The sequence below is a fragment of the Phodopus roborovskii genome, unplaced genomic scaffold (assembly GCF_943737965.1).
Source record: "Phodopus roborovskii unplaced genomic scaffold, PHOROB, whole genome shotgun sequence".
Lineage (NCBI taxonomy): Eukaryota > Metazoa > Chordata > Mammalia > Rodentia > Cricetidae > Phodopus > Phodopus roborovskii.
In genome coordinates, this window is record NW_026127066.1 from 42683 (window position 1) to 186861 (window position 144179).

Sequence of the window (144179 nt, forward strand, 5' to 3'; positions counted from 1 at the left end):
TTGGTTTTGTTTTCTAAAACCATTTTTTAAGCTTTTGTTAAGTTTTAGGTGGAAATTCTTATTAGCCACTTTGAAGGCACCACTTTGTTATAAGTATGTCTTTTGGCCACCCTGGTCTCAGTTCTGTGCCAGTCACAAATAACACACAGAGACGCTGTATTACATATAAAGCAGTTAGCCATTTACTAGCATTTCTTATTTGATAGCCCTGTCCTAAATGTGAACCCATTTCTCTCTATCTACGTATTTCCATGTGGTCTTATCTTACCTGAGAGAGAGCTCGGAGTTCGTCCCTGTTGGTACTACATCTTGAAACTCTTCCCTACTTCTTCCTGCAGCCTACTTGTCTCATAGCCCTGCCTATCTTGCTTTCCTATTGGCGAACAGTGCTTTATTCATTATCCAATATGAGAAACATATTTACAGAATGACATCTCCCATCAGGATGCCTTGGAGCTGTTTCCTTTCCTCTCTCCTGTGTGAGTGCCTAAGACAAGAGAAGAATATGGCATGATGATACCTAAGTCACTGGGTGGGCTCCTAGTTGATTGTTACTACTGCAGACCCAAACTACGCAGGAAGAAACAACTGTGTCCATAGCCAGGTCAGGTCTGACTCATTTTTCTTGTTTTACCTTCTGTAGCACTGAGTTCCAACTCCCATTATGTTTGATAGCAAACATACATTCCACTGGGCAATCCCACTAAACCCAATCATACTACCTTGAAGACAAGGATATAATTTTATCATTCATAGTGTCGACAAAAGATGGCCATTTCAAAGAGAAAAATAAATTTAAGCCATCTCTAAAATTATATATACTCATTAACAGGCACATTTTTTTTTCAGAATCCCGATATCTCTTTTGAGACACAGGCCATGTTTTCAATGGTGAAACTTTGACAATAATACATATACACGCATACTTCTAACATAACATGATACACAGTAAATATTATAGTCAAAGAAGGGATGAACGTGGACATATTAAGGCAAGAGCTGACTAAACACAATGCTAAAACCATGAGGGTAGTCCCCAAATCCAGCAGCTCCATAAGTGCCTATTATATAATAACATGAGGAAGTAATTTTGCCTTCAAAGGGCCTAATGTCTTCATCTCTGCTGTCTGCAGCACACTGTATCTTACTATCTGTACTATAAACATGAAGCTTTACATGATAGGTACCTCATGTTTCTTGCATCCACTCCATCCAGGGTAGGTACCAATTGCATCATGGGCCTCTCCTTTATATCTTTATGCAGGGACATTCCTGGACCCCTTTGACAAAACTATAGCTCTGACGCACATTTCTAGCTCCATAATATTTGATGTTCATTGTCCACAAATTCAACACAATGTGGATCATGGTACATGGACCAAGTTCTTTCTTCAGGTCGCTGTGGAATCTGGCCGTAATTAATTCCTGCCAACTTGACAAATCTAGAGTTACATGAGAAGAGGGAAATCTGAGTTGAGAAACCCCTTCAAGAAATTGGCTTGTATGAAACCATGTAGAGCAGTCTCTTGTTAATAATTGATCAGGGATGGCCCAGTGACACACTTGAAAATGTGGTTCTGGGTTATAACAGAATTGAAGTATCCATAGTGAGCAAGCCTGCATCCACAATTTCTCCACGGTTTAGGCATTTGGGCCTGCCTTAAGATTCTCTCTTGAGTCCTATTCTAACTTCCCACAGTGACTGACATTTGAGCACATATTTTAGCATGAAATGTATGGATCATGCATATTTGGTCGATGGCCTCTCCTGAACCCCTTCTGCTGGAGTGACCCCCCATTTGTGTCTGACCTTGTGCTGGTCAGTAAGCTCCCCCTCAGTTTTACAGAATGGTGGTCAGTTGATCTCTGCTAACTCTTGACAGACAAACTGTACAATATCATTGACTTGGAGATTCCAGAAGAATGTGACACATTAGCCTCAAAACTGCAATTCCAATCCTATGTCTAGTAATGCATCTCGTACAACAGATTACACTGTTGAGTTTCACCAAATCCAAGTCCATCTGATCCATCTCCACACTTCAATTCTACTCTGTGTTTTCCGGGATCTAACACATGATTGGCCTGGTGTGACGCCCAGTCCTGCGTACCAGTGCCTTCACCACATTCTCAGGCCTAGCTGTGGAGATGAAGATCCTGCAGTTGATTTTCCTGATCAGTTCCCAAGAAAGAATAGCTGTAACATCTCCACTATAGCCATTGCCTATCTCCAAATGCACAGAAATCATATGGCTGAGCCTGATGGAACTACCCAGAAGCTGTCATATTCCCTTGTCTAATACTTAACTCTGGGTTTGCAGATTGCAACGAGTACGAAAAAAAATTCCTACATGCAGGTTTTTTCACAACCCAGAGCTAGCCCAACTAATACAGGTTCCCCCAGTGGTAGTACCTTATGAATATTCCCAGAACAGAGCATGCTCATGTCAACTCCACAACCCCAGGTGTAACTTGTGATTCTCAATTTAGATAGACACATGTATTGTTCTCAGACCCCTTGAACCTTTGCAGCTCTTGTCACTCCCATCGTCCTTGGTTTATATATGGTTGTCTAGATCTTTTTCTCCTTTCCATACCACGTTAGCAGAGAATAAAGGTGATCCATGCCATGTACACTATTAGTCTTATCTGCAGTCACACAGCTCAGACACTTTCTCTTCCTAGTGATTTCTTGCCCCTCCCAATTAGACAACAGCTTGCATGCCCCAACTTGAGAAAAGAATTCCTGACCAAGTATGACTAATGGCTCTTTGTGTTATTTTTTTTGGGGGGTGGGTGGGTGGGACCACAGAACTTACTCTTGAATGGCCATTTCTGCACTCCCACCTCTAGTTCTTGTCATCCAACTGATGCTTTGGATTTACCTGGGAAGTGCCTTTCCTACCTACATTGCATTACATTTTTCATATTTTGCTATAGAGATATAAATCTCTCATTAGGTCTGCTAGACGGGATGCTATGAGTCCCATTGCAGCATACTGAAGCCCAGAACTACCCAGTCTGCTTCTGCACCAAGATTCTTTGAATGTTCCCAGGACCCATACTGTTCAAGTCACATCATCTCTTTTAGGTATAGCTCCCTTTCATTGCTTACACAAAATTTGCGACATAATTTTTTAAGGGAACAAGGGTGCAGTTTGGCTCATGGTTTAATTGAGAGTATACAGTCCATTAGGGTAGAAAATGTATAGTGGCAGCAGTATAAGTTCACACCATCAGGAAATAGAGAACAGAAAGGATGTGGGGCCTACCTATAGAAACTTAGGGCCCATCCAATGTCTCTGTGACCCCCCAGTGACTCAGGCTCCCCATTGCTGCTATGTGTCCTAAAGGTGCCACAACCTTCCAAAACAAGACCAATAGAAGGAGACAAAGTATTCAAGTATATTGGTCTGTCAGTGACATTTCACATTCCAGTCCCAACACCTTGCAAACAGTAAATATCACTCGCTTCTTGTGGTACCCTTGGACAGACAGCTCTTGTGTTTGTAGCAACCTGAGTGTGGCCAGAACTGGGCAGACCTCTGTATTAGAATTCATCCACTTCATGCAGTGAGTAGTTGAGGATGGTGATCTGATCCTGGAACTGCAAGTACCCACAGAACTTCTGAACCAGTAGCTGTCATCAGGACACATGTCTGCAAAGGGGATGTAGTCTAGTTAGAACCACTGAAGGTGCATTTTGTCACTCTATGTGGGTATCCCATGCACATGGACAGTAGAGAAGATATATACATCTATCAGCTTCATGGAACCCACAAACTCAAATGAGATGTGGCTCACCTTGTGCCATGCATACATGGTCAGACCACTCTCTTCCTGCATGTCCCTCCTAGCGCTATCCTCAGTGGTGTGTCTTTCCTGTCCTTTGCCCCCAAAGCCTTCCCAGTGGCCAACACCAAGGCCCATGTTCTTTCTGCCCAGGAGAACTTGCTGAGTTTTCAGCACCATCACCGGTGTTTAGACCTTGGAGGTACCCATGGTCTCCCGTGTCCTCTGCTCCCGGTGCAACATAATTTCAACATAAGCTTTTATGCCAGCTTCATCCCCACAGCCCCAGGCATAGCTTGTCTTGCAGCTCCTTAGACCAGTTCCCCTACAGCACCTTCCAGAAACACACCTCCCTGTACCAACTGCACACTCCAAGTATTTATGTGCAGATCATACATCAGATTTTTTTTCTGGTGATGTTGACCTTTTTTCACTGGCCAGGTCTATCCCTTCACTACATAGAGTAACTGTGATGAAATAGATCCTGTACCATCTTTCCCTGCTTTTGTCTTCAGAAACAGGCCTGCCTTAACATTCCCACACTTCTCAATACTAGTGTGGCCATCAGATCATGTACATCATGTATTATCATGATGTACAGCGCCTCTCCTGTCAGTGTTATTCTTATGCTCCTTAAGTTATAATTAAAGCACCAAATTCACAGAACTTATAACAGGTTTGCCTTGTATTATCCAAATAATCTCATCTGCCAGCACCATCCCCTCACTCTCACACGTAACTCCTGCCTAGCAGCTCATAACGGTTTCCTCCCCTCTAGCACCCCCTCAGAAGCAACCCTTCTCAACTATCTGCCCAGTCCAAGGCACCTCTGTAAATGCACCTATTATGTACCAAGGTTGCCTGGTGATCTCCACGTAACATCACCTGCTTTTGCCATTCACACATTCCCAGAGGAATCTCTGTGGCACCTGCACCCTTACATCCTAGGGAGTTCTGCATGTATCCAGCACTCTTGGGGTCTTTCTGTTCTCCCAGACCTGCCTGCAGTTGCTTTCATTTCTCAAAAGTGTTGCCTGTTGAGTTTCTCTTAAGGTTGATGACCAGTGTTATCCATAAACTTTGAAGTCTTTCCTAGACTTGAAGCTGCATCACTGACTTTCCTTGGTCAGTTCTCACAGAGCCAATGCTACTTGGACAGTCTCCATATACCAGTTTCTAGCATTCTCACTTGCACAGTTCTTGGGAAGGCTTTCTGATAACGGTCTTCAGAAAGTTTTCCCCAACTCACAGTTACCTTCATTACCGTTGTGATGAAGTAATATGACCAAAGGCCACTTTGGAGGAAAGGGTTTATTTATGCTTATACTTTCCAACTCCAGGCAGGAACCTCAAGGAAATATCTGACTATGAGGCCATGGAGAGAAGGTAGAACCTAACTTTTTGCCTATTGATCACTAAACTTGCTATATATATATATATATATATATATATATATATATATATATATGTCAATATAACCCAACAGGTATGACTGGAACTGTAGTGGGCAGGGCTCTGACACATTGATCAAGAAAATGCTTCACAATCTTCCCTAAAGGCCAATCAGATGAAAGTGATTTCTCAGTTAAGGCTCCCTCCTTCCAGCTGATCCTAGTTTATGTCAAGGTGGCAAATTACCAATCAAAACCATTGAGACCTTACCAACTTCACATAAAAGCTTCAGTATTAAGCCAGAATGTTGTCTTTCTTGGTTATCCCCTAGGTCTCAATTAAAGTTGTGATACTTAGAAATACATAATTTTAAAAGCTCTCAGACTTCAAAAATTCGAACATTCAAAAAAAATTCAGTGTCTAAAATAATTAAAAACTCACCTGAGACCGATCAGCATATACACTGTTCAAATGATCCTAATGAAACAACAGAAAGAATGGTTTTCGTACTAATGGAATGTACCCAGATGTACAAAAATCAATGCATCTGAGAATATTATTATTTAATGGCACCTTGTCATTTAAGAATTCGTGTAGAAGTAGTTCAGTTAGCATTGACATACTAGTGTAGGAGTATTGTGCATTTACTAGAACATCAGTAAAGCCAAGGCCAGCAGTAGAGATTATGTACTCATACAATAGAACTTAATGGAATTGAAGTGCAAGAGGGATATTATAGTAGTAGTCATGGATATTTTTGTAAAACAGCATACATGGATGACTGATTACAGCAGTACACACATGTACTATTATAGAAATGCACAGTAATGCAATATGATAGCAGGTCTCAGGTTGTTAAAAAGTAGCACTCTTGGAAGTATTAGACAGAAGCACACAAGGATACACTAGCACATCGCGGAACATGTAAAAAAATCTAGTAGAGTATGTGCATCTCGATCTAAAATATAACACAGTGGCAACTTTGCAAAAGCTGATGCATTGCTACTGCAGCAATCTAATGTTCATTTACCACAACACAGATGAAATCACTCATACAGCTCTAAACATGCCTGAAATAGAACATCAGTGTACACACTTTAATGGGTAGCCTTGTGCATTCTGCTCAGGGAAGCAGGCAGGCTGACTGTAGATATTCACATCTACATCTGCTCCTCGAAATCCAAATCCCAGATTCATCCCTATCTCTCCAGTGGAACACCTGTTTTAGCCTTCCTTCCTCTGGTCCCATCTGCAGTTGATCACATATATATTCCCCTCCTAACTTCCCTCCCCAACTCATTGCTTTATATCAGCCCCCAACTGTAAGAAGTATGGTTTTTCTGCCTGCTGCCTGATCTTGTCCTGCTGCCGCGCCAGCCCCAAATAATGCACAGAGACTCTGTATTTGATACAATGCTATTGGCCAGGTTCTAGTTTCTTGTTGGCTAGCTCTGTCTTAATTGTTAACCCAAAACCAAGGAATGAAATATCTAAGTAAGAAGACATATCAGCACCTAGAATTAGAGCCTTCTCAGTCCCCAGGTGCTTAGATGTCAGCATAAAAACAAAATCACTAATAACTAGGACAATATGGTTCCACCAGAGCCCTGAAACCCTACAACAGCAGTTCCTGAGTCTTCCTATACAACTGAAAAATAGCCTTTATGAACATGATAGAGTAATATATTTAAAACAACAAGGAATGGAGGAAAATAATGAAACAGTTCAAGACCTGAGCTAGGAATAAAATCCATAAAGAAATCTCAAACTGAGGCAATTCTGGAAATGAAAAAATTTAGGAAAGTGAACAGGAACTTCAGAGGCAAGTCTTACTGACAAAATACATGTGATGGAAGACAGAATCTCTTGCACTGAAGACCAGGAAGAAGAAATAGATACCCTCTTCTAAAGAGTGTTGGATCTAAAATCTCCAGACTCAAGACATCTAGAAATTCTGAGATGCTGTGAAAAAAAAAAAATATGTGAATAATGTGAAAAGAAGGAAAAGAAACAGAGGTCAAAGGTACAGAAAATAATTTTCACAAAATCACAGAAGAAACATTTTCTAACTGAAAGAAAGAGATGCCCATAAAAGTGTAAGAAGCATACAGAATTCCAAGTAGACTGGACCAGAAAATAAATCACTCCTGAAACATAATAAGCAAGACACAAACATATAGAATAGAGACATAATATTAAAAGCTAAAAGAGGAAATGACCAAGTAAAATTTAGACCTATTAGAATAATACCTGACATTTCAAGGGATTATATAAAAGGCATAGGGCCTGGAAAGGTGTTCTGAATAAGCTGAGACCATAGATGCTAGCCCAGAATACTATACAAATCAAAGTTTTCCATCACAACATATGAAAAAATTAGATATTGTATAATAAAAACCAAATTTAAGCCAATTCTATAATAGAGCCAAATTTATCTATCTACAAATCCATCCCTACGGAGAGAAATCCCTTCAATCCAGCCCCACAGAGAGAAAACATCCACCCAAGTGTACTACATCCAAGAGTTCACGTGGAATAAATAGTCCAGGAGCAGCTAATCAAAAGTGCAGTAGCTGGATGATACACAACAAGACAACAGATAACAGGAATCAACAAACGCTGATCACTGATAATTCTAGTCATCAGTGGTCACAATTATCCTCCCCCCCAAATACACAGACTGAAAGAGTGGATGTGAAAATGGGATCCATACTACAATTGCATTCAAGAAACATGGCTCACCATCAAGGCCAGACATTAACTCAGGGTCAAATGATGGAAAAGATATTCTAAGAAATGGACTTAAGGTGCAAACCAGCATAGTCATTTTGATACCCGAGAAAAGAGACTTCAATCCCAAACTAATCAGAAGCAATAGGGAAGGACACTACATAATCATCAAAAGAAAATTCCACCACTAAGGGATTAGAATTATTAACATCTGTGTACCAAACACATAGGCACATAAGTTTGTAAAAAAAAAACAAACAAACAAAAAACATGACTATTTCTTCAATTGCATATTGATCCTTACACAGTGACAGTGAGTGATTTTAGTATCCCATTCTCAGGGAGTGACATTTTAAGGAGGCGATTTTTTTTTTTTTTTTTTTTTTTTTTGTAGTAGGTATGGCTTTTTGGAGGAAGTGTTTCATTGGGGGAGATGGGCTTAAATGTCTTGTATATCCATGTCTCTTTCTGCTGCCTGCAGATCCAGATGCAGAACTCTCAGCTCCTTCTCCAGCACCATGTCAGTCTGCATGCCACCATGCTTCCTGCCTTGATGATAAATAGATTAAACGTCTGATACTGTAAGCCATTCCCAATTAAACGTTTTCCTTTGTAAGAGTTGCCATGGCCATGGTGTCTCTTCACAGTAATAGAAACCCTAACTAAGACTGTCAGATATATCTGTTTGTGTTTTATTATTGATGTGATTATTTGAAATCAGACGACCCACTGTAAATTTAGATATTTGGAGGTAGAAATATTCACTTTATATCTGGACCACACTTTCTCACAGTATCTTGCTTGTGCTCTCTCTCTCTTTCTATGTCTCTCTGTCTCTGTCTCTGTCTCTGTCTCTCTCTCTGTCTCTCTCTCTCTCTCTCTCTCTCTATATATATATATATATATATATATCATCACTTGTATCAGAGCCTCCACTTTGGGGATTGTGACACATACTGAAGACCAATTGAAACATCACTCATTGTGGACTGAACATCTATTGTTTACTTTAGTGTTCTGTTGGGACAAAGCCATTGTTGCAATTGCTGTGATAAGGCCTATAAGCTACATTAATAAATGCCCTTCACACACACACAAACACACACACACACACACACACACACACACACACACTGAGTAACGCAATGACCTTAGATATTCCCGAGAGAATCAGGATGATACTGATAGGCTTTGACAAGCATATCAGGCAATATGTGTGCATGATTTATGGGTGCAAGGCTAGGTATGGGACTATGATGATTGCATAGACCAGCAGCTTTAGGGGCTCACATAAGAGAGACAGTTCAGGTGCTATGTGACAGGAGCTATGAATGTCACAATGGTGCTGATGTTGGCAAGTAAGATTCAGCAAAGCTAATCAAGCATGAGCAAAGACTGCATGTTGAGACTTATTATTTAGAATATGAAGAAGACACAGACAGGAGTGGTTTTGATCATTTCACCTGCAAAAGCTGGTGTAGTTGCTATGTGACTAGAGCTGGCCTGATAGTGTGGGAATAGAGCTGGTGGACAGAGTTCTCGGCCACTCACAAATCAAAGCTTGTGTTCTGTTTGTGCATTGGAGCTATACCACGCAGGGTAGAGAGATAGAAGGTATTGGTTTGATTATGGGATACTCACCCAGGGAACACTGTTCAGGACTGCTTGAGGCAGCTAGAGAGAAGAATATAGGGATAATTCTACAGGTGGTTTTCTGGCAAAGAGTTGTCAGAGAACCAGTGTGTGATGTACAGATAGGGTATAGAATGTACAGACTATATAGGAGATGTAACCTGACAATGAATGCAAATATAGGAACTGTTTGAACTTATTGAGAACTGGAACTGTAGGGATGGTCCATATGAGCTTGGGTCTGGAGGAATTGACATAAATCCAAGCCAGGTGGTAAGACACTGGAACTAGTCCCATGAGTTTTGTTGGTGCCATGAGGCATGGCTCTTAGAAGTATCACCTGTCCACAGCTAGGTCTTGGAGTAGTTATTTGGCACATGCAGATTTTTCATGGTGGAACTTGACAGGAACAACCAATGCAGAATTTGCTTGCCTAGAACTATTCCTGAGTGAGTGGTTAGAGTGGTGCTGGCAAGTCAGGTTCTGGATAGGTTATAGGGATCACGTGAACCAAAACTAGTGGCTGTATTTCACATCTGGACACAAGCTTGTAAATGTGGAGATGGCACAGATGACCTTGAGTCTGAGGGAACACTCCAGGAAAATCCAATTCCATAATTGCATGACCACAGTCATTGGTGATGCATGCCTTTAATCCCAACACTCGGGAGGCGTGGCAGGCAGATCTCTGTGAGTTCGAGTGCAGCCTGCTCTACAGAGCTAGTTCCAGGACAGGATCCAAAGCTACACAGAGAAACCCTGTTTCAAAAAAAGCAAACCAAACCAGAACTGCATGACCAAAGCCATACTTGGTTCATTGGAAATAGTGCTAGCAGATGAGGTTGTATGGAACATCGTTAGGCAAAGAAATGTGATCACTGTGCTTTTAGAGCTTGGAATATGGATAGGCAGTCTTGTATCTAGGCAAATCTACCCAAGGAGCACTAACCAGGAAAACCTTATGTAGGATCCATGTGATCAGGGTAGTTCTGGAAATAGAGACAGCATTGGCAGTTGAGGTTCATTGGACCTCACCATGTAGATTATATATGCTGGGCATTTTCAGACATTGATCTGGGATCTACAAATGGTACAGGATGACATGGTTCTGGAGTTTTCTGAAGGGAAATTCAGTCTATGAATTGTTTAACCAGTGCTATGACAGAGATTGCAAGCTTGGTATTGGGTTCAGAACTTCTCAAGAAGTTCATCACAAAAACAGTGAGCCGTCTGTTCACCCAGATCAGGGTCATGGATGTGGCAATGCATCAGGTATGCTTTGGTTTTAGAGAACACATAGAAATCCATCTCAGGAAATGCATCCCTGCAAACAGGCATGGGAGTGTAGGGATGGCACAGGCAGGTGATATTCTTGGAACTAACCAGGCAAACTCAATGCATGATCTTCACACATCAGGAGTTAGTCCTGGGAGTTTGGAGACCAAATGTATAGTCTTGATGATGGGAGAACTCATCTTAGAAACCCTGTACTGGAACTTTGTAACCAGAGCTAAGATTCAGGGCATACATATGGTGCTGGCAGGGTGGGATAGTTACTGCTATTATTACCAAGGAAACCAGTACAATATCTGGGCTTCTAGAGTTATGCGTTTGGAGTGTGGGGACAGCTCTGACAGGCAATGCTTTTTATATCATTAACTAAATCCAGTGTGCCCTGTGTAACTACAGGGGCAGGTTTACAGTAGTAGAGATGGCACACAAGATCTTGGTGCTTGTTGAATTCACCAGGAAAAGATACAACAGAAGATGCATGAGAAGAGGTAGCACAAGGAGCATGGGGATGGCTCTGATGGATGAAATTCTTTGAAGCTCACTAGACAAGGTTCATACTCAATGAGCAGGTGTATAGATAGATTTGAGTGTGTAGAGATGACAAGAGCAAGTGTAGTAGTTTGTGTTTAAGTTCATTTTTGACTATTTGGTACCCAGTTGGTGAAACTTTTGGGGGAGGCTTAGGAAGTATGGCCTTTTGGAGAAGGTGTGTCCCTAGGGGTAGGCTTTGAAGTTTCTAAAGACTCCATTGTGAACCAGTGGGAACACATGATGGAAAGCTGTTCTGGGAGGTGAGTTCCTAGAGACAATATTAGGAAGATGGCGATGACTCTGTTGACTGACATTCTTTAGTTCAGACAAAGAAAAGCATCTGAGGCTTGACATTCAGAGGGGCCAGGAGAGTCAACTCAGGAAGTTCCAGCCTCACTTGCAGTGGAGAGATAGAACTGAAATACTCAAGAAGAAAAGCTGGGGCTTGACATAAACTACAAGGTAGGGTGGGAGTTCCTGAACAGAGGTGAAGAAAGGATTCTTGTGAAGAAACTTCTTCACTTGTAGTGGAGAATCCAGTGTATTTGACAGTCAAGACAAGGGTGTGAGCACGAAAGCCAACCACAGGTTTAGGGAGAACCTGGCTCGACTGGGCCTACCAGACAGCCTGCTTGTATGGTTGATGTAAATATAGAATTACCTAATGACTCTCTCTCTCTCTCTCTCTCTCTCTCTCTCTCTCTCTCTCTCTCTCTCTCTCTCTCTCTCTCTCTCTCTCTCCCCTGACTCAATCTTCCTAGACCCACGTGCTTCCCTCACCTCCCAGTCACTTTCTCCTAGCTCTCTTTCCACTCACTGCCGCCAGACCAGAGGAAGGAAGGCTAAAACAGGTGTTCCACTGGAGAGATAGGGATGAATCTGGGATTTGGATTTCGAGGAGCAGATGTAGATGTGAATATCTACAGTCAGCCTGCCTGCTTCCCTGAGCAGAATGCACAAGGCTACCCATTAAAGTGTGTACACTGATGTTCTATTTCAGGCATGTTTAGAGCTGTATGAGTGATTTCATCTGTGTTGTGGTAAATGAACATTAGATTGCTGCAGTAGCAATGCATCAGCTTTTGCAAAGTTGCCACTGTGTTATATTTTAGATCGAGATGCACATACTCTACTAGATTTTTTTACATGTTCCGCGATGTGCTAGTGTATCCTTGTGTGCTTCTGTCTAATACTTCCAAGAGTGCTACTTTTTAACAACCTGAGACCTGCTATCATATTGCATTACTGTGCATTTCTATAATAGTACATGTGTGTACTGCTGTAATCAGTCATCCATGTATGCTGTTTTACAAAAATATCCATGACTACTACTATAATATCCCTCTTGCACTTCAATTCCATTAAGTTCTATTGTATGAGTACATAATCTCTACTGCTGGCCTTGGCTTTACTGATGTTCTAGTAAATGCACAATACTCCTACACTAGTATGTCAATGCTAACTGAACTACTTCTACACGAATTCTTAAATGACAAGGTGCCATTAAATAATAATATTCTCAGATGCATTGATTTTTGTACATCTGGGTACATTCCATTAGTACGAAAACCATTCTTTCTGTTGTTTCATTAGGATCATTTGAACAGTGTATATGCTGATCGGTCTCAGGTGAGTTTTTAATTATTTTAGACACTGAATTTTTTTTTGAATGTTCGAATTTTTGAAGTCTGAGAGCTTTTAAAATTATGTATTTCTAAGTATCACAACTTTAATTGAGACCTAGGGGATAACCAAGAAAGACAACATTCTGGCTTAATACTGAAGCTTTTATGTGAAGTTGGTAAGGTCTCAATGGTTTTGATTGGTAATTTGCCACCTTGACATAAACTAGGATCAGCTGGAAGGAGGGAGCCTTAACTGAGAAATCACTTTCATCTGATTGGCCTGTAGGGAAGATTGTGAAGCATTTTCTTGATCAATGTGTCAGAGCCCTGCCCACTACAGTTCCAGTCATACCTGTTGGGTTATATTGACATATATATATATATATATATATATATATATATATATATATATATATAGCAAGTTTAGTGATCAATAGGCAAAAAGTTAGGTTCTACCTTCTCTCCATGGCCTCATAGTCAGATATTTCCTTGAGGTTCCTGCCTGGAGTTGGAAAGTATAAGCATAAATAAACCCTTTCCTCCAAAGTGGCCTTTGGTCATATTACTTCATCACAACGGTAATGAAGGTAACTGTGAGTTGGGGAAAACTTTCTGAAGACCGTTATCAGAAAGCCTTCCCAAGAACTGTGCAAGTGAGAATGCTAGAAACTGGTATATGGAGACTGTCCAAGTAGCATTGGCTCTGTGAGAACTGACCAAGGAAAGTCAGTGATGCAGCTTCAAGTCTAGGAAAGACTTCAAAGTTTATGGATAACACTGGTCATCAACCTTAAGAGAAACTCAACAGGCAACACTTTTGAGAAATGAAAGCAACTGCAGGCAGGTCTGGGAGAACAGAAAGACCCCAAGAGTGCTGGATACATGCAGAACTCCCTAGGATGTAAGGGTGCAGGTGCCACAGAGATTCCTCTGGGAATGTGTGAATGGCAAAAGCAGGTGATGTTACGTGGAGATCACCAGGCAACCTTGGTACATAATAGGTGCATTTACAGAGGTGCCTTGGACTGGGCAGATAGTTGAGAAGGGTTGCTTCTGAGGGGGGTGCTAGAGGGGAGGAAACCGTTATGAGCTGCTAGGCAGGAGTTACGTGTGAGAGTGAGGGGATGGTGCTGGCAGATGAGATTATTTGGATAATACAAGGCAAACCTGTTATAAGTTCTGTGAATTTGGTGCTTTAATTATAACTTAAGGAGCATAAGAATAACACTGACAGGAGAGGCGCTGTACATCATGATAATACATGATGTACATGATCTGATGGCCACACTAGTATTGAGAAGTGTGGGAATGTTAAGGCAGGCCTGTTTCTGAAGACAAAAGCAGGGAAAGATGGTACAGGATCTATTTCATCACAGTTACTCTATGTAGTGAAGGGATAGACCTGGCCAGTGAAAAAAAGGTCAACATCACCAGAAAAAAAATCTGATGTATGATCTGCACATAAATACTTGGAGTGTGCAGTTGGTACAGGGAGGTGTGTTTCTGGAAGGTGCTGTAGGGGAACTGGTCTAAGGAGCTGCAAGACAAGCTATGCCTGGGGCTGTGGGGATGAAGCTGGCATAAAAGCTTATGTTGAAATTATGTTGCACCGGGAGCAGAGGGACACGGGAGACCATGGGTACCTCCAAGGTCTAAACACCGGTGATGGTGCTGAAAACTCAGCAAGTTCTCCTGGGCAGAAAGAACATGGGCCTTGGTGTTGGCCACTGGGAAGGCTTTGGGGGCAAAGGACAGGAAAGACACACCACTGAGGATAGCGCTAGGAGGGACATGCAGGAAGAGAGTGGTCTGACCATGTATGCATGGCACAAGGTGAGCCACATCTCATTTGAGTTTGTGGGTTCCATGAAGCTGATAGATGTATATATCTTCTCTACTGTCCATGTGCATGGGATACCCACATAGAGTGACAAAATGCACCTTCAGTGGTTCTAACTAGACTACATCCCCTTTGCAGACATGTGTCCTGATGACAGCTACTGGTTCAGAAGTTCTGTGGGTACTTGCAGTTCCAGGATCAGATTACCATCCTCAACTACTCACTGCATGAAGTGGATGAATTCTAATACAGAGGTCTGCCCAGTTCTGGCCACACTCAGGTTTCTACAAACACAAGAGCTGTCTGTCCAAGGGTACCACAAGAAGTGAATGATATTTACTGTTTGCAAGGTGTTGGGACTGGAATGTGAAATGTCACTGACAGACCAATATACTTGAATACTTTGTCTCCTTCTATTGGTCTTGTTTTGGAAGGTTGTGGCACCTTTAGGACACATAGCAGCAATGGGGAGCCTGAGACACTGGGGGGTCACAGAGACATTGGATGGGCCCTAAGTTTCTATAGGTAGGCCCCACATCCTTTCTGTTCTCTATTTCCTGAAGGTGTGAACTTATACTGCTGCCATTATACATTTTCTAACCTAATGGACTGTATGTATACCCTCAATTAAACCATGAGCCCTGTTCCCTTAAAAATTATGTCGCAAATTTTGTGTAAGCAATGAAAGGGAGCTATACCTAAAAGAGATGATGTGACTTGAACAGTATGGGTCCTGGGAACATTCAAAGAATCTTGGTGCAGAAGCAGACTGGGTAGTTCTAGGCTTCAGTATGCTGCAATGGGACTCATAGCATCCCATCTAGCAGACCTAATGAGAGGTTTATATCTCTATAGCAAAATATGAAAAATGTAATGCAATGTAGGTAGGAAAGGCACTTCCCAGGTAAATCCAAAGCATCAGTTGGATGACAAGAACTAGAGGTGGGAGTGCAGAAATGGCCATTCAAGAGTAAGTTCTGTGGTCCCACCCACCCCCCCCAAAAAAAAAAAAATAACACAAAGGGCCATTAGTCATTCTTGGTCAGGAATTCTTTTCTCAAGTTGGGGCATGCAAGCTGTTGTCTAATTGGGAGGGGCAAGAAATCACTAGGAAGAGAAAGTGTCTGAGCTGTGTGACTGCAGATAAGACTAATAGTGTACATGGCATGGATCACCTTTATTCTCTGCTAACGTGGTATGGAAAGGAGAAAAAGATCTAGACAACCAGATATAAACCAAGGACAATGGGAGTGACAAGAGCTGCAAAGGTTCAAGGGGTCTGAGAACACTACATGTGTCTATCTAAATTGAGAATCACAAGTTACACCTGGGGTTGTGGAGTTGACATGAGCATGCTCTGTTCTGGGAATATTCATAAGGTACTACCACTGGGGGAACCTGTATTAGTTGGGCTAGCTCTGGGTTGTGAAAAAACCTGCATGTAGGAATTTTTTTTCGTACTCGTTGCAATCTGCAAACCCAGAGTTAAGTATTAGACAAGGGAATATGACAGCTTCTGGGTAGTTCCATCAGGCTCAGCCATATGATTTCTGTGCATTTGGAGATAGGCAATGGCTATAGTGGAGATGTTACCGCTATTCTTTCTTGGGAACTGATCAGGAAAATCAACTGCAGGATCTTCATCTCCACAGCTAGGCCTGAGAATGTGGTGAAGGCACTGGTACGCAGGACTGGGCATCACACCAGGCCAATCATGTGTTAGATCCTGGAAAACACAGAGTAGAATTGAAGTGTGGAGATGGATCAGATGGACTTGGATTTGGAGAAACTCAACAGTGTAATCTGTTGTATGAGGTGCATGACTAGACATAGGATTGGAATTGCAGTTTTGAGGCTAATGTGTCACATTCTTCTGGAATCTCCAAGTCAATGATATTGTAGAGTTTGTCTGTCCAGAGTTAGCATAGATCAACTGACCACCATTCTGTAAAACTGAGGGGGAGCTTACTGACCAGCACAAGGCCAGACACAAATGGGGGGGTCACTCCAGCAGAAGGGGTTCAGGAGAGGCCATCGACCAAATATGCATGATCCATACATTTCATGCTAAAATATGTGCTCAAATGTCAGTCACTGTGGGAAGTTAGAACAGGACTCAAGAGAGAATCCTAAGGCAGGCCCAAATGCCTAGACCGTGGAGAAATTGTGTATGCAGGCTTGCTCACTATGGATACTTCAATTCTGTTATAACCCAGAACCACATTTTCAAGTGTGTCACAAACCACTGAGTCCTGGGCCATCCCTGATCAATTATTAACAAGAGACTGCTCTACATGGTTTCATACAGGCCAATTTCTTGAAGGGGTTTCTCAACTCAGATTACCCTCTTCTCATGTAACTCTAGATTTGTCAAGTTGGCAGGAATTAATTATGGCCAGAGTCCACAGCGACCTGAAGAAAGAACTTGGTCCATGTACCATGATCCATATTGTGTTGAATTTGTGGACAATGAACATCAAATATTATGGAGCTAGATAATGTGCGTCAAAGCTACAGATTTGGCAAAGGGGTCCAGGAATGTCCCTGCATAAAGATATAAAGGAGAGGCCCATGATGCAATTGGTACCTACCCTGGATGGAGTGGATGCAAGAAACATGAGGTACCTATCATGTAAAGCTTCATGTTTGTAGTACAGATAGTAAGATACAGTGTGCTGCAGACAGCAGAGATGAAGACATTAGGCCCTTTGAAGGCAAAATTACTTCCTCATGTTATTATATAATAGGCACTTATGGAGCTGCTGGATTTGGGGACTACCCTCATGGTTTTAGCATTGTGTTTAGCCAGCTCTTGCCTTGATATGTCCACGTTCATCCCTTCTTTGACTATAATATTTACTGTGTATCATGTTATGTTAGAAGTATACGTGTATATGTATTATTGTCAAAGTTTTCACCATTGAAAACATGGCCTGTGTCTCAAAAGAGATATTGGGATTCTGAAAAAAAAATGTACCTGTTAATGAGTATATATAATTTTAGAGATGGCTTAAATTTATTTTTCTCTTTGAAATGGCCATCTTCTGTGGACACTATGAATGATAAAATTATATCCTTGTCTTCAAGGTAGTATGATTGGGTTTAGTGGGATTGCCCAGTGGAATGTATGTTTGCTATCAAACATAATGGGAGTTGGAACTCAGTGCTACAGAAAGTAAAACAAGAAAAATGAGTCAGACCTGACCTGGCTATGGACACAGATGTTTCTTCCTGCGTAGTTTGGGTCTTCAGTAGTCACAATCAACTAGGAGCCCACCCAGTGACTTAGGTATCATCATGCCATATTCTTCTCTTGTCTATAGGCACTCACACAGGAGAGAGGAAAGGAAACAGCTCCAAGGCTTCCTGATGGGAGATGTCATTCTGTAAATATGTTTCTCATATTGGATAATGAATAAAGCACTGTTGGCCAATAGGAAAGCAAGATAGGCAGGGCTATGAGACAAGTAGGCTGCAGGAAGAAGTAGGGAAGAGTTTCAAGATGCAGTGCCAACAGGGACGAACTCCGGGCTCTCTCTCAGGTAAGATAAGACCACATGGAAATACGTAGATAGAGAGAAATTGGTTCACATTTAGGACAGGGCTATCAAATAAGAAATGCTAGTAAATGGCTAACAGCTTTATATGTAATACAGCGTCTCTGTGTGTTATTTGTGGCTGGCACAGAACTGAGACCAGGGTGGCCAAAAGACATACTTATAACAAAGTGGTGCCTTCAAAGTGGCTAATAAGAATTTCCACTTAAAACTTAACAAAAGCTTAAAAAATGGTTTTAGAAAAACAAAACCAAACAAAGACAAGCAAGGCTTCTTGGTAGTGGCATGTTTCTCGGTTGGACTCTTTTGCTAGAGACAAACAGAAATTTGTGCTACTCTTTTAAGGGATATTTCCTCACTCAGCATAAGCGGCAAAAAAATGGGAGGCTTTTAAAGAGCTCTGCAAACAACTTAATGGCCTGTGCGAGAGCTGGCAATGGGAGTGAACACATCTGCAAGCCAGCAGCATGCTGCTGGATGGCAGGATAGACCAAGGCAGTGAACACAGCTCTCAGTTCTGGCAGTAATGTTACCTGCTGCCATCTTGGATAGACTGTGGCTAATAAAGCTATGGCTTTCCTTTGACCAATCTTGTTTGCCAGATAAAGACTCATGGCCAGAAAAAGATAAAGATTTACAGTAAGGACAGATTCAGATATGAGTATGTTTTCCCACGCCTGGTCCCAGAGCTGTGTCAGCCCCAAAAACCACACAGAGACCCTGTATTAGATATAAAGCTGTTGGGCTGTTACTAGCATTACTTATTGGCTACCTCTGTCTTAAATATTAACCCATTTCTATTAATCTAAATATTTCCACGCCGTCTTATCTTTCCAGAGAGAGGTGCGAGATTTCTGCTCTCTGCATCCTCTATCTTGAACCTCCTCCCTATTCCTTCCTCTCTCCCCCTAGTCCCACCTATCTTGCTTTTCTATTGGCCAAGAATGCTTTATTCATTAACCAATACAAGAAACATATGTACTGTACTGAATGATAATCATTCCTTTTTCTGGGGCAGGCAGTATTCTACCAACCACTATCTGTGACTCAACCCAGCACCCTGGCTCACGGTGATGGGGCACCATTGTGGTGAGAGAGTATAGGGAGAGTATAGAGAGAGAATAGAGGGAGAGGAAGAATGGTTTGTGGGCTGGAGAGAGAGGCAGATCTGGAGAGTTGAGGATGGTGAGGAACAGGCTGATATGAATGATCAACTGCCACCTGGGTTCAGGGAGAGGTATGGGCCTGGGCTATTGCCAAGTGTTCAGTCTTGATCTGGGAGCTAGAACAGCCAATGGGGACTATGTTGATGTCTGTAACTCCTCATCACTGGGTGCTATGCAAGAGCTTATTGTCTGAGCTTATATCTGGAGCCATGTTGGCATCCAAGGGCTATGGTGCTACAGGGGCCACACCAATATGGGTGGCCTGTACAGCAACCTGGGGACATAGTGACAACTTATCCCTGTCTGATGCCTAGGAGAATGTCTAGGGCCATGGTACCGCTTCTGCCAGAATCTGTGTTGCTATCCCTGGCCTATGTTACCACCAGGGCCTATGTTCATGCCCAGGGTAGGTGCCACAATATGTAAACTTGCTGCTGTCCAAGGACTGTGGCACTGTTGGTGCCAGGTGAACTTGGGTTTGCCAGGGTTGTCAACCAGGACCATGGTATTGTCTGGAACAGGGCTACGGCCAAGGGCCATGTGATGGACCCATGGTCCTACTATAATCAGGGGCTAGATTGATGCCCTTATCAAATGATGCTCCCAAAGGCCATATAGAAGCCTAGAATCTGAGTCATAAGTGAGTTCAAGAGCCATGGTGCCACCAGGGATCTTATGACCTGAGTGTTCTCTGCTATAACCCAGGGCAATGGTGTCATCCAGGCCAGTGCTGCTGCAGGGGGCTATGTCTTCGTCTATGACACTTTAGCAGCAAGGGTGTCAGTGGCCATCTGGGGCTCTTAAATTTTCAGAGGACTATGAGGTTATCCATTCTGGTCAGCCACCTCAGACCATGTCAGTGTCATATGAAAGTCTATACACCCAAGAACATGCTGATTTAAGAGGCCTGTGCTGCCTCCTTGATCCATGGAAACATCCTGGCACAAGGTGCTGCCTAGAGCCAAGTCTGGGTCCATGGACCTGTAGAGGGCAAGGATTGTGGGTGCTGTTCATGATTTCAGTTGTCACCAAGGGCTCTTCTGATGTCAGAGTTCTAGCTGGCCACCTGTGATCATGTTGCACCTGGGAGGCCATGCTGCAGATAGGAGCGTGCTGATATGAGGGGCCTGTGATGCCACCATAGCCATAATAGTGTCATGGCCCAAGCTAATTTGGAGGACCATGTCAGGGTCCATTGTCCTGCTCCAGCTATGTCTGTGGTGACATGCATTGGCTGTGTTAGCATAAGGGTCATTATAACCATGCTGTGTGGAATCAGCCATGACCTTCACAAACAATGGGATGGCTTCTTCTATCCTTCACTGGATATTACAGCAGGCAAGTTAGCCCTACCCTTCAGGAGATAACTTGCCACCACACTCAAGAAAGATGGCCCGACCCCTCACCATAGGCATGCACCTCAACTGGGAAGCACACTAGAGCTAACTCTAGTGTTTGTGGTGAGACAGCCCTGAGGGATTAAGAGCAAGAGAGCTGTCCCTCCCTCCTTAGGAAAAGCAGTGGAGCTGGCCCTGGTGTTTTGAGCGAGGTGGACCTGGATCTGGGGGCCTGAGAGCAAGAGAACTTTCCCTGCTCCTTGCTGCGGGCTGCATTGGGTGAGATAGCATAAGCAGTGCTGGAGAGCTCACCCAGGTAGTGACGATGAGGGAAAGCTCATGAGCTGACCAACACAACTACCATTAGGCCCAGGAACAGGGCTATGAGTTAGCTCACCCCAACATCCACCAAATCCATGAAATGTTGGAACATGTGAAGGGGACAAACCTACAGATCCAAAACAGCAGGATCTCCATGACACAGGACAACAACAGCATATTCAAGAGGAGTCCCCCGAGAGCCCATTATGGGTGCTGTTATAGACACCAGAGGCCTCAAGACAGATCATCTAGTTGTGGCAATGAACACTTGGAAGGAAAGGTGAATAAAGTGTAAACTGTATGTCTCAACGGGCCACGCTACAGATTCCATAAGATTTCTTTTCTTCTTCCATTTGTGTTTCCTTTTCTGTGTTTGCCTCTTTGTTTTTTGTGGTTATTGTGTTTTGTTTGGTTATTGGTTTTTTTCTTTTAAATTTGGTTTTCTTATAAGGAGGAGTCTGCAAGTGCAGAGGGCACTTTAGAGGTGACAGGGATATAAATGGGATCAGATGACATTATGAGACATCATTAAGAGTGAAAGAAAATAAAATAAATGAAAATGAATTTGAAGAAATATGGGTAAGAATTGCTGCCATATCATCTCCATACCTCTTGTTCCATCAGAGCACACTGGAAATGTGATAGCCACACAAAGAAAGACCAAAGATACCCACAGCCCAGTGTACAACATAGCATTTCTACTCCATAAAACATTACACACTATACACACTAAAGAAGTGCAGCTCTAGATTTTGGAACCTGTTCCTATGGTGAGTGGCCTATGCCCGTCCTAGATGCAGGGGAAGGAAATTGATGCTAGCTCAACTTGACGTGCTGTGTCTGGTTGATACCCATTGAAGTCCTTACCCTTTCTGAGTGGAGACTGAGGAGTAGAGGGTGTCATAGTGGGAAGTCGGGAGAGGGGGAGCGAGATAAGTGGGATAGAGCAGGGAGGGGAAATTATGATCAGAGAATAAAATTAATGAAAAAATGTAATTAGCCATAAAAAAAAAGTAGTCCAGCCCGGCAATCCCCCCCCCCCCCCTTAGGCATATACCCAAAGGATTCACCACCATGCAACAAAGACATCTATGTTCATAGCAACACTATTTGTAATAGCAAGAACCTGGAAGCAACCTAGATGCCCCTCAATTGAAGATTGGTTAATGAAGATGTGGCACATCTACACAATGGAATACTACTCTGCAGAAAAAAATTATGGTATCTTGAAATTCACAGGCAAGTGGATGGCACTTGAAGAAACCATCCTGAATGAGGTATCCCAGTCACAAAAAGAGGAACACAGTATGTACTCACTCATATATGGATTTTAGACCTAGATCAAAGGATCACCAGCCTATAAATCACACCACCAGAGGAGCTAGGATACAAGGTGTAGTCTAAGAGATTCATATAAAGTCCCTCACAGAACTGGGAAGGGACCAGTGCCCCCAGAGCTCAGGGAAGTGGGGGGAACAGCGATTGGAGAGAGAAGTAGGAGAAAACGAGGGGAAGGAAAGGAAAACATGTGCGATCAGGAAGATTGAGCCTGGTTAGGAATAGAAGACAGGAAAGAGAGAGAGACAGAAACAGAGAGAGAGAACATAAAAGAGGGAGCCAATATTGGTTTGAAGATAAAATTGAACACAAAGAAAGGTCTAGAGAACTACAAGTCTGCTCCCAACTAACAATTTGAGCTTCCGTGGAAAGGCTATCATAAATGCCCTACCCGGAGAGTGAGATCAACAACTAACTTCTCCATGGACCCCTCAACTAATGCCTGTTGGAAACAGGATCAAACACCCATATATAAACACTGAGTCGAACTAGAACCCAGACGCAGATGGAGAGGACAAGACCAGGCTGCAGAAAGACATACAGACAGCTTACCTGAAGAAGGAGGAGCTAACAGGCCACCTGACTGATTGCTGGGAAGCCAGCATGGGACTGACTCAGGCCCCCCTGAATATGTGTCTCAGCCAGAAGGACTGAGCAGTTTAAGAGACCTCAGACAGTGGAGCCAGGATGTATCCCTGGTGCACAAAAGGACTTTGCCAACACATCCCCCATGGAGGGATAACTGCCTTAATCTAGAGACAGGAGAGAAGCCCTAGTCCCTACTTCACATGATCTGTCAGAGCTACATGACCCCAACTGGATGGCATTCCCCTACATATAGAATTGGGGTGGGGGGATGGGAGGGGAGGGTGTTTAGAGTGCATGTGAGAGGGCAGAGTGGGTAAAAGGAAGGGAGGCAGTGAGGGAGGTTGGGAGGGATGGAGGGAGGGAGAGGAAACTGGGATCGACATGTAAAATAATAAATTAAATTAAAAAAAATGCTTTGACTCCAAAATTTAAGTTCAAGGACAAGTTACTGGGGAAAAGGATTTCTATTTTTGTTTCCACAGAAAATGAAAAGATGTGGATTCCTTCCAGACTAATGTGGTTTGATCAAGCCAGACCGCCTGAAACAGAGTACCAGGTGATCCTACATTCAAAACAGCTGGACAAAGCAGCCTTACAGACTAGAGCCAGGATTTCTGAATCTTCTTCGAATCCCCCATGGCAGCGCCCCTTACCAGCAGGAAGTACTTTGGAAAGAACAACACCCTAATTCCCAAATATTGTCTATAAATGTTTGTTTTCATTTAAATGGACTATGTTATATAAAATAAATTTAAAAGATTAAAAGAAAAGTTATAATAAAAAAAATTAGTCCATGTCTGCCCTCATTAGACCTGAGTACATAAGGGTCTCCAGACAAAATTGTGGTTACTTTTCTTTGATTAGGTGTCGGCTTCCTTAAAAACGTGCTTTCACTTGATATTTACCACGTTTATTTTTGCATCATGTGTTGGATTACAGTGCATTTATGGCTGTAGTTCACCATGCCCATATACCTCTCTAAGATCATCACAATAGGGAGAATGCTATTCTCAGCAGCACTTCCTTTCTCTGCCTAATCTTATTTGAATTTTATCTTTAGGTTCACATAGCAGACCTCATATAGAGGGTAACTTAACACAGAGCACCTACAAACTCTGCATGTCTATGCATAAGTTTCCCTCCTTCTTCCAATGTGCTCTGGTATTTGAATTGGTGCATTATGAATGTTTATCTATCCTCAAAAACTGCCACATATGCAAATAAGATGTATTCCCTCCTTTGGTTTTGTCCTCCCATCCCCATTGCCTCAGCTATATAAGCTAGTCAATCCCATTGCTTCAGGAAATGAGCTGTCTCTCTGCAGCTGAGTACTGGAAGTTCTCTCCACCATGGTCATAGCTATCCCAATCATGCTTGCTGCTTCTGCTGCCTTTGCCCTCAAGTACCTGTGACCAAGGATGCAAGAGGTAAAAGGAGACACAAAACATGCTTTTCATCAATATTTTGCCAGCTATTGGCAAATATCTGTTGTTGGAAATATCTGACTACATAATCATGGCCTTCAAAGCTCAACATGTGAAAACATTCAAGGAAAGGAGCACTTTAGACAGATAGAGGATGAAGTAATTTAGACAGACTCAGAGAATCAAGTTGATGCTTTACTTAGAATGAGTTGATAACTACAGGACTTTTGTGTGTGAATAGGAAATTTCTTCAAAACTTTCTGACAAATGCTGCAAATGAGGTTGTCCTCACTTTAGGCCTCATGATCAGCCAATATGTAAGCATGCTGCTCCTTCACCAGAATCTGTAGTTTCAGTGAGCTTATCTCAGAGAGAAAGAAGATCACACCAAAGAGTGACATGATGGCTGTCAGAACCCCTGCTGGGAACACAGCAGTATAGTGCTTTTCTGTCAAGGCTTCTTTTTTGACTGGAAAGTCAGGTGGGAAGTTGAGAGTAGTTTGGCCATAATGATCTGCAAAGTGGTTCCAGCTCACTGAAACTAATGTGAAGAGGCTGCTAACACAAAGAGTGAAGGCAGAGACCTTGTAGCAATATATCTGCAGTTCCACAAATGGGTCTCTCATGCAGCTGATCTTAATAGCGATTGCACCAAAAATCAGGACTACGAGCTTCATCAAAATGGCCCACATTATCAGGGTTTGTGCCCACTGAAATTCAGGTGAAATGGTCCAGGTGGAATTGATAGGGGTATGCACCAGCATCTTAACTACTGTGCCTGAGACATTAAACTCTTGAGGGTAATAAGCTTCCCACAGGCCAAAAAACACAAAGACATCATCGTGGAATTCCCACAGGCGCCAGCATTGGCTGTTTGCGATGACTATTTCAAATACCAGTGCTGATATGCTGCTAAGGAGTTCGCTCATCTTGTAGATGCACTCCATTTTGACGGTAAATCTGAAGATGAGATTGAAAAAAGCTATTGTCAAATCAGTAACTCAAGGAAAATGGCAAATCAAAATAAGTAATGATTTACAGAGCATTCAACTCTCATACCTTGTCCTTGCTATCACAGAGTTGTGTTTAAGTAGTCTATACACAAATTAAGTTCACCATACTACAGACAAGAATAGAAGAAGCCCTGAACTCCATGAATAAAGCAGAAGTGCTCTGTATAAGAGGTTTTGCTTACCAATTTCACTGTATTTGTCAAAATGTGAAAAGTATTTCTTAATTAAGAAAGTTTTCCTTATTTGGCACATCCCTATTTCTTAAATAAGTAATCAAATTAAAACTGAGTAAGACCTCTGACTATTTCCATTTGTACACCTGGTGGACTTTGCTGCTAATTCAGTATTTATGACTTCTTTCAACCAAGAATGAAGATTTCACACAAATAACATGACTTGTATTCATTTTGTTCACCCTACATATTTTAAGATTGACATGATACGGCTTCAGAGATGGCTTAACAGTTAAGAACAGTGGCTGCTCTCTCAGAGGTCCTGTGTTCAATTCCCAACACACCTATGGCAGCTCACAACTGTCTCTAACTGTTGTCCTATGAGATCCAATGCCCTCTTCTGGTGTGTGCATGCAGACAAAGCTTCATATAAAAATCAATCAAAAATATCTTTTAAAAGGTCTATTGAGATAGATGGTGGCAGCAAATGCCTTTGGTCCCAGTATTAAGGTGGCAGAGGCAGACATATCTATATAAACATGAGTATAGCCTGGTCCAAATTGTGTTCCAGGATAGCCAGGATTACACAGAGATGTCCTCTCTTGAAAAGCAAAAAAGAAAAATGTTCTATGTCATTCTGTTTGTTTTTTTCTTTTTCTTTGTGATAGGCAGTTTGCTTATAATATAATGCAGCATGTTCGTGGAAAGACAATTCATATTATTTGAATTAATGTGTTAATAAAGTTGACTTAGATATGCATTAACACAATTTATGCTTTCTGAGTAATACTGAGTCGTATCTTTTAAAAACAATTGTGTTTCCTTTAAGAACATTTGCTAGTGAATATAGATTATATGTGGATATAGTGGGTCTTGAAATATGAAGTCTTCATTTAGAGAAAAATGCAAGTTTTGGGAAGACAAATGCGCCAATGGATGAAGCCACTTGCCCTTCTTTCTGCCTGAAAACCTGAGCTATATGCCTAGACCCACATGTTGGATGAAAAGGACCACATTGCAGGATAACTTCTGACATCTATTGCATCCTGTGGCATATATACACACACAAAAATAAAATTTAAAATGTGACATAATTTTAAACGCAGTTTTAATGAGAATTTTCAGGTTGAGAATAATTATTCATTATCTCTTTGTATTTAGCCTTCCTTCACTCTGAGGCAAAGTGAATATAGAAACTGCACTCAAACTGTCCTCTCATCAAAAGATGCCTTTTAATCATACCTGCTGAGAACCACAAAAGTCATAAATTTTACAAGATTTCAAGTAAATCCTTATCTAGCTCTGTCTTAAGTATTAACCCATTTCTATGTATTTCCACGTGGTCTTACCGAGAGCAGAGGAATGGTGGTTCTGTTCTCTCCAGGCTCTCCATCCTGACTCCTCCTTACTACTTCCTCTTTCCTTCTTGTCTCCTAGTCCCTCCTATCTTCCTTTCCTTTTGGCCAACAGTGCTTTATTCATTAGTCAGTATGAGAAACATATACAGAATAACATCTCCCATCATTTTCTCTTTTTTGTCTAAATAAAAAGAAGGGTTTTAACCTTAACTTAGCAAAATATATCACATAACAGTTATCAAATTTAGTCCATTAACATTTAGCAAGATTTGAAGAAAATATTCCATCATCTATTTTATCTTTGTGTGTCTAAAGTCTAAGTAACTTATCTTTAAGTTTAACTAAGGACAACTATAACCATAACTATTTGTCTTCAACTCCTTCAAACACCTCAGGATTAGGGTTAGGGTTAGGGTTAGGGTTAGGGTTAGGGTTAGGGTTAGGGTTAGGGTTAGGGTTAGGGTTAGGGTTATATATCCAATATATAAACTCTAGAAATCACAGAGACATCTTGACCTTGCCATGTCAGGGTAAGACAGCCATTCTACCTCCCTGCTGTTGTTGTGGTCTGTCAAGTTCTCTTGGCCTTAGCCAAAACTGGGTGTACCAACGTTGCTGTGAGACCTTGGGTGACTGTCCAGGTGGCTTGCTGTTTCTGTCCTTGCTGCACCTTGTGGAAGTTGACCATCCGCACTTCCTGTCTACTCTAGTATTGTTATTTTCCTTCTCAGGTCTTGATGAGGTTGAAGATTAAACTATCACCACTATTATTCTCTCTTCCTAGTTAGATATATTAGGTACTAGACTTATGTTTTCCAGCTTAGGACAACTCTATTGTAAACTCCATTATGCCTTCATTCTAGGACTAGATATGTAGGTCATTTTGTTCTCGATTTTCCTTTTCTTAGAGCACACTTGTTATTCACTGTTTTGTATATACTATTGTATTAAGCCTAAATCTTTTCTTTAGACTAATATGGGAATTGTAGTGAGATAGTCCTTCTGTGGCACTGACCACGCCCATTTGGGGGTGAAGCCATGGGTGGAAGTGACCTGTGGAAGGAGGTCGTAGAGAGAGGGCCAGGAAAAGCTCTCTTGCTGGCGTGACTCGGACAGGAGAGCATTGTGTGGAATTTCCTGGTGTTCGTCTGTCTAGGTTGTAAGTTATTTCTCCCTAAATAAACATCTATTTGGCCTATTTGTTTATCCTGATCCTTATATTGCGGTTAAATACTCCTTTGTCTATGTTAAGGAATTATCCCTCCATTGGGGATGTGCTCCCAAAGTCCTTTTGTGAACCAGAAATACATCCTGGTTCCACTGCCTGAGGTCTCTTCAACTGCTCAGACCTTCTAGCTGAGACCCATGTTCAGGGGGTCTGAGTTAGTCCCATGCTGGATTGCAAGCTCTCAGTCTGGGGGCCTATTACATTAGCTCCTCCTTGTTCAGGTCAGCTGTTTCTATGTGTTTGTGCAGTCTGGTCTTGTTCTCCCTCTCTGCATCTAAATTCCAGTTCAGCTCACTGTTTAGTTGTGGGTGTTTCCTTCTGTTTCCATCAGCTACTAGATGAGGGTTCCATGATGGTAGATAAGGTAGTCGTTGATCTCCTCATCGGGGAAGGGCATTACTGGTAGCCTTTCCATTGTTGCTCAAAAAGTTAGTTGGCATCAATCTTGTAGGTTTCAGGACATTTCTCTAGAGTCAGTTTTCTCTTCAAACATACACTGGCCCCCTCTTTTATGCTCTCTCTCTCTCTCTCTCTCTCTCTCTCTTTCTCCCTTTTTTCTCTCATCAATTTCACCCTGATGCAATCTTCCTAGTCCCATGTGCTTTCCTCTCCTCCCCTTCTCGTTCTCCTAGTTCCCTTTGCACTCATGCCCCCCCCCAACCACTCCCTATGTTCTCTGGAGATCTTTCCCTTTCCCCTTCTGTGACGCACCTTATATAAATATGAATCTCTTAGAATCCTCCTTGTATCATAGTTTCTCTGGTGGTGTGAATGATAGGATGGTGATCCTTTGCTCTGTGTCTGAAAACCTTTACAAGTGAGTACATACCATGTTCCTGTTTTTTCTTTTCTTTCTTTCTTTTTTTTTTTTCTTTTTTGTGACAGGGATACCTCATTCAGGATGGTTTCTTCAAGTTCCATCCACTTGCCTGTGAATTTTAAGATTCCATTGTTTCACCCTACAGACTACAGCTAGGATATCTGAATCTTCTTCGAAACCCCCAAGACAGCGCCCCTTACCAGCAGGAAGTAGTTTGGAAAGAACGACGCCCAAATTCCCAAATATTGTGTATAAATGTTTGTTTTCATTTAATTGGACTTTGTTATATAAAATTAAATAAAATAATTATATAAAAAAATAAATAAAAGATTCCAATGTTTCCTCCCCCACCCCCTGCAATGTAGTATTACACTGGGTAGATGTGCCAAATCTTCTTTGTCCATTATTCAGTTGATGATTACTTCCAGTTTCTTTCTATTACAAATTATGCTCCTATGAACAAGTTGAGCATGTGTCATTGTTGCATGGACGTGGATAAGTTGGGTATATGCCTAAGAGGGGGATTGCCAGGTCCTGTGGTAGACTGATTCCATTTTCCTGAGGAACAGCCATACTGGTCTCCAAAATGGCTGTACAAGTTTGCACTACCACCAGCAGCGGAGGAGTGTTCCCCTTTCTCCATATCCTATCCACAATACGATGTTATTGGTGTTTCTCATTTTAGCCACTCTGGCAGGAGTAAGATGGTATCTCAAAGTATATTTTGAAGATCAGCCCTCTGTCAGATGTTGGATTGGTGAATACCTTTTCTCTGTCTGTGGGCTGCCATTTGGTCTTGTCAATTGTGTCCTTTGCCTTATAGAAACATCTAAGTTTGAGGAGGTCCCATTTATTAATTGTTGATCTCAGTGTTTGTGCTACTGGAGTTATGTTCAGGAAGCAGTCTCCTGTACCGATTTTTAGAAGGGTACCTTCCAATTTCTTTTCTACGAGGTTCATTGTAGCTGGATTTATGCTGAGGTCTTTAATCCACCTGTTCTTGAGTTTTATGCGTGGCAATAGACATTGGTCTGTCTGCAGTCTTCTACACACCATCATCTAGTTGTGCCAGCACCTTTCGTTGAAGACGACTTCTTCCTCTTATTGTATAGTTTTGGCTCTTTTTGTAAAAATCAGGTGTCCGTGTGTGTGTGTGTGTGTGTGTGTGTGTGTGTGTGTGTGTGTGTGTTGTGTTAATATCATGATTTTTGATTATACTCCATTGGTCTACATGACAATTTTTGTGCCAATGCTAGGCTGTTTTCAGGACAATAGCTCTGTAGTAGAGAATAAAGTTGGGGATGGTGATGCTTTCTGAAGTTTTTTATTGTACATGGTTGTTTTGGCTTTTGTTTTCCATAAAAATTTGATTATTATCCTTTCCAGGTCAGGGAAGAATTGTGGTAGGATGTTAATGGGGATTGCAGTGCTTTTGGCAATATTGCCATTTTTACTAGGTTGATACTACCTATCGAAGAGCATGGAAGATCTCTCAATTTTCTGGAATATTCTTTAATTTCTTTCTTTAAAGACACACAGTCCTTATTATATAGGTGTTTCACTTGTTTGGTAATCTTTTCCCCAAGATACTTTATGTTGTTTGTGGATATTTTAAACGGTGATGTTTCTCTGATTTCTTTCCCAGGACCTTTGTCATCTGAGTAAAGCAGGGCTACTGATTTTATTGAATTTATCTTCTATCCTGCTAGCTTGCTGACGGAATTCTCCTGTGATGAATAAGAAATGAGCGTCTCCATATCTTTTGATTGATTTTGGATTGAAGACTAGTTTGTTTGATATTGGGATAGCCATACCTGCTTGCTTCTTGAATCCATTTGAATGGAATATCTTTTCCCAGCCTTATACCCTAAGGTAATATCTGTATTTGAAGCTTAGATGTGTTTCTTGTATGCAACAGAAGGATGGATTCTACCTTCATATATATTCTGTTATCCTGTCTTTTTTTGTCAGAGACTTAAGTCCATTAATATTAAGGGAAAGTAAGGATCATTGAGTGTTCATGCTTGTGTGTTTTATATTTGTTGTTGGTGGTGGTTTATGAATATATTTGCCCTGTTCTATTCTTGAGTTCTGGTGAAGTGGGATTATTTATTGCCTATGTCTTTGTGAACCTACTTAACTTCCTTGGATTGGAGTTTTCATTCCAGTACTTTCTGTGGGGCTGGATTTGTAGATATGTATTTTGAAAATCTAGCTTTCTCATTAAATATCTTGTTTTCTCAGTCTATATTGATTGAGAGTTCTGCTGGGTATAGTAGCCTGAGCTGGCATCCGTGGACTCTTTGTATTTATACAACATCTACCCAGGACCTTGTGGTCTTGAGTGTTTCCATGGAGAATTCAGGTGTAATTTTGGTAGGTCTACCTTTATATGTTACCTTTCCTTTTCCTTCACTGCTCTTAATATTCTTTCTTTGTTCTATATGTTAGGTGTTTTTATTTTTATTTGTCAAGGGGTCTTTCTTTAGTCCAGTCTATTTGTTGTTTGGTATGCTTCTTGTACTTTCATGAGCATGTCTTCCTTCATACTGGGTAAGTTTTCCTCAATGATTTTGTTGAATATGTTCTCTAAACCTTTGACCTGGGCTTCTTTGCCTTACTCTATGCCGATTATTCTTAAGTTTGGCCTTTTCACGGTGTCCCACATTTCCTGGATGTTTCGTGTTAAGAATTTGTTGGATTTAAGATTTTCTTTGGTCGATGAATGTATTTCCTCTAGTTTATCTTCAACACCTGAGATTTCCTATTCCATCTCTTGTATTCTGTTGGTTATGCTTGTGTCTGTAGTTCTTGATTGTTTGCCCAGCTTTTCTATTTCCAGCATTCCTTCAGTTTGTTCACATAGTGTTTCCTTTAGTGTCTGTATTTCAGTTTTCAAGTCTTGAACTGTGTCCTTCGCCCGTTTAACTGTTTTTTCCTTAGCTTTCCCTAATTTCTTTAATAAATTTGTTCATTTCTGCCAATTTTTTGTTTGTTTTTTCTTCCATTTCTTGCAGGGAATAGTTTTACACTGTCTTTGATGATCTATCATTTGTATGAAGATATTTTTAAGTCATTCTCTTCTTCTTCTTCATCTGCTTTGGGGTGGTCAGGTATAGTTGGTGTAGGGTCCCTAGATACAGGTGGAGTCATGTTTTTCTTATTATTGTTAGGTGTTTCCTTGTATTGCTATCTTTCCATTGCTTCTTCTAGTAGGTGCAGATGGGGGTCTCTCTCTAAGTTACTTCTCCGGTGGGCTTAGGTGTGTCATAAGTTCAATGTCTGTAGCATTGGGTGATCCAAGATCTCTAGTAGGTTTCCCTTCAGGCATGGACCTGCTTATAGGGGTCCAAGATCTGGCTCCCCTAGAGACCAGGTGATGGGGGTCAAAGATCCAGCAGCCAGGGACTCTGGATGATCTTGCAGGGATAAGCAGATCTCTGGGAGGGGCCCAGAACTCCAGCAGAAGAGTGGCTGTGTGCGTCAGAGATCAGGCATGAGGGGATTCAGGGTGGTCCTGCATGGATAGGCAGGTCTCCTGTGCTCAGTGCAGCTCCAGGAAGTTCCCCAAAGGTGGCAGGATTGTTGGATTCCCCCTCTGTCCCAGTGCTCAACCAGAGCGGTGGAACAGTAGGCAGGCAGGGTAGGGCACATGGTGGAGGAAGTGCAGTCTCTTGTGGGGGGTGGGGGGTTGGTTTGAATCAGAAAACCAGGAGCACTCTTGTTGGGACAAGACACGGGGGGGGGGGAGCAAGATTCAGGGCCACTCTAGGAAATTCCTAGGGAAAGGTATTGAGGGGGATTCAACCCTAACTAGTCCTAGACTCACCTCTAGCTGAGGCCAAGCTATGAGGGTCAAAGACCTGGCAGGAAGGGACTCAGGATGTTCCAATGCAGATAGAAGAATCTGGCCCAAGCTGTGACTCTCAAACTGAGGCCTCTCTAGCAGTGGCCCTGCGATGGGGGCAAGGATCTGGCAGGCAGTGACTCAAAATGGTCCTGAAGGGATACATGGGAGGGGCTCGGAACTCCATCAGAGTACCGGTGGTGGAATTCAGGGGGTACAATGAGATAAGCATGTCTAGAATGCTCAGAGCAGCACGAGGAAGTTCCCCAAAGGTGGCGGGATTTTTGGATCTCCTCTCTATCCCGGTGCTCTCCAGAGTGAGTGGTGGGATAGTGGGCAGGGTATGACACAAGGTGGTGGAGGGCAGGATCTTTGTGTGGTGGGGGTTGTGTATCAGAGCATCAAAAGTGCTCTTGCTGGGGACAGGACACAGGGTGCCATGCCAAGTTCCTAGAACTACAAAAAGAATAGTAGATAGAACACAGCTACTGATGTTTAAGCTAGAGCTGAAGGTAAAAGGATATTTGAACCAGGTGATTTATATTTTCTGTGGTGTAGTTAGCCACAAAAAGACTAATGGAAAAAACAAATACAAGAACTTTTAAGTGGGTGGTAATTTTTTAAATTACACAATGTTGGGTTTACTATTATGAAAATGTTCATCTTGCCAAAAAAAAATCTATGAATTCAATACAATCACCATCAAATTTTCAACAAATTTTTAACAAAAATTGAAAAAAATGAGCTTTAAATGGAAATAGAAAAGATTAGTATAGCATAAGCTATATCCTAATAATAAAAGAAATGCTGAAGGAATAACCATCCCAACTGTGAACATGTACATAGAGCTTTATAATAAAAAAGCATGGAATTGGTGTGAAAATCAGCATATTGATCAAGGAATTCAAACTGAAAACTCAGACAAAAGACCAAAGAACTATAGGTACCTGAATAGTCACAATGAGCCAAAAAATATACACTAGATGAAAGACAACATCTTCAATCAAAACAGTGTCCTCACAGTGGAGCTGCATGTAGAAGAGTGCACAGAAATCTATGTTTATCACCTTGCACATAGCTCAATGGAAATGGAGAAAACATCTCAACATAAGACAAGTTACAATGAATCTAATGAGAGGGAAAGTTGGGAATAAAGTTGATATTGTGGGAACAAGAAAGGAATCTATATATACAGAGAAGAGTTAGCACAGGCACTAAGACTAGCAAGTAATTAATGGGACCTCATGAAATAGAGATTATTCTGTATAACACAGAACACCATAATTAGGTAAAGTGGCAGCCTACTGAATGGGAAATGATCTTTACCAATAATACATCTGATAGAGGGTTAGTTCCTGAAATAAAGAACAAGAACAAGCCATACTAGTTAGCCATAGACGCCAGGCAATGGTTGTACACACCTTTAATCCCAGCACTCTGGAGACAGGAACAAACAGATTTCTGTTAGTTCTAGGACACCCTGGGCTACATGAAATTGATGCAGACTTGAAGAGAAACAGAGCTCACACAAAGGTGTTCCTAGCACATGGGATCACATATCTTTTAACTCCAACTGTAGGAATGCAGAAACAGGAGTGGTATGGCCAGGCAGAGAAAGGAAATTAAACCAGGAGAAAACAAGAGCTCAGTGCAGACTGTGCAGCGGTGTCGTCTGAGGCAGTCAATATAAAGTAGTCTTAAGAAGCAGTGCCCTGATGATACAGTCAGAGGATGCTTTCTGTGGACAAGATCACCCTTGATAGTCTGAGGATTCAGTAGATGTAAGAGGTTTCACTTGTGTCTGGCTCCTACTTCTCTGAACATTCAGCTTTCCCCCAACCTAATTTCTGAGTCTTTGTTTTTTATTTTCTCTGATTAGAGTTCATGTGAAAGAATTGGCTCCAAAAACCCAGTTCATATACCGGGGGTAACTCCTGGCCCCACTGTCATGGACCCCTTCATGCAGTGGGACTAACTCCTGGTCCCACTGCCATGGAACCCACAAGCAGACCAAGCCACACAACTGTCATTAACTTGCAGAGGGCCTAGTTTGTTACCAAGCAGGCTTCTCCAGTGTCAATCCAGTGTCTGTGAACTCCCACTAGCTCAAGTTAGATGACTCTGTGGGTATCCCATCATGAATTGGAACCTCATAATCATATAATCTCTCTTCCTCTCTTCAACTGAATTCCAGGAATTCAGCCCGACACTTGGCTGTGGGTCTCTGAATCTGCTTCCATCACTTACTGGATGAAGGTTCTCATGTGACAATTAGGGTAATCAAGAATCTGGTTACAGGAGAAAGAAATTCAGACACCCTCTTCACAATTGCTAGGAACATTAGTGGGTGTCATCCTTGTGGATTCCTGGGAAGTTGCTTAGCACAAGATTTGACCCTAACCCTATATTGGCCCCCTCTATCAACATATCTCTTTCCCCGATCACCTTCTCTTCCTTCCTCCAACTTGACCATCCATTGGGTGATCCATGTGTATTCCTTTTAAGGTTCTTGTTACATAGTTTCTCTGTGACTGTGGAATGTAGCCTGGTTATCCTTTGCTTTACCTGTTATAACATACTGTTATTGCCTCTCTGGGTATTTGTTACATCACTCAGGTTGATTTTTTCTAGTGCCATCCATTTGGCTAAAAATTCATGATGTCATTGTGTTTAACAGATGAGTAACATTCTATTGTGTAAAGGTACCACATTTTTGGATCTCCGTGAGCATTGGGCCAGAGTGTTGGTCCAACAACCCGTCCAACTCCACAGAAATTCCTGGATCTGCTCTGAGCACACTGAACACACCTAACCACACAAGACCATAATGAGGCAGCACCCACTGGATCTGTAGAACCCATTGATGGGCCACTGCCAGAGGATCACTCTGAGGCCACACATGCCCAATCTTTGTACCCCATCACTGCACCTCTGCTGGTGGAGAGAGCCCCACGAGAACTTCGATCATCAAGAGCTACACACATTGAACTCCTGCTCACCTGCACCCACCGGAGTAGTAGGGTAGAGAGAGAGAGAGATTCCACCTGTACCCACTGGAAGAAGCAATGGGAAGAAGGCAATACAAGAAAACACCCAACAACAGAAAGACAAGTATGACAACACCAGAATCTAGGGACTCATTACCGAGACTGAGCACACTGAAGCAGATGAAGCAGAAGAGAATTACTTAAAAATAACTTCATAAAAATTATAGAGGCCCTCAAAGACAATATAAGTAAATACCTTAAAGAAATGAAAGAAAAATACAGAAAAAAATGGAAGAAATAGAGGACAAGGCCAAGTAAAACATGCAAGAAATAAACAAGTCTCTTAAAGAAAGTAAGGAAAGCCAAGAAAAAATAATCAAACACATGAAGGTACCAGTTCAAACAGTTTAAGACCAGAGAACTTAAATACAGACAATAAAGAACACACAAACTGAGGAAATGCTGGATACAGAAAAACTGGGAAAATGAACCATAACTGCAGGTGCAAGCATAACCAACAGAATACAAGAGATCGAAGAGAGAATCTTAGGCACTAAAGATGAACTAGAGGAAATAGATTCATGGACCAAAGATAATCTTAAATCCAACAAATCCCTAACAAAAACATCCAGGAAATGTGGGTCACTATGTAATGACCAAATGTAAGAATAGTAGGCATAGAAGAAGGCAAAAAAGCCCAGCTCAAAGGTACAGAAAACATATTCAACAAAATCATGGAAGAAAACTTTTCCAGTCTGAAGAAGAAATGCTTTTGGAGGTAGAAGAAACATACTGAATAGCAAATAGATTGTACCAAAAAAAGTACCTTTGGCACATAATAATCAAAAAACCTCACATACAGAATAAAGAAAGAATAGTAAGAGTAGCAAAGGAAAAAGGACAGGTAACATATAAAGGCAGACCTATTAAAATTACACCTGACTTCTCCATGAAAACTCTCAAGGCTAGAAGGTCCAGGGTAGATATTCTACAAATACTAAAAGTCCACGAATGCCAGCCCAGGCTACTATACCCAGCAAAACTCTCAATCATTATAGATGGAGAAAAAAAAATATATTCATGACAAACCCATATTTTCACAATATTTATACAAATCCATCCCTGCAGAGTGCTCTGGAAAGAAAACTCCAACCCAAAGAAGATAACTATGTTCACAAAGACATAGGAAATACATAATCCCTCTTCACCATAACGTAAGGATAAAGCAGGGCAAATATATTCACAATACCACAGGCAACAACAAATCTAAAACAAACAAGAATTTACAATCAGTGATCCTTACTTTCCCTCAGTATTAATGGTCTATATATTAATCGTGTATAAAAAGACAGGCTAACAGAATGTATATGAGATCAGAATCCATCGTTCTGCTGCATACAAGAAACACATCTAAGCTTCAAAACAGACATTACCTCAGGATAAATGGGGTAGGAAAAGATCTTCCAATCTAATGGACCCAAGAAGCAAGCAGGTATAGCTATCCTAATATCTAACAAGTTAGATGTTAAACCAAAATCAATCAAAAGAGATGAAGAAGATAAATTTGTATTCATCACAGGAGAAGTCCATCAGCATAAGGTCTCAATTCTGAATACCTATGGCCCAAATACAAAGGCACCAACATTTTTAAAAGAAAAACTAGACTCAAAGCTCACATGAAACCTCACACATTCAGAGTGGGAAACTTCAACACCCCAATCTCACCACTAGACAGGACCACCAGACAAAAAATTAACAAACAAAGAAAAGAACTAATGGAAGTGATGTCCCTATTGGGTTTCACAGACATCTGTAGAACATTCCATCCCAACACAAAAGAAAATACCTTCCCATCCCTTCTTCCAGTGGGTGCAGGTGGAGTCTCTCTCTCTCTCTCCCCTACTCACCTGGTGGTAGTAGTTGGGTCAGGAGTATGATGTCTGTAACTATGGATGGTCCAAGCTCTCCAGGAATTCTCTCCTCTGGCAGAAGTGCTGCAATGGGGTCAAAGATCAGGCAAGCGAGGACTCAGGGTGGTCCCATGTGGATAGGTAGACGGGTCCAGTGTGCTCATAGCAGATACAGGAAGCTTCACATAGTTAAGAAGGGGTTGTTGGACCCACACTCTGTCCCAGTGCTCAACTAGAACAATGGAGCAGAGGGCCCAGTAGGACACAGGGTGGGGGCAGGTCAGGTTCTGGATGGTGTGATTTGTGGATCAGAGTATTAGGACTGTACTATCTAGGGATAAGATACAGAGGGGAGCAAGGTTCGGGGTTAACCCAGGGAGTTCCCAGGGAAGGATGTGGAGGGGATTTGGCCTGAACTGGTCCCAAAGTTATCTCTGACACTGGCCCTGTGATGGGTGTCAAAGAAATGTTATCCTGTAAAATGACACAGACTAACAAATTGGATACAAAGACAGTATCCATCTTCCTGCTGCATAAGAGAAACATACCTCAACTTCAAAGACAAACATTACCTCAGAGTTAAGGGTTGGGAAAAAAAATGCTTTGACTCCAAAATTTAAGTTGAAGAACAATTTACTGGGGAAAAGTATTTCTATTTTTGTTTCCACAGAAAATGAAAAGATGTGGATTCCTTCCAGACTAATGTGGTTTGATCACACCAGACCGCCTGAAACAGAGTACAAGCTGATCCTACATTCCAAACAGCTGGACAAAACAGCCCTACAGACTACAGCTAGGATATCTGAATCTTCTTCGAATCCCCCAAGACAGCGCCCCTTACCAGCAGGAAGTAGTTTGGAAAGAACGACGCCCAAATTCCCAAATATTGTGTATAAATGTTTGTTTTCATTTAATTGGACTTTGTTATATAAAATTAAATAAAAAATACTCTATATGCAAAAAAAAGAGATGAAGATCATTATTTTATTCATCAGAGAAGAAATCCATCAGGATAAAGTTTCAATTGGGAACATATATGCCACACATACAAAGGCAGCCACATTAGAAAAAGAAACATTACTAAACCTCAAATCACACTTAAAACCTCATACTTCTATAGTGGAAGACATCAACACACCACTCTCACCACTAGACAGGAACAACAGATAGAAACTTAACAAAGAAACAAAAGGAATAACAGAAGTTATGACCCAATTGATGGCAGCAGACATCTATAGAACATCCCATCCAAACCCAAAACAATATACTTACTTCTCAGTGCCAAATGAAACCTTCTCTAAAATAAAAAACATACTCAGCAAAATAGCAAACCTCAATCATTACAAAACATTAAAATAACCCCATGTATTTATATCTCATCACTATGCTATAAAGTTAGAATTCAACAACAACACAAATTCCAGAAACCCTACAAACTCATAGAAACTGAACAATGTGCAATTGCACCACTCCTGGGTCAAAGAAGAATTAAAGAAAGAAATTAATGACTTCCAAGAACCACACTGAACATTTCAGAAGAGAAAGTAGAAGGTATCTTTGAACGAATTGTCACAGTAGACTTCTTCCTGAACATAACACCAGTAGCACAGACACTGAGATCGACAATTAATAAATGGGTCCTCCTGAAACCAAAAAGGTTTTTCAAGGCAAAGGACACAGTCAACAAGGCAAAATGGCAGCTCACAGAATGGGAAAACTTCTTCACCAGCCCCACATCCCACAGAGGGCTGATTTCCAAAATAAGCAAAGAACTTAAGAAACTAGTTACCAAAACACCAAATAATGCAATTGAAAAGTGTGGCATATGGACGTCCAGTGCACTGCTCAGAGACTCCTGAGAACTCAGGACTGTGTTTAGGGGAGCCTGTCCTGGTGGACTGGCCTAGCTAGAGTCTGCCAGTATCCTGGTCCCACCTCAAAACATGGTAGGAGGTAAGCTTGGGCCTGTTTCCAACCTGCCTTCTGGGACACTGCTTGGAGCCTCCTGAGGCCTGTGGCCTGCACACACATGGGAGAGACTATCTAGGTGGACCAGCCTGTCCAGAGTCTGCCAGTGTTCTGGCCCTGCCTCCATCCTGAGAAAAAGCCTGCAATCAGGTGCCTGGTTAGAGCCTACTGAGGACTAGGGACTGTGTGAGGGGGGGCCTATACTGGTGAACCATCTCATCTGTATTCTGCCTGTATCCTAGTCCCACCTCCACCCACTGGAGGGGGTAAATGCTGGACCCTTTCTGGTTGACCTTCCAGGGCCCTTGCCTGAGCCTCCTCAGGCCTCGGGACTGACCACACAAAGGGGAACCCGTCCCAGCAGACAGGCCTATCCAGAGTCTGCCAGTGTCCTGGAATAGTTCCTAGATTTTGATTTTTTCTGTCCAACACCAATTGGGTCTTTTTGTTTGTTTGTTTGTTTTGATATGAGACAGAATCTCTGGATGTTATTTTAACAACATGCTTGAATTTAGAGAAAGAAAGCCAAATCGAACTGCAAAGCCAGCATTGGTTTTAACATGAATTGGGAATACCAGAGTACTAAGAAGTAAGGAGATAAAGATTTTTATGTATAAAGATGCTACTAATAATAGATATTGGTGCTGGGTGGTTGTGGCACTTGCCTTTAATCCCAGTATAAGGATTAAAATATAGGACTCAATTCTTTTCCCTGGTTCTTGTATCTTATTCCAAGTATCCAAAGCTTCTGTGTGGCACTGGGACAAGATATCTTCATCAAATTCAGCTTGAGTTTCTGCATCAGTATAAAGATCCTCACCAAGAATTTTATCTTGGGGAGACTTATACCTTTTCTTTTTGCCTTGATGTTGTAGTGCTTTGGCCTTTTCCCTCGATAAATTCCTCCACTCAATTTGAGGACCAATTTGAAGGACAGCTGAGACTAATTGGCCCCAACCATTAGGGGTTTCCATATATCCATATATCTTGTTGTCCATGACTCTATTATTTGCCTCACATATGGTAAATGCACGCCATAAGAGACTACTGATTCTTTTATACCTTTTAAATCAAACAAACTTCCCAAATGAGATCAGCATTTCTGATGCTAGCACTGGGTGGGCTCTCGTGGTCAGCAGGATCAGGAAGTGAGCAGGGCAGGAGCCTTTTGGCACACTCTGCCACATGGAGCTATGCACTCACATGCTCCTGGAACTGAATGATGGTTTCCTTGTGCTCATCTGCAGTGCTGTCCAGGTGCTCCAGCCACAGCTCCAGCTCTTTCCACGTGTGTTCGAACACACCCGTGTCCCAAAGAATCTGTTGGCAGCAGAGCCATGCAAATGTCAGAAGGAACCCTGCTTTCACTCCAGTGTGCCTCAGGTGTACTCTACAAGCCCTTCTCCTGGCATGAACCCCCACTGCCAAGGACGCCGGGTAAAGACATCACTCCACACCCCATTGGGGACAACATGGCTCCTTTCTCATTGCTGTATAATCCCTTTCCTTTCCTAACCCTGAAATAAGAAGAATGAACCAGGTGGTTCTTAAGGAACTGGTTTATGATATGGATTTTTCCAAAGAACTGATCAGCATGTGTAATGACCCCTTTCAGTGAATCAACCCTTAGCCTGAGGAGACTCCAAGCCAAGGCAAGGAGGATACCATTCCTACCAGGGCAGAGCTTGGCGTGAGGAGACTCAGGGTCTAAGTGCTCTTGTGATGCAGGGCCCTGTGCTGGTGTGCACCAACTCCTGGTGACTGTCAATCCCGCGCTCTCGCCTCCGCAGGCGCTATTATTAGCAGTGACACCTGGGATGGGCAGTGCAGAGACGGAAATGGTGAGCTACAGGGATTCAAACAGGGAGGCCTTCAAGCACCTCAGATGAGCAGCTCTCAAGGAAAACTTCAAAGTGACATTGTGGCACTGTAAAAGCACTGACCGCCACTGTTAGTGCTTCTGAGCGGGGTGTGGAGATCTTGCCTCAAACCCATGAGTCTGACTGCAACTGGAGAAGGGCTCAAGGGGTGTTATAGGTGCCCTTTGTTGCTTATTTTTCTCATGGTGACCCAACACCTAACACGAAGCTAATTAAAAGAAGTAAGATTTATTTTGGATGGTGGTTTGAAGGGATGTAGTCCATCGTGGTGGGGTAGGCATGTGGCAGGAGAGTGAGTCCTCTGGCCACAGGACACCCTCAGGCAGGGAGCACAGTGTGCCATCTGATATGTATCTGTGTGTCGAAGGTGCACATTGGAGCCTGGACGGGGCATCAAAAACCTTAGGGCGAGAGTCACGTGGACACTGGGAATGAAACTCACCTTCTGGAAGTGCAGAAAGTGTTCTTAACCACTGACTGTCTCTCTAGCCCAGGAAGCACAGTATGACTAGAGGACAAGCCACAAAACCGCTAAGTCACACCCGCATAGCCCATTTTCTATGGTGAGGTGCTCTGCTACCTCTTCCCCATCTTCCTCCTCCTTCTTCTTTTCCTTCTTCTTCAAATAGACCCTTCTCTCTTACACTACATCCCGAGTACCGTTTCCCTCCCTCCACTCCTCCAAGATCCCCCACACCTCCCCTCTTCCCCAGATCCACTCCCCCTCCATCTCCCTTCAGAAAAGAGTAGGCCCCCAAGAGACACCAGCCAAATGTGACAAAACATGACACAATAAGATATATTACAAAAACCTTCGTATCAACACTGGGCAAGGCAACCTGACAGGAGGAAAAGATTCCCAACAGCAGGAAAAGAGTCAGAGGTGCACTCACTCCTACTGATAGGAATCCCACAGGGATCGGCGCCTTACCCAGTTGTCACCAGAGGCAACACTTCTACAAGACTCAGCAACCTCCCAAAAGAGTGACAATAGCTGAGTGGAAACCAAATATTCAAATGCCCCTTCACATTCAAGCAACGACGTTCTGCCCCTAGACCCCTCTGGCTGGATCTTCCATAACACAAATGCCTTCAGTCCAACTTCAGAAGTCCTCATGATCTGAAACAGAGTCCAACGCTGTTGAGAAGCTCAGTCCCTTCTGAGGTCAAGGAAGTTTAACTCTGAGCCCTTGCAAAAGTAAGCTACATACATTTCAATATACAGTGACGCAGGGCAAATACCCCTGCTCCAAAAGAGAACAGAAGCAGCGCTAGAAGGCCGGACCAGAGCGAGTCCAGCTGAAAAATATCAAAACTTGCCACCCCGCATCTGGCACCGAGGACTCATGGTTCAATCACCTGGATTCCGGCAATCTGAAGCAGCCCTGCCTCTCCAGTTCTGCTGCCTGCATTGTGTGCAATCTCCCTCCTGTCACAGCTACTGCCCATGCCCGCAGCCTTCCCCGGTGGACATCCTACCGTCTTGGTGTTTCCGACATCTTAGTGTATGCATTACAGGCCTCACCTTCTGAACAGCAGTCAGGGCTGTTTCAGAGCCTCCTCACAGGGAAACCAACCCTTCTTTCTTAAGACACTTTGGGCAGGTGTTTTGTCACAGTAATGAGAAAATAATTGTGTAACATACTCCCTTCAGCCTCTGGTGGTGAATCAGTGTTTCTCCCATCCCACATAGAGGGATATTCCCTTAACCTAGACACATGGGGGAGGGCCAAGGCCCTGCTCCAAATGATATGACAGACTTTGAAGATCCCCCATGGAAGACTTCACCCTCCTTGGGGAACAGAAGGAGGATGGGATGGGGGTTGGGAGGGGAACAGGGGAGGGAGAGGGAAGTGGGATTGACCTGTAAAACAAGCTTGTTGAAAATGTAAATAAGAAAATATTATTCAAAAAACAAAACAAAACAAAACAATACACTCCCTTCAGTCTCGTTATCTTCCATGCATCTGCCGGAGTCTTGCCTAGGGTAGACTGAAGCATATCCACCCTCTCGCTGGACCGCCAGCTGTAGCTGCCAAGGAGCACTGGCATGTTCTTTACTTCTAATGGTCTAATGGACTTCAACTGCATCCCCTACATGGGGGACCTGCCACAGCTTAGGAGACCTCCAGGGTGTCTTTTCTCTGAAAACACTCTTCTGCACCAAATAATTTGTTTTTTGAGCAGTGAACACAATACAGGTAGTGAGCTTCTTGCTTTGCATTCCATGAGCTTGTAGTCTACTCAAAACCAAGTTATTTGTTGATCAACACTGTGAGCCACAGGCTAGCTAGCCCGTGAGAGGGATCTCGTCACACTTGTCTTTACACCTCCCATCTTGCTGTGGGCACTGAGATGGCAGGCTGCTGCTGTGTTCCGACCTCACATTTGTATAACTCATACATTGCCACGGACCCATCTCTCCAGCCCAGTGTCTCTTTCAGATGACAGGGACTTGTTATGTAGCTCGGCATAGCTTACCTCAGCCTTCCGTACACCAGGGTGATGGGGCTAGCGCCTTCTACCCCTCCAAGTACAATTTCTAATGAGTGTTTATCTCATCCACACCTTCACAATGCTAGAAATTATAAGTGAAATCATCCTAAATCAGGGGTTGCGGGTACGGTGTTTTATCACCTGCGGGTACACATTGTGTTTTAGTTTATAGATTAAAACAAGACAAGTCTGGTGCATATTAAGCTAACTTGGGTTATGTGTATGTGACAGAGAGAGAATATAAAGTAGGGGCAATATACTGCTTTTAAGCAAAGTACCCTTTACACACTCAAATCCTGGTTCTCACTGTAGTCCTTTGTCGCAGCCTAAGCCCTACAAGCACTCAGTGGACAGAATTACCTCTTTGATTCAAGGCAATCACTGATGAAATAAACCATACATTCCTGTCTGGCTTTTCAGGGTCCAAGAGGGGCCCTCATTTGTAACAAAGGTCCCAGGGAAAGCGGTGTCACACGCAGCGCCCCAGAATGACTGGCAGCGTGATTATTAGTCTGAGTCAGCCTCACCTGGCCTTTCTTAAAGTGCAATACAGTACACATGCCATGACATATGAACACAAAACCCCCCGACAGGTTCTATGCAGGGGATGATGGAGCTGGTAGCTGGACAGTGGAGCAGCTGTGAGGGGAAGACGTGATTCCTGCGTGTTAATATGTTTGACATTTGGTATCTACAGGGAAGAACTAATAAATAACCTGCCAACGACAACACTTGGCCAGCGATGACACGCTGCAGTGACAGCTTTTATTGCCAGCCAGTTAATCCTCCATGGCAGCTCTGTCCTTTCAGGCCACCTGGCTTTGAGTTCCCACTTACTTATTTTTATTTTCCCGTGGTTTGAACTTGGAACACTTGTCCCTGCTAGTGTCACACTTTGACACCAGCTCAAGGGCTCTGACCACAGACTGATGCTTTAAGGTGATTTAACATTAGCGCCTGAAGAAAATGGAAGTGGATGGGTGATCATAAAATTGGGTTCATAGTTAGCAGGTGACCTTAAAATTGAGTGTGATGAGGGGAACCTATCCACAGTTACCTCTCCCAAGAACCAACATGTACGGTCTCAGTCTGGAGTGGACCCAACGCACACTTACAGAAACATAATCTAATCTATGACCCACAGTGTGACATATTCTCAGGACAGAAAAATAAGACTATTTAGGGATGTCGAGATGGCTCAGCAAGTCAAGGTACTTGCCACCGAGTCTGAAAACCTGGGTTCAATCCCTGGGACCCACATGGGGAAGGGAAGACTGATTCCCACGTGTTGTCCACTGACCTCCACATTTACACCACGGCATGCATGACCCCCCCACACACATGCACATGTACATGCGAAGACACACAGAATAAGTAAATAAATATGGTAAATTTTTCTTTAAAAAACTATTTAAAAGTTGTTTTAAGGTTAAAGCTGACATCACATTGGGAATCTCTTATGTGATGAATCTCATGGACGGATATGAACTATAGTACCAATAATCACGGCATGTAGTCAGAGCTGGGAAGACCTCAAATTTGTTTCATTGTTTCAAAGGAAAAAAGAATATGCTTCTCTTCTTCACCAACCTAAGGTGACACAAGTGTGTGAATACTGTGATGGTTTGAATAGGAAATGCCGTCTACAACTCTACCACCCTGAATGTGACTACGCATCTGAGTAATAAATGCTCCCCCCAGTGTATGTGAACTTTTGGTCCTTGGTTGGCATCACTTTTTTGGGGGGGGGGGTTAAAGAATCTTTATGATGTGGAACCTGGCTAACGGAAGTGTGACTCTGGAGGATGGGGGCGCTTTCTCTATGTGGTTGAGATGTGATCTCTAGGCTTGCTTCCACCCCATCCCCACCACACAGACTTTAACCCTCTGGAACTGTCAGCTTGTTTGAAACAGACTTTCTTCTCTGCATTCCTTCTGGTTCTTGGGGTTTTGTCACAAGCAACATAAAAACAATTAAGACAAAGACCAAGGCAGAATAAGATTAATCAGAAGGAAGTTCTGGTAACCAGCAAAATACAGACACCTCAATACTGAATCCAGCTGGTTTTACTTTACTCAGTGTGTCTATGTATATTTGTGCACATGTGTGTCCCTGGGTGTCAAACCCAAGGCCTCGTGGTTGCTAGGCAAGGGCTCTACCACTTTTCTTCATTCTCAGGCCCAAAATCCAGTTTCCATACCAGATGCTGGGCTCGGGCATTCCTGAACCCTGACCTACCTTAGTAGTTGACACTATAGAGTGTCTCCTAGGACCTCTTTGGACAATCCCAGGGCAGGACATAAAATCTGCCATCTGCCAACCCACAAACTTTCCCTGGATGCAACTTAAATGATCCTACCTCAACCCTACACCCTTCACCCACCCACCCTTGAGTCTCCACAGTTAACTGGTGCATAGCCACTGTGTCTCCCTTCCCGTTGCCACACCCTATCACTTCATATCTGTCTTCTCCCTGACTTCAGTAGCTTGGCCAGTCTGCTCATGGCCTTGGATGCCCAGGCCACCAGAGCTACACTAAAGTTGCTGAGTAACTACCCCATCCCTAACTCTGTAACCTGTTTTTGTCAGGGTCTTGAGTGAACTTCCTTGGACTTACGTGGCTCAGCTACTTGCCCTGGCCCCACCCTCTAACCAGGGCATGGAGCTGACTGGACTGGGGCATGGCAGAAGCACTAAGGGCTCATATCACCACACTCTCCATGTCTCCTGACTCCAAGTCACACACATGATTTAAACAGAATAGCCTTGCCCTCCTGCTGGCTGGCAGGCAGACACAGACACAGATGAGCCCACCTGAGATGCCCTAGGGGCTCTTACTGAGGCCCTCATAACAGACAACTAACTATGCCCTGGCTTAGAGGCTGGCTCCATCTCCAACTTTTGTTTACCTGGTTAAGTCAGATTAAAATCAACATCAAAGGCTGCCTGTGGGCATGTGGGAAAATAAATAGGGTCAATACTTTCCTTTCATAATGATGAAAGATGAAGATGCAAGGCATCCAAGTCCAGGTTCACACTGTTTTCACTGGAGCTGAGGCAGGAACTTCACCAGCCCTGACCGCCAGTCAGCAGCTCAAGGAGAGTGGAAAGAGACGCCAGGTCCATGGCAGGGTGAGCCACGTCCCAGGAATAGTCTGCCCATCAAAGAGATAAGAGCAGGCCTCTGAATCCTAATCAACCTTAGGATGAAGTCTGTGCTTGTGGGGACATCTGGTCACAGCAAACCATACCAAGAAATTCATAGCCAGATCCGTACCAGCGTTGTCAACAAGGACTCGGGAGCTATCCTATTCCATTTTACCAAAGTCCAAGCAATTTCTCCAAGACATTATAGATGGATGTTAGATAGATAGATAGATAAATAGTAGATAGATAGATGATAAATGATAGATAATGATGATAGATGATAGATATATGATAGACATGTAGATAGATAACAGATAATAAATTAATAGTAAATAGATAGTAATGATAGACAGATGATTGATAGATAGATAGACATGTAGATAGATGACAGATAGATATAGGTAGGCAGATAGGTAGACATGTAAATAGATAATAGATAGATGATAGCTAGATTGATCATAGGTGTAGTGAGATATCCACCCCGTCCAAACCTGTTGCACTGACCACACCCATTGGGGCATGGGGACAGGTGTGGGTGTAACCACATTATAGACAGTTGATAGAGTAATAGAGTGATAAGGAGATGAGGGATAATACACACAGAGAGAAAGAGAGATGATAGAGTAACTATCTTGCTAACCTAAATAAGACTGAGAAGGAATTCTTGGAAAAGTAATGTTTATTAGGGAATGACTTCAGGAAACAGCAATCCAGCATGCAAGCCCAGCACAGATGAGCCCAGAGAAGTTAGGAAAAATGGAAGAGTTTTAAAGACAAAGAAAGAGAAATTCACATAAGTTTAAAACAAAAGAGCCATGGTTGCAGTGTCTCATCACAGGGTTCACATCAGTTATTTGTGGAGGCAACAGTTAGGTATGTATTACACGTGTGTTAGATACATGTCTTTTAGGAGCAGCTCTATAACAAGCTGCAGTTTGGGAAAATCCCTTTGAGAGTTCCCATTATTGGACCTCGGGAGTCTCACTGGCTACATTGTGTCAGAGTTGGATACAAGTGACTCCATTATTATTTTTACAACATTCCCATGGGGAGATCAGCTGGATGGCCAGTTAAGCTGATACTGGCACTGTATCAAGGGCTAGAATTATCTAATAGCTTCAAGAATGTAAATCTAGGACTGGAAAGATGGCTCAGTGGTTAAGAACACTTGTTGCACTTACAGCTGGGGTTCAGCCCCCAGCATTCACCGGGCTCCCACAACTGTTACTTTATTTCCAGACAATCCAGCCCATTCTTCTGTACTCCTTGGGCACTACATGCACAAGGTACATAGCATAGACATGCACACAGGTAAAGCGGCCGTACATATACATATTTTAAAGTGAGAACATAAGACAGGCATGGTGATGCAAGCTTTTAATCCTAGAACGCAGGAGGCAGAAGCAGGCAAGTCTCTGTGAGGTCAAGGCCAGCCTGGTCTGCATAGTGAGTTCCAGGACAGTGGGGCTGTATAATAGAGAAACCTTTCTGTGTCAAGAAAGGCAGGGAAGAGGGAGACAGAGAATAAAAAAGAAATCTGTGGAAGGAATTACCATTACTTCTCTCAAAGAACTGTGTTACATTTTAAAGGGCCACTATTTCCAACTCTAACTGTTTGACTATCCTTTACTTCAGACATCCTGTTCATCACTGCTTGATTTGATGTGATCTGCTCCTGATATTTTAGCAGTTGCCTCTGCAATTACCAGTCTTGACCCCCAAACTATGAAATGGGTTCTCAACATGGCTTTACTGATATTTGGCATCTGTGGGGGCTGTCCCATGCATTCTAGTTTGTTTAGCAACACCCCTTGACTCTGTCCCTTTACACATATCAATGTATCCCATTGCCAGTGTGTCCCTTGACATCGTCCAATGCTGTCTGCAAGGTGAAGTCACTTGAGTTAAGAAGCAGTATTCTGAGATAATAAGGCTGTGACAACATCTACTCTGTCACTCATACTGAAAGTTAGATGTATTTTTAAACTGCTGCAGGATGTTTGATCACACCATGGCACCTGAGATGGCGTTAATAAAGTTAGCCTTGAATGAGGAGGCAGAGCCAGTGACTAGTGGACCAGAATTAGTCACAGATAATACGGAGGACCCAGGATGCGAGGCACAGGAAGAGGTAGGGAGGGACTTGGAGATTCCCGGGCTTTTTGTACTTTCCTTTTGGTCTGGGAAGTGTGGAGAGAGGGTCAGCTGACCACTCATCTGCTACTTCTTTGATCTATCAGATTTTCACCCCAGTATCTGCCCCCACGCCTCTACCAGTAATAGGACAACTAAGGAGAAACAACACAAAGCTCTCCGGAAATTAGAGAAATTAATTTTCCCATGATGGTCCGCCCTAGATCTGGTAGGATTGGGGAAACCATCGATCACGTGTGAGCAAGTCCCTCTATGGGGCAGAATACGTAATCAAAAGGGCCATCTGTAGGAAAACAAAAATTCAACAACTATGTATTTGTGCATCTAGAACAGTCAGTCAGGGGAGAGCCACCTGCAATAGTGGGTCAAGTGTTCAGCTCTAGAGTCTAGAGTGAGGTGAAGAAGGCAACCCCAACTCCTATCCCCAGGGTGGCAGCAATGCCCTAGAGACCATTAAGTCTCCTAAGAGAAAATCCTTCTCTCTTCAGATTATCAAACCTTTCTGATCATACCCAAAAGTTGAAGGAGACAGGATACATTCACTGAACAGCCTCAAGATCCACAAGGTGCTGAAGTAGACACAAAATGGATTCTCCATTAGGAGAAATCAATGCCGAAACCCTCATGTCCCAGCAGGCAGCGAGTGCAGAGGAATCCCCATGCGGGAGTCCACAAACCTTCCTTACAAGAGAGTCCTACCTCCACCCACCTGCTCAGCCAGCCTCTGCCTGATCTGTTTGGTTATCTCAGAGAACATCTTAAAATCCCAAGTTAAAACACATAGTTACAAACTACACTTCTAATATGGAAACTTTTTTCTGTAATATAGATATGTTCTTGTTTCTTTTCCTCCTTCTTATACTCCTACACTCTATCTCTCTGTCTATATTCCCTCCCTCCTTCCCACACTCTCTCCATCAACAAGGTCTTTCTATATACAGCCCAGGCCAGCTTCAGACTACTCAGGACACCCTCTGCCTCAGCTTCCTGAGTACTGGGGTGACAGGTATGCCCCATGACACCTAGATTTCCTTGTTCTCTATTAGTGGCTTAGCGCATGAGTCCTGGGCACCATAGCCACTCCACTTTAATTGTGTAATAATCACAAGTGACATCATTCTGAGGTACTTGCCTTCAGGGTAATGTGACACATACACATTTTTGTCTGTTTCAAAGCCACAGGCCTTATGAGTACTAGTGGAGTTTATAATCTATGTGCTACTATAGGAAAACACTCAATTTCAGACAGAGGATGTTTGAAATAAAAATGTAATTCTTGACCCAAGCTCACCACCCTTTAGAATCTGAAGCCTCATAGAGTCTATGTCCCAGGGCAAGAGTTTTAACTCCCAAGCCACATCATCCAACAGGTATTTCAAAATCCAGTCACAAAATCCATGTTTTTCAGAGATGAGCATTTTTTTGACCCAACCAGATCAATCAGTGTCTTTTCTGGTACATTCTGACAAAGGTCTCAAGGTTGATTTATCTTACACAGAGGATATTGTGAGTGTTTATTTTTAATTAGAAATGCAGTTCTTCAGGCCCTAGGCTATCTGTGTTGGTTATTTCTGTGAATTGACTTATCTGGACCACAGATGTGTTAGCAGTGTTCTGGGTTTGTCTCGGTGGTTGCTGGGGGATTGATGCTGGAACCAGTACACTGCTGTCCTCAGGGCTGGTGGGCCATGCGATCTATGGAAGGAATGCCCTCCTGTTTTAATATGGGATGCCACTCTTCTCCTGACTTTGAATGAGGACTAGAGTGACACTTGTCCCGTTGGCTTGTCCATTTCCTGGGTCCTCAGACATGGACAGGAACTAAGCTGTCCTGGGACTCCAGTCTGCTGACCACAGGCATCAGTGCCCTCAGTCCTATGATTACACGATCCAATGCCTTCTAACAGACCTGTAGAGGGGTAGACAGACAGATGGACAGAGAACTCCTATCAAGACACTACCCGGCTTGATGCCCACAGTACACTTGCAACAGTGTAGCTGTGGCACAGAACACAGACACTTCTCAGTGTAAAGACCTGTCACTTATAACAACCTAACCCCAGGCTAGGAGAACTCAGAAAATGGCACAGTGGAGAAAACTGAACATACTCTATGGTGTAAATGGATATGGGTTTCCCATGTGACAAATACATAATCCTATAAGCTGATAGGGTGCAAAGTCTATTGGTAAACTGACATGCACTCTTTAAGCTAGGTAAAAGCAGAGTGGGGGAGTGGGAGGCCCTCCCCTGTCTCCTCCCAACCCCTCTGCTGTGGGTCAAGCTAGCCCATGGTTCTAGAATGGCAGAAGGAAAAATGCCAACAGCTAAAGGTATTAAGAATGTTGTGCCCTTGAGAACAGGTAGAAGGGGGAGTGGGAGGGAGGTAAGAGAGTGATGCATTTTATATATGCATGAATTGTTGAACATGGGTAATTACAAAAAGAGCCTATAAAAAAACCAAGAGTATGTCTACTGCAAACCGTTCTTTGAGCTGTGCAGAGTAACTGAGATCCCACCCAATGGCTCCAGCACCCAGATGTCCTTGTTTAGGATCAGTGTTGGAAGAAAGCCTTGAAGCTGAGCCCTACTTCACGATGTCTATATCAGTTCAAGGCCTCCCTCGGAAGCACGTTCCTGTTCATGTCAAATTAACCCTGGTGGCAAAGCCCTCTGAGGCTCTTGTCGCCTCTTCCTCTACACGGATGCCATCTCTCATAGGTCTTGTGTGATTATTGTGTTGAAGTATCCACATCCGTCCATCAGTTCCAGCCACCTCCATGCAGGGAATGCATCAAAGGACCAGAAAAGAGAGGGTTGAGGCTAGATGTGATGTTTCTGGTTCACCTGTAGCATCTGAGGAAAGATCTGCAGACCCCTAAGGCTGAATGAGAAAGTTTGGAGCAATGTCAAGCTAACAAAATAATCAAATCAAAATTAGAGCTCTTTAGATCACATCTGTGAGGCTGTCTGCCGGTTCTCTGACTAGAGCACCACAGAGAAAACCTTTCTTGTAACTTGGCTGCTTTTACTCTGGGGGTGGGAGACACATTTCAGAGATGTACTGGAGCTTAAGAGTCAAGGAGAAGACGAACAGCCCATGCTTGCACTGCGTGCCAGGAGGTGAATTCTGGACACCCGGGCTCTCTCACCAACCAGCCCCTCTTGCCTGGCTTGAGCTGGAGTTGTTTTCTGTCCACTGTGCTTCTAATTCCAAAGAAATGGTTATTTTCCTTGGCTTTCAGTCTATTGCTTGTGCCATGCAACATGTCTGCCGCTTCCTGGCCAAGAAAGTGAGCTAGAGGAGATTAAAAACAGCACCATCTAGTGAACAGGTGCTGCACATTATCTAATAGCAAACGAAATATAAAAAGGAGACTAATTAGAGTCCTGGCAATCGGCCTGCTGCTGGATTCCTAGCTCTTTAACAGTTGAAGGGGCCTCTCTGATAGAAGAACAGAATTCACCGAAAAGGGGGGGGGGTCTGTGATTTCACACTTTCACATTTGTACACTTGTGCATGTGCGTGTATGTGTGTGTGTGCATGCGTGTGTGCACTCGCATGTGTGTGTGCCTGTGTGTGTGTGTGTGAGAGAGAGAGAGAGAGAGAGCGAGAGAGAGAGAGAGAGAGAGGGTGGTCTAGGAAAGGATTGGTTTTGTCTGGCAATACCAAACAATGATAAACATTAACAAGAAAATTCCAGCCTTCTACAACCTTGTTCCTGGGAGTGTGGGGCTCTGCCCAGCAGCCAGGCATGCCCAGGTAGCTTGTAAGAAATGGGGTCTTGGGCTCTACCCTGGAGGACTGGATTTGAGCCTGTATGTCTAAGAATGGGTTTCCAGTTGACTCTTACGCACACTGACATCTCAGAGCACCGTTCCATGGACTGGAGAAGAATGGGTTGAACTTCTGGTGATGTAGGAGTGCGGTGAGGCCCAGGGAACAGGCAGGTGGAGGTTTTAGCAGCTGTCTAAGGCAGAGTCAGTACATTTTCCTCATAAAGGTATCGACAGTAAATATTGAGACTCTGCAGGCCTCAGGGCTTCTCTCATCAGAGTCAGCTCTCTGCTACAGTGTAAAGGCAGCCACAAGCATTGGGCAAGCATCAACCATAGCTGTGATCCAATAGAAACTTTATGTCTAAAAGCAGACATGGGCTCCTTTGGCTCACAAGTAGTAGTATCCCTGGCCCCTGTATTGAGGTATTGAGAGTACAGGTGTGTGTTCATTCCGTGTAGAACATCCTAGATCAGCTACGGGCTTGATTCCATCTGATCCTAAGCCTGAAATTTTTCCACTAGATCTGTCAACTGGATAGAATTCTTCTTGTTCTTCGGTGACATAAGATCTCGTTGTATTACCCATGCATTCCTTACTCTGAAGGTTGTAACAGATTCAGGTCCTTGCCTGCTTGAAGCCTTTCTAATTGCGTGTGACTTGAGGTATTCTCAATTATCTTCTGAGGGCCCCTCAGGAGATATGGGAATGACCTGAGAATGACACGGCATTCAACACTAAGACAGCTCAGCAAAGATGGTGAGTGACAGGCCTGGTGTTGGTACCCTCACCTCACTTTTTGCCTTTATCCTTGTTGCCATAGCAACCCCCATCAGATCATCCCCCATCCTGAGGCTTGTACCAACTCTCCTCCCTGCCAGTCTGACATGAGGATCTGCATCTCAGAGCACTGTGGAGGAAAAAGAGACTCACTAAGAAGATTAAGAGGCAGGGAAGAGCCCTGCAGTTTCCTCAGAAACCATTGCCTTGGGTGGCGACTCCAAAGAAGAGAACACTTAACCACTTTTGGGGGCCATTTCACTTTTGTGACATAAAGCAACATGCAGTAAATTCCATTGCCATGGGGTGGGTCTCCAGAAGCAGAAGCAAATCCTGAGATTTTTAGTGCAGAAGCAGCCCTGTCACCCCCGGGAAGGCTGTGGGAACTTAACGCAGAAGAAGGAAGAAAGCCAGCGAAGGCTGTGCCACGGCGGGACCACAATGAGAGTTGTGTACTGTGATATCCTGGGGCCTGTGGGGAGAATGTCTTAGAAGTACCCCACCGAAGAAGATGGAAGCCTGGAATTTACACACCACCTCCATTAGTCAGGGAGTGATGGACGGACGCTCCCACAGACGGAAAGGAACAAGGAGTATAACTCTGGGACTTCTGTCCAGCCTGTCACGTTTGTAACATGCAGCTGACCCCCGAGACTGGAGGATGATCTCTGGTTGGAGCTAGAAGATGACAATCAGACTTGGCATCAGAAAGATGATGAGCGCTGAGGGGTACCAGCAACATCTGCCCTGTCCTCTCTTGCCACCCTCTCCGAACACATCACTGGGTAGAATCATTACAGACACAGGAAATCTGTGCCAGCGTGGGTTGCATTTAGTTGCAAGAAACTGAAAATGTGACTAACTGGTGTTTTAAATATATTTAGAGGCTTTGTTTTCTCATGAAGCCAAAAAAAAAAAAAATGGGAAATGAGAATACAGGATCTGCCTGGGTGGTCCTGCAATTCCAGAACAGAGGAGTCTCCTTCCGTCTTCACCTTAGTCGTCCTTACGTAGTTTTGAACCTCCTGCTGGCCTGCTGCTGATTGTAGGATGGTCACTCCTGCCCCAGAACACTGTCTGATAGACGATGGTATGGAGAAGGTCAAAGATCAAGTGATCTGCCCTAGCTTCATAAACCTACTCTAAAATAACCCCCCTCCCTCCCATGAGCCCATCTGTCCCAGCAACTCTAGCTTCCATTCCTGGATTCCAGCTCTCCCTAGGGGCTTAGGTATAAAGAGACTAGCAAACAGAGGTTTCGTTATAAATTTGGATACATTGCTGTCCTGAACAAAGTGGCTAAATGACTTTTTCATCATTGTTTTCATTTTTGCTTTATTTTATGCCTGTGGGTATCTTGCCTGCATTTGTAAGTCTGTGCACCATGTGTCTGCCAGGTAACCACAGAGGCCAGAAGAGGGCATCACGGCCCCAGGAAATGGGGTTACAAACAGATGCGAGCCTCCATGTGGGTGCTGGGAATCAAACCCAGGTCCTTCGGAAGAGTTACAAGTTCTCTAACTGTTTGGACATCCTTCAGCCCTTTAAATGCCCCTTTCCCCTTGCAAGTCTGGAGGTTGAATAAAATGACCAACCAGCACACATGAAATGGGGTGCAGTGATTCCCTGTGAATGAATAACAAAGAGAACTTCCCTAATAACCACTCTTGGTTTTACTTTAATAGCTGTGACTTCTCAGTGAAACACGCACATTTCCCATTTTCCCGAAAGTTCTACGAAAACGACAATGAAGGAAATTGTAAATTACACCCCACAACATGGAAACAAGCAAGGGTATGTCAGGATAAGCTGCAGGAGGACACAGAGACCTCATCCAATTCCCACAGAGGCACAGAAACACCGGGGCTCAGGAGCCACAGACTACACAGCCAGCAAAAGCAGGCTTCAGTGGAAAGGATGGTTTCATTGTCTGCAGACAGCTGTACCCAGCACTTCCCAGACCTGGGAACCGAACTCAGCAAGCACAGGGTAGATGTGGGAACAAGGCTGCCATTGCCGTGTGACAAGGAAAGTCTGTGTATAAACGGGGAGATCTTTCCATCTCCCCCACTTGATATCAGACCCTTGGCACTCTGAGATTCGAATAAACACTCCCAACTGTTCGCCATTCTGAGGTCCTCCGCTGAAGAGTTCTGTCATGATACGGTGAGACTGCTCTCGTCTGCCCGGAACAGAAAAGACCCTGCTCACCATTCTTGGGGTTTCTCAAGTTATGATATTGTTGATCTGTGTAAAAATTCATCCATGACTGACCCCCTTTTCAGCTCCCGAGCATCCAGAGGCCAGTCCCCCTGCTGAGAACTAAGATGACTCTACCCATATGCTCCCCCATAACTCAGAATCTCACCTTCAGAGTTTTCAAGAGTGAATCAGTCATGATCACTTAAGTCCTTCAATGAGAATTTTATCTGGCTCTTGGGTCACCCATGAAAGACCAATTCCCACGGCTAGAAGGAAGAGGAAAACATTTCCTACTCCATCCACATATGCAGCAGGTCAAGGTAACTGGTGTCAGGATTCTGGGAACCCCTACTTTTCAAACATACATCTCCAACCCCACTCCCACCCCACCCCCCACCTCCCTGCAGCCTCTTAAAGACTATAGCTGGGGGCAGCCAAGAGTCTGTGGTGGCTAGCTTTGACTGGCATTTGACTGCATCACGAGACAGCTAGGAGATTAATAAAACTCTTCTGGTTGTGTCTCCGAGGACACGTTCAGAAAGGCCTCACCATGAGGGTACTGTGGAACATCTCTGTACCCTGTAAAAATGTACTACTCTTTGTTGTTAATAAAAAGCTGATTGGCTGATAGCTGGGCAGGAAGAGATTGGGTGAGATGGCCTAAGTCAGAACCCCATTCTCAGAAGGACCCCAAGAATGGTCCATGCTCTGGAAAGTCTTGGAGCCTTTTGAATCAAGGGCGCTGGGGTTTAATTCAGGCATGGGTCCAGTGCAGTGGATAGCCCCTCCCATGTGCGCCCGAATGTACTAGGCCTCAGTGCTGCAGGCTTGTGCCCAGAAAGCATGCCTTCTTGTCCTCACGCTGCCCCTCCTCATTCCCCTCAACTTGCATACACCTTTTCTGGAGCCCTGTGGCCACCCATCTCTCTGAGGAGAATCTTCCTAGCTTTCAGCCAGGTCTCACAGCATCTAAGGGCAGGGCAGGTGGCTCAGCATTGAAGCTCTGTTCCAGCATCACTGAGGCCCCAGCTTGATCTTCAGCTCAGGGATGAAGTTCTAAGACCCTCAAAGTCCCGGGACCTCTGGCCTCCTGTTTCCTTTTTAGAGCACAGCCTAAGGTACACACTTGAAGATGGCAAATGACACATCGATTATAGCTACGGTCCAGAGCTTGCTGTCGGCTGAGCCATTTGCTTGCATTTCTCAGCATCGGGGGTTCCTTGCCATAGAAGAGGGTGCCAAGCAGTCCGCCAAAGAAAAGACACAGCTGTTGGCTGAGTTTTCCATGCAATAGTAAGCGCTTCCCGGCAGACTCTGCCTAACTGTAGCTCTGTCTAAAAAGGAGACACTTTATTCAAACAGGGGCAGAACATCAGCAAGGAAATTCACTTCCTATCATGTGGCGTTCAGAGCCATTTGTAGCACAACCCTCTAGGTATCAAGGGAGCCCTCCCAAGTCTCCTTCCTAAATAATCTCAGGGCATCCCAACATGTATTTTTCTAGCAGATCAGCATCCCGTGCAAGCCAACCAATGGGCAGGGTTCCTTGCTGGAGAAATTAGAGACAAGCAAAGATGTAAACCTGACACCAAATCACGAGCCTCTTCCCCCTGTCTGACTCCATCAGGAAATCTCAGGCACACCTCCAGCCACAACCCCTCATGAGACCTCAGGTGAGGTCACCCTACACTAACAGGACCCATTCCTGGAACCCAGACCATCTGCTATGACCGTGAATAGACCCACTGAGCTTCCTCCCCACATCTGTCCAAGGCAGATCCTAAGCAGGCAACCCATGATGGAAATCTTAGGATGGCATTTGTTTTGGATTGAAGATTCAAATTGTTCATCTTCATCTCCTCTTGCTGGCCAGGCATCGCTGTCGTGGACTACAAGATGATTTACATCACAGCAGCAAAAACATAAAGGAAAGAGGATGGTACGAGGTCCACTTACAAAGAGCATAACTTAAACTGTGAGAGTCTACCCCATCTGCGTTAAGGGAGGCACTTGAAATATTTTTTGAGATTAAAATTCTTTAATACCCCAGACTCCACTTTCTTCTCTCTCAGACCTCTTTACCTCAATTTTCTAGAAGAAAAAACAGAGAGAGAGATTTCCCAGGCCTACACACCCCACTCCTGCCAGTTTTAGCAGAAATGGATTCATTTGGAGATTCCGCTGACATCCAAGGGGCTGCATCCCAATAAATGCACCATCGGTTGAAAATACACTGCACTCTTAATCTAGATCGTTGCTTAGCAACACAGTTGTTGACTCCCCCACCATGGTTTCTACTGAAGAATGTCCCTTGCTCCATGATGACATCGCCCAGCCGTGAAGCTGAATCACTGTAAGCTGGGAGCTGCTGTGCAGGCCGACTGGATTGGCACTTATGAGGTAGCCCAGCTGGAAGGGGGAGGGCAGTGTGACAAGTGACAAGGGGAACAGACGAAGGTCCAGGCACCACGGTAGACTTTTTTTCTTAATTGCTGGGTGACTTCCCCTTACATAAAGTTGTTACTCAGATTACCAGGAGAGATTTAATGGGTGTCAAACGCAGAGCAATCAGAAGGTGCAAGTGTAATGTGCCCTGAAAATGCAGCCATGCCTTTGCCCTACTTCTTGACATAAAGCAGGAGCCTGCGGCAGGGAGCGGCCACCACCCTGTCCTGGAATGGCCTGGGCCTCCCCTCCCAGCTGTGAGTTATTTCATACAGTCCTGGGACTGCTGTTAAAAAGAGACCAGAGAAATCGCTGTCACAGCTGCACTTCCAGGAGGGACTAACGGGGAAGCAAGTGAGTTAGTCAAGATCCCCAAGCTCCTACCTACCAGTGGCAGAGAGAGAAAGTACAGTGTTCAGTGTAGCCAGAAGCTGGGGGGGGGGATGGCTAATCTCAGTGGTGAATTTGTCACACCTGGGAAGAGGCCTCTTGGGAAAAAAAAAGGCATTGGTGGCGCATGCCTTTAATCCCAGCACTTAGGAGGCAGAGGCAGGCGGATCTCTGTGAGTCTGAGACCAGACTGGTCTACAGAGTTAGTTCCAGGACAGGCTCCAAAGCCACAAAGAAACCCTGTCTCAAAGAATGAAAAAAGAAAGAAAGAAGGGAGGGAGGAAGGAAACTTGCCTCTTCGGATTGGGCATGTCTCATGTCTTTGGGACATTTTCTTCACTGTTACTGATGTAGGGGCCCAGTCCACTGTGGGCGGTCCCATCCCTAGGCTGGTAACTGGGAATTTGAGGCTGGAAATGAGGCGGTGAGCATGTCCGGTTCCACCTCCAGTCCCTTCTTGAGCTCCTGCCCTGGCTTCCCTTGGCGATGACCTGTAACCTGTAAGCCCTCATATTTTAGAAACGGATACAAGTGGCTTACTTGAGCCTGGATAGGCCAGGGACCTAGGGGGAAGCCAAGTGCTATTGTTCTGCTAAAGGAGTGTAGCAATAAAATGGCTCAAGTTCTTGGTCGCACAGGCAGCATCGGTGTGGATTCTACATCAGGGTGTGGGCATGATGCCAACCACATAGTACTTACTTCCTTCCACAACTCCTGTAGCGCTCTTGGGACACCATATCTTGCAGGTAGGTCCGCCAGGCCTCCCTAAAGTTTCCTGATTTACAACCATTGCTAAAATACAAAGGCCTTTGGGACACACTTGAGATCTAAACCATAACATTTTTCTATCTTTCAAAATGCAAACCATATTCAAGTATTAATTTTTAAAAACAATTCTATTTTTTGAAAAGAAATACAAATAGTGTTGTGAAAACTATGGCTAAGAGTCTTACTAATATCCAGAAGCTCAAAATCAACCTCACAGGGCTGACACCAAGGTGTCAACTGCTCTGGTTCTTTTTAGAAACTCCAGAAGAAAAACTATGCCTTATGTTGTCCAGCTGGGAAGGAACCTCATGCAGCCCTTGGCCTGTGGCCACAGCACTCTGACCTCTGCCTTCCTTATTGATTCTGACCCGCCTGTCCCGTTTAAATAAGGCTATTGTGACAGCATTGGATCCGATGCATGATCCAGGATAAGAAACAGACTCTGGGCTTTGACATGTGGCCGTCTTTGGTGGCCACCAGGCATACAGGAGGAAACATTTTGATTATCACTCCTGATGTCCCTAGGACATCTGGTCTCTCTGACCTTTGCCAGCCACAGGTCACCAGTGTGGGGATGGCTGTGTCAAAGGACCTGTTCCATTGTCCCTTGGGTACTTGTGTCCTTGACCCCACACTCTACTTCTCTTCCCTGAAGAGCCTGTCGACCAGGTCCATCCTTGAAAACCTGGCAACCTCCATCATGGGAAAGACAGTGAACCTCTGCCACATTCCCAGAGCTTTAACTCAGAGCTCCACATCTTGCGGGTGAGTGAGACCCTAGAATGTCAGACCCAGTCCAGGGCATTTCTGTCACTGTCTGTCACTCCCATTGGCCAGACTCTTGGGGAGATAGACAGCTAGGATTCCAACAGGCACGTGGGGCTCTGTTGAGGAGGTTTAGTGCTACATTTCCCAGACTTTTGGTTTTGTTGGTTTTGTTTTGTTTTAATGAATGAATGACTGATCCGTGATTTCACTTTTTCTTTTATGGTCCCTTGGATTTTAGAATGTTTTTGTCTTCCAAGACATTTTTACTTCCTAAGTATAAATCTAATCAAATATTAAGGCATAATTTCCATTAGGCTTTTAAAAATACCAAAACATAGCGCACAGCCACACTGTCATAATAAGGAATGTGTTCTTGACGGTCTAACAGGTTCAGGCTGGGGAACATGAGGGGGGGATCCCACCGGTAACGAACATGCTTAAACTTCATTTCTCAGGATTATTCTCTAAACAGAATAATATAGCGAGATTCCACATAGAATTTACATTGCATCCAGTATTAGCAGCAATGCAGAGATGTTGTTACGTGAACAAAGGACGTGTGTGCAGTACATGCAAATACTAAGTTGTAACGAGTACTGGTTTTCCGCCTGCCGCCGCCCGGTCTTGTCCTGCTGCCGTGCCAGCCCCAAATAATACACAGAGACTCAGTATTTGATACAATACTGTTGGCCTGGTTACTTGTTTCTTATCGGCTAGCTCTGCCTTTAATTATTAACCCATTTCTGCTGATCTATGTATCTTTACATGGCCTTCTCTTACCGGGGAGGCGGCTGGCGTCCAGCTCTCTCCTGACTCTCCATCTCGACTCCTCCTTCCTGCTTCCTATTTCCTCCTTGTCTCCTAGTCCCTCCTATCTTCCTTTCCTATTGGCCAACAGTGCTTTATTATTAACCAGTATGAGAAACATATACAGAATGACATCTCCCATCACTAAGTCACTTTATGGAAGGTGCTAGAGCACTTTGGGCTTTGGTACACAGTGGACCAAGAGCTGATGCCCTCGAGATATGGAGGGAGCATCACGTTAGCCAGCAAGAAGAGGTAGGCTGAGGCAGTTCCTGTCATTTAGGCCCTGCTCTGTCACCCACTGGCTATCTGAGCTAGGATGCTGCTCTGGCCTGCACAGGGCCGGTGTCACCCCTTTATAATCCAGCCCCTCCCCCTGGATCTCCCCCTTAATTTTCCCGTGTGGGATTTGACCATGGAATTTCTTTTTAAGTTCTCTAGTTAGTCCATTCCAAGGTCTGGATTGAGACTGTGGGCCGTAGATTCCCAGAGAACGAGAAGATCAGGAAGCCTAGGGGGTTTACCTGGAAAAAGCCAGGGACTATAAAGAATAGGTGGATCCTACTGTGGGGAGGCAGGGGACAAGTCATGTTGAGAACTGTAAACATTGACTCCCTAGGACTTCAGCTGAGCAGAAGCGCTCTTGGCCATTCTGACATTGGGTATCAAGTCAGTGATGGCTAGAACCTAATGTGATTTGAAAGCCCCTGGAAAGAGATGCTGTAAGTCATAGTCACTACCGGCCAGGATCTGTCTGCTGCCCAAACTGCCATGACCTCCCTCCCACCACTCCGTTTTCCCTACACTCACCCTATCTGAACCAAACTGATTCCCACCAAAACTTACAGAGGCAGCATCAGGGCTGATGTTCCCGAGACAATGGAGACTTACACACACACACACACACACACACACACACACACACACACACGGCAAGTGAGAGGCTAAAATTAGTAACAGCCTTTGGGAGTCTCTGTGAAGACTGAAAACCTGTATCTACTTCCACTTAAAGAAAAACGGCATTCAGGAAAAAAAATCTATGTACGTATAGCTCAACGGTATGTATGCATAATTACTAAAATTCCTTCTCTGAGGGGGGAGATGAACAACACCCAACCCTCCTCCCAAGGTCCCAATAACAAACCAATGTTCACTTCCACAAAATTTCACTACTGGGAAACCAATGAGTCTATTGGTCTACGGAGCAGTGGGTGAGAGGTCATGGGCTGGAGCATGGGTGACGTCAAAGCTGCCACAGTGGAAGGTTGGGCTGTACCCAACGGAGGCGATGGCTTCCCGTGGCCGGGTGCATGGAGCCCCCTCCCTCAGCCTTCTTCACATGCATACTCTAGGCCGTCCCAGAGAAAGCCACTCAAAATCAGGAGAGAATTGCATATAGATGGCTGAAAGGGGTGGCTGAACACTCATGTGAGGGTCCCCTGAACCCCATCACCTCCTTCCAACAATCCCAGCTGCAATGGTCTTGGGCAAGCAGGCACAGCTGGACTCCTAAAGATGGTGACATGTTGCCTCAGAGGACAGTCCTATACAACCGCATAGCGTGTGACAGAATGGCTTGCTGGGCCAACCGAAACCAGCAAGGAAAGAGGAAGCCCACAATGCACGCAGCATGGTTGCCTTTCCACACGCCGAGGCTTGTGCCTTCGTGTCTCCAAACCCTGAGAGGGAGGTGGGATTTTCATTTTCATTTTAGAGATTAAAAGCAGAATTAAGCGACTTGCAGATTTTGTAGTAAGGGTGGGCTTGGGGTTTGAATCTGAGCTGTGTAGGGAGAGGGCTGGGGCTGTCCACGGTTGAGTTGGAGCATCTCTATTCTGCTGGGATGTTTTCGTTAAGTGGAAAAAGAGAGATGCTGAATGATGTGATAGGATCAGCTGATTTTTCTAAATAACCCTTTGCGTTTGTTGTGGTGCATGTGTTTCTCTGTGTGGGACTGCCCTGTTTATACTAAAATAAACCAACTGTGCATACTAATGGGAGCTCAGGGTGATATTTCATGTGATATTTCAGGGTGATATGCATGTAAAATCCACTGATATTCCAAGGGCTGTCTTTATTTGAGGTGGCTACAGCTTTTCCTGGACAAGCTCCTGGGTGGGTGGTCCTGGGGAATATAAGAAGGCAGGTCCTCCCTCCCTCCCTTCCTACCCAATGTCATATCCTCAGTGTCTCAGAAAGAGAGAAAGAAAGGGAAGAGGACAGGAATGGAGAGAAAGGGGGAGGGAGGGAGGAAGGAAGGAAGGAAAGAAGGAAGGAAGGAAGGAAGGAAGGAAGGAAGGAAGGAAGGAAGGAAGGAAGGAAGGAAGGCCAATCAGAAGAAAGAAAGTAGTTTTTTCATGGCCTCTGTCTCAGCTCCTGCCTCCAGGTTCTCACCCTGCTTGAGTTCCTGCCCTGATTTCCCTCTCTGATAGACTGTTACCTAGAAGTGTGAAATGGAATAAAGCCTTCCTTCCAAAGTTGCTTTTGGACATGGTGTTTTATCACCACAATAGAAACCCTTATTGAGACGCCCAGTGTATACCTAGAAACTTGCATGGCCCCCCAAGCTGCGTATTCTTCTTATTAAGTCAGGAACCTCTATCTTTTTTCGTCAAGGTTGTATGCTATGGTTTCTCCTCGGCTTATCTGGACCAGCAACACTTCAGAGCCATTAAATAAAACATTAACAGTGCAACAGCATGATGGGTGATGCAACAACCAGACATCAAATGAATGATGACTGGCTAATGAGTGGGTAGTGTGTCTGCACAGGTATGCTGAACAAAGGAAAGATTCGTATCCTAGGCAGAATGGACCTGGATGCTGTGAGACTTCATCACACAACAAGGAAGGTATACAATTTATTTAAACTCATGAATTTAGGATGGAGAGATGGCTCAGCAGTTAAAATCACTGTCCATTCTTCCAGAAGACCCGAGTTCAATTCCTAGCACCCACATGGGGGCTTAGAGCCTTCTTGTGACCCCAGTACAGAGGGATGCCCTCTTCTGACAACAAGGGCACTCACATATGTGGTACACAGACAAACAGGTGGGCAAAACACCCACGTACACAACATAATACAAATAAAAAAAATTAACTCATGAATTGCTTATTTCTGGAATTTTCCATTTGCTATTTTGGACCATGACTAACCTCTAGTAACTGAAACTGAGTAAAGGGAACCTCAGCTAAGGGAGTTTGTTGTTTCTTACAGTAGAAATAATATTTGCTAGTGAAAAGGAATGAAGTAATAAAAGATACAGAGGGAATGGACAGCTAGGATAGGCTAAGTGAAAGGAGGCACATTTTATACAATCCACTTGCATGAAGTATCCCAAGCAAGTGAAGCCGTAAAGGCGAGGGGAGCTTGTCGCTTGCCAAGGACTGAGAACTCAGGAGGCCTGGCAGCCAAAGAGTGCAGGAGTCTGTCTTTGTGAGCAGTGACAAGGGTGTTCTGAGAATTGACTGTGGTCACAGTTTGACGGCTCTGACAATGAAACCAAACTCAAAGCTTGTGAATTATACCTCAGTGAAGCCACCGCGAGCAAAAAATGGTCACCCTAGGCTTTGTCTTCCCCTGTCTACATGCTGTCAGAGAGTGCAAGGCTAGAGGCCAGGAGCCATTAGGAACCAAAAGGAGCCGGTTTTATCTTGCTGGGCTTGGGCATACCCTGCGCAGTAATTTCTGTTTGAAAACTCAATATGGATACAAAGGGCAAGTGGTCCAAGCTGACTTAGCCTTCAAGCCCGGGGCCACGAGGTTCTCCAGGGACCAGCAGGCCCCTGTGGACACAAAGCAGGGGATGGATGGCCCTCCTCGGTGGACTCCTGATGTTTTACACAAGGGTTACCTTTGTGACCGCGCAGTTCCCTGCAGGTAAATGGCCTATTTAGAATAAGCCCATTTCTGAATGTTCTCAGTGCTTTTTAACCAAGGCCCCTGTGTATTAATTGTCCTGCAATCTATATGGGGTGGAGAGAAACAAAAGAAATATCAAATTAAGTCTATCCTACAATTGGTAGGAAACCATAATTTGGGATTTTGTTACAGGGCTTTGTTACTTTGTTCTGTATAGTGATACCGTAATCAAGATGACTCCCCGGGGAAAGGAATCCCAGGTATGCTGGCTTGTTCTAGGAGAACTAAAAGGACTAGACTGGCATCTGCTGCCAAGCCTGTGCACCCCGGATTTGAGCCTCAGGACCTGCATAGTGGGAAGAGTGAACAGACGGCTTCATGACGTCACCTGACCTCCAACACACACTCAATAAACAGACGTGACTTTAAGAGAGAATGAGACACACCTGCTGCATATCTGGTTCTGATTAGAATCCTTCCAGATTCCTCTCTGTATTGCACAAGCCATCCCACCTCTACCACCCCAGCAATGTGTAATAGTCGACGAAGGAAGCAAAACTCACTTGGCCTCAGCTCAGGAAATAACATGGAGCTAGGAAAGTTTGTTACAACACAAAAAGACAAAACTGTCGTGGTTTCCTTTCCTGTTGCTGTGATAAAATATGCCAATTTAGGGGAGGATGGATTTACTGGGCTCACAGTTCCAGGCCACCAAAGCACAGGAATAGCAGTGGTAATGTGAGAGGACCCACAGTCAGGGGCAGCCTGTTAGTGAGTGTGACACTCTGCTTGTCCTCTCCTTCTCATTCAGTTCAGGACTCAGCCCACACTCAGCATGCATCTTCCAACTTCACTTAACCCGGTTCAGAAAACCTTCCCAGGCATGCTCAGGGCCCATTTCCCATGTGGTTTTGTCTGCTCGACATCAACCACCACAGCAAAGAAATTAGAAACCCAAAATGGCCTTCCAGCTCATCCACCGGTTTCAGAAGAAGGTTCTGACACACAGTATCCAGGCCTCGTCTAGAGTTGCCCATCTGTCCTGTGGCCCCTACTTCCAGCAGCCAGCCATCTTTTGTGACAGGAGACAGTCACGTCCCCTTAATGCATGGGAAATACAATTCCGGGGTTTAATATTGGCTGATGAATGTTTAGGGGAGAAATCACTTACTTCAGAAACAGATAACCACCGCAGGTTCCTGTTCCAAGGATGCTTCCGGATGCTCTCTGTGTCAGGCCAGGAAGTAAGAGAGAGAGCTAGGGTCTGGGACCCCAGACCTAGTCCCACCGGTCATATGGGCATCTGTTCCCATGACCCAATGGGAGTGGTCAGTGTGGGTAGAGTGGATATCTCACTACAATTCCCCTTTTAGTATAAATAAAAGATTTAGGCTTTGATAAAAAACTAAATATAAAGACAGTAAACATCAAGTATGCTCTAGGAGAAGGAAAAGTAATAACACACACACTTAAGACCTCTTGCCAGTGAGGTAACAAGAGCAAATGGCAAGAACTACATACCCAGTCCTAGGGCGAAGGCATAACAGAGATCACTATAGAGTTGTCCTAAGCTGGAAGGCTTAAGTCTTATACATAATATTTCTATCTAGGAAGAGAGAACAATAATTGTGAAAGTCTAATCTTCAACCTCATCAGAGACCCGAGAAGGAAGATAACAATACTAGGGTGGGCAGGAAGTGCAGGAGAGCAGCTTCCAAAAGATAGCATCTCCAAAGTCAGTGATCGAGGTGGGGGCAGTTCTTTGCCCAAGAGGTCATTAGCCAAGGAGAGGATGGACTCCAGAAGAAGCGACATCAGTCTCCAACATACTCTCAGGAATAGCTCAGTGCTGTCAGGAGCAATTGTTTCTCATGTTAATGGAGCACTAATATTAAAATATTTAAATGCCATGTTCTGCAGGTCTATGAAGTGTTTGAAGATCAAACATCTATCTATGCCTGACTAATCTCATAGGTATAAGAAACATGGGTAAAGACAATCTGTAATACTCAGGAACATAGCAGTACAAATGGTTGAAATTTCCCTAAGTAATTTAGCAAGGACAATGATTTTAGCAATATAACTATATGTGTGAAAATCTCTAAAACAGAGGTAGAATGGAAATGTCTTGACCAGAGGTAGAACTGTATAGTGGCAACATGACAAAAAATATCCTAAATTATATCAATATATAAAATGTCTTGAACATATGTAAAAGTATACATACATAGAATATGATAAAGACATTTGTGCACAGAACATCGTAAAGAGAAAGAAGATCTTATACAATATGACAAATTATCCGAGAAAGGAATACAGACTTAATTTCACATGAGTTACAGCACCCCTCCCTGGGCTGAGTGCACTTGTAGGAGCAGGTACGCTTTTGAAGGCCATCTTTGTAAGTGTAGTCAGGAAACAGTCCCACAGTTGGGGCTATTTATTACTAAATATAGCCTGGGTTTTTGCCTCTGGTATTGTCTAATACCAGCTGACACTTTATATACATATATATATATATATATATATATATATATATATATATGTTTGAATAGGAACTGTGTAGGACTGCTGGAAACTCAGAATAACCATGGCCAAAAGGAATAAATTATACTCTATTTATCTCTTCCATAAAAGTCGGAGCTGCTATTTGGATCAATGATATGACTTCTGTGAGGGTACATACTCCGCCGCCTCTGTGCTGGCTCATCCCCCCCTCCCCCGCACAGGGTCAATCTTTCAGGTGAGGGTGCAGGTCAGTCAAGGTCTCTGTCAGCAGCAGGTGTGAAGAAACAGACAAGAAGGAATGCGTCCCTTCCTGTGGGAGTGTCACGTGGCTCTTCTATTGCTTTGGCTCAGCTTTTGTTGACTAAAAGGTTAAATGTAGTCACACATCCTTGCAAGTGAAGATGAGGAACCCAGGTTTAATTTGGAAGCCATAAGTCTATCTCCAAATTGAAGTGGTCATAGCTAGGAGAGGAACAATAGGAGGCCAGCTAGTGGCAGATGGATGCCAGGAGTACAGCTAATCACGGGAGAAAGGTAGCATCTACTTGTTCACCAAATTCTATTTTTTCTCCTATCATGCCCATTCTTTGCCAGCAACTTGCTTTGATCAATGGGATCTCAGCAGAAACCGTGCTGGTCTCTTTCTCCTGTTTACCAGTCTTGGCTTCATGTCCCACAAATTTTAACCAGGGTAACCACTGTGATCCTGAGTTTGGAAGCAGCCCTCAGGATCTGGTGGCTGACGTGGGTGCACACTGGGTACCATTCTTCCCCCCTTTTCCTGGACCGTTGGCTGCCAACAGATCAATAGTATAAGGTATAGCCCATGAGTCCCTAATCTTTATTTTCTTCTTGGGATACAAATATAGTCCTTCAGTGATAGAGTAAGAGTGTAATTGTTATATGGAAGCCACAAGAAGGAACCAGCTGTGAGATAGTTGCTTTCAGGCACACCCTGAGATGTTCATTCTATGCACAAAGTATCATTTATTATTGACTTTTTTTATGATGCCTGGCACCAGGAACAAAGGGAAAGATATCTTACTTGAGTTTAAGGTTGAAACAATTTATACAATCTTTTGATTCCATGAGACAATTTTCTAGTCACCCTAAAAGTTCTTCAGAGGCTAGCTGACACTGATAAGGTTATATATAAAAAATAAATAACGGAATAAAACTCAGGTTGAAGTGTTGTAGAATATTATTTTAAGATGTGTTACATTTGTTTATGCTCTGGAATATTTATTTAATGATGCAAATATGTGTTGCATTCTTTTATGTTGCATTTGTTTAACTCCATGAAGCTGTGTGACTTTGCCTGTCTAAAACACCTGATTGGTCTAATAAAGAGCTGGACGACCAATAGCTGGGCAGAGAAAGGAAAGGCGGGGCTGGCAGGCAGAGAGAATAAACAGAAGGAGAATAAGAGAGAAAGGGGTCAAGGCAAAAGGAGGAGGGAAGGGGGACTCCATGGGCCAGCCAGCCAGTCACACAGAATATGACGTAAAGAAAAGATATACAGAAATAGAGAAAGGTAAAAGACCAGAGGCAAAAGGTAGATGGAAAATTCAAAGGTAAGAAAAGCTGGCAAAAGCAAGCCAAGCTAAGGTCAGACATTTATAAGAAAGAACAAGCCTCCATGTGTGAGTTATTTGGGAGCTGGTGGAAGGTCCCCCAAAAGGGCAAAGAGTAAAAACAACAAACAAGGCTGGAGAGATGGAACAATGGTTACAAACACTGGCTGCTCTTGTAGAGAACCCAGGTTCTGTTCCCAGTACCTACAAGGAGGCTCACAGCCATCTATAACTCCAGCTCCAGGGGATCCAATGCCTTCTTCTGGCTTCTATGGGCATCAGTCACAAATGTGGTGCACATACATATGTGTAGGGAAAATTAATACACGTATAGTAAAAATAAGTAAATAAATCGTTGTGCTCACTTTCGCAGCCCATAGACTAAACCTCGGAACCATACAGAGACTAGCATGTCCCCTGAGGAAGGATAATGCAACAATCCATAAAGCATTCCATAAAAAAAAGAAAAAAGAAAGGAAGGAAGGAAGAGAGAGAGAGAGGAAGAAAGAAAGAAAGAAAGAAAGAAAGAAAGAAAGAGAGAGAGAGAGAAAGAAAGAAAGCCCAGTCACTTCTACCCAGCAACAGAGGAACACTGATGCACTGACGAATCAGGGGTTGCTGTAGGACCCTGCACCTGTAGTACCAACTACTTAGGAGCTCGGGGCAGGAGCATGGCCTGAAACTCCAGGGCTCAGCACAGACTGCCCAAAACATCAACTAAAAAATCAAAACAAGGGCTGGGAAGATGATGGCTCAGCAGTTAAAAGCCTGTACTTGCCTTGCAAAGAGATCCTCTTCTGGTTCCCAGCACGCCATCTCCAAGGGCATCTGGCACCTTCCTCTGGCCTCCCTGGGTACTGCACTCACCCGTACACACCCACACAAAATACATATAATTAAAAATAAAAACAAAATCCCTACACGTTAAAACAAAACTTCCCAAAGAGAAACCAGAATCCCATCGCCAAGACTCTGTTCTCTCGGTTATTCATGAGACTTACCAGGAAAGGCTCCCAGGACAGGGCTGTCACCGCCTGGTACAGGGCTGTGAGCTGCCTCGGAAAGAGACATTAATCTCGGCTGACTGAGTCACCAGAGGCTTTTAGAATAGCCTGGCCCCAGAAGAGCGGCACAGAGAGAGAACACATATTGGGACACAGGCCCAGTTTCAGTCTGCCCTTTGGGTTGACATTTGTTACTGCTGCTGTTGGAAAAAAGAAGGCTGGAGCTCCACAGAGCCGTGAGCTGAGGGAAGCTCGACAGGGGGTATAGAGATTACATGCTGAGAGCACTTTAAAATCTTGAGTGCCTTCAAAGAGAGCTATAGTGTCCGGTCATTCCGGCCCTGCTTCCTGAACTTCGGCCTACTGTGACTTTGTGGCAGTGTGCAAACAGAGGAAGCTGCATCTGAGGAAATGAGCAAAGATGCTCTTGCTGGGGACCTGTGAGACAGAGGCCCTTGCCTGTGGAAAGCACACTGCGATATCTACTGCATCACCACACGGGGACGGCAGAGACTGATGTGCCTACACTAGAACAGGGCTAAGAGATCTGTCCTCTGGGAGGTGGTTGTGTGTAAAGACCACACTCTGGCCTTTCCATCATGGTGGACACAGTGAGATGATGGCCTTTGTGAATCAGAAAGTGGCCTCACTTCCTGCACTTTGATATTGGGCTTCCGGCCTTTGTAGCAGAGAGAAATATGATTTGTTGCTTATCAGCTATCCAGTTTATGAGGTTTTATTATAATGGCCCAAAAGACAGTGGCCTCATGTAAAGCCAAGGGATAGATCAAGACGGGCTCACCGGGTAAGACAATGCCCATGGTGCCCCACAGGCATTAGTGATGGTTAAGTAAGACCTGAGTGTAAATGCTTGTCTCTGTCCTCTCTGCTTGCCTTACCCAATCCTGTCTATACACAGATGCCTTTATCTTTTAGTGCAAACACACAGACTGAAGCACACCAAACATTCATGCTTGAAAATCCCACTTAGTATTAGATTTCTTTTTAAATTGTGGCTTCAAGACTGTGTGTGTTGTCGATTTTCCATTAACTGTCACCACAAAATATACTTACACCCTTTGTCCTTGGATTCATTTGTTGGCAGATTTTCTCACAGATACTACAACACCCAGAATTTTTAAGTCATGGCTCGCTTATGCATGTAGCGCACTAACTGGGCACGGTGGCACGCCCCTGTATTTCCAGCACTTAGGTGACAGAAACAGGAGAATCAGGGGTTTGATGTCCTTGGCCACATAGAAAGTTCCAGGTCAATTGAGCCACGTGAAACCTATCTTAAATAACAAGATTTCATATGTTACATACATGGCTCTTCTGGGAAGCTTGGCAAATGCTGGTTAAATGTTCAGACATTTTTCTTTAAGGAAAGGAACTGAAACTGAGGCCCGTCACGCTGCTAAAAAATGTAGTCCCGTTCCTTAATCTACATCTAAGCACTATGGCTGTACCTGACTTTTAGAAAAATGGCCTTCAGGTACACTTCTAGATAGACCTCCATGACTTAACACCATTGTTTTTGATTTAAGTAAATTGGTTTGATTATTATGAAAGGAGAATGTCAAGTTTATCACTACCCAAAGGAAGCTCATCTACAATCCAGGTAAGATTTCTGTGGTGGTCCACTTCACTCCAACAAGGAAAGTATCTATCTGGTTGCCAGTCAGGAATACTCAAGAGAGTGGCAGGGTCCAGGCTTGGTGATACACGCCTGTGATCCCAGCCCTTGGGATGTGGGAGCAGAGGTCTCAGGCATTGGGGCAGCTCTGACTACATATCAAGTCTAAGCTGGAGCTGGGTTACATGATGCCTTGTCCTAAAATGAAATGAGGGTGTTGAGAAAGGGTAAGAAATGTAATTATCACAGATGGGCCACCAGGAGGCAACTTAAAAATAATCATCCCCTATGATTCACTCTCTGAAGATGATGGACTGGGATGGTGTGCTATATTCAGAGTACGGCCAGTGCCCATCACAGCATTCCCACCAGTGACCACAATGTACTGCATGAGTGGTGGTGGTCCATTATACTGCATCACCTTGTAATGTGGCATCTTTGTGTGGGTACCCTCTGATGCTCACCCAATGGTGAAATTGCCTAATTCCACATTTTGCTGAACATGTTCATGTCATTGAGCAATATATCACCATGTTCCCTTGCCTTTAAAAGGAGAGAACATGGCGTGTCTGAGAATTCAGACTCAGGGCCAACTTTGCCAGTCTTGTCGACTGTCTACTACACCAGACAGTTGGAAGCAGAGATGTGAGAATCTGAATATCAGAGAAGGAACTGGGGGTTCTCTGGCTGGTTCTCTTCCTCTCCTTGATGGGGAAGAGATAAGACACACATGTCAACTCCAACTGCTCGATAGTAACAGAAGCAAAAGTTCGCTATGGGCTGCAGGCACCTCTTGGTGGTAAAGGTCATGTCTAACATGCACAAAATCCTGGATACAAATTCTATCTGTCTATCTCTGAAAACCCTGCCTTATTGTGTTATTTCATAATTCACAGACAGTTTAGGCTGATTTCTTGATAATTCGTTATCAGAAAAACATGACAGCTGCAAGAGGCAACCTCATATGGATTGTTTCCTAACAAGAGCCAGGACTCACTGCTCCCACCCAGCAGAATGAGGGCACTACCCCTCCATAGCCTGGCGTGCCTCGAAGATGCTTGAACATGGAAGCAATGCCTGTTCTGTCCTTCACAGCATTTTAAGTGGAATAGAAGAGGTAAAAATATATTATTTTTCCCCATGGGACTTAACATAATTAGTTCCTGTTGATGGAGTGGGAGGAAATCCAGCTCAGGAGTATTCTGTTTTCTCTAGAGTTATGCCACAGAGAGAGAGAGAGAGAGAGAGAGAGAGAGAGAGAGAGAGAGAGAGAGAGAGAGAGAGAGAGAGAGAACTCCCCACCGCTGTAGCATAGGAAAATGCCTCAGCCCCTCATTTGTGAAATAGTCACCATGGATGGAAGCAATGAACTTCCCTCTCTTCTCTCTTTTAGAAGGCAGGCAGTGAACCCTTTTTCATTTTAGGCAACAGATGCTTAGCAGCAGGCCATGTCGTACCCCTGAGTTCCTGCTGTGACACTGTGATGCCCAGGGCAGCAAAAACCCAAGGTTGGAAGGATGAGCAACCCAACAGCTCTCAGCTAAGTGCTAGCACGTGAGTGAGCAAGGTAGCCATTGGCATGTCTAGTTCTCCAAGGTAGTGTGGTTACTGCCAGAACAAAACTGGGAACTGAGATGCAGACTCTCACACAGAGAAGGGTGCAAAAACCAAACCGGACGGAAAGGCCATTCAAGAACCAGGCTGGAGCAGTTGAACCGCCACTGGCAACAGCAACAGAAGGAATAGCAAACCCACTATGAACCTCATACCGGATACGAAGAAATCAATGTCAGCCACTAAGAATATGAAACTTCAAAATATTTAGGAGCAAACAAGGAAGAAAGTGTTTGTAAGCATGGCTCAGGTGGTAATCTCTTGGGACTGACACCAAAAAGGAAAGTAAATAGTGGATTGGACCTCATCAACATTGTCTGTTCTGCCAAAAATTAAAAGGACGGAAAGGTAAGCTGTGAATAGAGAAGAAATAGAAGCTGTGTGGTGCTCTTTTATTGCTGTGACCTGGCAAGATACAACTGGAGAGATGGCTCAGAGGTTATGAGCACTGGCTGCTGCTCTTCCAGAGGACCTGGGTTCAAGTCTCAGCACCCACAAGGTGGCTCACAGCCATCTGTAACTCCAGTTTCCGGGGATCTGATGCCCTCTTCCAGCCTCTGAGGGCACCAGGCACACGTGTTGTAGACTGATAAACATGCAAACAAAATTCACATACACATAAAAATTTTTTAATTAAAAAAGGAAAAAAAAAACTCACAGTCAGAAAGATGTCTCAGCAGGTAAAGGTGTTTGCCCCGAAGCCTGACCATCTGACTTCCCTCAGAATCCACAGAAAGGCAGAAGGAGACAATTATTCTGTTAAGTTGCCCTCTGACCTGCATATACATACTATGGCACACACACACACACAAGGCACACACACAGTAATTAATTAAAAAGAAGCAACTCAAAGGAGGGAGCATTACTTCAGCTAAGTTTGAGGGTCCATCACAGAGGAGTAGGAGAATCCACGGCGGCTGGACTTCAGTTGGGACCCATCTCCTCCTCAAATATCGGCAGGGCTGGAAAGAGAGAGCAGCCTCGAAGTGAGGCTGGGCTCTAAAGCCTCAAGTGGCCCCCAGTGACCCATTTCCTCCAATGAGGTTCCGCCTCCTACAGATTCCATAGCCTTCCAAAACAGAGCCACCAGATGAGAAACAAGTGTTCAAATACACCAGATAATGGAGGGCATTTCACCTTCAAAACAAACAGTCCACCCCTGGCTCCTATGGGTCCGTGGTCATCCCATAATAGAAAGTGTGTTCAATCCATCTTACCAAGGCCCCATAGTGGATAAGAGCCCCAAGACTGAAAAGTCTGAAATCTGAAACTCCAGGCAGTCCCTGTAATACCAAAGCATCCCCAGTGTGGAAAAGCACAGGTCAAACCTTCCCATTCTAAAAGAAAAGGATGTGGGTACAGCAGGGCAAATGTCGCCATCTACAGCTCCATGTCAAGCATCTGGGGCTTGTGATGGGCTCCCCCAGCTCTGCCACCTACGGCATATGCAACCTCTGTTTTGGGCTGGCTCCACGCCATTCCTGTTCCTTTCCTTGGAAGATAGCCCCTGTCTCCAGCATCCCGAGACCTCCACTGAAACGTAAGGATTACCTTCACAGCTTGACACAATGGCCCAGGTGGCAGGGACTCCCTTCAGGGAATCTGACATTGCCATACCTTATTTGGCTTCGGTGGCTATCTGGAATCTTAGTATAACCCTACACAGCCACTTTTCTCTTGCATCTTTCATGACTGCAAAGCCAGCACCTTGTGGATGATATTACCCAGGTCGGCTGCTAGCTCAAGATGTAGACTCAAACATTTTGGACGTAACATATGCCATCTGTATATGAGCACCACACACTAGACAGATGATTTACATAAGAACCCAGCAGTAATAAAACATGCCAATTGAAAAAGAAATGGCCAAAGCACTTGACCAGACCCTTTCCAAAGCTACATGGGTGAAAATTACATGAAAAGATGTTTATCGTCTGTGATTAGTTTGCTTTCTTACAGAACCCAGAACCATTAGCCCAGGGATGGCCCCACCCACCATGGGCTGGGCCCTCCTCCATTGATCACTGATTGAGAAAATGCCTTACAGCTGGATCTCAATGGAGGCATTTCCTCAGCTGAGGCTCCTTCTCTGTGATGACTCTCCCTTGCGTCAGGTTGACACACAGAAAACAGCCAGCGCAGTCATTAAGCAGATGAAAATCAAAGCAACTGAAATGCCTCTGCACAGCTATCGGAATAGATAAAAATACGACACTAACAAATGCTGGAGAGGATGCCGAGAAACAGAGATGTCTAAACATTTTCCACAAAGTTAAACTTCACCACATGACCCAGGAAACTCGTACTTAGGTGTCTACTCAAGAGAAAAATGAGTCTATGTCTACTCAGAAGTCTTCCAGGCAAACGGACAAATGGAAATGACTCAAACACCCATCAGCTGGTGAACGGTTAGAGAAATAGTGTATATCTGCAAGGTGACCGGCCACCAACAATAAAAAGGAACAATGAGCAATCCTATGATTTCAAAAAGTATTATGCCATTGAAGAAAAGGCAGGCACAAAGGACTACATGCTGTACGATTTCCTCCATATAATAGGAACAGGGGGGAAAGAACAGTAACAGTGATTACCTGGGGCCAGGGCTGTAGGGAAGGAAGGTTGACTGCAAATGAGCATGAGGAAACATGTTTTAGATGATGGAAATGTGATATGCCCTAACTATAATTGTGGTTACATGATGACATCCATGTGTCAAAACTTTAAACTGTATACTAGGCTCATTTTCTTGTTTATTTTATTGCAAGTGAATTATGCTTTAAGGAAGCGGGAACGTGTATATACATATTATACAGCTCAGTAACAGAATGCAGGCCAGGTGATGGGAGATGTGAATCCCAATTACTTGAGAGATGCCAAAGCAGGGATGCTACCAGTTCAAGGCCCTTCTCCAGCCTTGCTGCTAGAGTGAGTTCAAGGCTCACCCCAGCAACTTGGTAAAAACCTATTCCCAAATTGAGAGAAGCAAACAAAGCAAAAATGGTGAAAATAATTTGGCGATTCAGTTAATTAACAGTGTATTTACCTAGCATGCTCAAAGCCCTAGGTTCAGTTCCAGTGCCAAAAAGGGGAGAAGAAGGAGCCATACACGAAGCCAAGATCTTTTGGGAAAAGCACAAAGGGAGTTTGTTCTGGAAGGTATCAAAAGATGTTGTCTTAGGGTTTCCATTGCTGTGAAGAGACGCCATGACCACTGCAACCCTTATAAAGGAAAACATTTAATTGGGATGACATTTTCAGAGGTCTAGAGTCCATTATCCGCATGGTGGCGTGCAGGCAGACATGATGGTGCTAGAAAAGCAGCCCAGTATCCTATATCTTGCAGGCAACAGGAAGTGAACTAAGACACTGGATGTGGCTTGAGCATACATGAGACTTCAAAGCCCGCCTCCACAGTGACACATTTCCTCTGACAAGGCCACATCCAACAAAGCCACACCTTCTCATAGTGTCACTATATGTTTTTGGTGTTTTGTTTTGTTTGTTTAGATAGGATCTCACTCAGTAAGAAAGACTCTCCTCAAACTCTTGGCAGTCTTACCCCTCAGCCTCCTGAGTGCTGGGATTACAGAAGTGAGCCACCACACCTGGAAAGTTTACCATAATTTTTTCAAGTGTACAATTGGTACAGCAGTAGATAAATAGCCTGACTGGCATAATAAGCTTAAAAGGAGTTCAATATGCATAGCAAATGCTGATTTTAGTGAGTGGGTAAAACAGATTCTTCAATACATACAGATCAAGTCTGATTTCATTGAAAAAAAAAAGAATTGTTATCTACACAGGGCACACTGCGCTCAAAAATAGAAAATTAATTATCTAATCGTCTCAACCTAGCTGTGAAGGCTCACACTGCTCATTTCCTGGCCTTGCTGAATGTTTAGGAGGCCACTGATTACCATATGTTCTGATTTTACTAGAAAAGAAAAGGATGCTATCACCAGCCAAGCTGACTGTAGTCACCACTGCCTTCCAATGGGCATCATTTTTCTCAGTGGGAAGATAAAGTCTAAATTGTGCCCTTCCACCCACACAGACAGGGAGAGAACGGAAGTACTGAAATGCCAAGGTCCCCGCTGGTCCTTCTGGGATGTCAGTGAGTGGAAATCAAGTGGTAGATGACTGCCTTCAGTTAGAAGAGCCCACGTCCCTCATGTCCCATGGAGGGGCACAGAGCTAAAATCCCATCCCTCTGTCCCAAGAGAGGACTTCTAGTACTGCAAAAGGAAACTGTGGTGTGGGGAGGGGACTGATGAGGACTGCTAACACCAGGCAAGCCTGTGGACTACCAAGACAAGGAGAGCTAATGCCTGAGCTTCAAGGTTAAGCTGTTGGCGTCCTGGTGTGAATGCCCCCCCCCTTGTGTGAGCTAAACCTTCAGTTATGCCAAGCCTTCAGTAAACATTTCTCTCCCTGACTATCCCATAACCTGGATAGTTTTGAGGGAAGCAACGGTGTTGGAGGGAAGCTTTTCTTTCCTATCCATCCTCACACCATGAGGCAAGACATCCAAGGGCCTAACACTGGACCTCTGCCTACACCTCAGCCATTGTATCAGTCTGTTTCTCATTGTTCCTGAGGCTGGGAACATTTTTGAATTTGTTTTGTTTGAGTAAAATTGCCCCCCCCCCCGGGCTCTTAGGGATAAGCACTATTAGCAGGTATGTTCTTCGTGGAGGGGGTGTGGCCTTTTTGAAGGACCTGTGTCACTAGGCCTGGTCTTTGAAGCTTCAGATGCTCAAGCCAGGCCCAGTGTCACTCTCTCTTCCTGTTGCCTTGTACCTGGATGTAGAACTCTCCGGTACTTCTCCAGCACCATGTCTGCCTGCATGCCGCCATGTGTCCTGCCATGACAATGGACTTCACCTCTATTCTGTAAGCCAGCCCCAATTAAATGTCTTCCTTATCAGAGTTGCCATGGTCATGGTATCTCTTCACAGCAATAGAAACCCTGAGATGGTTGTCTTATGGGTTTTTTGTTTGTTTGTTTGCTTGCTTGTTTTGTTTTGTGTTTAAGCAGGAGGCCTCCACAAAGCCTAAGCTGGCCTTAAACTTGCCATGTTATTCAGACTGGCCTCAAATGAATGATTCTCCTGCCTCAGCCTCCTAGTGCTGGAATGGCAGGCATATATATCACTATGCTTGACACCGAGGTATTTTTCTTCAAAGAGGTTTATTTAGCTCAGTTCTAGAGGCCTACAAGCATGACCTTTGCTTATGTTTGGTTCTGACTCTGGTTTCATGGAAGGTAGTGCCATGTGCAGAAGAAATCCCACAGTGAGACAAGATCATTGTTCTCACCACTTAAATCCTCCCCTCCTTCAACGTAAACTGAAGCTTCTACAAAACTAAAACGACTGATGAGAATCTCTGATTCCAAAGACTTAGCATGTCACGGAGTAGATGTTGGGTTACTTTAGTTCCCTTGAACACCATTCATTGCCCAGCCCTTTGGCTGATCCTTTACAGTATATCCACACCAGATCACTGGTTCCCAGCAGTCCAGGAGCCAAGCATGTCCTTAGGTCACATCTGAAATCAATGGCTGAGTTTGCCAGATGAGCTCTAACACACCGGCACTGTGCTGTCCTCAACTCGTTTGGTAAATGTCTTGACTCCCCTTGTCTGAAACTAAAAACATCTCACACAACCATTTCCACGGTGGAATGTGCCTTTGGTGCAACCTAAATCGCTGTCTCTGAGCCACAGCCCACTCATATTTGGCTCAGGAGTAAACGAGCTCTCCTTGGCTTTGATGTGAGAGCCGTCCCATCAGTAATCCCCAACACACTACACAGTGGACATGCTAGAAGGGGCGCCTTCCCATTCGCTTTTCTGCTGGTCAACCCCACAGTGATGGAAGGACCCATACCTCACCTGATCACTGTGGAAGGTAAGGGCAGGGTGAGGAGCCATCCTGGGTCAGGCAGATTTGCTCCCTGGTGTGGCCTCCACTCCACTTCTGTGTGAAGCACACAGACTTTGGAGAATAAGCCATACTCCAACCACAGCAACCGCCTCCCATTTGTCAGCATGAGCATCCGGGCCAGTATGGCTTGTCTCCTTGTTCCCACACTTGTCTTTGAGATCTAACCAGATCTAGATCTATTTGAGTTAGTTTCCCTCCGACGCTTTTATCCACTTTGGCCTAGTTCTGTGGTGCTGTTAAGACTCTCATGAGTGTGGCCTCTGAGGCGTGGTCTTCTTCTCTCTGGTTCTACCATTCATTCTCTTAACGGTCTGGCCAGGGCTAGAGGATGTGAGTTACTCAGCCACAGTAAGATGTCCAGTGCACACGGTCAAAGTTCCAAGATTCATTCATGCATGAGGGCTGGCAAGGTGATTCAGTGATTCAGTGGGGGAGGCGCCTGCTGCCAAGCACGATGACCAGAGTTCAAGCCTTAGAGCACACATGTGGAAGGTATAGAACTGACCCCAACATGTGTGCCATTGCATGTGTGTGAGCATGTGTGTACATAACTGCTGTTGTTTGTTTTGAACTCTATGCTCTTACTCTTTTGGAGGCCCGGTCCCCAGCTCCCAACTAAATCACACACAGTGGCTTATTATTACTTATAAATGCCGGTCTGAGCTTGTCCTGTTTTTAGCCAGCTTTTTCTTAAGTTATCCCAACTACCTTTTGCCTCTGGGCTTTTTCCTTTTCTTACTCCTGCATATCTTACTTTTACTCTGTGGCTGGCTGGCTGGCTGGCTGGCTGGCTGGCTGGCTGGCTGGCTGGCTGGGTGGCTGGCTGGCTGGCTGGGTGGGTGGCTGGCTGGCTGGCTGGCTGGCTGGGCCCTGATGTCCTCCTCTCCTTGTTCTGTCTTGCTCCTCTTTTTCTCAGATTTCTCCTACTGTTTATCCTCTCTGCCTGCCTGCCCCACCTATCCTCTCTCCTGCCTGGCTCCTGGCCATTCAGCTCTTTATTAGACCATCAGGTGTTTCAGACAGGCAAAGAATCACAGCCTCACACGGTTGAACAAATGCAGCATCAACAAAAGCAACACAACTTTACACAGTTAAAAAATGTTCTAGAGCATAAACAAACATAACACAGCTTAAAATAATATTCTACAAAACCAGGGCATTGGTGGTGCACACCTTTAATCACAGCGCTCGGGAGGCAGAGGTAGGTGGATCTCTGCGAGTTTGAGGCCAGCCTGGTCTACAGAGCTAGTTCCAGGACAGCCTCCAAAGCAATACAGAGAAGCCCTGTCTCAAAAAACAAAACAAAACAAGAAAAGAATAAGAAAGAAAAAAAGAAAAGCCATAATAATATTCTACAACGATATACACATACACAAATGAAATAAATGTAAAAATATCTATTTTTAAAATCCATCCACAGGGGCTGGTTCATCAGCTAAGAGTATTTATCAGTCCTGCAGAGGACCTGGGTTCTACAAAGCACCCACACAGTGGCTCACAGCCATCCATAACTGCAGTTCCAGGGATGTAACACCCTCTTACTATCTCCAAAAGCACCAGGCACAAACATAATGCACACACACGCGCACACGCACACACACACACACACACACACACACACAGAGGCACACACAGGCACAACACTTATGAAATTAAAACATGAAGTGAAATAAATGCACCCATATGGAACGGCGAAGGGAAGGCCGTGTCCTGAGAAATGTTTGTTCCAGAACTCAGGGTTGAGAGCGCCTGTGTCTGGCTCTTGTTCTAACGCCATCACTAGAGTTCTCACAGGCTCTTTGTCTTAGTGACATGTCTTCCAGATTCTGAAGGCAACAGCCAGGTCAGCCAGGGCTGGCACCAGGGCAGACGAGCTGGTGGCTAATGGGAAATAGCAGAACGTGACTTTCTCTGAGACTCCCCAAGTCAAACAAGTGTTGTGTGGGCTCAGAAGTCAGAAAGACAGATGAGCCACTTTTGACCAAAAACAGTTAGCCAGTCATGGATGATGGCTGGCTACAGCCGAGTACTGATGGGAAACAGTCCAGTCCCAGCAAGCACAAGACCTTTCTCAGTATCCCAATGGTACCAAATGTTCACCTGCACCCTGGCACTGTGCCTTCACCGGTCCAAGGCTGGGGGTCAACTGGCCACCGAGCCTACTCTCTTGAACCTGTTCACCTTGTTAGACATGGGAAACTACCTCAGAAGATAACATCTCCAGCCCACTTGGTAAGCATCGGCATGATCCAAACCTCCAATCCTGAGCTCTCACACTCCCTAGGGCTTGGCCTCCCCCCTCCTCCCCCCACCTCCCCCCTCTTTCCCCTATGGGTCTAGGTGCCATCCTCCCCTTTCAGGGAAGGAGCTCTTCATGAAGAAGTTCCTGTTCTGCAGAAAGAAAGGAGCCAACCCTGAGAAGAACATGCCATGTGTCTGTCCCTAAGATGGAAACAACACTTGATGGGAATGCCTTCCCAGCAAGGCCCATCATCAACTAACAGAGCATAGAAGAAGCCCTAACTCCCAAGTATCCAGAATCCTACTATATATGAAGATAGGCTTTTAAAAAATAAATAATAATGAAGTTGAAATGAGGCTTAGGGTGGGCCCTAATACAACATGACCAGTGTCCCTGTAAAAAGATTGGGACGCACGCTTGTATACAGAAGACTCATAAGGTCACAGAGAAGACGCAGACACGTGACCACATCATCAGCCACTTTTCTGTTGCCATGCTAAAGCACCACAAGCAAGGCTAGTTGAAGGTGGGTTCACTAGACCCAAGATAAATGGCAAATGGGTGTTTTATTGGGGAACAGTTTACACAGATGATAATAATAAAGAACCGCCCGCCGCAAGCCTTCCTGCTCCGGGAAGATGCAGTCTCTGCCCTGCCGAACTGATCTGTGAGCAGAGGGGACTTGGGGGGAGAGAGAGAGCACAAGTGACACCATGGAGAGAGAGCCCAGCCCATGCTTCTACACCTTCCCGTTTGTCCACATCTGAAGCCACTCCCAAAGGGGTGTGGCCACTAACAAATTCACTGGCTAGGGGATGCTACTACAGCTAGTTATAGAAGGTGGGGTTCATTTGAGCAAATGGTTCCAGAGGAAGAGTCCATACTAGGAGGGGAGGTGTGGCGGGAAGCCGAGAGATCCACATCTTCAACTGCAACCAGGAAAGCAGAGAGCAAACTGAAAGCAGACACATAAACTCTCAGAGCCCTCCCCAGCGATCCTTCCTCCAGAAAGACTCCACCTTCCGAAGGTTCCAGACCTCCCCCAAACAGCGCCACACACTGGGGAGAAGGTATTGAAATGCATGAGCCTATGGAAGATGCTTCTCATTCAAACCCCCACAGGGATATACTGGGAAGGCTGAGCATGCAGAGGACATGAGCTCAGACTTAAAGCCTCCGGACTTTGGGCAAACACGTATCTATTATCTAAGCCACATGGTCCTATGCATTTTCCTGTGACAGCCTGACATATGAACACAGCCAGTCACTCCCCAGCCTACTATGCTTCTGGATGAGGCATCTGTCATGGAGGCCAAAGGGAACCAGCATGGTGCTGCTGGCCCAGGATCCCAGAGTGTTGGTACAGGGGATTTGAACTGGGGTCCTTCAATGCTAAATTTGCTTGATATATGTTGAGCCAGGAACCTGGCGGGCCAGAGGTGCTCATGAAATTCCCTTAGTTGTAGCTCAGCATGAAGACACATGGGTTCGCCTCTTGTTCAAACCACTAGAGGCTGAAGAGGGATAAAAGCCATGTGGGAAACTTTTCATCTGGCTCCTTTTCTGTCCTGCCCTGACAAGGCCAGAGATCTAAACCAAGCATCTGCACAGAGCCCAAGACACAGTTGACAGCCAGCGAATTCCCAAGTCTTCTCTAACCCTTCACATCTGTGTGATGTTTATTTAACTTTTGACCCAGGCAGCTACTTCCTCCTCAGAACTTTGTGTTCTCCAGAAGGAAAGGTCTGGACTCCCTCACTCTCTCTCTCATTTCTCTCAAAGCATATAGACCTTCCTTTGTTGGAAGCTGTAAAACTGAGTTATCACAGGGTTAGGAACTTACAGGAATCAAGAAACAATAACAAAGGGCTCAGTGGGCAGTGAATTGCTACGCATTTCTCTCTTCTTTATACAAATGAAATTACCTTTTCCGACTTGCTTTGGAACGGCCCCAAAATAAACCCAAGATCATTTACATAGTTGTCGGTAGGACTCCCTGACTGACCAAGACTCCGAAGTTCACTGGCAGACGACCATGTGGTCCCTTTCTAGGCAGCATTTCAGTGTAGAGGCCAGAGTGGGAGCAGGGCTGTCCGTCCCTGCTCAGCCTCAAGAGCCACAGGCAGTTCATCACTCAGGTGTTACCTTCAGTGGGGGGGGGGAGCAGGGGGCGGCACGAGCCTTGGACTGGTTCTCCGTAGCCGGGGTGGTTCCCCCTCGTCCAAGGGATGAGAAGTGAGCAGACACAGTGTGTGTGTGTGACAGCAGTGACCAACAACCCTGGCTGGCAATGTTTGTGTTCCAGATGTGTGTAAACTAGCTTAAATATGTTTTAGGGGTGACACTAAGGACCCATGCTAGGTCTGTCCTCAGTAGGAAAAAGAGAAATCACACCAGTTTGCTGGACAGTACTAAAACTCTAGCCACTACTCTGTGCGTGCGTGCGTTGTGTATACAAAGTTCAGCAGTCTACCATGCGTGTGTGCGTGTGCATGTATGTACATGTGTGTACAAAGGTCAGCAGCCCACTGTGTGTGTGTGCGTGTATGTACAAAAGTCAGCAGTGCACCTTGGTGTCTTTCCTCAGTGTGTTCTACCTTGTTTAGCTTTTCTTAGGGTTTTATACACGGTCTCTCAAGAGCCAGGAGCTCACCAAGTGCTGGAGGCTGGTTGGCCAGTGACAGAACTGCCTGGCTTCTGCCTCCCCAGAGTTGAGAGTACAAGTGTCTTCACCGTGTCCTGCCTGCTACTTTACAAGGGTTCTGAGCACTGAACTCAGTTCCTCATGTTTGCACAGCAAGCCCTCGGCTCGGCTGATGGAGCCCTCTCCCGGCCCCAGCTGACGCTCTCTATACAGCAATTTGTGAGGCTGTTTTTTGTGAGGGGTTAGGTTCTGTACAAGATTGTCAACCACTCTGGAGGGAGATTTTCATAATCCTGTTTCACAAAGGAGAGAAAGTCAGGAATCACTGCCTCCTATAGAAGGGGAATGTGGCAGAAATACAGGCTTCAGAGTCTCGTTTATACCTTAGCCAGCCTATAAGCCATCTCTCAACAAGGTCTCAACAGCTCCCAACACTTAACGTGTATTTGAAACTCAAATCTTCCTCCAATATTTGTACTGCTTTTTAACACGTATGTAACATGTATGTATGTTTATCGTGGCACTATCTATAATATCTACTATATGGAACCAGTGGAGATATCCACAAACCAGGTCAATGAGTTGAGAAAACACTGCATAGGGCTGGAGAGACGGCTCAGCCAGTAAAGGCTACGCTCACAACCAAAAATATGAGAAAATGTGGCATATATACACCAATGGGATATGACGCAGCCATGAAAAACACAGTCATGTTATTGACAGGAAAATGGATGAAACTAGAAATCATTGCTAAGCAAAATCAGTCAGAGGCAGAATGACAAACATTTCACAATTTTTTTTTTCCTGTGTGGCAACTGAAATTTTTAAATGGCCACCTGAAGTACCAAATATAAAGTATAAAATAAAAGAACAAAGGAGAGGAGGAAGAGAGGCACAAAATAAGAGGGGGTAGTGGGGAATACAATATATGTATGTATTCAAATGTCAGTGATAAGCATCACTATCATTTTAGAACCACATACTTGTAAAAAAAGTTATAAATACAGAATTCGATACCAAGTAGCCCTCACTACGCTGTAACAATTTCCTGAAGATGTTTACAGACATGTTTGCATTTTACTCTTCACCCACAGGGCTCAAACAAGGCCACCCTTACACTGAGACTTGGCTTTCCAAGGCTCCAGCCCCCTTCCAGGGAGACAATGGACCTTGTGTCTTTTTCTTCCCTGGTGGTTTCTCGAGACCTCCCCACGACAGGGACCGCTGCCTCCAGCTTCTCCGGCTTCCTTGGAGCTTCCCAGAGGTGCCTCACATCTAGATTGATGGGATGGATGCAGGACACATCTTAGCTCTTTCCCCCTTGGCCTGACAGAGTCCTTGGGCAGCCTCCCTGCTCTTATCACCGCCTGGGGACAAGAGGCCTGGACACAGCAGTGAGGAGAACGTGGTCAGAAAGAGACTCCCAGGGACCAACAGTCTCTCACCCAGGTGGGAAATGTCCAGAGGAAATGGTGCTTCTGGAGAATCGCTGAGTTCCGCGTGGCTAGTTCAATCGGCCCCTCGTTTCTTACTCTCTGTGTGCCCCAACACTCTCGCCCTCTCCCACTCCCTCTCCGCATCCATGTTCGATAGCCCCAAATCACTGATGAGTCACTACCACTTCCCGTAGGAAACTGGTGTGGGCCCCTCCCCACCCATCACCTGGACATCCTAATGCTGGAGTTTAGGGAACTCGCTCAGATCAGAGGCCCGGCCTTTACCCCTTGACGCTACAAATGGAATGTCTTCATAGCTCTCTTCAGACCTGTCACGTGCAAGAACAAACAAAACATGATCCATCCCTGTTTTTATAACTTGTCAGTCAATGGGAACATGAAATCACCAAACAAAGATGTCTAAAGCCAAATCCAAAAGGCAGCTGATGACTCCAAGCCAAGATTAATGTGTTCCCCAGGCTCTCCTTACTGGAGAGACTGTTTTATTGCCTCCTGTACTGGGGAGACACTAGAAACCTTGCTTTTAGGCTTTAAAAACAACTGAATCCTAAGTCACTTATTTGGGGAGACTCGATCCCAACTCCTTTCCCCAGGCTGCCACCGACACAGTTCAAAACTTGGTAGAAATGCGTTGATACAGTTTTTGTTTGTTTGTATTTTTGAGACAGGGGTTCTCTGTGTAGCTTTGGATCCTGTCCTGGAACTCACTCTGTAGACCAGGCTGGCCTTGAACTCACAGAGATCTGCCTGCCTCTACCTCTGCCTCCCGAGTGTGGGGAGACGTGTGTCACCACCAATGCCCGGTTGCACTGACTTGGTTTTGTAGTTAGTCAGTACCATGTAGCAGATGGGTAATGGTTCAAGAACTTTGGATGACCGCAAGGAAGCCATCCACAATGAAGGGAAGGCTCTCCGAAGGTCTCACTCCCAGAGGGTGGCCATGCTTCGGCCCCTTCAAATGCCGGCTTGCCACAGCCAGAAAGATGGCCTCCTTTCTCCTTCAGTCAGTCCAATCCAGCTCCCTCACAGGAGCTCAACCTTGCAGTTCCCTCTCTTTCCACCTTTATCGGGTTCTGGAGACCAAACTCAGGTCACCGGGCTTGCACAGCAAGTGCTTTTACCCCCGGAACCATCTCCCTGGCCCTTGAGCTCAGTTTTTGGGAGAAAATGAAAACATGTTTCCTTTATCTTGTAGGAAAACTCAAAAAATTCTTGTCTCTGTTAACTTGGGTTTCTAGTTCCTTCTAACTGAAAATACTTGACCACATGGATAGGAAGGGATATTTATTCTATTTAGAGGCCTACAGGGTTGTCAAATTCCTACATGCTGCCTTGCCGGTGCCAGATCTCCCAAGGGTGCTGTGGATCATGGCCTCCTCTCTCTGGACTCAGGGTTGTCCATTTGGCACTTGGTGAGGGTATAGGACCAGGCTGTTCTCTGGGCTCAGCAAAACTAAGAGAAAGGACTCCCTGAGAATCTCTTACAGTGTGTGAGCTGAGGTCCTTCCTCTGGTGCCCCAGCACGACCTTCCCCTGGGCACTGGAGAGAGGGTACCCCTGCACGACCTTCCCCTGGGCACTGGAGAGGGGGTGGCCAGCACGACCTAGTACTCAGGTTAGAGGTTGCCTGTCAGGAACACTGGAGTGAAGGGAAATTGCAGGCCCCTTTGTGTGTGGTATGTGGTATTTCCCCCATGGTTTTCTTTCCCGTTGTGCTGAGAAGGCACAGGTAAATCCAGTGATCCTGCTGGCCAATGGGGTCTAGTACAGGCTGCCAATTTTTTCACTCATATCACCCTCTCCAGCCCTCTCCCACGTGAGGCTGGAATTCCCAGGATTCTTTGTAGAAATGCTTTCCCAGACTCCCCTTCCAACAGCTGTTTTTATCTTGACAGCGAGGTGGCCTTTGTCTCTGGCGCTCAGCACCAGATGCCTTCTGAGAGTTGCCCTTAGCACAGCCTCCCCTGTGGCGGCGGTGGAGAAGGGAAAGGACCAGTGTACCACAGCTGTCACACAGCAAGCTCACTGACACCTCCAGTAAGGAGACAGGATAAGCCTGCTGCTCCCCTGACTTCTGTTCATGACCGTTCAGGTGACTAGCACTCAACCAACCCCAGAACTTTCTAATAACTTCTCAGGAGACGGCCCAGTCAGGCACCTTGACTTTCCAGCCATGTATTGATCTGGAAAGAGCCTGTTTTTAGTAGAACTGTTAACATCATTTTGAAAAGACAATAACAAATCCTTATAGAAACAAGTTACTTTGTAACGTTAATTTTTCACCCCTTTTCTCTAATTGTTGTAATGTGGCAAGTAAGATAACTAAACGGAGGTTAGAGCCATGCCTAGGGCTGTGTCTGAAAGAGACTTAGGAGCACAGGTGAGTCAAGAACAGAGCGGGCAATGTTGGGAACCCTCCAAACTCCTGCAACCCGGACTGCCCAAACCTAATGCTCGGAGTTCAGTTTCTAGAACTATTCTGTGTTGTGAAATGCCATTGTGGTCATGCAGATTGCTACACCTGTATATTTGATGAGATGGAGAGCTATCCATAATGCAATACAGAATATGCAGTTGGCTTTCTCTCACAATTGTCTATAAATAAAATGTGTAACAACAGTGTGAAATGATACACTTAACTATTTTAGTGATTACGCAAGGCACATATTTATTCTACTGTCACCATTACTGGGTCATTCATGTGCCTTACTTTCAGGCAGGGTCTTGTGCATCCAAGGCTGTCCCACTATTGTAGCTGAGGGTGACCTGGGCTTCTGGTCCTCCTTTCTCTAGATTTTGGGCATCCACCAGCACACTGGGCTCATGCCTTGATCCCAGGACTCTGAATATGATAGGGAACTCCTGGGCTAGACCCAGACCCCCCACTTCTGGTTTGGACACAGATAAATGCATTTCTTGGGTAATTCATAAGAGTTGTAAGATTGTTTTATCAGGAAGCCTATGGTCAAAGAGAAAGCACACATCTGCATCTGAAATGAGTATACTTGATGGTGTGAAAACACAGTGTGATGGCAAGTCTTGGCTGTCAACTTGACTGCATCTGGAATTAACTAAAACCAAAGCGGCTGAGTATGCCTGGAAGGGACTTTCCCCCTCAGCTAAATGATTTGTAGTGGAAAGACCCACTTTTAATCAGGATCTCTTGAGGTGGGAAGACTCACCTTTAATCTGCCCACATCTTCTGCTGGCGGCCTGCATAGAGACAAGGATGCTTGCTCTCTCTGGCTGCCTGCTCTCACTCTTGCTGGTTAAGTCCATTCCTTCACTGGCATCAGAAACTACTTCTTCAGGATTGGCATAAACTGAAGACCAGCTGAGACATCCAGCCTTGTGGACTGAACAACTACTAGATTCTTGGACCTTCTGTTGGTAGACAGCCATCGTTGGACTAGTTGGACCACATCCTATAAGCCATTCTAATAAACTGTGTGTGTGTGTGTTCTTCTAGAGAACCCTGACTGATATACAGCCTTTCCAGTTTCTGTTAGCATCATTACTTGAAACTAAACACATTTCTGTCTACCTTCAGCAAATGCTCAGGAAACAGTTTGTCATCAACAACAAAATTTGCTGTCTTGTTTATTGTGGTGGGGTAGCTCCATGTGATCCTGCTCAAGCATACATCAAATTTCTTCTACTAGACATAATCTCAGTTCTGCTGGCCGGCCAGCCCAGCCGGCCCTCCTTTCTTGGAGCCTGCACTGCAGAGCCTTCTCTCTTTACTCTGTTTGACCCTCAGAGCTGCTGTGGCACCCTCTCTGCTCCAGTTGTCTGACTAGATCTTATCCAGCAGCCCAGAGGACAGGCTTTTATCACAAGCTCAGAAATCTTCCAACTCCACTGGCTGAGAACGCATTTGTTCAAAGGAGGCTCCCACTGTGAAGTTAAGGGGGAGATGAGGGGTGCCAAACACGTGGATGACAGGGACAGTGTGCGTGTGTCCATCATGCTGCTTAATTATTAAGTTTCCTCTTCCGCTGCGTAATGTGCCCCAGTTAGGACAAAACTTCATAGTCCTTGTGCGTGGGAACCAGGACTGCTTTCGGGAACGTAGGAGGAAACAATTTTAGGGACGAGATGAAAAACTGGTAGTAATCTGATTGGAGGTGGAGTGGGGTGGGGTTTGAAGGGGGCTGGGGAAGCCCTGTCTGCGCTATTTACCAGACAAGCTTCTGATTCGTCAGGTTGGTTGGAAGGGGTCCAGCAGCCACTCAGTTTGTCCTGGGTGAGGTGCTAGTGAGTAGCCAGACATAGTGAATATTATGTGGTGAAATGCGGCCCCCTGTGGTCTGATTCAGGAAGAAAAATAAATCTAGTTCCACCTAAGGGACACTAATCTACTGTACACAGAAGAGATAAAGTGGACAGTGCGGGGCCCCAGCTCACTTGGCACATTGGTGACCGACATGAGGGCCATCAGGGTCTCAGGAAACACACATTCCCGTCATGAATTGCAGGGAAGGCCTGGAGTCCTGGTCTCTGAAGCCTCTGAGATGGAGGTGTCCACCCTGAGCTGCTCCAGGACTGAGGGAGGCCCCTGCCACGTGGGACACCCCAGCACAGATCTTCACTCTGGGGATTGTATGCCCCAGGATGGCATTCCCCTTAGGCTCCTGTCTTCCCAGCCCAGGCAAGGTTGTGGGGTGGTACAATTCCTTGACAATGCTGAGACCCTGGGACCACTTCCTGCAAACCTGAGATCTGAGATTGTCCTCCTCCGGGGAAGGGCATCCTTGTAGGGGAGCAGAGTTCACCCCCTAACTCGGGAGCCTTCCTATCAGTGGGGCAACATTTCAGGCTGGCACATGTCTGTGCCCTGTGGGCGCTACATGAACAAAGCTATAGCTGACTCTCCTGCCACTGGGAGCCATAGGACGATGTCTGGCCTATTTACCTCCGCATTCCCTCTTGAGATTTGCACACCTGCAAATCGCTAGCCGAGGGAGGCCTGTCTGCTGGGCTTCTCACTCACACTTGGCACACAGAGAGATCACCCACTGTGACCAGAGTCCTATTTCAAATATTCATATTTTCACCTCCAATTCTAAGAATTCATTGTATTCACTTAGAAAAAAAACAAATTTTAATAGGAAGTATTTTTAACTTGTGTAGGAACCTGAATAGACTCAACAGCAGAGTGATCACAGGTGGGCAATTAGACATGTAAATGAGCTTGGTAATTTCCCCCTGAATTCATACTCATAGTTAACATTTTATGCTAAGCCCTACGCTATGCTATCGTTTCTCTTTATTCTTATACGTTAACCCTAAAATATGAAGGGGAACCGAGACAACTGTTTTTCTAGGCTTAGCTTTTGCAGGTGGTACCACTTATCCCTGTAACTGATGAACAAATAAACAGGATAAAAACAGTCCTGTTCTTAAAAAAAAAAACCATTATTAATTACCTCCATTCAGTGTCCAAGGTCTGACACTTCCAGTTCTCAGAAGAGGCTGCAGGCTCTTAAGTGTAGAAGGGACAGTTTCCCCAAGTCTAGAACATTATCAAGGTTGTGAAGCCAGTGATTAACTGAGGAATGATGACCACCACTGCTGGGCAATCTGCAGTCACGAAGAGGATGCTGCAGGGCCTCAAAGGGGACAAGTGAGACACAGCACACCTATGAACAAAAGCTCAGCCAGTCAGATGCAAAGCAGCACCTGGCTAAACCAACAGGTAGGCAGAGCTGACAAGGTGCGCAATTAGTAACGACACTTGCCTCTAAGCCTCAAGACCTAAGTAGGATTGTCAGAGCCCACACAGTAGAAGGAACTCACCAATTCCTGAAAGCTGTCCTCTGATTTATCTACACACACACACACACACACACACGCACGCACAGCTGGCCCAACAGTGCACACCTGTGACCCCAGAGCAGATGGAGGGTTCCCTGGGGTCAAAGACAGCCAGTCCTGCCAAATTATCAAGCTCCAAGTTAAGACCCTGTCTCAAAAAATAATGTAGAGGAAGACAGAAGACACCACCTCCAGCTTACACACACACACACACACACACACACACACACGCACATGAACACACATTCGAACAAGCATGCACACATGGGAAAGGGCACCACTCCGAAGACTGAGGACCCACACGTGTGGTTAGATGAAGGGTAAATTACTCCTTTGCCCCCAGTCCAGCAGAGATGGCAAGCACTTCCTCTGCCTGTTTACAGATGCTGACCAGTTTTCTTATTCAGGGAAAGTAAAAATGATGTATATGACAGCAACTATGTAAGATTCCAAGTCACTCGCTTTCAAGTCTTTTGCTTTTTCTCTGGCAAAATGAAGAATGCAGCTATCACCCTGTGGTTGTAAGACTCTTTTTTTTCACTTAACAAATGAGATGTTAAGAATGGTTCTTGATGTTGAAGTATTTTCTTCTTGATGCTAAGTTAGATGGGATGGAGCCAGACGGAAATGGACTACATTGTTAGGAAAGCGGCTCAGAAGGAAGAGGGAAACCTGATTTTTCAGTACCTGTCAATTTCTCTGGTAATACTCACAACCCCCTCCCTGCCCAACTTCAAGCTGCTGGTGGTTTAGCCTGCAGCTCAGGTATTTCTCAACATTTCAGACATCAGCTCCTGCACACCACAGGCGCTTCCATGGCCCATTTTCTGTTTGACAAATGCATTTAACTGTCAAATAAAATCACTGAAGGTGGAGCTCATACATCTGTCACAGTTGGCTCTGGAATGCACCCTAAATACCTTTCAGTCACTAGGGGCATACCTACAGTTCACTTGCTGTAACACTAGTGTTTTCAGAATGCTTCAGGAACAACTGACCAGGGACTGAGGGAGTGAGTCCCACAGGGTCCCGTGACAAGCATCATCTGTGCCTAGAAAGGGCTCTGGGCCGAGCAGAGCACAGTGCATGCTCAGTGAGTGTGTGGATTTCAGGGCCCCAGAATTGTTTTTATCTCACTTAATTATCAATTTAGTTTGGTAGCAAACAAATGAACCTTCAAGCACTTTTTAAAGTCTTTATTCTCTTTCTTATTATAAAAGTAATGCATGTTACTTATAGAAGTTTTACATTATATAAAGTCCCAATCTAATACATTCCACTAAAATCTTACCCAAGATGATTTCCTTACTAATCATTCATAAGTATACAAAGTCTTTTTTTGTTTTGTTTTGTTTTTTTATTTTTTTGAGACACTGCTTCTCTGTGTAGCTCTGCAGACCAGGCTGGGCTCAAACTCACAGAAATCCACCTGCCTCTGCCTCCCAGAGTGCTGGGATTAAAGGTGTGCACCACCACTGCCTGGCTTATACAAAGTATTAAAAGTGACAAAGTTTTACAAACTAGAAAAATGAACAAATACAATGAATTTAACAGGAAAAAAGACAGAAAAACCATCGTGGTTTTTTATGAAAATAAGAACTCACAAAATTCCATTCCAGCATGTATCATAAACTGGCTTTAAAATCCAAATACAAGAAACAGTGAGTGACTTTTCCCCTGAAATACACACATTGGGAGCAAGGATGGGGCAGGGTGGGGCCCGGAGCGCAGCTCAGCTGCAGTGGCCAGCAAAGGGCAGTTTGGACTCCACCTCCCACAGCTTCATCTCCAAGGCTTTCAGAACATCTTCCATCTACCCAGTGGAAAAGGCATGAAGAACACAATGTGGGCATGATTAATTACTCATAGGTTAACGATTAAAATAATTCATGCCATTTTCAATGTTTTGCGTGACATAAAGATGTTAGGCCTAACAAAACTCTATAGAGAAGCGAATCTAAATTGAATAAGATATAATCTTATTAGCTTTAGTCATAACCCAACCCACAATCTACAGCTACACAGGAATTCACCATCCTGTCCATCTCAAGAAACATTCATATTCAGCAATGAGACAAATACCAGGCAAAGGCAGCTGCCACTGCTGAGCCTGAAAACCTTGGGTCAACCCTGAGACCTGACCTAGGATCCGACAGCCTTTCCCAACTTCCACAGGCACCAGGCAAGGACACAGTGCACATGCACACATGCAGGCCAAGCACACAGAGCACATGCACACACGCAGGCCAAGCACACAGTGCATGTGAATGCATGCAGGCCAAGCACACGGTGCACATGCACACACGCAGGCCAAGCACACAGTGCATGTGAATGCATGCAGGCCAAGCACACGGTGCACAACCAAAAATGCAGGCCAAGCACATGGTGCACAAGCACACATGGAGGCCAAGCACATGGTGCACATGCAAGCATGCAGGCCAAGCACACAGGCTCCCAGACACATTTCAGTATTGCTTTGCTCAAGGCTACATTTCTGGTTTGCATGAGTAGTGTTTAGATCTTAGCATGGAATGTGTTCAGGGCTCAGAGTGTCAGCTCGAGGCTCCACTCCCTAATGCAGGGCGAGCACTTTCTCACTGGCAAGTGCTAAAAGCAACATGAGACATCACAGGGTCATGAGGAGGGGACATAAATGGAGAGTAAACTCACCTGCTTTATAGACTTCTCTATCTCAATCCTGTTCTCCAGATTGAAAAGCTCCTTGTCATCTGGCACGATTTGCTTTTCAGAGGACCCTAAAGTGTAACTGAGATGCAGTACAGTGTGAGTTCACGTATGAGCATGAACTAGCCCCAACCCCATAGCAGCTACCAATACCAACTCTGAGGTCATACTCCACGCCCCAGGTATGAAGACAGTGTTCTCTGTCCGTGGGGACCTGAGGACGCTGTACCACGTAATCTCACCCCTCACTAATGACACTGTCCAGGTAACCCTACACATTCACTTTCCGTCATAAATATTTCACTGCTGCAAGAAGGCGCAGGCAGAGCAACCTAAGACACCAAAGCTTGTTTTATGTGACTTTGAATAGGTAATGATTTAATAAGTAACAATAATTATCAAGAGCTGGGCAATCTCAGGGTTAACTACTTACAATTCTAAGTAGTTAAGAACCAATACTTGCTGTTCCTATAGGAGCTGAGTTCAGTCCCCAGCACCCATATAGCAGCTCACGAGCCTCCCTGACTCCAAGTCAATCGTAGAAGCATCTGAGAACAGCAAAGTGAGCTGGGAATTCATCTGTCTACTGAGATGCAGTGTGGCCAGCTGCGTCCAGCTCCCCCTTGACTGACTGTATCCTCAAAGTCTGAGTCCAAATAAACCATTCCTTCCTAAAAAGAAAGTCGGCTGTGGTGGTGCATGTCTCTCAGCAGGCAGAGGCAAGTAGATCTCTAAGAGTTCAAGACTAGCCTGGATTATACTACAAAGTCCAGGCAAGTCAGGGTTACATAACGAGACCCTGTTTCAAAAACCCTAAAGCAAAACAAAAAAAAGAGAGGGGGTTTGTTCCAACACTACTGGATAAAAATGATTTGTGTCTTCCGTTTTATCATTACTGGGTAACCCAGTTGGCCTTAAACTCTAGAACACCCTCCCAGAGGACCCCCAGCCTCTGTGGCGCTATGGTTGTAGGCGGGTCACCACACTCGGTGAAGTAACCCTCTTATATAAACATGCACCTCTGTTCATTGTCACTGCCGCTGGTGAGCATCTCACGTGTCTGGAACCTGGCCCTCTGCTCTGTAACATGGAGCATTGCCTGCTTAGTGAGTTTTCCATGTGAGTTGGTTTGTGGATCTTAAACATTTTTTTAAACTTGTCTGGTTTTAAAAGATGCCAAATACAAAGTTATCAATTAGTAACCGGATAAAATTACTGTTTTAAATTTTTAAGGGTAAAAATTTAAGATATTAAGGTGAGTGGTGGTGGGGCACACCTTTGATCCCAGCACTCAGGAGGCAGAGGCAGGCGGGTCTCTGAGTTCCAGGCCAGCCTGGTCTACAGAGGGAGTTCTAGGGGAGTTGGAGCTACATAAAGAAACCTTGTCTCAAAAACCCAAAAACAAAAAAATAAACCAAAAACTCAATTGAGTTTTACTTTTAAAAAATGTCTCACAGTTTCTCCTACAACTCAGTGTCTGACTTTCACAATACCAAATGAATTAGACACAAAGGGTGACTGGCTTTACTGTCAGAGATTATTACTCAAAAATATGTTCTGTTGTTCTCATACTAACTTCTGCAAACCTAACTAAGAAATCAGTCACAATGCAGCCACGTATCTATCAAACCTACCTTTCAATGGCTTCTACGCTGAGGCAGAACAAGTCCCTCTTGTAGTCTAGGCTCTTGGGAGTGCATTTGTACACATAGCCAAGTCTGAGGGAGCAGCCTGTACAGGACAGAGTCTCAAGAATGCTGCAATAAAGACACAACACCACTTAAGGAGAGAGTAGCAATGTGCATGACTGCTAAAATCCACAAGCTGAGGGATGGCAAGACGGCTCAGCAGGTAAAGGTGCTTGCTGATAAGTGTGACAGCCTGACTGATACCCAGTACCCATATGTGAAAGGAGAGTTGTCCCCTGACCTACACACACACACACACACACACACACACACGATTTAAACAAATAAAAATTAAAATAAACTCCATAAGCCCCAAGTTGCTTCAAGTGAAAAGAAGCTATGTTCCTATTGTTCCCTTTTGTGGTTTTTGGGTTTTTTTTTTTTTTTTTTTGGAGACAGGGTATCACTATGTAGCCCACCCCAACTTCAAACTTTTGGCAGTCGTTTATCCTCCCTCATCTTCCCATGGCAAATGCTGGGGTGGCAAGCACGCACCACTACAATCAACTTCATTCAGTCGCGTATGTGTGCGTGTGTATGAATGATGATAAGATGGTAAGATGACTGCAGGAGAAATGCAAACAGTCAGCTCTAGGCCACGCCACACCACTTCAGACAACAGATGACAAGGAACATAAACAAAATGCCAAGGCAGGGTTTTTCCAGACTCCTTGATTTGGTATTAAGACAAACTATTTAAATTCTGGGAAAGCAACAGAAAGAGTCTGCACATCCTTTAAAATGTCCAACCAGTCATCAAGGGTCACTAACTCTCTAGGTAGGAAGGTAGGCAGTTTCCCTGTAATCAAACAGAGACTGAGTACTGTAGGCTTTCAGGCCACCAGGGGTCTGATGTAAGCACCAACTCTGTACTGTAGCAGTCAGACACACAGAACCCAACGATCTGCTCCTCTAAACACAGCCACACAACACAGTCAAGGAGTGGTGGCACACACCTTTAACCCCAGCATTCAAAAAGCAGTGTCAGGTGGAGCTCTGTGAATCTGAGGCCAGCCTGGTCTACAGAGTGAGTTCCAGAACAGTCAGGGCTATATAGAGGAACCCTATCTTGAAAAACCAAGAAACAAACACATGCCCAGCCCCCACACCAGTTGCAACTCTGCTCCAGTGGGGGGGGGCAAGTAGTTTGCAGACTTTGGGAGAAAGTTTGTGGAAAGATTGGCTGCAAATAATGTCTGGCTGGGATGTAAAAGAAAAGGAAGCTGCAAAGGTCAGGCTGTGCTGCCCATGCACCCTCAACTACACTTGTCCGAAAAGCAGTTCCCACCCAGGAGCAGCTCTGCCTCATTAATAGTTCAATACACCTTTAGGGTTTCCCTCTTGACACAAGCTCTCATGGACCCCAGGCTAGCCTTACACTTGCTATGCCTCTATGCTATCAAGTCTTAAACGCCTGATCTTCCAAGTGCTGGGGCTATAGGTGTGTGTCACCACAGCCAGTGCAGGGACTCTGGCCAGCACCAGTGTGGCAGGCATGGCTCTGGCAGGCTTTGCCCTCCCTCCCATTCCCTCTGCCTTGCTAAAAACATCAGACTGCATTCCTGAGGCTAGCCACCAAGGTCTATACCCTTACTTGGCCACTTCCTCCCCTGAGACTGACTACCAAGGTCAGCCATGAAAGTACTGAAGTCCAGCAATCAAGGGTCCCTTTGGCTCACCTAACTAACATGCCCAATTAAAAGGAAACACCTCAGGGGCTGGAGAGATGGCTAGGCAGTAAAGAGCTCTTGTTGCCCTTTCAGAGGTTCCGGGTTCGATTCCCAGCACCCACATGGCAGCTCACAACTGTCTGTAACTCCAGTTTCAGAGGATCTGACACCCTCACACAGACAGGCTGGCAAACACCAATGCACAAGATAAATAAATATAAAAGTAAACGCCTTCCTAAGGTGGCTCCTCTTGTACTAGAGACTGCCATTTATTTTCCCACATGGCACATCTGTCGCCTCTTAATCCAGGGGCGGTCCTTTGTTATCCTCCCCCTGACCGCCACAGCCAGGACAAATATCCCTTCCCACTTTCCACAATCCCTTCCTTCCTGGTCATTCCTCATCCTCTATCTCCTGGGTTTATCTCTTACTCCCTGCCCTCTGTCCCTTGGCAAATAAGTCTCCTTTGGGGCCCATGCCTTTCCCTCCCTCCACCCAGCTAGTTAAATTCGTCACTGACAGGAATTCACTGCCCCTGCTACAACTGTCTTGTCCCTTACATCATATTTTGACGCAAACACTTTACTATCGACTAGAGATATGCCCAATACAGGCGACTCACATCGTTTCACTTAATTTTCCATTATCTTCACATAACCACCCCCCAGTTTTCTCGGCTCCTGTTCCACCCCTGCCCATTCACATCTTTAAAATGTTCTTACAACCCAACGTCTCCCAAAAGCCTTGCCAGATTAAGTTTAGTGTGTCTAAAGCACCAAGACAATTACAGTCCCATTCACCATTACCGGGTTCATAGATCTTAAATACACACCACAAAGGAATACTATTTCAAAAGTATTTTAACTCCTGCTTCTCTCTGGGCCTGTCCTCACTAAGTATCTCTTCTCACTGTCCTACCCAAGCAGGTCACCTAAGAGTCAGGCACAGCAAGACAGATGGCATTGCCATCCTCCTAGACACTCAGATGCTTCTTATTCTCAGCAGCAACATAAGGAACAGAGATTAGCACCTGGTGAGCGTTCACTAGTGACATAATTACCTAGGTAACCTGCTACTTTTTCTAGATTTTCTCCTAAGAGATAAAAGTATGTGTACATTGGGGCTGGGGAGATGGGCTGGTATAAAGCTCTTGCAGAGGACCTGAGTTAGGTTCCCAGAGCCCACACAGCAGTTCATTCTACCTGTAAGTCCACCTTCACGGGGAGCTGCCTTAGTCAGGGTCTCCATTGCTGTACCCATGACCAAAGCAACCTGACGAGGAAAAGGTGTTGCTGGTCTATGCTTCCATATCCATCCCTGAAGGAAGTCAGGGTAGTAACTCAAGGAAGACAGGAGTCTGGAGGAAGAAACTGCTTTAGAAGTCATCAAGGAAGGCGTTAGTGTTCAGGCACCTGTATTGGCCTGTCCTTGGGGTTCTGACAGGGTACACCCTCAGCTCCAGCCACTGAGAGCACCACCTGTGCACATTCACTGTGTTCCCTTTTCAAAGGGCCCTTCCCACCTCCCATCCTCTTTCTCTCCCTCTCTGTGTTCCTCTCTCCCCCCTCCTTCCTCTCTCTCCCATCTCTCCTGCTGCTCCTTCATTCTCACTCCCCTTTAACCTTTTCATGATCTCTTTCCCTAATTAAAACAAACAAACAAACAAACAAAACAACACCAAAAAAACCAAAACACTCTGCTTGAACCCTGCTTGAACATGGCGTCTTTCTCTCGAGAGCTGCTTTTCTTAAACTACAACAACAGGGTTTTTCTGTGTAGCCCTGGCTGTTCTAGAATTTGCTCTGTAGAGCAGGCTGGCTTCTAACTCATAGGGAATCTGCCTGCCTCTGCCTACCAAGTGCTGGGAATAAAAGTGTACGATACTACCACCACCCCCTGGGGAGGCATTTTCGTAATTCAGGGTCCCTCCTCTTGGTTGATTTTGTCAAGTTGGCATAAAAAAATCAGCACGGGATCCAAAGCCCTCTTGTGGCCTCTGCTGCACTACATTCACACTCACACACACACACAACATAATAATACAATAAAAGCCTTTTCTTTTTTAAGAAGGCTGAATGGTACAGTGAGTAAGGGTACTTGCTACTCTTCCAGAGAGCCAGGCTTGTTTTCTGGCACCCACACAGTAGTTCCAGGGGCTCTGACACCCTCTACTGACTTTTGTGGGCACCAGGCACACATGTGGTGCACACAGATACATGCAGGCAAAACATGTACGGACAGAAAACAATAAATTTTTAAAGAAAAATAAAACATCTTAGTAGATCCCAAGTAGAAAACCCCACCTACACTACTAACATTGAACAGGCAAATCTACACACTATATATATCAAACTGCATAATCATGAGGCTACAACACGTTATCAAGACTGTTAATCAAGAAGAAGGATTTAGAAAAACCTGAGATTTGATCTTCTAGGATATACTGATAAACGGATAATCTGTATCCATCACCACACCGTACAAGAGCTCACATGAGCCCTCTCTCATGTTGGTATTGTTAGAACGTGGTCTGTCTTCCCGGTGCACAGCCTTCAGAACTGGTGTCTCAAGAAGGTGACTGAGACTGGACAGGCCATCACGGAGGAGCCCCATGAGTGAACCCCGGTGGACTGATGAGGAAAGAGAGAGGACCAGAAGAGACACACACCCACCTAGGCCTGCTGTCCAGGACTGGGACTGGTTGTTTATGGCAGATGGCCCATCCGTACCCAGTCAGCGGTGGATGGGGATTCTGTGTCAGTGTGTCCTGTCTGTGCCAGGACAGGGCAAAGGCCGGCAGCACTGGCAAGAGCGCCTCAGACTGTGAGATTGTAAGATAGATATGTTCTATGTTACGTCCCACTTTCTTCAGCATCAAACCTAAGGCCCTAAAGTCTGTGGTAGCTACACCTTCAGAAACTTAGAAAAGTCCACTCTCCTATCTAAAGGGGCTATCCCCGCTGTATGATGGATTTTTACTTTTTATGTGTTCAGTTACCTTGAAAAGTTATATCACAAGCAATCTCACAGAGTGGTGGAAGACTTCTCCTCAAAATTCAATGTTTTCCCTGGTATGAAATCACAAAAACACCTCACTTACCACCCATCTTCATCTTTGCACTTGGACAGCTTCTGTTCTCTATCCACAGACACATTGGAGGAAACACCTGCAAGAGAGCAGCAGCGCTTTTGAGTGTGGTTTGCTGCAGTGCACCTGAAGACACAGATCATTTAATTCAACTTTAACTTTTATTTCAGAACTCAGAGGACTAGGAAAGTAAGAGGAGCCCACAGACCGGGGGTGGGGGGGAGATACACGGTTCAACACTAAAGATGCAGGGGCCTTCTCTGAAAACTGACAGTATTAATAAAATGAAGAAAATTATCAGGGACTGTGAGAATCAAAAGCTACAAACTATAAAGAACAACTATCAGGTAGAGTGAAATCAGGGCCCAGGCCAAGGAACACGGTCATCCCTGTACCCCCAGATCCAACACAGAGCTCCTCTCTCTAAACAGTCCCTAGCCACCAGGCATCTTTCGCTTGGGCACCTCGAGGCTGCACCAGAGAAGCAGTACAAAACATTACCAGAGGGAAATAAAGAAGCCCCGTCATTTAGTAAAATGGTCAAGGCAACCTCTCCATTTCACCCCCTTCACAGCGTGCCTTAGTAATCCCCATGCGCACATTAGATGAGAAGGTGAGATGTACTATGTGCTCATCTTGATTTTTACAGAGCTCTGGGTATCATGCCAAGCTAGCTGCTTACTAGAGCCTGAAACATCAGCACCACTCTCCAGGAGCTTCTACTTGCTTGTTCCAGAAGAGCCTACTCATGCTCTTCTGCCTGGAGCTCAAGCCTGATGGCTTCCTGCTCTTAACAGTCTATAAGTCCCTTTACTTCCTGGTCCCTTCCCAAAGCTGGTCTTTAGTCTACACTTTGGCAACACAAGCCTGAGACCCTTTGGATCCCCCCAGGGGAGGGGACAGGACCCAAGTTAACATCTATGTGTAAAAAGAGATCTTCAGCACCCAGACTTAACATTTCTTAGGGACTGGAAAGGCATAGGTGGGTGATTAAATAGATTACACTTTTTTTTTCATTTTAATGAGTTTGTTTGAGTGTTTTGCCTGCATGCATCATGGCATCAGTTCCCCTGCAATTGGAGTTAGCAGCAGTTGCAAACCAGCCCGCCAGTGCTGAGAACTGAACCCTGATCCTCTGCATCTGCTCTTGACCCCTGCCTGAATCATCTCTCCAGCCACTATGTTTTTAGTGTGTCAATAAAACTGCTGGGGTTGAGAAATGAGTTTATAAATATAGTAAGAAAGTTAAATCACCATGTTGTGGCTATAAAATAAAATCTAAGGTTGAGGCAGGTGCAGGGTACATACCTGTAATGCTCACTACTTAGAAAGCTGAGGTAGAATCATTAGTTCAAAGCTATCCTAGCAAACAGCAAGATCCCCATTTCAAAACAGAAAAAAACCCTGAATTTGTAAATGTCATAATGGGAATAAAACTAAATAAAACATTCCAATGGGGCAAGAGGGAATAGAAATTAATCTGAAAGTTAATTATTATTAACAACAGAATTATTCTAAAAATTAATCTGGGGGGGGAGTTAAGACAAGGTTTCTCTGTGTAGCCCTGGCTGTCCTGGAACTCAATTTGTAGACCAGGCTGGCCTCCAACTCACTGAGATCGACTGCCTCTGCCTCCCAAGTGCTGGGATCTAAGGCGTGGGCCACCATTGCTAAACCTAAAAATTAATCTTTTAAAAAACACATTTACACCCTCCTGCATTGTTGAATGGGTGCAAAGGGGTGATCCCAGTGAATTACTGAGGGTTACTAATGTGGGGATAAATAAACTCATCTAGTTTTATACCAGTTATATTTTAAAGCCTAACAACAGTATTATTACATACAGAAAGCAAATCAGTATGGGGGTTCCTCAGAAAACTGGGAATCAATCTACCTCAAGACACAGCAAAACCACTTTTTGGCATAAACTCAAAGGATGCACACTCACACCACAAGGACATTTGCTCAATTATGTTCATAACAGCATTATTCATAATAGCCAGAACCTGGAATCAACCTAGATAACCCTCAACCAAAGAATGGATAGAGGAAATGTGGTACATTTACACAATGAAGTACTACTCAGGAAAAAAAAAAAAACGAAAAAAAAAAAAAAAACCAATGGAATCTTGAAATTCACAGGCAAATGGATGCAAGTAGAAGAAACCATCCTGAGTGAGGTAACCCAGTCACAGAAAGACAAACACGGTATGTACTTACTCATTTACGGATATTTGACAAAGAGCAAACAGCAATCAGCCTACAATCCACAACCCTAGAGAACCTAGGTGACAAAAAGACCCTAAGAGAGACACGCATAGCATAGATCGGCCAAGGAAGGGGAAAAAGACAAGGTCTCCTGAGCAAATTGGGAGCGAGGAGGGCAAGGTGGGAGGGGAGGAGAAGTGAGGGCGGGGATGCGGGGATGCATAGCTCAATAATAAATAGAGAAAAACCCAAGAGGATTAAAAAAATAAAGATAGTAAAGCTATAAACATGGGGGGGAGTGCAAAAGACTTAATGTTATTTCTTTAAAAGCCATAAACAAAATAAACCCATTATTTTACTATATCAAAAAAATCTCAGCCGCACGCCTTTAGTCCCAGCACTTGGGAGGCCGAGACAGACGCATCTCTGTGAGTTCCAGGCCACCCAGGGCTACACGGAGAAACCCTGCCTCAAAACAAACAAACAAACAAACAGACAAACACCTCAACCCAATTTTAGGCTGTCCAAATTAATGGTGGCAATGCCAAGCCTCTGTCAAGAGGCCGCCTGGGTGGATCACCCATACGGAGATCGCCTTACTCGTCTGGCCATTCAGCATGGCATGAACTCATTTTCCGGTCCCCGTGTCCCTGCATGGTCCCGGATGCTGGCCAAGAGACACTTAGCTAGGTCGATGCCTCCCAGGGTGGCAGACTCGCGCGCCGCGGCCAGGAACGCCACCCCTGCTCCCCGCTTGCTCCGGGCCCGTCCCTGCGACCCCGGGAGACCCCGTGCAGGGAGACCGCCCCCCCACCGGGACCGCGGCCCCCACTGACAGCGCAAGAGGATGCAGCTGCTGTCCTCCTGGCTGGTCACCCAGGTGAGCGAGTCTCCGAGCGGCCGGCGACAGCGCGCGCACAGGAACACCAGCGGGTATTCCCCGGCCTCCGCCGCCGCCTTCGGGCCGCCGCGCTCCGCCTCCGCCTCCGCCGCGTCCGACATGCTCGCCCACTTGTGGAGCCGCTCGGTGGCGGCTCGAGTGTTCCGGGAGCCGCTCCCCTCGCCCTGGCGGTTACTTGCACGAGAAGCAGGCGGGATTCGCAGCGAGCGAGCGAGAGGCCGCCTGCAATTACGAATCTGCCGCGCCCCAGGGACCCACGGGAAAAGCACGGCTGCGCACGCGCGGCGACCAGGAGGCGGGGCTCCGGTCGGGGGGTGGGGTGGGGCCTGAGGGCCGGTGGCGGCTAATGCGCATGCTCGTCGTCCTGCCGGGGCGAGCTGAGCTCGCTGCCCCTGCGTCCTCCCGAGCCTGCATCTCGCTAGGCTGGAAAGCTGAGCGGTGGTGCATCGAGAGCGATGTCTGAGTGCATCTCAGCCCCTCTGCAACCACTGAGGAAGGTGAGGGTCTCAGATGAGCAGTCGCTCACCTGGCCCTTCCCCACCCTGGCCACGAGCGGAAACGCCCTGCGCTGGGTTAGCGGAGCTGGGCGGTGGTGGTGCTCAGGAGTTCAAGGCCAGCCTGGTCTACAGGGATCTGGAACGCAGATAAAAATACCACCCTGGCTTATCCTGCAGTGGGTTGTGTCACCCAAGAACAGCTCTTTCTGGTGACAGAAGGTCCTTGGGGGGCTGAGGGCACAGTGTGCTATTCTCCTGGTGCCAGCTGGTCAGGGAAGGCAGCCTTGGGTACCATTTGGATCCCCTCCTCCCCTGCAATCAAACGTGCCTACTAGAGAAGCCAGCCACCTGCCTCTGGGGACCTACAATCACATCTTATTGTCATTCTGGTGTGCATGTGTTAGGAAGTGCATGCAGTTAAAATCTGTCTGATTGTAATCAGCAGCTACTAATTTCTCATTTTCCTTAGCTGCACATGTGAGCATCCGTAACTCAGGGTGGTGGGATGACTCAGAGGCTCAAGGTGCTCAGCGTTCGACTCCCAGGAAAAAAAGTATGCGTGCGTTGTGTATACAAAGTTCAGCAGTCTACCATGCGTGTGTGCGTGTGCATGTATGTACATGTGTGTACAAAGGTCAGCAGCCCACTGTGTGTGTGTGCGTGTATGTACAAAAGTCAGCAGTGCACCTTGGTGTCTTTCCTCAGTGTGTTCTACCTTGTTTAGCTTTTCTTAGGGTTTTATACACGGTCTCTCAAGAGCCAGGAGCTCACCAAGTGCTGGAGGCTGGTTGGCCAGTGACAGAACTGCCTGGCTTCTGCCTCCCCAGAGTTGAGAGTACAAGTGTCTTCACCGTGTCCTGCCTGCTACTTTACAAGGGTTCTGAGCACTGAACTCAGTTCCTCATGTTTGCACAGCAAGCCCTCGGCTCGGCTGATGGAGCCCTCTCCCGGCCCCAGCTGACGCTCTCTATACAGCAATTTGTGAGGCTGTTTTTGTGAGGGGGTTAGGTTCTGTACAAGATTGTCAACCACTCTGGAGGGAGATTTTCATAATCCTGTTTCACAAAGGAGAGAAAGTCAGGAATCACTGCCTCCTATAGAAGGGGAATGTGGCAGAAATACAGGCTTCAGAGTCTCGTTTATACCTTAGCCAGCCTATAAGCCATCTCTCAACAAGGTCTCAACAGCTCCCAACACTTAACGTGTATTTGAAACTCAAATCTTCCTCCAATATTTGTACTGCTTTTTAACACGTATGTAACATGTATGTATGTTTATCGTGGCACTATCTATAATATCTACTATATGGAACCAGTGGAGATATCCACAAACCAGGTCAATGAGTTGAGAAAACACTGCATAGGGCTGGAGAGACGGCTCAGCCAGTAAAGGCTACGCTCACAACCAAAAATATGAGAAAATGTGGCATATATACACCAATGGGATATGACGCAGCCATGAAAAACACAGTCATGTTATTGACAGGAAAATGGATGAAACTAGAAATCATTGCTAAGCAAAATCAGTCAGAGGCAGAATGACAAACATTTCACAATTTTTTTTTTCTGTGTGGCAACTGAAATTTTTAAATGGCCACCTGAAGTACCAAATATAAAGTATAAAATAAAAAGAACAAAGGAGAGGAGGAAGAGAGGCACAAAATAAGAGGGGGTAGTGGGGAATACAATATATGTATGTATTCAAATGTCAGTGATAAGCATCACTATCATTTTAGAACCACATACTTGTAAAAAAAGTTATAAATACAGAATTCGATACCAAGTAGCCCCTCACTACGCTGTAACAATTTCCTGAAGATGTTTACAGACATGTTTGCATTTTTACTCTTCACCCACAGGGCTCAAACAAGGCCACCCTTACACTGAGACTTGGCTTTCCAAGGCTCCAGCCCCCTTCCAGGGAGACAATGGACCTTGTGTCTTTTCTTCCCTGGTGGTTTCTCGAGACCTCCCCACGACAGGGACCGCTGCCTCCAGCTTCTCCGGCTTCCCTTGGAGCTTCCCAGAGGTGCCTCACATCTAGATTGATGGGATGGATGCAGGACACATCTTAGCTCTTTCCCCCTTGGCCTGACAGAGTCCTTGGGCAGCCTCCCTGCTCTTATCACCGCCTGGGGACAAGAGGCCTGGACACAGCAGTGAGGAGAACGTGGTCAGAAAGAGACTCCCAGGGACCAACAGTCTCTCACCCAGGTGGGAAATGTCCAGAGGAAATGGTGCTTCTGGAGAATCGCTGAGTTCCGCGTGGCTAGTTCAATCGGCCCCTCGTTTCTTACTCTCTGTGTGCCCCAACACTCTCGCCCTCTCCCACTCCCTCTCCGCATCCATGTTCGATAGCCCCAAATCACTGATGAGTCACTACCACTTCCCGTAGGAAACTGGTGTGGGCCCCCTCCCCCACCCATCACCTGGACATCCTAATGCTGGAGTTTAGGGAACTCGCTCAGATCAGAGGCCCGGCCTTTACCCCTTGACGCTACAAATGGAATATCTTCATAGCTCTCTTCAGACCTGTCACGTGCAAGAACAAACAAAACATGATCCATCCCTGTTTTTATAACTTGTCAGTCAATGGGAACATAAAATCACCAAACAAAGATGTCTAAAGCCAAATCCAAAAGGCAGCTGATGACTCCAAGCCAAGATTAATGTGTTCCCCAGGCTCTCCTTACTGGAGAGACTGTTTTATTGCCTCCTGTACTGGGGAGACACTAGAAACCTTGCTTTTAGGCTTTAAAAACAACTGAATCCTAAGTCACTTATTTGGGGAGACTCGATCCCAACTCCTTTCCCCAGGCTGCCACCGACACAGTTCAAAACTTGGTAGAAATGCGTTGATACAGTTTTTGTTTGTTTGTATTTTTGAGACAGGGGTTCTCTGTGTAGCTTTGGATCCTGTCCTGGAACTCACTCTGTAGACCAGGCTGGCCTTGAACTCACAGAGATCTGCCTGCCTCTACCTCTGCCTCCCGAGTGTGGGGAGACGTGTGTCACCACCAATGCCCGGTTGCACTGACTTGGTTTTGTAGTTAGTCAGTACCATGTAGCAGATGGGTAATGGTTCAAGAACTTTGGATGACCGCAAGGAAGCCATCCACAATGAAGGGAAGGCTCTCCGAAGGTCTCACTCCCAGAGGGTGGCCATGCTTCGGCCCCTTCAAATGCCGGCTTGCCACAGCCAGAAAGATGGCCTCCTTTCTCCTTCAGTCAGTCCAATCCAGCTCCCTCACAGGAGCTCAACCTTGCAGTTCCCTCTCTTTCCACCTTTATCGGGTTCTGGAGACCAAACTCAGGTCACCGGGCTTGCACAGCAAGTGCTTTTACCCCGGAACCATCTCCCTGGCCCTTGAGCTCAGTTTTTGGGAGAAAATGAAAACATGTTTCCTTTATCTTGTAGGAAAACTCAAAAAAATTCTTGTCTCTGTTAACTTGGGTTTCTAGTTCCTTCTAACTGAAAATACTTGACCACATGGATAGGAAGGGATATTTATTCTATTTAGAGGCCTACAGGGTTGTCAAATTCCTACATGCTGCCTTGCCGGGTGCCAGATCTCCCAAGGGTGCTGTGGATCATGGCCTCCTCTCTCTGGACTCAGGGTTGTCCATTTGGCACTTGGTGAGGGTATAGGACCAGGCTGTTCTCTGGGCTCAGCAAAACTAAGAGAAAGGACTCCCTGAGAATCTCTTACAGTGTGTGAGCTGAGGTCCTTCCTCTGGTGCCCCAGCACGACCTTCCCCTGGGCACTGGAGAGAGGGTACCCCTGCACGACCTTCCCCTGGGCACTGGAGAGGGGTGGCCAGCACGACCTAGTACTCAGGTTAGAGGTTGCCTGTCAGGAACACTGGAGTGAAGGGAAATTGCAGGCCCCTTTGTGTGTGGTATGTGGTATTTCCCCCATGGTTTTCTTTCCCGTTGTGCTGAGAAGGCACAGGTAAATCCAGTGATCCTGCTGGCCAATGGGGTCTAGTACAGGCTGCCAATTTTTTCACTCATATCACCCTCTCCAGCCCTCTCCCACGTGAGGCTGGAATTCCCAGGATTCTTTGTAGAAATGCTTTCCCAGACTCCCCTTCCAACAGCTGTTTTTATCTTGACAGCGAGGTGGCCTTTGTCTCTGGCGCTCAGCACCAGATGCCTTCTGAGAGTTGCCCTTAGCACAGCCTCCCCCTGTGGCGGCGGTGGAGAAGGAAAGGACCAGTGTACCACAGCTGTCACACAGCAAGCTCACTGACACCTCCAGTAAGGAGACAGGATAAGCCTGCTGCTCCCTGACTTCTGTTCATGACCGTTCAGGTGACTAGCACTCAACCAACCCCAGAACTTTCTAATAACTTCTCAGGAGACGGCCCAGTCAGGCACCTTGACTTTCCAGCCATGTATTGATCTGGAAAGAGCCTGTTTTTAGTAGAACTGTTAACATCATTTTGAAAAGACAATAACAAATCCTTATAGAAACAAGTTACTTTGTAACGTTAATTTTTCACCCCTTTTCTCTAATTGTTGTAATGTGGCAAGTAAGATAACTAAACGGAGGTTAGAGCCATGCCTAGGGCTGTGTCTGAAAGAGACTTAGGAGCACAGGTGAGTCAAGAACAGAGCGGGCAATGTTGGGAACCCTCCAAACTCCTGCAACCCGGACTGCCCAAACCTAATGCTCGGAGTTCAGTTTCTAGAACTATTCTGTGTTGTGAAATGCCATTGTGGTCATGCAGATTGCTACACCTGTATATTTGATGAGATGGAGAGCTATCCATAATGCAATACAGAATATGCAGTTGGCTTTCTCTCACAATTGTCTATAAATAAAATGTGTAACAACAGTGTGAAATGATACACTTAACTATTTTAGTGATTACGCAAGGCACATATTTATTCTACTGTCACCATTACTGGGTCATTCATGTGCCTTACTTTCAGGCAGGGTCTTGTGCATCCAAGGCTGTCCCACTATTGTAGCTGAGGGTGACCTGGGCTTCTGGTCCTCCTTTCTCTAGATTTTGGGCATCCACCAGCACACTGGGCTCATGCCTTGATCCCAGGACTCTGAATATGATAGGGAACTCCTGGGCTAGACCCAGACCCCCCCACTTCTGGTTTGGACACAGATAAATGCATTTCTTGGGTAATTCATAAGAGTTGTAAGATTGTTTTATCAGGAAGCCTATGGTCAAAGAGAAAGCACACATCTGCATCTGAAATGAGTATACTTGATGGTGTGAAAACACAGTGTGATGGCAAGTCTTGGCTGTCAACTTGACTGCACCTGGAATTAACTAAAACCAAAGCGGCTGAGTATGCCTGGAAGGGACTTTCCCCCTCAGCTAAATGATTTGTAGTGGAAAGACCCACTTTTAATCAGGATCTCTTGAGGTGGGAAGACTCACCTTTAATCTGCCCACATCTTCTGCTGGCGGCCTGCATAGAGACAAGGATGCTTGCTCTCTCTGGCTGCCTGCTCTCACTCTTGCTGGTTAAGTCCATTCCTTCACTGGCATCAGAAACTACTTCTTCAGGATTGGCATAAACTGAAGACCAGCTGAGACATCCAGCCTTGTGGACTGAACAACTACTAGATTCTTGGACCTTCTGTTGGTAGACAGCCATCGTTGGACTAGTTGGACCACATCCTATAAGCCATTCTAATAAACTGTGTGTGTGTGTGTTCTTCTAGAGAACCCTGACTGATATACAGCCTTTCCAGTTTCTGTTAGCATCATTACTTGAAACTAAACACATTTCTGTCTACCTTCAGCAAATGCTCAGGAAACAGTTTGTCATCAACAACAAAATTTGCTGTCTTGTTTATTGTGGTGGGGGTAGCTCCATGTGATCCTGCTCAAGCATACATCAAATTTCTTCTACTAGACATAATCTCAGTTCTGCTGGCCGGCCAGCCCAGCCGGCCCCTCCTTTCTTGGAGCCTGCACTGCAGAGCCTTCTCTCTTTACTCTGTTTGACCCTCAGAGCTGCTGTGGCACCCTCTCTGCTCCAGTTGTCTGACTAGATCTTATCCAGCAGCCCAGAGGACAGGCTTTTATCACAAGCTCAGAAATCTTCCAACTCCACTGGCTGAGAACGCATTTGTTCAAAGGAGGCTCCCACTGTGAAGTTAAGGGGGAGATGAGGGGGTGCCAAACACGTGGATGACAGGGACAGTGTGCGTGTGTCCATCATGCTGCTTAATTATTAAGTTTCCTCTTCCGCTGCGTAATGTGCCCCAGTTAGGACAAAACTTCATAGTCCTTGTGCGTGGGAACCAGGACTGCTTTCGGGAACGTAGGAGGAAACAATTTTAGGGACGAGATGAAAAACTGGTAGTAATCTGATTGGAGGTGGAGTGGGGTGGGGTTTGAAGGGGCTGGGGAAGCCCTGTCTGCGCTATTTACCAGACAAGCTTCTGATTCGTCAGGTTGGTTGGAAGGGGTCCAGCAGCCACTCAGTTTGTCCTGGGTGAGGTGCTAGTGAGTAGCCAGACATAGTGAATATTATGTGGTGAAATGCGGCCCCCTGTGGTCTGATTCAGGAAGAAAAATAAATCTAGTTCCACCTAAGGGACACTAATCTACTGTACACAGAAGAGATAAAGTGGACAGTGCGGGGCCCCAGCTCACTTGGCACATTGGTGACCGACATGAGGGCCATCAGGGTCTCAGGAAACACACATTCCCGTCATGAATTGCAGGGAAGGCCTGGAGTCCTGGTCTCTGAAGCCTCTGAGATGGAGGTGTCCACCCTGAGCTGCTCCAGGACTGAGGGAGGCCCCTGCCACGTGGGACACCCCAGCACAGATCTTCACTCTGGGGATTGTATGCCCCAGGATGGCATTCCCCTTAGGCTCCTGTCTTCCCAGCCCAGGCAAGGTTGTGGGGTGGTACAATTCCTTGACAATGCTGAGACCCTGGGACCACTTCCTGCAAACCTGAGATCTGAGATTGTCCTCCTCCGGGGAAGGGCATCCTTGTAGGGGAGCAGAGTTCACCCCCTAACTCGGGAGCCTTCCTATCAGTGGGGCAACATTTCAGGCTGGCACATGTCTGTGCCCTGTGGGCGCTACATGAACAAAGCTATAGCTGACTCTCCTGCCACTGGGAGCCATAGGACGATGTCTGGCCTATTTACCTCCGCATTCCCTCTTGAGATTTGCACACCTGCAAATCGCTAGCCGAGGGAGGCCTGTCTGCTGGGCTTCTCACTCACACTTGGCACACAGAGAGATCACCCACTGTGACCAGAGTCCTATTTCAAATATTCATATTTTCACCTCCAATTCTAAGAATTCATTGTATTCACTTAGAAAAAAAACAAATTTTAATAGGAAGTATTTTTAACTTGTGTAGGAACCTGAATAGACTCAACAGCAGAGTGATCACAGGTGGGCAATTAGACATGTAAATGAGCTTGGTAATTTCCCCCTGAATTCATACTCATAGTTAACATTTTATGCTAAGCCCTACGCTATGCTATCGTTTCTCTTTATTCTTATACGTTAACCCTAAAATATGAAGGGGAACCGAGACAACTGTTTTTCTAGGCTTAGCTTTTGCAGGTGGTACCACTTATCCCTGTAACTGATGAACAAATAAACAGGATAAAAACAGTCCTGTTCTTAAAAAAAAAAACCATTATTAATTACCTCCATTCAGTGTCCAAGGTCTGACACTTCCAGTTCTCAGAAGAGGCTGCAGGCTCTTAAGTGTAGAAGGGACAGTTTCCCCAAGTCTAGAACATTATCAAGGTTGTGAAGCCAGTGATTAACTGAGGAATGATGACCACCACTGCTGGGCAATCTGCAGTCACGAAGAGGATGCTGCAGGGCCTCAAAGGGGACAAGTGAGACACAGCACACCTATGAACAAAAGCTCAGCCAGTCAGATGCAAAGCAGCACCTGGCTAAACCAACAGGTAGGCAGAGCTGACAAGGTGCGCAATTAGTAACGACACTTGCCTCTAAGCCTCAAGACCTAAGTAGGATTGTCAGAGCCCACACAGTAGAAGGAACTCACCAATTCCTGAAAGCTGTCCTCTGATTTATCTACACACACACACACACACACACACACGCACGCACAGCTGGCCCAACAGTGCACACCTGTGACCCCAGAGCAGATGGAGGGTTCCCTGGGGTCAAAGACAGCCAGTCCTGCCAAATTATCAAGCTCCAAGTTAAGACCCTGTCTCAAAAAATAATGTAGAGGAAGACAGAAGACACCACCTCCAGCTTACACACACACACACACACACACACACACACACGCACATGAACACACATTCGAACAAGCATGCACACATGGGAAAGGGCACCACTCCGAAGACTGAGGACCCACACGTGTGGTTAGATGAAGGGTAAATTACTCCTTTGCCCCCAGTCCAGCAGAGATGGCAAGCACTTCCTCTGCCTGTTTACAGATGCTGACCAGTTTTCTTATTCAGGGAAAGTAAAAATGATGTATATGACAGCAACTATGTAAGATTCCAAGTCACTCGCTTTCAAGTCTTTTGCTTTTTCTCTGGCAAAATGAAGAATGCAGCTATCACCCTGTGGTTGTAAGACTCTTTTTTTTCACTTAACAAATGAGATGTTAAGAATGGTTCTTGATGTTGAAGTATTTTCTTCTTGATGCTAAGTTAGATGGGATGGAGCCAGACGGAAATGGACTACATTGTTAGGAAAGCGGCTCAGAAGGAAGAGGGAAACCTGATTTTTTCAGTACCTGTCAATTTCTCTGGTAATACTCACAACCCCCTCCCTGCCCAACTTCAAGCTGCTGGTGGTTTAGCCTGCAGCTCAGGTATTTCTCAACATTTCAGACATCAGCTCCTGCACACCACAGGCGCTTCCATGGCCCATTTTCTGTTTGACAAATGCATTTAACTGTCAAATAAAATCACTGAAGGTGGAGCTCATACATCTGTCACAGTTGGCTCTGGAATGCACCCTAAATACCTTTCAGTCACTAGGGGCATACCTACAGTTCACTTGCTGTAACACTAGTGTTTTCAGAATGCTTCAGGAACAACTGACCAGGGACTGAGGGAGTGAGTCCCACAGGGTCCCGTGACAAGCATCATCTGTGCCTAGAAAGGGCTCTGGGCCGAGCAGAGCACAGTGCATGCTCAGTGAGGTGTGGATTTCAGGGCCCCAGAATTGTTTTTATCTCACTTAATTATCAATTTAGTTTGGTAGCAAACAAATGAACCTTCAAGCACTTTTTAAAGTCTTTATTCTCTTTCTTATTATAAAAGTAATGCATGTTACTTATAGAAGTTTTACATTATAAAAAGTCCCAATCTAATACATTCCACTAAAATCTTACCCAAGATGATTTCCTTACTAATCATTCATAAGTATACAAAGTCTTTTTTTGTTTTGTTTTGTTTTTTTATTTTTTTTGAGACACTGCTTCTCTGTGTAGCTCTGCAGACCAGGCTGGGCTCAAACTCACAGAAATCCACCTGCCTCTGCCTCCCAGAGTGCTGGGATTAAAGGTGTGCACCACCACTGCCTGGCTTATACAAAGTATTAAAAGTGACAAAGTTTTACAAACTAGAAAAATGAACAAATACAATGAATTTAACAGGAAAAAAAGACAGAAAAACCATCGTGGTTTTTTATGAAAATAAGAACTCACAAAATTCCATTCCAGCATGTATCATAAACTGGCTTTAAAATCCAAATACAAGAAACAGTGAGTGACTTTTCCCCTGAAATACACACATTGGGAGCAAGGATGGGGCAGGGTGGGGCCCGGAGCGCAGCTCAGCTGCAGTGGCCAGCAAAGGGCAGTTTGGACTCCACCTCCCACAGCTTCATCTCCAAGGCTTTCAGAACATCTTCCATCTACCCAGTGGAAAAGGCATGAAGAACACAATGTGGGCATGATTAATTACTCATAGGTTAACGATTAAAATAATTCATGCCATTTTCAATGTTTTGCGTGACATAAAGATGTTAGGCCTAACAAAACTCTATAGAGAAGCGAATCTAAATTGAATAAGATATAATCTTATTAGCTTTAGTCATAACCCAACCCACAATCTACAGCTACACAGGAATTCACCATCCTGTCCATCTCAAGAAACATTCATATTCAGCAATGAGACAAATACCAGGCAAAGGCAGCTGCCACTGCTGAGCCTGAAAACCTTGGGTCAACCCTGAGACCTGACCTAGGATCCGACAGCCTTTCCCAACTTCCACAGGCACCAGGCAAGGACACAGTGCACATGCACACATGCAGGCCAAGCACACAGAGCACATGCACACACGCAGGCCAAGCACACAGTGCATGTGAATGCATGCAGGCCAAGCACACGGTGCACATGCACACACGCAGGCCAAGCACACAGTGCATGTGAATGCATGCAGGCCAAGCACACGGTGCACAACCAAAAATGCAGGCCAAGCACATGGTGCACAAGCACACATGGAGGCCAAGCACATGGTGCACATGCAAGCATGCAGGCCAAGCACACAGGCTCCCAGACACATTTCAGTATTGCTTTGCTCAAGGCTACATTTCTGGTTTGCATGAGTAGTGTTTAGATCTTAGCATGGAATGTGTTCAGGGCTCAGAGTGTCAGCTCGAGGCTCCACTCCCTAATGCAGGGCGAGCACTTTCTCACTGGCAAGTGCTAAAAGCAACATGAGACATCACAGGGTCATGAGGAGGGGACATAAATGGAGAGTAAACTCACCTGCTTTATAGACTTCTCTATCTCAATCCTGTTCTCCAGATTGAAAAGCTCCTTGTCATCTGGCACGATTTGCTTTTCAGAGGACCCTAAAGTGTAACTGAGATGCAGTACAGTGTGAGTTCACGTATGAGCATGAACTAGCCCCAACCCCATAGCAGCTACCAATACCAACTCTGAGGTCATACTCCACGCCCCAGGTATGAAGACAGTGTTCTCTGTCCGTGGGGACCTGAGGACGCTGTACCACGTAATCTCACCCCTCACTAATGACACTGTCCAGGTAACCCTACACATTCACTTTCCGTCATAAATATTTCACTGCTGCAAGAAGGCGCAGGCAGAGCAACCTAAGACACCAAAGCTTGTTTTATGTGACTTTGAATAGGTAATGATTTAATAAGTAACAATAATTATCAAGAGCTGGGCAATCTCAGGGTTAACTACTTACAATTCTAAGTAGTTAAGAACCAATACTTGCTGTTCCTATAGGAGCTGAGTTCAGTCCCCAGCACCCATATAGCAGCTCACGAGCCTCCCTGACTCCAAGTCAATCGTAGAAGCATCTGAGAACAGCAAAGTGAGCTGGGAATTCATCTGTCTACTGAGATGCAGTGTGGCCAGCTGCGTCCAGCTCCCCCCTTGACTGACTGTATCCTCAAAGTCTGAGTCCAAATAAACCATTCCTTCCTAAAAAGAAAGTCGGCTGTGGTGGTGCATGTCTCTCAGCAGGCAGAGGCAAGTAGATCTCTAAGAGTTCAAGACTAGCCTGGATTATACTACAAAGTCCAGGCAAGTCAGGGTTACATAACGAGACCCTGTTTCAAAAACCCTAAAGCAAAACAAAAAAAGAGAGGGGGTTTGTTCCAACACTACTGGATAAAAATGATTTGTGTCTTCCGTTTTATCATTACTGGGTAACCCAGTTGGCCTTAAACTCTAGAACACCCTCCCAGAGGACCCCCAGCCTCTGTGGCGCTATGGTTGTAGGCGGGTCACCACACTCGGTGAAGTAACCCTCTTATATAAACATGCACCTCTGTTCATTGTCACTGCCGCTGGTGAGCATCTCACGTGTCTGGAACCTGGCCCTCTGCTCTGTAACATGGAGCATTGCCTGCTTAGTGAGTTTTCCATGTGAGTTGGTTTGTGGATCTTAAACATTTTTTTAAACTTGTCTGGTTTTAAAAGATGCCAAATACAAAGTTATCAATTAGTAACCGGATAAAATTACTGTTTTAAATTTTTTAAGGGTAAAAATTTAAGATATTAAGGTGAGTGGTGGTGGGGCACACCTTTGATCCCAGCACTCAGGAGGCAGAGGCAGGCGGGTCTCTGAGTTCCAGGCCAGCCTGGTCTACAGAGGGAGTTCTAGGGGAGTTGGAGCTACATAAAGAAACCTTGTCTCAAAAACCCAAAAACAAAAAAATAAACCAAAAACTCAATTGAGTTTTACTTTTAAAAAATGTCTCACAGTTTCTCCTACAACTCAGTGTCTGACTTTCACAATACCAAATGAATTAGACACAAAGGGTGACTGGCTTTACTGTCAGAGATTATTACTCAAAAATATGTTCTGTTGTTCTCATACTAACTTCTGCAAACCTAACTAAGAAATCAGTCACAATGCAGCCACGTATCTATCAAACCTACCTTTCAATGGCTTCTACGCTGAGGCAGAACAAGTCCCTCTTGTAGTCTAGGCTCTTGGGAGTGCATTTGTACACATAGCCAAGTCTGAGGGAGCAGCCTGTACAGGACAGAGTCTCAAGAATGCTGCAATAAAGACACAACACCACTTAAGGAGAGAGTAGCAATGTGCATGACTGCTAAAATCCACAAGCTGAGGGATGGCAAGACGGCTCAGCAGGTAAAGGTGCTTGCTGATAAGTGTGACAGCCTGACTGATACCCAGTACCCATATGTGAAAGGAGAGTTGTCCCCTGACCTACACACACACACACACACACACACACACGATTTAAACAAATAAAAATTAAAATAAACTCCATAAGCCCCAAGTTGCTTCAAGTGAAAAGAAGCTATGTTCCTATTGTTCCCTTTTGTGGTTTTTGGGTTTTTTTTTTTTTTTTTTTTGGAGACAGGGTATCACTATGTAGCCCACCCCAACTTCAAACTTTTGGCAGTCGTTTATCCTCCCTCATCTTCCCATGGCAAATGCTGGGGTGGCAAGCACGCACCACTACAATCAACTTCATTCAGTCGCGTATGTGTGCGTGTGTATGAATGATGATAAGATGGTAAGATGACTGCAGGAGAAATGCAAACAGTCAGCTCTAGGCCACGCCACACCACTTCAGACAACAGATGACAAGGAACATAAACAAAATGCCAAGGCAGGGTTTTTCCAGACTCCTTGATTTGGTATTAAGACAAACTATTTAAATTCTGGGAAAGCAACAGAAAGAGTCTGCACATCCTTTAAAATGTCCAACCAGTCATCAAGGGTCACTAACTCTCTAGGTAGGAAGGTAGGCAGTTTCCCTGTAATCAAACAGAGACTGAGTACTGTAGGCTTTCAGGCCACCAGGGGTCTGATGTAAGCACCAACTCTGTACTGTAGCAGTCAGACACACAGAACCCAACGATCTGCTCCTCTAAACACAGCCACACAACACAGTCAAGGAGTGGTGGCACACACCTTTAACCCCAGCATTCAAAAAGCAGTGTCAGGTGGAGCTCTGTGAATCTGAGGCCAGCCTGGTCTACAGAGTGAGTTCCAGAACAGTCAGGGCTATATAGAGGAACCCTATCTTGAAAAACCAAGAAACAAACACATGCCCAGCCCCCACACCAGTTGCAACTCTGCTCCAGTGGGGGGGGCAAGTAGTTTGCAGACTTTGGGAGAAAGTTTGTGGAAAGATTGGCTGCAAATAATGTCTGGCTGGGATGTAAAAGAAAAGGAAGCTGCAAAGGTCAGGCTGTGCTGCCCATGCACCCTCAACTACACTTGTCCGAAAAGCAGTTCCCACCCAGGAGCAGCTCTGCCTCATTAATAGTTCAATACACCTTTAGGGTTTCCCTCTTGACACAAGCTCTCATGGACCCCAGGCTAGCCTTACACTTGCTATGCCTCTATGCTATCAAGTCTTAAACGCCTGATCTTCCAAGTGCTGGGGCTATAGGTGTGTGTCACCACAGCCAGTGCAGGGACTCTGGCCAGCACCAGTGTGGCAGGCATGGCTCTGGCAGGCTTTGCCCTCCCTCCCATTCCCTCTGCCTTGCTAAAAACATCAGACTGCATTCCTGAGGCTAGCCACCAAGGTCTATACCCTTACTTGGCCACTTCCTCCCCTGAGACTGACTACCAAGGTCAGCCATGAAAGTACTGAAGTCCAGCAATCAAGGGTCCCTTTGGCTCACCTAACTAACATGCCCAATTAAAAGGAAACACCTCAGGGGCTGGAGAGATGGCTAGGCAGTAAAGAGCTCTTGTTGCCCTTTCAGAGGTTCCGGGTTCGATTCCCAGCACCCACATGGCAGCCCTCACAACTGTCTGTAACTCCAGTTTCAGAGGATCTGACACCCTCACACAGACAGGCTGGCAAACACCAATGCACAAGATAAATAAATATAAAAGTAAACGCCTTCCTAAGGTGGCTCCTCTTGTACTAGAGACTGCCATTTATTTTCCCACATGGCACATCTGTCGCCTCTTAATCCAGGGGCGGTCCTTTGTTATCCTCCCCCCTGACCGCCACAGCCAGGACAAATATCCCTTCCCACTTTCCACAATCCCTTCCTTCCTGGTCATTCCTCATCCTCTATCTCCTGGGTTTATCTCTTACTCCCTGCCCTCTGTCCCTTGGCAAATAAGTCTCCTTTGGGGCCCATGCCTTTCCTCTCCTCCACCCAGCTAGTTAAATTCGTCACTGACAGGAATTCACTGCCCCTGCTACAACTGTCTTGTCCCTTACATCATATTTTGACGCAAACACTTTACTATCGACTAGAGATATGCCCAATACAGGCGACTCACATCGTTTCACTTAATTTTCCATTATCTTCACATAACCACCCCCAGTTTTCTCGGCTCCTGTTCCACCCCTGCCCATTCACATCTTTAAAATGTTCTTACAACCCAACGTCTCCCAAAAGCCTTGCCAGATTAAGTTTAGTGTGTCTAAAGCACCAAGACAATTACAGTCCCATTCACCATTACCGGGTTCATAGATCTTAAATACACACCACAAAGGAATACTATTTCAAAAGTATTTTAACTCCTGCTTCTCTCTGGGCCTGTCCTCACTAAGTATCTCTTCTCACTGTCCTACCCAAGCAGGTCACCTAAGAGTCAGGCACAGCAAGACAGATGGCATTGCCATCCTCCTAGACACTCAGATGCTTCTTATTCTCAGCAGCAACATAAGGAACAGAGATTAGCACCTGGTGAGCGTTCACTAGTGACATAATTACCTAGGTAACCTGCTACTTTTTCTAGATTTTCTCCTAAGAGATAAAAGTATGTGTACATTGGGGCTGGGGAGATGGGCTGGTATAAAGCTCTTGCAGAGGACCTGAGTTAGGTTCCCAGAGCCCACACAGCAGTTCATTCTACCTGTAAGTCCACCTTCACGGGGAGCTGCCTTAGTCAGGGTCTCCATTGCTGTACCCATGACCAAAGCAACCTGACGAGGAAAAGGTGTTGCTGGTCTATGCTTCCATATCCATCCCTGAAGGAAGTCAGGGTAGTAACTCAAGGAAGACAGGAGTCTGGAGGAAGAAACTGCTTTAGAAGTCATCAAGGAAGGCGTTAGTGTTCAGGCACCTGTATTGGCCTGTCCTTGGGGTTCTGACAGGGTACACCCTCAGCTCCAGCCACTGAGAGCACCACCTGTGCACATTCACTGTGTTCCCTTTTCAAAGGGCCCTTCCCACCTCCCATCCTCTTTCTCTCCCTCTCTGTGTTCCTCTCTCCCCCCCTCCTTCCTCTCTCTCCCATCTCTCCTGCTGCTCCTTCATTCTCACTCCCCTTTAACCTTTTCATGATCTCTTTCCCTAATTAAAACAAACAAACAAACAAACAAAACAACACCAAAAAAACCAAAACACTCTGCTTGAACCCTGCTTGAACATGGCGTCTTTCTCTCGAGAGCTGCTTTTCTTAAACTACAACAACAGGGTTTTTCTGTGTAGCCCTGGCTGTTCTAGAATTTGCTCTGTAGAGCAGGCTGGCTTCTAACTCATAGGGAATCTGCCTGCCTCTGCCTACCAAGTGCTGGGAATAAAAGTGTACGATACTACCACCACCCCCTGGGGAGGCATTTTCGTAATTCAGGGTCCCTCCTCTTGGTTGATTTTGTCAAGTTGGCATAAAAAAAATCAGCACGGGATCCAAAGCCCTCTTGTGGCCTCTGCTGCACTACATTCACACTCACACACACACACAACATAATAATACAATAAAAGCCTTTTCTTTTTAAGAAGGCTGAATGGTACAGTGAGTAAGGGTACTTGCTACTCTTCCAGAGAGCCAGGCTTGTTTTCTGGCACCCACACAGTAGTTCCAGGGGCTCTGACACCCTCTACTGACTTTTGTGGGCACCAGGCACACATGTGGTGCACACAGATACATGCAGGCAAAACATGTACGGACAGAAAACAATAAATTTTTAAAGAAAAATAAAACATCTTAGTAGATCCCAAGTAGAAAACCCCACCTACACTACTAACATTGAACAGGCAAATCTACACACTATATATATCAAACTGCATAATCATGAGGCTACAACACGTTATCAAGACTGTTAATCAAGAAGAAGGATTTAGAAAAAACCTGAGATTTGATCTTCTAGGATATACTGATAAACGGATAATCTGTATCCATCACCACACCGTACAAGAGCTCACATGAGCCCTCTCTCGTGTTGGTATTGTTAGAACGTGGTCTGTCTTCCCGGTGCACAGCCTTCAGAACTGGTGTCTCAAGAAGGTGACTGAGACTGGACAGGCCATCACGGAGGAGCCCCATGAGTGAACCCCGGTGGACTGATGAGGAAAGAGAGAGGACCAGAAGAGACACACACCCACCTAGGCCTGCTGTCCAGGACTGGGACTGGTTGTTTATGGCAGATGGCCCATCCGTACCCAGTCAGCGGTGGATGGGGATTCTGTGTCAGTGTGTCCTGTCTGTGCCAGGACAGGGCAAAGGCCGGCAGCACTGGCAAGAGCGCCTCAGACTGTGAGATTGTAAGATAGATATGTTCTATGTTACGTCCCACTTTCTTCAGCATCAAACCTAAGGCCCTAAAGTCTGTGGTAGCTACACCTTCAGAAACTTAGAAAAGTCCACTCTCCTATCTAAAGGGGGCTATCCCCGCTGTATGATGGATTTTTACTTTTTATGTGTTCAGTTACCTTGAAAAGTTATATCACAAGCAATCTCACAGAGTGGTGGAAGACTTCTCCTCAAAATTCAATGTTTTCCCTGGTATGAAATCACAAAAACACCTCACTTACCACCCATCTTCATCTTTGCACTTGGACAGCTTCTGTTCTCTATCCACAGACACATTGGAGGAAACACCTGCAAGAGAGCAGCAGCGCTTTTGAGTGTGGTTTGCTGCAGTGCACCTGAAGACACAGATCATTTAATTCAACTTTAACTTTTATTTCAGAACTCAGAGGACTAGGAAAGTAAGAGGAGCCCACAGACCGGGGGTGGGGGGGAGATACACGGTTCAACACTAAAGATGCAGGGGCCTTCTCTGAAAACTGACAGTATTAATAAAATGAAGAAAATTATCAGGGACTGTGAGAATCAAAAGCTACAAACTATAAAGAACAACTATCAGGTAGAGTGAAATCAGGGCCCAGGCCAAGGAACACGGTCATCCCTGTACCCCCAGATCCAACACAGAGCTCCTCTCTCTAAACAGTCCCTAGCCACCAGGCATCTTTCGCTTGGGCACCTCGAGGCTGCACCAGAGAAGCAGTACAAAACATTACCAGAGGGAAATAAAGAAGCCCCCGTCATTTAGTAAAATGGTCAAGGCAACCTCTCCATTTCACCCCCTTCACAGCGTGCCTTAGTAATCCCCATGCGCACATTAGATGAGAAGGTGAGATGTACTATGTGCTCATCTTGATTTTTACAGAGCTCTGGGTATCATGCCAAGCTAGCTGCTTACTAGAGCCTGAAACATCAGCACCACTCTCCAGGAGCTTCTACTTGCTTGTTCCAGAAGAGCCTACTCATGCTCTTCTGCCTGGAGCTCAAGCCTGATGGCTTCCTGCTCTTAACAGTCTATAAGTCCCTTTACTTCCTGGTCCCTTCCCAAAGCTGGTCTTTAGTCTACACTTTGGCAACACAAGCCTGAGACCCTTTGGATCCCCCCAGGGGAGGGGACAGGACCCAAGTTAACATCTATGTGTAAAAAGAGATCTTCAGCACCCAGACTTAACATTTCTTAGGGACTGGAAAGGCATAGGTGGGTGATTAAATAGATTACACTTTTTTTTTCATTTTAATGAGTTTGTTTGAGTGTTTTGCCTGCATGCATCATGGCATCAGTTCCCCCTGCAATTGGAGTTAGCAGCAGTTGCAAACCAGCCCGCCAGTGCTGAGAACTGAACCCTGATCCTCTGCATCTGCTCTTGACCCCTGCCTGAATCATCTCTCCAGCCACTATGTTTTTAGTGTGTCAATAAAACTGCTGGGGTTGAGAAATGAGTTTATAAATATAGTAAGAAAGTTAAATCACCATGTTGTGGCTATAAAATAAAATCTAAGGTTGAGGCAGGTGCAGGGTACATACCTGTAATGCTCACTACTTAGAAAGCTGAGGTAGAATCATTAGTTCAAAGCTATCCTAGCAAACAGCAAGATCCCCATTTCAAAACAGAAAAAAACCCTGAATTTGTAAATGTCATAATGGGAATAAAACTAAATAAAACATTCCAATGGGGCAAGAGGGAATAGAAATTAATCTGAAAGTTAATTATTATTAACAACAGAATTATTCTAAAAATTAATCTGGGGGGGGAGTTAAGACAAGGTTTCTCTGTGTAGCCCTGGCTGTCCTGGAACTCAATTTGTAGACCAGGCTGGCCTCCAACTCACTGAGATCGACTGCCTCTGCCTCCCAAGTGCTGGGATCTAAGGCGTGGGCCACCATTGCTAAACCTAAAAATTAATCTTTTAAAAAACACATTTACACCCTCCTGCATTGTTGAATGGGTGCAAAGGGGTGATCCCAGTGAATTACTGAGGGTTACTAATGTGGGGATAAATAAACTCATCTAGTTTTATACCAGTTATATTTTAAAGCCTAACAACAGTATTATTACATACAGAAAGCAAATCAGTATGGGGGTTCCTCAGAAAACTGGGAATCAATCTACCTCAAGACACAGCAAAACCACTTTTTGGCATAAACTCAAAGGATGCACACTCACACCACAAGGACATTTGCTCAATTATGTTCATAACAGCATTATTCATAATAGCCAGAACCTGGAATCAACCTAGATAACCCTCAACCAAAGAATGGATAGAGGAAATGTGGTACATTTACACAATGAAGTACTACTCAGGAAAAAAAAAAAACAGAAAAAAAAAAAAAACCAATGGAATCTTGAAATTCACAGGCAAATGGATGCAAGTAGAAGAAACCATCCTGAGTGAGGTAACCCAGTCACAGAAAGACAAACACGGTATGTACTTACTCATTTACGGATATTTGACAAAGAGCAAACAGCAATCAGCCTACAATCCACAACCCTAGAGAACCTAGGTGACAAAAAGACCCTAAGAGAGACACGCATAGCATAGATCGGCCAAGGAAGGGAAAAAGACAAGGTCTCCTGAGCAAATTGGGAGCGAGGAGGGCAAGGTGGGAGGGGAGGAGAAGTGAGGGCGGGGATGCGGGGATGCATAGCTCAATAATAAATAGAGAAAAACCCAAGAGGATTAAAAAAATAAAGATAGTAAAGCTATAAACATGGGGGGGAGTGCAAAAGACTTAATGTTATTTCTTTAAAAGCCATAAACAAAATAAACCCATTATTTTACTATATCAAAAAAATCTCAGCCGCACGCCTTTAGTCCCAGCACTTGGGAGGCCGAGACAGACGCATCTCTGTGAGTTCCAGGCCACCCAGGGCTACACGGAGAAACCCTGCCTCAAAACAAACAAACAAACAAACAGACAAACACCTCAACCCAATTTTAGGCTGTCCAAATTAATGGTGGCAATGCCAAGCCTCTGTCAAGAGGCCGCCTGGGTGGATCACCCATACGGAGATCGCCTTACTCGTCTGGCCATTCAGCATGGCATGAACTCATTTTCCGGTCCCCGTGTCCCTGCATGGTCCCGGATGCTGGCCAAGAGACACTTAGCTAGGTCGATGCCTCCCAGGGTGGCAGACTCGCGCGCCGCGGCCAGGAACGCCACCCCTGCTCCCCGCTTGCTCCGGGCCCGTCCCTGCGACCCCGGGAGACCCCGTGCAGGGAGACCGCCCCCCCACCGGGACCGCGGCCCCCACTGACAGCGCAAGAGGATGCAGCTGCTGTCCTCCTGGCTGGTCACCCAGGTGAGCGAGTCTCCGAGCGGCCGGCGACAGCGCGCGCACAGGAACACCAGCGGGTATTCCCCGGCCTCCGCCGCCGCCTTCGGGCCGCCGCGCTCCGCCTCCGCCTCCGCCGCGTCCGACATGCTCGCCCACTTGTGGAGCCGCTCGGTGGCGGCTCGAGTGTTCCGGGAGCCGCTCCCCTCGCCCTGGCGGTTACTTGCACGAGAAGCAGGCGGGATTCGCAGCGAGCGAGCGAGAGGCCGCCTGCAATTACGAATCTGCCGCGCCCCAGGGACCCACGGGAAAAGCACGGCTGCGCACGCGCGGCGACCAGGAGGCGGGGCTCCGGTCGGGGGGTGGGGTGGGGCCTGAGGGCCGGTGGCGGCTAATGCGCATGCTCGTCGTCCTGCCGGGGCGAGCTGAGCTCGCTGCCCCTGCGTCCTCCCGAGCCTGCATCTCGCTAGGCTGGAAAGCTGAGCGGTGGTGCATCGAGAGCGATGTCTGAGTGCATCTCAGCCCCTCTGCAACCACTGAGGAAGGTGAGGGTCTCAGATGAGCAGTCGCTCACCTGGCCCTTCCCCACCCTGGCCACGAGCGGAAACGCCCTGCGCTGGGTTAGCGGAGCTGGGCGGTGGTGGTGCTCAGGAGTTCAAGGCCAGCCTGGTCTACAGGGATCTGGAACGCAGATAAAAATACCACCCTGGCTTATCCTGCAGTGGGTTGTGTCACCCAAGAACAGCTCTTTCTGGTGACAGAAGGTCCTTGGGGGGCTGAGGGCACAGTGTGCTATTCTCCTGGTGCCAGCTGGTCAGGGAAGGCAGCCTTGGGTACCATTTGGATCCCCTCCTCCCCTGCAATCAAACGTGCCTACTAGAGAAGCCAGCCACCTGCCTCTGGGGACCTACAATCACATCTTATTGTCATTCTGGTGTGCATGTGTTAGGAAGTGCATGCAGTTAAAATCTGTCTGATTGTAATCAGCAGCTACTAATTTCTCATTTTCCTTAGCTGCACATGTGAGCATCCGTAACTCAGGGTGGTGGGATGACTCAGAGGCTCAAGGTGCTCAGCGTTCGACTCCCAGGAAAAAAAGTATGGACCCCAGGTTGTCCTCTGACCTCCAACATTTGCATGTCCCCCTTAAATGAATGTAAATAAAAATCAATGCACAATTCTTCCAGCAAAACAGTCAAGGCCTCAGCCATTCGTTTCTTCTTGAACTTTCTTTTTTCTCTTTCTGAGCTCTCTTTCCTTCTCTTCCCCTCCCACCCTACCAAGTTCAGCAAAGCATGGGTTCTAGAGTGTTTGGAAATGGCTGCTATTTCCTGCCTCCACCAGGGATCTTGGAATTATGACAGAAAACCCCCGAAAAGAGGCAGAGACCACACAGGCCAACTGAGGGAAGGTGGGGATGCTGTGACGTTCAGAGTCCAGTTATCTGGGGTTATCTTTAGTCTCCTTGCATGGTCATGTATCGCCCTCCCTGTGTAAGGCCACATCCTTGAGACTTACATAAATACTTCGATATGACAAACAGATCCCTAGCCTCCAACTCTGATGCTAAGACTACAGCCAGACAGCATTGGAGGGCTGCAGCAGGGGGTCTCTTCGCTCTGTAGACCAGGCTGGCCTCCAACTCGAAGTGCTGCCTCTGTCTCCCAAGTGCTGGGATTAAAGGCATGCACAACAAACACACTGTTTGGCAGGACATTCTTTAAATAGTATTTCTTCTCTCTTTCTTCTATTTGATGAGTGGAATCACAATTTCCCAGGCCTCAGTTCTGGAGAAAGTTAGAAGCCATTAGGGAGGGAGAGCATAGGGTTTTCACTAACTCCATCCACAATACAACAGAGCTGGGAGACCCACGTCTTCACTAATGCATCTCGATGAAAAAGCTGAGGTCCACAGGGTTCACAAGCAACAGCTGAGAAACTGGCAGAGGTTTATGAGAGCCTGGACTGTTAGCTACTGAGCACACCCCCTCCCCTTCTAGGAAAGCTGCTCCCTTCGCCCACAGAAACACCTAGAATGAACAGTGTCTCCATCCATAGCTTGGTTACCATTTTAACTGGAAAGGAACAACTAGCAGTTGAGGTCCTGGAGGCACTTGTTAATATAAGTATGCATTGCTATTTCAGAGCATCAACCTTTATGGGGATATTGTTTTCTCTAATGCCAAAAGGTGAGAGGAGTTGTTTGATTGTGTCTCCCCCCCCCATTCTTTAAATCTAGAATATTGTCACACCAATAAGTTCACTTTAACCGTCAGTAATCCATTAGACAGAAGCAAATTCTCAAACTGACCTAATTAAATTATGCTCAGTTGAAAATTAAGGAAGGAGAACAAGAGGGTGGAAAGGTAAATATCTACAACTCCTCAGTTTAAAATCCCCACCCAAGGATGTGGAATCCCCCCCACCTGACCTGCTAAATCCAATGCATAGACTTACTATGTAAACTTGATGAGTGGTAGGAAAGTCCAAGAATTCCCTGAGAACCTCTCCTTGGACCCTGAGCCCCAGTCCCTACCCCCCAAATCTTGGTGGTACACCCCAAGAGTCAAGGTGTCTGATGGCCTAGGCGAACTTCTGGAGAAGAAAACCTACAAGGTTCAATTCATACACACATGGCTGGTACCATGTCACACTTTAGAGGACAGGGGAATGGCTCCGCCGCTAACGTGCTTGCAGTTCAAGAATGAGGAACCCATGTTTCCAAGATCCAACCCAGAATGCCATGGTGCAGCGAGGCGTCCATCTCTTTAGCATCCCCTCACCTTCCCAGCTTGGACCCCTCTGAAGGAGACCAGGAAGCCATTTTGTTGGATACCTTTGATTTAGCTTTTCCCAATGTCCTAGCCAGAAGTATTGGGGTCACACATTTAACAAGAGCACCCCAGAGGTGGTGTGTCCCTCAGTCCTCTTGTAAGGGACAAACATGGTCTTCACTGCTTGTGTGTGCTTTGAGATGAGGCACCTGGAGGTTTCTTGTGATTGCTTTTTCTCTGTGTAAACAGTATTGTTTGGTATTGTTATTCAAATTCGTAACTAACAATTTGGAGCTTCTTATTAGATTAGGCGAATATTGTTTTCCCTCAGACTTTCACCTACTAAGTTGATAACCATCTTTACATGCCAGCCAGTCTTGCTCTCCTACAGTTGTGCTGCTGATGGGGTGGAGATTTTCTGTTGCATTTTGATTCTTTTCCTCAGTCAAAGATTTGACCCGTGTTACTATTATTATTATTATTATTATTATTATTATTATTATTATTATTATTATTATTATTGCCTGTGGAATAAAGGACTGAAGAAGAGCCTGGAATATTGGTATGCAAGTTCTGTTTCTACCACTGAGCTATGTACACCTTGAACATTATAAACAGATAGGGGGATAACTATGGCCTATTACCCCTAAGGATCCTCTATCCCATGCCCATTTAGATACTCTTCTACACCAAGTTCCACCCCTAAAACCAATTAAACTTTGTTTTCTGCCTGAGTTCACACAGGCTTACGCCGTGATGGCTGTGGGATGCACCCAGGAAAGACATCTATAAATACAAGTCTCGCCCACTAACCCTCCTCTCAGGGCTGTTCTCCTTTGTTTCTGTGGCTCTCTGGCCCTCTCTGGTGCCTCTGGATAGTTGTTTTGTTACATCTTGTCTATATTTTGCAGTTATTACTGGGAGACCCATTAGTATGTGCTACTCCACAATTATATATACACAAAAAAACCTACCTGATTGTGATTTTAGCTTAATATTTTTATATGCAGACAACTTAGAATGGTTGACAGTTATAGCCTTTTAAAGCTTTTTAAAAATTTTATGGAACATGTTTAATCTGATTGATATTATCAATAAATTCTGGCAATAGGTAAACCATGGTCTTTGTCTTACATATTTTGCAAAGCACCCAGAGATGCTAAGATGAATATAAGATTGAATTAAAAATTCAGCAGAAACTTACTAGAGTAGATCAAAATCCAGGGACTGCGACAACTGAAGGTGTAAAGAACAGGAACATTTCACCAGTGACCTCGTGCTGTGTAAGAAATCAAAGCCACTTGGGCTGCAGAGATGGTCCCCTGGGACATTGTTGCCTGCCTTGCAAACATGAGGACCTTAGTTCAAGTCCCAGAGCCCATGTCAGAAAGTAACCAGGTGTGACAGATGGTGCATGCCTGTAATCTCATCACGGGGGAGGCAGACATAGACTCCCTGGGGCTCACTGACCAGCCAGCCAAGCCTATGGTGAGTTCCAGGTTAGGGGAAACCCAGGGGGTGGCTCTTCAGGAATGATTTGATTATCTCCTGGCCTACACACTCACACACACACACACACACACACACAGCAGGGGAAGGGAGAGGAAAGAGAAAGATAGACAGAGACAGAGGAGAGACATAATCAGACACAAAAGAACAACCATTCATGCTGCTGGGGTTAGCCTGGCTCTTGACTGTGAACCGTGTCCCTGGTTCCCCAGGAGTTCAGCCCCTGTGGCTAGCGTGTCAGACCTCTAAGACAGTGGTTCTCAACCTTCTTAATGGTACAGCCCTTTAATACAGTTCCTCATGCTCTGGTGAGCCCCAGCCATAAAAGTATTTTGTTGCTACTTTATAACTGTAATTTTGCTAGATATGAATCACGATGTAAATATCTGACCCAAAGGCTAAGCACTGCTGTGTTAAGACCTTGGCCTGGAACTTGCACAACATCTTTGTGTTGTGTTTTGTTTTTTCAGTGCTGGGGATTGAATGAAGCCAAGGCCTTGTAGATGACCTGCATTGTGCTCTGTCATTGAGTCACATCCCAAGTCAGTACAAGGTCCTAGTTGCCGTATTAATTACTCAAAGCCAAAACAAGTCACAAGGACAACTCATATCCAAGGGCTCACCACTGTGGGAACATGAATTACATAGTATTTACACACCTCCTCCCCTCCTCCCCTCCCATCCCTCCCCTCCCCTCCTCCCCTCCCACCCATCCCCTCTTCCCATCCTCCCCTACCATCCCTCCCTCCTCCCCTCCTCCCCTCCCATTCCTCCACTCCTCTTCCCTAGACTCAGACCAGCCTGTTTCTTTACATCACAAATGACCCTGTTCCCTATCCTCAGGTTACAGAAGTGAGACTTTGGTCTTCTGTGTCCTCCATCTTTGCCTTGCAAAAAACGACTCTCTGCAATAAAAACCGTATCAGTGATTATCACACTCAGGCCTGGTTTGGTAGTTAGAGCTTCTGTCTGACTCTACTTGAGTTGTATTCTTTCATGATAAGCCAGAGTCCTGGGAAGCAGGGAAGGGGCTTTTTAACCCCTCAGTGACGTCTAGTAGTTCAGAACTGAGGTGACAACCTGGGCCTTAGGATTACAGCTGAATGTAAAAAATAATTTTAAAAAAGTTAAAAAAAAAAAAAAAAAGAAAAGAAAAGAAAAGAAAAGAAAGCAACAACCTGGAAAAAAACCATATTGTATAGGCTTCAGTTGCCTCAAAAACTCCAAATTCTGGACTCTACGGGTTACTTGAACTCATGTTGTTTCATGTTTTTCATCTGATTAAAGGCTTCAGTGATAGAAAAGAAAAAAGCTGAAGTAGGGAGAGGCAGGTGACTGCAGAGCTGGGCCCATAACCGGAGGGGGTCTGCCAACCTTGGGCAGTTACTGTCGGAACTGAGCTCAAGTGTTAGACTGTCCGCAGAGGGCAGCGACTTGCTTGGTGTGAAAACCACTTCTGCTGAGAGGTCAAAGCAGCAGAGGAAACAGGAGTCCCCTTGTTCTTCCACGGAATGGTTGCCTCTTTGCTTTGGGAAATCCAAGCACAACTTCCTCCCCTTCTAGTCCACTGAGGACTTCTGAGAACCCAAGCAGAGAGTGCTTGCCTTGGCATAGCAGAATCAGAACTGGCAGGGTTCAAGTTGTCTGGGTGTTTCTGTTGCTACCCCAGCAATGGAGACAGGAGTCAACACTTAGAAAACAAGTAGGACAGACAGAAAGACCCCAGATCGGGTGCGTAACTCCCAAAGGCAAAATCCCAAGATGCACCACGAATTAGCCGCTCATTCTAGTATCCCCCCAAAATGTTGGGGATAGTGTCTAGCGATCATCATGTGAAGGAGTGAGCACATAACTGGGGTGGACCCCCATGGAAGCCTGAATTCCTCCTGATACCTAGTGTCCGCTAAGAGCTATGTAGACCTGTACCTTATTTCCGAAGAGTGCAGCCCTGTGGGATGTTGACCCAGATACACCTGCCTCTCTGGTCTGAACAAATGCAGCTGACCACCACCCAGCTGGCTCCTGTAAAAGCTGGGGTGCCCCTTCAGCCGAGTGGTGTGATTTTCCGTTTTCTTTAGCTGGTTGTGCACATGACAGAGGTTGCAAGTACAGGGTCTGCTTTCAGAATCCAAGCCAGAGGTCTACTGGTTGCTTAATAACACCAAGAACAGCCTTGATGTAAGTCAAGGGTACTGGCAGGCTTTCCTGCAGTTTTATTAACTTTGCATGTATCAGAGGCAAAAAAGGGTTGGCTTCTGTCTTGCTGTACCAGTCATTTGCTGCTTCTGGCATCTGATTTCTCGCCCACTTCCCAGTCCCTCCACGGAGTGGCAAGCTAGAGCTGAATGCGAAGCTGTGTTGCTAGCAGCCTGCTTTTCTTGCTTTGGAGTCTTTTCCAGGAGAGGCAGGATCCAGAGGCCATACATGGGAACAGGCCCCTGACCTTTCAGCAAAGCTATGATAAGCGGGCCCCTTGTCTGGGTGATTCCGACAGAAATGAGTTAAGCAATGTTCTTCCTGGGGCCCACAGCCCAGCCCCGGGTGTGAGCAGACACTGACCTCTGCAACCACAGCCATGGCCAACAGGACCAACGCCTCTGTCCCGTACACCAGCTATGAATACTACCTGTATTATTTAGACCTCATCCCTGTGGACGAGAAGAAGCTGAAAGCCCACAAGCGTAAGTCAGAACGTGGGAGGGCAGCCAGGCACAGGCTGGGCCCTAGACGAGGCACTCTTTGCTTGCCTTCACTTACTAACAACAGAAGAACCCCCCCCCCCCCCCCAGCAGGGACATACCACACACACAGACAGACATGAATCAGGCATGGGATAAACTGTCCCTCTAGCTTGCTCTAAACTGAGCAGAACGTTCCTTTTTAAAGACACACGCATGTGTATTTTGGGGTGGGGGCCGCAGTGCATCTGTGAAGGTCAGAGAGGACTTGAGGAAGCTGTTCTTTCTCTACCACATGGGTCCCTCACATGGAAATCCAGTTGTCAGGCTTGGCAGCAGACAGCTTTAGCCCTCTGAGTTTCAGAAGAATGTTAAGACAAATGCCCACATGCACACATCACACACACACACACACACACACACACACACACACACACACACTTATGCTTCATTTTTCCATTCATTTTATTAGTATATATTAATTGTACAAGATAATGTTTTGTTTGTTTTTGGTTTTTGGTTTTTCGAGATAGGGTTTCTCTGTGTAGCTTTGGAGCCTGGTCCTAGAACTTGCTCTGGAGACCAGGCTGGCCTCGAACTCAGAAATCCTCCTGCCTCTGCCTCCCAAGTGATGGGATTAAAGGTGTGGGCCACCAACTCTGGGCAAGATAATGGGTTTTGTTGTAACAGTTTCCATGCATGTAGACAGTGTAAATGTCTGGTTTTCTTTCTTTGAGATGGTGTCTTATTAGATAGCTTTGGATCGGTTGGTGCTCACTATACACAGGCTTTGCTAAAACTCACAGAAATCCTCCTGTCTCAGTCACTCAAGTGCATTACCATGGCCAGCTATGGACCGTGATCATATTCAGCCCCTATGACCCTGCCTCACCCCCCCCGATTTCCCTCCCCCCGGCCTCCCTTTCCCCAAATAGCTGCCCCTGTTACTTGCATGCACTTTTGTCTCTCACCCTGCGATGCTGCAGATTGAACCCAGAGTGTCCATCACTTTGCTGGGGATTGAACCCAGAGTGTCCATCGCGTAGCCACACCCCAGCCCGTCCACTGCTCTCTCTTTTGAAAGTGTATTTCCTAACAAAGTTGCATTTGCCCAGGGCTCCGGCAAGCTGGGTGAGTTTCTTTAAACCGCAGAGTCTACTTTTTCTCTGTCCATATTTAGAACTGGGGGGCTGTATCCCCGCTACCTCTAAGATGTTTGTCGCAATCTCTGCTAAACTGCCAGCAGCTGTTCAGCGTGGTCTCAGAGGACACGCATGCATTGACATCTATTTCTCATCTGCCTTCACTCACCTCTTGAGCAACTTGGCAGTCTGTGGATGTTCTTCCCTGATCAGTCCAACTATTCGGTCAAGGTCAAAAAGACAGCCCAGGCGATGAGCGTAAAGGCTCTGTCCTGGAGCAGTGCTCTTGACAGGGGACCTGCCCCTGTCGACTCCATAAGAAGTCTCGGGCTCTGTGGCCATTCCCCACACTATAAGTGGAACTTCTCAAAGGGATGGAATGATTTCCATGTGGAAGGGAGATTGCTGGTTACATATCAGCTCAAAACAAATAAATGCTAGTGTCTCAGACAGTAAGCACAGGCCGGGCAGAGCCCCTGAGTACAGTATTCTAGAATATCATGTGGGGACAGGTTTGCTGTGTGTTGTCTGATGCAAGGGAGGGAATCGTGATGTTCAGGGCAGGATTTTGCACATGTGACTCAAAATGAGGAAGACATATCACCAGAGGGGGAGACCGTGGTAGGGCTGAAAAACACACCTACTTGTAAATATTGTCACAAGTTCAGAACCTGAGGACATGTGTTGATCTGGACAAAAAAGCAGGTCTGCCTTTCAGATGCAAGGCTGAATGACCTTCAGATGCTCTAACTTTCTGAGGGCAGAAGATGCCCTAGATGTCACTTGTGGCCACCACCTGCTCTATGATGCTGCTCCACTGCTTTGGGTGGGAGGATTCTTGGGCCATCATCTTAGAGTCTCCGAGCTTGGCCTTGCCTGATGGCCTAAGTTTAATTCCTGGGACTGACTCCTACGGGTTGTTTTCTGACCTCCACACACAGTACATAAATGTGGATAAGAACATATTAATTTGTAAGCTGAGGAGGTGGCTCAGTGTTTTAAGTGAATAGCATAAGGACCATAGGTTAGATCCCCAGAACTCACACACCAACCGGGTATGGGAGCCCAGATTTATAATCCCCAGAACTCAAAGGGCAGAATGGGGGTGCAGAGAAAAGGAAAATCCATGGATACTCATGGGCTAGCTAGCCTGGGGTACACGGGAGCAATGGGACCTTGTGTCAAATAAGGCAGAAGGCAATGCCCAACAGCCATCTTACCTCCATTTGTGTGGCTTTGCACTTAACACACATGGACACAATGTTAATTTGCATTGAAGTGCCCCAGTTTCTTAGGTTAGTTATAAGTATGCAACAAAGGATAACAGATAACAGTTTTTACCCCAAGTCATCTTCGGTGCCTCAGGAGGAAAGGAGATCAGGGCTGAGCTAAAGGCTGTGGGTTGCCATATACCAGCGAGAGGTCAAAGTCTGCTGTGACCCTGTCACAGGCACTTGGCAAGGACATTGGCGATGCAGTTTTTTATGCAGCTCGTGACTGTTTCATGGAGATGTGTCAGCATAGTACAATATGCAGATAGGCATTTGAAGAATGCATCCAGAGTTGAGGGTTTGGTTTGTATCCTGTCCCCTTCTTGGCTGCCAAGCTAGAAGAAAACAAAATTCTATATTCCAATCTTACAAAGACAAATGAATTATTTTGATAAGATGGGCCTTCAAGGGACTGGTTAGTGTTCTTATTCAGAGGGGCAGTAAAATGGGTGGCCCTCCCTTGAGGACAAGTGGCTTCGGTGCTCTATCTACCTCTATGGTCCTCATGTCTCCTTTGCCTTAATTATGGGTTAGGGAGAATTTGTCATGGTACAAGTCAACTTCTGCTGATGCCCTGCCTCTGGCTTCAGTAATATTGCGTATTCACCCACCCGCTCCAAGAGTTCATGGAAGGGAGAGCGGAGGAAACCATTAATCAGTCTCTTCAGAAGGCAAGAGGGGGCTCAGTGAGGGGGCTTAATGAACACACAAAACAGACGGCTGCAAATAACTCTTTTCTCACACAAGGAACATCAGTTTGAGACTTTACCTGTGATTTCAAGGTCTTCAGCAAGTGCTCCACACAAAGCACGTGACATAAATCCTGAAAATGATATTTAAAGGAAGATGTCACAATGTCTCAGTTGGAATAAACTGTCATCAAATGTCCTTGTGGGGCACGGCATGTAAATGATTCTGTTATTGGAAACCTTTGCTTTGAAACTGACTTTAGACAACCACAAAGACAGGAGAGAAATGATATGCAAATTTCCAGGGGTGATTTGTTTCTGGGAAACTAGTAAGAGGAGGGCTGTGAATATTTGATGAATATAGATAAACTTTGGGAAAATCTCTTTTCCATGGCAGAAAGTGAGATTCCCACTTTGATTTATCCTGTTGTTGTTCTGGTATGTTCCATAAAAAAGCATGGTAAAGACCATTGATGGCATGAACAAGTTGGTGGTTCTCGTATACACAAGCCCCTGCCAGAGTAGGGTGGTGAGGTGAGGTGCCTATGAAATCCTCAGGAACAAGATGACCTGGAGCACCCCTCCTCTATCTTCCCTGAGACTCCATGCTCTAGGGTTCACTAACGGCTGTGCAATCCACAGCTGAGCAGGAAAGTGCAGTATGGGAATAAGGAAGGGTACAAGGTGCAGGAAGTCTAGCCGAAACTGGAGGAAGACTCCAGGTCCAATTCTTCTCATACCCCATTAGACAGAGCCCTAGCTGAAAAGGAGGCTGGGAAATGTAGTTTTTAATCCCAGAGAGCCATGAGCCCAGATGAAACAGGGGTAGAGAACAGACCCTAAGATTGATAACCTGTGCTCCGTGCCAGTTACCTTTATTCAGACCCCTCATTTTAGTGAGATCAGGGGACACCGTGACATTGCATCACCCACCACAAAACCCTCGACAAAACAAGGATCGTAGCTTTTCCCTTAGAAACTGTAAGCATTGAAGAAGAGACCATGCCAGGGAATTATCCTGACATTTATTTAATCGTCTGGCTCAACAGGGCACCATTGAAGCCAAACAACTATGGATGTAAGAAAATACGTAGAATCGAGTGCCAGATTGAAGGGGTAAAATGTGAAGTTAAGACCAATCTGCCCAGGCTTTCACCACTTTGTTATTCCCCAACAAAGAGAAAAAGCAAATAAGCAACAAGGACAACAAAACTGAGGCCAGTTTCCTAGCAGCCCCCTGGGGACGTTGGGGACCCCTGGCAGGAACCGAAGTTTCCTGGCCCTCTGCTCTACACCGAAGTATCTGCTCTGAGGTTGGAGCAGGAGATCAGGGAGGAGGGAAGGAGGAATGGATGGGGAGAAAATAGCGGGCAGGAAGGCAGGGAAAGGGAAAGTTGGGGGTTCTCCAACGAACGAACTTGCTTGCTTGTCTGCCCAGCCAGGGTTCTTTGCAGAAACAGGCCTGTGGGCAGGTGTGGGATCTGTCAGAACCAGGATGGCGGCTCTTGCCTCTAGGAACAATGTCCCTGTGAGCCAGCACTCAAGAAGAACTTTCGGCACAAGAGGAAGAGACTATTTTTCTCTGGCTTTCTTTTCAAAGGGGCACAGAGAGTGAAGTTAGCACAGATTGACTAGGGACCATGCATCCTCATTTTTGGTCTGACAGAACCTAAATTTCACCCCTTTGTAGGCAGTGAGTTCCAGGCAAGGGACTCTCCCATTTTCTGTGCAGTGTCAGGGATGATGACCAGGGCTGTGGCAGACAGTCGTCTGCTCAGTGCTGAAGCAGTTTCCTTTGAACTTAGGAGGACCTACAGACCTCAGAATTTTCTTTTTTCTTTTTTTGGTTTTTAAGACAGACAGTGTTTCTCTGTGGCTTTGGAGCCTATCCTGGAACTAGCTCTTGTAGACCAGGCTGGTCTCTAACTTACAGAGATCCACCTGCCTGCCTCTGCCAACCGAGTGCTGGGATGAAAGGCATGTACCACCACTGCCTGGCAGAGTTTTCATTTTATGAAGAGGAAAAGGAGCATTGATGTCCACAGAAATCAAAACTACCCATCCGGAAGAAAATCCCAAACTAAAACATTTCAGAGGTCATATGCTCATACCTGGAAGATTATGAAATCAACTGTTGCTCTCTGGGTGTTTGTGGATGTATTGAGGCATGCTGAGAAAACCTGGGGGCTTTACACGCACACGCGTGCGCGCACACACACACACACACACACACACACACACATGTGCACAGCCAGAGCTGGAGGGAGTTTAGGGTAGGAGGGGGAGAGGGGACTAGGGCATCTGCGTGCATGAACTGTGAAATGTGCAGGTACCTGTGATGCCCAGGAGACTGGAGGCCAGCGTGAGCAACACAGCCAGCCACGTGCGCCTCCTGCCAGGTCAGGGAAATGACTGCTTCTGGTAGAGGTGAACAGTTTCACAAGTTCCCAAACAATGCTGGCTTTTATCTAACTGCCAGAAATCCTTCCATAGTCCAGGTTGAACTCATTTCTGGATATTTGGAGTGCCTTTTGGGGTCTGGGGAATTGGGAGTTTCCTTTGGACTTGACATGTTTCAGCTCAGGCCACACACTAATGACCCCACTTTCCACTTCCCGGGAACCCAGAGGTCCCCTTAAAGTGCTTAACGTTTCTTAGCTTTGGGGCCAAAAGAGATGCAAGAGTTAGTTTGGGTCTTGGTTGTTCTTGCCTCTGGAGTGCAAATGCTGTAAAGGACATAGATTACAAGGCAGGGGCTTGTGTGTGTGTGTGTGTGTGTGTGTGTGTGTGTGTGTGTGTGTATGTGTGTAATGCAGTAGGGTGCATATACCTGTGTAACCAGAGTTCAGTGCTGGGTGTCTTTCCTCAATTGCTCCCCACCTTATTTATGGAGATAGGGTCCCTCACTGGCCCTGAAGCTCAGCAACTCATCAATGTGGCCTGGCCAATGACCTCCGAGGATACACTTGTCTTCACCCGCTAACCCCAGGTCCCCAGCAACAGGGTTACAGATGAGTACCTGGCTTTTCCATGCATAGCGGGGTCCTGACCTCGGTCATCATGCTTGAGCAGTAGACTCTTCACCAGCTGAGTTTCTGCCACTGTCCTAAGTCTCATTAACTGTTAGGGGGCCACAGTCCACTTCTGCAAAGTCTTGTTTGTTTTTTCCTGTCTGGGACATAGGAAAGCAGAGATGACACTTTTCAAATATAGCCAGAGTTATATCTCCACAGACTGAAATTATCTAGGGAAGGATCGGGTGTACTAAAAGTAAACGTACCTTTGTCTTGTCCTGTTGACCCGGGTCTCCAGAGTCACCTGAAGGTGATTTAAAGTTGTGGCAGTCTCCTGCACTATTGTGCACATACAGTGTGGGCTTCCATAATGGACATGAGCATCTGAGCATTTTGGTACCCTGGGGTGGGGTGGGGGAGCCAGAGACCTACTCCCAGCTCCATTCAGATGACGTACACATCCCTCACACTACAATCATTTCTTTGGATGATGGCTCATTTCTTTCGTATAACATTCACAAATCTCTTTTGTTTTGATATGACACATGGGCCCTCTCCTTTGTGAGCTCTCACAGCTGTGTAGCTATCCGGTTCATGCCAACGGAAGGCTGCACGGCAGGGCTAGTGTGCTTAGTAAGTACTTGCTGGGATACAGACTGTCTTAGTGATGGTCTCCATTGCTGTGAAGAGACACCGTGACCACAGCAACTCTCAAGGAAACATTTAATTGGGGTTGGCTTACAGATCCAGAGGTTCAGTCCATTACTATCATGGCAGGAACATGGCAGCATGCAGGCAGATGTGGTGCTGGAGAGGGAGCTGAGAGTCCCACATCTGAGTGGCAGCGGAAGAGAGAGAGCACTGGGCCTGAGCAGCAGATGAAACCTCGAAGCCCACCCCAGTGCCACACTCCATCAGCAAGACCACACCTCCTGATAGTGCTATTCCCTGTGAGCCTATGGGGGCCATTTCCTTTCAAGCTACCACACTACCCTTCAGTAGTCTGCAGTGAGGGTGTATAGGCTCTCCCAACTTGGACATCTTGTCCTGAAGTTACCTTGCTGTTCTCATAGCCATGGGTACCACCCCAAAACCCCCATAGTGTGACAGTTCCCGGCCCCTGTCAAATGGCACTGACAGTCATAAACCCTCCACCCTGCCGGGTTCTGCATAGAGACAGAAGACCCTAAGCATGTTTCCTGGTTTCTGCCTGTCCACGGGCACACATACGGCCATGGTGATGGCTAAAACAGTCCACCCCCTGGCCCCAGGCCCACCCACTCCCACAGGGGTAACAGACTTGACCCCCAACAGGACCCAATGATCCTATGTTCCCCACCCAAGCTGGCCCTACTGAGCCTGTCACCAAGACTAGGAGGTCTAGACACACAGAGTTATGCACAATGAGAAAAAAGTCATAAAATCACTACTCAGGATTCAGTATCGCTGAAGAAAACTCGTGTGCAGCCCCAAGAGTCTGTTTAATTTGCCACCAACTTATATCTCTCACACACTTCCTTCCCAGTCAACAGCTGGAAGACACACCAGCTCAGAGGCCCTGGCTGGGTAACGCCTGGCCTCCTGACTTCTTGCCAAGGACCGTTGTGCTGTCACGCTGGCACAGCTGACTCTGTTCCTTCCCACAGATTCCATCGTCATTGCCTTTTGGGTGAGCCTGGTAACTTTCGTGGTGCTTCTCTTCCTCATCCTGCTCTACATGTCCTGGTCAGTCTCCCCACAGATGAGGTAAGAGGGGTGCATGTCTGCACAAAGCAGACATTAAACGACAATAGCATAGGGCATCTGCAGCCTGGGACAGCACCCATTCATGCTAACCATACATGCTAACCACTCATGCTAACCATACATGTTAACCACTCATGCTAACCATCCATGCTAATAATCCATGCTAACCACTCATGCTAACTATCCATGATAACCACTCATGATAACCATCCATGCTAACCACTCATGCTAACCATCCATGCTAACCACTCATGTTAACCATCCATGCTACCCATCCATGATACCCACTCATGCTAACCATCCATGCTAAACACTCATGCTAACTACTCATGCTAACCATCCATGCTAACCACTCATGCTAACCATCCATGCTTGACCATGGCATCACATGCTACAGCTCTACACATGCTAGTAGTGGCTCTAGTCTGAAGTACAGCCTGTGATGTTCACTTGTAGTGAGACAGCCCAGGTGACCCGCTTCTTGGCAATTAATAGCGCCCGCTGTTCTTCCACAGGACCAAGTGGGGTTCCTAGCACTCACGATGGGCGGTCTCACCACTGCGATACCCAGCTGCAGGGATCCCACACTCTCTTCTGGTCTCTTTGGGTGGCACACATTTTGACACACACACGTGCATGCACTCACACACACAAACACAATTTCCTTTTTTAAAGAACCGCGAGGCACTGTTTGAGGACCCTCCCCAGTCCCGCAGAGATAAGGGGGCAGACAGGACAGAAACAGAGGTATGGCATCTGATGGGCTTCGGCCCCCAGTGGGCCCTGTCCATGTCATTTTGTAGCACTGTAGCCACACGGAGAATGGCTCTCCAGCCTAGCTAGTCCCCAGCCCATGCTCACCCTGATGCTACATATGAGGCAGGGTCACCTCATTTTGTGAATAAAATCCAATGCAGGTGGCAAGCAGTGCCCATGGTCTATGCCAGGCAGCCCTAGGGCCTGGAAACCCACAAGACACAGTGTGGTCACAGAATGCGCTGACTCAGCTGTGTCTGGATAAAAGGCCAGTAGACCCGTGTGTGAGAAGTGATGAATACAGAAGTGAGAATATGCACTGAAGGGAGGGCTCAAGGCCTGGTTCCCAACAAAGCTGTCTTCCCCACGGACACAGGCACACGGAACAGGGGGCCCTCCAGCTAAGAACTATTCTCTAGCCAGTCCCTTTGATGTTTGCCTCGTTTGCTCTGTCCACAGACACAGTACCCAGCCCCACCAAATATGCCCACAGAACCTCAGGCTCCCCTCCTGCCTCCAGAGGACCTCCAGGCAGACAACGGAGGGACCAGGCAGTAGGACTGGCTCTGACCAATAGTTAGAGCAAGAGAGTCCCTCGCCTCAACCCCTGCACCTCTGGCTCTCCCCTGGGACCAGGCTTGGGATGGGGGCTCCCAAGGGACCAGCTGACCTCCGGAACCAGCAAGGTGCAGTGGTGAGCCTGGAGACAGAGCTTCTCAACTGTGGAACCGATGCCAGGGAACCAGGCAAAGGGAACCGATGAACTGAAACACTCAAACTAACATGGACAGCCATTTACAATGTAGCAAGAAACTGACCAGGTCGAAACCAAGTCTGGGAGGAGGACCAATAGTCTGGCTAGGATGGAGACGCTGCCCCAGACATAGCTGATTCTGCTGAACATGCTCAATCTGCTTACTGCTTACATTTGCTTTGGGATTCATGGGGAATAAAACAGGAATTGTACCCTTTGCTTTACCTCTGGCATTTCTTCTGCTGGAGCACTCCTGGTACACATGCTCCTGTGAGGGTGCTGGTGAAGTCTGCCCCAGACCTCCTAGGCCAGCTCAGCTGGGTCACACTGTCCCTTCCCCACAGCACCCAGAGAGCTTGACAGAAGCAGGGAGGGCCTGAATCCAGGGGAGCCAACCAGCCTCCAGCACTGTCCCAGAATGCTGAGTTCTCCAAGCTTCTCACTTTAGGCTCTGCTTTACGGGACTGTGGCTCTGAGAGCCCCAAACAACTATGTGTCTGAGGGGATGGCCCTGGTTGAAGAGAGAGAACACAGGGCCCGGAAAACTGGCAGTACACCCATTAGTGCACTCAGGGATTCCTGGGCTTTATTCTTAAATGATGGCTTTAGCTTTCCACACAGAGCTCATGCTGACGCAGCCTCCTGGTACTGACTGGGGTAGGTGACGGCAAAATAACAATGAGCAAACTCCTCTGAAAAATGTGTCACGTGTGTACAGTGTACCTCCTTCTGTGAAACATGTTGTATGTGTGCACGGTCTACCTCCTTCTGCGAAATGTGTCATGTGTGTGCATGGTCTATCTCCTTCTGTGAAATGTGTCATATGTGTGCACGGTCCACCTCTGAACATCACTTCTGGAACACTGACCATCTCTAGATGCCCTCCTTCTGGTGCAAGTGAGGTGTGCTGTGGTGGCACTGCCTTCGGAACAAAAACCTCCACACGTCAGCACAGAGGCCATCTGTTCAGTATCACAGATATGTGCTGTGGGTCTAGAAGGTGAGTGTATAACTCATGCCTGGTCAGAAGACCATGCAGGATCCACTCTCCACAGGGTGAGGGCCAGGCATGGTCTCGCCAGCCTTGGGGATGGGGTCAAGGTAAACAAGAAGATGGAGAGGAGAGAAGGCGAGCTCTGAGCTCATGCAGCTCTGTAGTCACTGTTGCCACCCAAGGCAGCATCCATGTCCCTTGTCTCTACTATAACCACCACACACAGCCAGGAGGGGGAAGGAAGGGAGCATAACCCACGACCTCTCACCAAACCCCACCCAGGGTCAAGGCAGAGGAGGCTGGTGCTATCAGACTGAATGTGAACAATCAAACCTCACCAAGTCACCGGGACACATGAACATAGGGGACAGTTGAGGACTGGCACTGTGAGAGCCTGTGGAAACTTGTTGGTGTCCGGTGGTCCACTCCTTTGCTTTCAGTGGTCTGGGCTACAGGGACATGCTCCAGATCCTGTCTTTCTAGCCACTGTCCCTCTATATGACAGTCAGAGGTACTCATTAGTGGGACAGTGCCAACAGACCCAATCTAAAGGCACTTTCCACCTCAGCGTCCTGGGCTCTCCTCTGACTAACAGGACAGCACACGGATGCACGCAAAAGTGCAAACGTTTTAAGTCGAAACCAGCCATTCTCAGTACTACATACAGCACACACAATAAACTAAATCACCAGCTCACAGATGACAGCTCAAACACAAGGGACCAGTGTATAGAGCACCTTTTCTGCAAAATCATGAAATTTCATATACCTCTACCAGAGACAACACCTAATAACAATGAACCATACAAGTTACATTCTGAAATAAAATGCAGGTCTCTGAAATAAGAACACTTTGTAAAATGAAAGCAAAGTACAAAGAGACTCACAAAAATAGCTATTTATTATCAAAACACTGTAAAACTCAAAATCCTCTTTGAAATATAATTTAAAAACATAGAGTCTTCCCAAAGTAGAGGTGAAGGCATTTTGCCTCAGGGGCAAAGTACAACATATTAAATAAAAGAGCAAACTCAGGCAGGAGCTTGCTCATTCCCTCACAGAAAATGCCCGACTTCTCACAGAGACAACTTAAACACTTGGCATGTGCTGCCAAACACTCAATGTTCACATTTCAGCTTGAATCCATGAATCCATCTGTACTTACGAGCATCACTGAGGGAGTTTGCTCTGCCAGAGCTCTGGGACAAGAGCAGCTCTCCGAACGAAACCCCCTCCCCCCCGTGGGCCTCATGGCCCAGCAGTACAGCCATGACAACCATTGCTAAGGTCAACACCTGCGCCTCCTGTTGGTCAGTGAATAAGTCCTCTTAACCTTTCTTGCTGGCAAACATTTGAATGTATCAGCTCACACCTCCAGGGAACCTTAGCATAAGCTTTCTGGAACCCGCTGGAGCGCTGGTCAGCAGGGTGAGTCAAGCATCTGAGCTGATACTCCTGCAGAGCACAACGATGTCCTCCGCCTCATCACGAGGCCCATCCTTGCAGCCTCACAGACCATTCTGACATGAGCAAGGAAGGTGTCTGGCTGCTGGGCCCCCAGCCAGATGTCCTTAATGTACAGAGACACCAGGAATGCTGTGGAAGCTGGGAAGAGTTAACAAGGCCATTAGGATGTATACTTGCTCAGACAGAAAAACAAACCACCACCCACAATGCACCAGGGCTTTTTACAGCTGCCACAGACACTGCCAAAACCCATGGAAGCCCCAGTGAGCATGAGGATAAAACGTGAATCTCCTCCTGTGCTATCCTGATCATTTTTAAGTTCATTTTCTTCTGATGAGTATACATTGACCTTAAAGAAGAAGTTACTCCATGTCCCATTCTGGACAAGGGCCTTATGCTCAGGCCATCACTGACCTGGCGTTAGCATCTCAAAGAGCACACTTAGGAAAAGGTGAAGGTTACAGGCTCAAAGGCTCTTCCTGCTGCCATAAGTGAGATGTGACAGGACCCTTTGTGCTAAAGTGAGGTCACAGCACAGCCTTCTGGCCTCTCCCTAGCTCCCTAGCTGTTAAAGTGGTCCGTTCTCCCTAATGGAGGAGATACCTGCCACTCCTCAAA

At 45.6% G+C, this 144179-nt stretch overlaps 3 protein-coding genes across 3 annotated transcripts; all 3 read right to left on the bottom strand.

The window, feature by feature from the left end:
- Window positions 1-24859: 24859 nt before the first annotated feature.
- On the bottom strand, window positions 24860-90402 carry LOC127214792 (uncharacterized). The gene is made up of 2 exons (XM_051175050.1): window positions 90381-90402; window positions 24860-25548 (listed from the first exon to the last, which is right to left on the bottom strand). Exons 1-2 carry the CDS (start codon window positions 90400-90402, stop codon window positions 24860-24862), a joined length of 711 nt encoding a protein of 236 aa, XP_051031007.1.
- A 2750-nt stretch (window positions 90403-93152) lies between these two features.
- LOC127214793 (protein Mis18-alpha-like) lies at window positions 93153-104444 on the bottom strand. Its single transcript, XM_051175051.1, has 6 exons — window positions 104263-104444; window positions 103966-104204; window positions 100934-101000; window positions 96110-96232; window positions 94461-94557; window positions 93153-93603 (listed from the first exon to the last, which is right to left on the bottom strand). The coding sequence occupies exons 1-6, from the start codon at window positions 104442-104444 to the stop codon at window positions 93523-93525; spliced, it is 789 nt and encodes a 262-aa protein (XP_051031008.1). The 3' UTR covers window positions 93153-93522.
- Window positions 104445-113963: 9519 nt separating this feature from the next.
- On the bottom strand, window positions 113964-125230 carry LOC127214794 (protein Mis18-alpha-like). Its single transcript, XM_051175052.1, has 6 exons — window positions 125049-125230; window positions 124752-124990; window positions 121721-121787; window positions 116894-117016; window positions 115244-115340; window positions 113964-114386 (listed from the first exon to the last, which is right to left on the bottom strand). Exons 1-6 carry the CDS (start codon window positions 125228-125230, stop codon window positions 114306-114308), a joined length of 789 nt encoding a protein of 262 aa, XP_051031009.1. The 3' UTR covers window positions 113964-114305.
- Between the last annotated feature and the right edge of the window lie 18949 nt (window positions 125231-144179).

What these genes read in the sequence shown, in the direction of transcription:
- LOC127214792 (XM_051175050.1), bottom strand. Translation starts at nt 90,402, where the DNA reads ATGTCGGTCACCAATGTGCCAA. An exon ending in GTCGGTCACCAATGTGCCAA is followed by an intron (nt 25,549 to 90,380) that starts GTGAGCTGGGGC and finishes ATTTGACAATAG; the next exon opens with CTTTTTTCAATCTCATCTTC.
- LOC127214793 (XM_051175051.1), bottom strand. Translation starts at nt 104,444, where the DNA reads ATGCAGGCTCGGGAGGACGCAGGGGCAGCGAGCTCAGCTCGCCCCGGC. An exon ending in TGCAAAGATGAAGATGGGTG is followed by an intron (nt 96,233 to 100,933) that starts GTAAGTGAGGTG and finishes TCTTTATTGCAG; the next exon opens with CATTCTTGAGACTCTGTCCT. An exon ending in TAGAGAAGTCTATAAAGCAG is followed by an intron (nt 93,604 to 94,460) that starts GTGAGTTTACTC and finishes TCCACTGGGTAG; the next exon opens with ATGGAAGATGTTCTGAAAGC.
- LOC127214794 (XM_051175052.1), bottom strand. Translation starts at nt 125,230, where the DNA reads ATGCAGGCTCGGGAGGACGCAGGGGCAGCGAGCTCAGCTCGCCCCGGC. An exon ending in TGCAAAGATGAAGATGGGTG is followed by an intron (nt 117,017 to 121,720) that starts GTAAGTGAGGTG and finishes TCTTTATTGCAG; the next exon opens with CATTCTTGAGACTCTGTCCT. An exon ending in TAGAGAAGTCTATAAAGCAG is followed by an intron (nt 114,387 to 115,243) that starts GTGAGTTTACTC and finishes TCCACTGGGTAG; the next exon opens with ATGGAAGATGTTCTGAAAGC.